Source organism: Ictalurus furcatus, chromosome 25, assembly GCF_023375685.1.
Source record: "Ictalurus furcatus strain D&B chromosome 25, Billie_1.0, whole genome shotgun sequence".
Classification (NCBI taxonomy): domain Eukaryota; kingdom Metazoa; phylum Chordata; class Actinopteri; order Siluriformes; family Ictaluridae; genus Ictalurus; species Ictalurus furcatus.
In genome coordinates, this window is record NC_071279.1 from 15,496,323 (window position 1) to 15,640,501 (window position 144,179).

General features: G+C 37.5%; 8 protein-coding genes across 18 annotated transcripts in view; 2 read left to right on the forward strand and 6 right to left on the reverse strand.

The window, feature by feature from the left end:
- Positions 1–8,569, forward strand: part of trdn (triadin) — a 60,555-nt gene extending 51,986 nt beyond the window's left edge. For 3 of the 4 annotated variants that reach the window (XM_053613978.1, XM_053613980.1, XM_053613981.1), the window contains 7 exons: positions 867–914; positions 1,425–1,472; positions 1,617–1,646; positions 2,762–2,887; positions 2,978–3,007; positions 5,743–5,787; positions 6,884–8,569. In XM_053613978.1, the coding sequence (XP_053469953.1) occupies positions 867–914; positions 1,425–1,472; positions 1,617–1,646; positions 2,762–2,887; positions 2,978–3,007; positions 5,743–5,787; positions 6,884–7,053 (497 nt within the window). In that variant the 3' untranslated portion in view covers positions 7,054–8,569. The remainder of the gene's footprint in view (positions 1–866; positions 915–1,424; positions 1,473–1,616; positions 1,647–2,761; positions 2,888–2,977; positions 3,008–5,742; positions 5,788–6,883) is intronic. The other variant, XM_053613979.1, reaches the window with a different exon arrangement.
- A 9,018-nt stretch (positions 8,570–17,587) lies between these two features.
- clvs2 (clavesin 2) lies at positions 17,588–45,460 on the reverse strand. Its single transcript, XM_053614449.1, has 5 exons — positions 44,231–45,460; positions 41,115–41,289; positions 26,527–26,637; positions 26,168–26,388; positions 17,588–20,090 (listed from the first exon to the last, which is right to left on the reverse strand). The coding sequence occupies exons 1-5, from the start codon at positions 44,617–44,619 to the stop codon at positions 19,997–19,999; spliced, it is 990 nt and encodes a 329-aa protein (XP_053470424.1). The 5' UTR covers positions 44,620–45,460; the 3' UTR covers positions 17,588–19,996.
- A 7,378-nt stretch (positions 45,461–52,838) lies between these two features.
- On the reverse strand, positions 52,839–66,625 carry smpdl3a (sphingomyelin phosphodiesterase acid like 3A). 2 transcript variants are annotated; one of them, XM_053614391.1, is made up of 11 exons: positions 66,364–66,625; positions 63,388–63,601; positions 61,826–61,970; positions 60,955–61,051; positions 59,077–59,240; positions 58,700–58,880; positions 57,274–57,398; positions 55,001–56,622; positions 54,777–54,869; positions 54,424–54,668; positions 52,839–53,400 (listed from the first exon to the last, which is right to left on the reverse strand). In XM_053614391.1, exons 1-8 carry the CDS (start codon positions 66,464–66,466, stop codon positions 56,308–56,310), a joined length of 1,344 nt encoding a protein of 447 aa, XP_053470366.1. In that variant the 5' UTR covers positions 66,467–66,625; the 3' UTR covers positions 52,839–53,400; positions 54,424–54,668; positions 54,777–54,869; positions 55,001–56,307. The 2 variants fall into 2 exon arrangements, with proteins under 2 accessions (XP_053470366.1, XP_053470365.1); XM_053614390.1 differs by having other exon boundaries at positions 52,839–54,668.
- Positions 66,626–68,953: 2,328 nt separating this feature from the next.
- fabp7b (fatty acid binding protein 7, brain, b) lies at positions 68,954–70,423 on the reverse strand. Its single transcript, XM_053614393.1, has 4 exons — positions 70,354–70,423; positions 70,080–70,252; positions 69,159–69,260; positions 68,954–69,055 (listed from the first exon to the last, which is right to left on the reverse strand). The coding sequence occupies exons 1-4, from the start codon at positions 70,421–70,423 to the stop codon at positions 69,005–69,007; spliced, it is 396 nt and encodes a 131-aa protein (XP_053470368.1). The 3' UTR covers positions 68,954–69,004.
- A 5,231-nt stretch (positions 70,424–75,654) lies between these two features.
- LOC128600962 (fatty acid-binding protein, brain-like) lies at positions 75,655–77,332 on the reverse strand. The gene is made up of 4 exons (XM_053613786.1): positions 77,096–77,332; positions 76,808–76,980; positions 75,841–75,942; positions 75,655–75,739 (listed from the first exon to the last, which is right to left on the reverse strand). Exons 1-4 carry the CDS (start codon positions 77,163–77,165, stop codon positions 75,689–75,691), a joined length of 396 nt encoding a protein of 131 aa, XP_053469761.1. The 5' UTR covers positions 77,166–77,332; the 3' UTR covers positions 75,655–75,688.
- Positions 77,333–77,409: 77 nt separating this feature from the next.
- pkib (protein kinase (cAMP-dependent, catalytic) inhibitor beta) lies at positions 77,410–113,297 on the reverse strand. Of its 5 annotated transcripts, XM_053613788.1 has the most exons (4): positions 106,633–108,804; positions 81,158–81,309; positions 80,739–80,910; positions 77,410–78,294 (listed from the first exon to the last, which is right to left on the reverse strand). In XM_053613788.1, the coding sequence occupies exons 3-4, from the start codon at positions 80,881–80,883 to the stop codon at positions 78,203–78,205; spliced, it is 237 nt and encodes a 78-aa protein (XP_053469763.1). In that variant the 5' UTR covers positions 80,884–80,910; positions 81,158–81,309; positions 106,633–108,804; the 3' UTR covers positions 77,410–78,202. The 5 variants fall into 5 exon arrangements, 2 of the variants coding, with proteins under 2 accessions (XP_053469763.1, XP_053469762.1); XM_053613787.1 differs by lacking the exon at positions 81,158–81,309; XR_008384636.1 differs by lacking the exons at positions 77,410–78,294; positions 80,739–80,910; positions 81,158–81,309; positions 106,633–108,804 and adding exons at positions 92,930–93,285; positions 93,731–93,821; positions 112,992–113,297.
- On the forward strand, positions 111,905–120,998 carry serinc1 (serine incorporator 1). Of its 2 annotated transcripts, XM_053613785.1 has the most exons (12): positions 111,905–112,142; positions 112,258–112,338; positions 112,446–113,079; positions 115,533–115,694; positions 115,952–116,145; positions 116,271–116,350; positions 116,477–116,614; positions 117,492–117,661; positions 118,745–118,835; positions 118,934–119,075; positions 119,188–119,412; positions 119,929–120,998. In XM_053613785.1, the coding sequence occupies exons 3-12, from the start codon at positions 113,077–113,079 to the stop codon at positions 120,065–120,067; spliced, it is 1,344 nt and encodes a 447-aa protein (XP_053469760.1). In that variant the 5' UTR covers positions 111,905–112,142; positions 112,258–112,338; positions 112,446–113,076; the 3' UTR covers positions 120,068–120,998. The 2 variants fall into 2 exon arrangements, with proteins under 2 accessions (XP_053469760.1, XP_053469759.1); XM_053613784.1 differs by lacking the exons at positions 111,905–112,142; positions 112,258–112,338; positions 112,446–113,079 and adding an exon at positions 113,432–113,853.
- Positions 120,999–122,097: 1,099 nt separating this feature from the next.
- On the reverse strand, positions 122,098–131,273 carry hsf2 (heat shock transcription factor 2). Of its 2 annotated transcripts, XM_053613781.1 has the most exons (12): positions 131,071–131,272; positions 129,225–129,333; positions 129,005–129,132; positions 128,405–128,529; positions 128,194–128,269; positions 128,050–128,111; positions 127,784–127,862; positions 126,996–127,111; positions 126,273–126,530; positions 124,920–125,022; positions 124,559–124,619; positions 122,098–123,324 (listed from the first exon to the last, which is right to left on the reverse strand). In XM_053613781.1, the coding sequence occupies exons 1-12, from the start codon at positions 131,161–131,163 to the stop codon at positions 123,026–123,028; spliced, it is 1,509 nt and encodes a 502-aa protein (XP_053469756.1). In that variant the 5' UTR covers positions 131,164–131,272; the 3' UTR covers positions 122,098–123,025. The 2 variants fall into 2 exon arrangements, with proteins under 2 accessions (XP_053469756.1, XP_053469757.1); XM_053613782.1 differs by lacking the exon at positions 124,920–125,022 and having other exon boundaries at positions 123,182–123,324; positions 131,071–131,273.
- Positions 131,274–144,179: the final 12,906 nt, after the last annotated feature.

The window sequence follows — 144,179 nt, forward strand, 5'->3', positions numbered from 1 at the left end:
TTCTCCTGGTTCTCTGGTTTCCTTGTACAATCCCAAGAACATGCTGGTACTCTAAATTGCCTCTTGGTGTGAATGAGTATGTAAATTTATTTACATAATATATTTACACACACACATAGGAAGCTAACAATGATAGACAACGCAGCACTGGAGCAGGAAGTGAGGAAAACGCAGGAAGCCGAAGGGAAGGGTTTGCTGCTCTTCTCTGACCGCATCGAGACAAAGTGCAACAACATGGTGGCAGAGTGTGTAGCAATTGATACGGAAGACATTGAAATGCTGAAAAAAAGGAAACAAACAAATAAGAATTAAATCTGCCTGATCCAAAGTTTAGGAAATGAATTAGGTTTTTGTCATGAACATTATTTTAAGCCAGACACTCACAATCCCTTTGAGATACAGGTCCTTATTGAACAAACACACATTTGTTTTTGGAAGCTTGTGTGTATGACAAAGAACAAAACTCTCCGTCATGATCATTCGACAAGTCACCTTGCGATGCGGTTTGGAGGCAGACAATTATATTTTAATGATAAAGTGGGAGTAAATCCAGCTGATGCCATTAGAGGTGATCGCATAAATGGTAAATGAATCACTTGAAGAATTGACAAATATATTTATTTATTTAAGCAGAATTGCTTAAATATAATTTGTACATTCCTCTTATTTCGATAAAAGCCTTGGCTGTAATGTGCAATCGTGGAATTAATCAAAAATAATTATAATACTCAAATTTTTTACAGTTTAATGACTCAAAGCCTTGAGTTTTGAACATGCATTAACTACATAATTCATTTCAGTTGCAGCGTAAGACGAATTCATTCATTAAACACACTAATGTTCTGTTCGTTTAATCATCTCAAAAGGAAAAGAAGAGAGGAAAGGAGTCAAGGATGTGAAGCCTACAGTTGACGGTAGATGAATAAGCTTCGTGCTTTTTCCCAAGATATTTTAGGACATATTTGCTCTTTGTTGTTTCTTTTCACTTGGCCATTTTGGGATGAACTGCTTCCAGCATCATCTTAAAGTAAACTAGGATTAAAAACCAGTGCTTTTTTTGTTCTGAATGATGAAATGAAGCCCAAAGAGAAGGGGAGATATATAACTCTAGCTAATTAATGACCTCAGGTTATCATTGGGCTTGAATTATTTTTAGTTCTCATTAAGCTTTTAGCTCATATTTTATTGAAATGCTGACAGCAGCCTCCATAATCTGATCAATCAGTCACGGAATCACATTTCTGTGTCTGAGAGAAAAATAAACACCCTGCTGTTTCCTGTCATGTCTTATAAAGATTGATAGAACAGATACAACATGATGGTTCTTGGGTGAAATGTAATTTACTAACATACCTAAATCCAAACTGCTCTTTGTTTTGGCATAGTAACCTTAAAATAATGTTCTCATTTGGATCTATTGATAGAAAAAACCAAAAGCAAGCCAACGAAAGCAAAACGAGCTGCACTTCCAGGTAATTATTCATTAATCTTTTATGTTATTTTATGTTACTTTAAATTAATGATTAAAATGAAATGCAGAAATGCTAGAACTGTTAAAGTATGAGACCAAATAACTAAGCTTGTGTGTTTTTTTTTGTTGTTGTTTGGTATTTTAGCAAAAGTGGCTAGAATCATGGCTGTAAAAGGTGAGCTGCAGATATGATAGAGGGTGTTAGCTGTATGAGATTATTATTGTTACATAGAGTACATATACTATGTAAGGAATAAAAAAATTGTTTTAGGAAAATAATCAATGGCAAGGTGATGTGATGTGGCCCAAAGCGAAGCAGGGTTACTGATACCACCATGAAACTAACTTCACATACTGAAGTGATTTATTCCGCTTATACCACAGAAGTTACTTACTAAACAACAATACAACATACTTTTTAACCATTTATAGTTACATTTAATGTTGTGGAACATAGTGCTTGTTATCACTTACATTACTGCAGCCATAACCTTCTGTATTTCCCTCACCAGTCTCTTCTTTTCTCTTTCTGGAAGTTAATAAGAGCAAAAAAAGAAACAAAACCCTGGACTTGTCATTTTAAAGAGCAGCCCATCTTGAAGACTTTCCTTTATTGGCAAACTTAAAGTTACAGCGTTACAAAGCACTGACACTGGAGACTCCTTCAAAAATGTTAAATAAATGTCTCTTTACCAAAAACTACCATATTACCAATTACACATTACACACAATTACACACGCTTTTTTTTTTAATTATCTCGAGCATGCACCATAAAAGTCCCTGTGAATGAGTTAGTATAGAAAAAATGAACGCATTAATATAGAACTGTGATTTTAACTATTGTCAGCGCTGCTGTTATAGAAAATTAATCAACAATTAATCAGATTCAAGCATTCAACCCTGCTGTGGTAGAAATTCTGTTTATATGAACGTTATTCATTAAACTCCAAAGCAGTGCCAACTAGTGTAGTCATACAAATCCCTATTAAACTCTTAACTGTAACTGGCACAAGAAAATTGGATCTGTTAAATAGCAAACTTACAAGACTAAAAGCCTGACAGACTTTCTGTACACTCGTGACAGCTGAGATTAAATGAGCGTTTGATTGCCTGTTACATCACTCTGTAATTGCAGAGTACTCTGAATTCCTGACAAGTCAGGCTTAGAAGAAACAAAAAACTGTAGAAATTGATTGATGAATTGACTGTGCATTAGATGTCAGAGACTATTAAAGTAATGTCACTGAATTGAAAAAGAGTCACGGCAGCATATTCACTACTGTTCACAGGTAAAAAAGACAGAAGAGCTGCCAAACCAGGTCACAAGGAGATAAAATCTACCATCAAATCAACTCCAGAAGAAACAGAAGTTACCAACAAACCTGCTCCAGAAGAGAAAGGAGCTGATTCAGAAGGTATGCTAAAAAAAAAAATCTGTTAATAAATTGCTAAAAAATGTCAAATTATTTCACTTAATCTTTCTAATTCCTTTAATATGTTGCTAGAAAAAACAGCTGGTCCACCCGCACCAACAAGTGAGTACAGTTTTGTCATTTTTAAGGCTTCCATTAGTTCTGTTCAAGTTTAATACACCACGCTGTGGTTTTACACCAAACTGCCAAAGACAGAGGTGTATTTATACGCAGATTAAACCATGCCTGCATATGTCAGCATTGATTTACTGCCCTAAGAATTAAATAGCATCTTACATACTTGCCATTTGTAGAACATGGGGAAACTACCAAACGCTACAAGGCATGACTACAAGGTACCACCATCCACTGCGTGACTCGATTAACATTGGGCGATTAACTTCTAAAAACAGGGCCTGACTAATTCACTGAAAATAAATGAACCAGATGGGTTTGTCGGTCACTGAGGAAAACATTACACAACAGATGTAAAATAATGTTTTGAAAGTTAGCAATAAGTGTGTACTACAAGCACAGCATGGTTAATATTATGGGATGCTCTACTCTGCTAGTCCAGTAATTACCCAGTCCTTAAATGTGTGGCAGCCTAGGAAAACATGTCGATTACTCTGTGGATGAATTCTGGGAAATGGACAAGAAAAAAAGGAATAAAAATCAGGTTTTGGTTAAAATTTGTTTGTTCTGAATATATCACACGATAGGTTTGTGGACACCTGGCCATCATAGCCATATGTGGTTCTTCTCCAAACTGTTGCCACAATGTTGGAAGCACACAATTGTATAGAATGTCTTTGTATGCTGTAGCTTTACAAATTCCCGTCACTGGAACTGACAGACCCCAAAATGTTCCAGCATGACAATGCCCCGTGCACAAAGCAAGCTCCATGAAGACATGGTTTGCCAAGGTTGGAGTGGAAGAACTCATGTGTCCTGCACAGAGCCCTGACCACAACCCCACTGAACACCTTTGGTGTGAAATAAAACACTGACTGCACTCCTGACCTCCTCACTCGACAACAGTGCCTGACCTCACTAATGCTCTTATGGCTGAATGAACACAAATCCCCACAGCCACGCTCCAAAATCTAGTGGAAAGCCTTCCCAGAAGAGTGGAGTGTATTATAACAACAAAGAGGGGCAAAATCTGGAATTGGATTTTTACAAGCACATATGAGTGTTTGTAGTGTCCATAGGTGTCCACAAACACTTACCCATATAGTGTACTTGACACTTCAACCTTAAAAAACCATAAATATATTAATCCAATGTGAGATGGAAATGATTTACTTACCATCTTGCCTAAGATCATGTTAGGTAAGGAGCCAATTTAACAAATACAGTGGTAAAAAAAAAAAAAAAAAAAAAAATCTGTCTGTTTAAACACATCTAAAACCTTGCTAGCTAAGAAAGATTTCTCACACAGTGAACATGCTTTGATCAAGTTGTTGGATAGCGGTGTGTCTTGGTGAAATTGATATACAGTAAGCCTAACCAATTCAGTTTGTAATCATATTTTCAGTTTGTAATTAATATCACTTTCTGGAAAATCCAAGCTTTTAAATGCTAGAACGCAGAATGTAGTTTACATACATACAAAATAGTTCAGGAAGTAACAAAACGCAAACAGAACAAATGTCAACCATCTGTTTTCCCAGGCCGTCACACAATTATCTTTCATGCTTATCTTCCAGGACTCTTTCACCTACCTCTTCAAACATTAACATTTCAGTCATCCTTCCCAAGCGTTGTCTTTCAAGCTCTTTGTCATAATCATGTTCAACATGGTCTCCAGGCCTCTTTTTTCATGTAATGAAATAAAAATCACAATTATAATTCAGCGTACTTTTCCATAGTGGATTTGTTCCTCAAGGCCAAATGGCTTGGGCAGTGGAGGCTTGACGGTTATGGCTCTGGGTTACTGATCGGAAGGTCAGGGGTTCAAGTCCCAGCACTGCCTGGCTCTGGGTTACTGATCAGAAGGTCGGGGTTCAAGCCCCAGCACTGCCAAGCTGCGACTGTTGGGCCCTTGAGCAAGGCCCTTAACACTCTCTGCTCCAGGGGTGCTATATCATGGCTGACCCTGTGCTCTGACCCCAACTTCCTGGCATGAGAAATTTCCTCAAATTTGAATGCATATTGGGGATGTGCTTTAGTTTTGTTGCATTTTCTTCAAATAAGGTCATAAGAGTGCTTACCCAGATAACCTTCGCATCTTTTCATACTACTGATGTTGTTCGAATTGTTATGAATTTACAAGTTGAAGACCATGTTGGGATCAATACACTACATGGCCAAATGTTTGTGGACACCTGACCATCACACCCATATGTGCATTTTGAGCATCCCATTCCAGATTTATCCCCCTTTGCTGTTATAATAACATCCATTCTTCTGGGAAAGCTTTGTACTTGATTTCTATTGGATTTGCCAACTCAGCCACAAGAGCATTAGTCAGATGAGGAACTGATGTCGGGTGAGGAGGTCTGGGGTGCAGTCGGTGTTCAAGTTCATCCTAACGGTGTTCAGTGGGGTTGAGCTGAAGGCCACTAGAGTTCTTCTACTCCAACCTTACCAAACCATGTCTTCATGGAGCTCACTTTGTGCACATGGGCATTGTGATGCTGGATCAAGCTTGTGTTTCATGAAGAACAACATATGGGATTATGTGATTATCCGGTGTCCACTAACTTTTGGCCATTTAGTGTATCAGATTCACATATAGCCTTAACTGAACCTGATTTGCCTACTGATCTGGCGTTGGTACCCACTCTTGATTGTGCATGTATTGGGTGTATAGTTCTAATGCGTTTTTATCATTCCCTGTATGTGTTAATTAGAAGAATCCAAAGTTGAAGAAAATATTACAGAAGGGAAGAAGCCAGGTAAGCAGAAAGTCCTATAGCAACCTATGTTACATTTCATTCTTTCTCTCTTTTTTTAAATTAAGTAATTTATTTATTTATTAGAAGGGGGGTTACAATTTGGTCATATGCCAATTCTCACCCAGTAGCTAGCTCTCTTAACAAAGATGGCACATGCTTCCTCCAAGTCACACGAAGCCAGACACTGCATTTTTTAACAGCTAATCATGCTACATCACAGGGCAGTGTAACACCCTCAGAGGAAAGCTTTATCTCCCCTCTGCTCTGTAAATGAGCTCACAGACACCAATGATTTCTTTGTGTCCCTCTCACTGACACGGGAGACCATTAAAAGTGCAATAAAATAACCTCCATCCCATGCACACGTTACAGTTTCATGACTTCATTTTGGTATTTTGTGAGCACATTAACTTGTGCGCATGAGTAACTGTCAGAGCATGATATAAAAACATATGCAAAATAATAGGATATGCTGGATTCATATCCATTTGTAACTCGCCGAATGATGAAGGTGGAATCCATTTCGTTAAACCAAATTTGCAGTGATTAATGTGAAAATTACAAATAAGTGCTATGCACGCAACAATATATTAATAATATACTCGACTCCTAGTAGGCGTTTATTCCTATCACATTTATATCATATTACATTTGACAGCAAAAACAACAACAACAAAAAAAATGCTATTTACGTCTTCAGTCTGAATTTTCTAGCCGACATTTTTGGGTTTAAAGGCAAGTGCTTGTGTCTAACAGCGATGAAAATGTTGAAAAGCCTCATCTGGCAGAAAAGAAAAAAAAAGTCTGGCAACCTCAGAATTCATTTGCATAATCTGAATGGAGAGCCTGAAAAGTGACTTAAGTACCTGTGTAACCAAACTCTGAATACAAATAACTTTCCCCATGTAAATGTTGACATACCTTTTAGACTTAATTCCCTGATTTCCGCATATGTCCTCGAGAGACTGCATTAAAGCACAAGAATGACCATGACCTATAACCAGAGAACATTAACTTGAAATAAATTATATGATGATAAACAAAAATCAATCAAACTATTTCTGCATCTCTTTCTTAATTTCTACCTTTTTAACAGGCAAGATCCCATACTTCCAGTGTGTGCTAGTGGGTGGAAAAGCCAGCCAATATCCATTACGTCCATTATCTCCTGCTACGACTCCTGCTATTAACCCGGCCATGATGAGAGCCATGATGGAGCAGAGAGCCAGCGTGCTAGAGCAGAAAGCCCGGCCAGCAGGGCAGTAACTCAGAAAAGCAGAATTTTGTGAAATTCTAAGTTGATGCTGATGCTCTCACACTGCTGCTAGTCTCTTTATCAAACTCTGATGTAAGACTAAACACCTGAGAGACTTTTTTTTTCTTCTTTTAATTCTTGTCTTATGGGTTTTAAAGCCAATAAACTATTCCTTTATAAATGGCCATAACAGTTAATCCATGGACATCGGTAAAGAAATGATTAATGACAAAGCCGGTGCAGTGTTTACATGACAGTATAGTACACGAAAACACTCATGCACTTAGAATTACACGACATGTCATATACATATTTCATATAATGTTTAACGGTAATATTTTTCAGTAACATTCAGGGCTGAGTTCCCAGAAAGCATCACAACTGAATGGTAGAGCGAGCATCACGACGAACTCTCGTTTAATCGACCAGTTAAAATGATCTTAAATTTACAATGCTTTTGGGAAACTGCCTCCAGATCTGTTTACATTTGAAGAAACCTCGTTTGAAGAGTCAACATCAGACTCTATTAGAGAGGATTACATTTAGACTTGAAAATGTACAACTCAACTATATGCTCTATGAATATTTATTTACTTATTTACCTAGGCATTTACAGTAATGCATTAGAGAGGCATAATAAATGTGTTATTGCTTTGCCTGATATCCCCATATCTGTATAAAGTGGAGATTTTATCTCTTGCCACAGGCCGTTTCCTTTATGTCACTGTAATATGATCAGGTAAAGAGTTCCTGTAACATTTATCACACTTCACAATATTACCGGAGATAATATTTATGAAAATAAATATAGGCCAGACGAAATCCTGAGTAAAATCAGTTGGGTTTTAGCCTGGTTAAAGGTCTTCAGTAGTTCTTCAGATATTCTTCAGTTATTCATCTTAATACATATTGCGCAATAACTACAGTAAATTAATCAGTAAAGTACTGTAAATTAAACTATGTTCAAAGTAATAGCAAAACTGCGTAGTAACAAGAGTGAAGATTATAAGTCCGATTGAGTCTAAAGAACATGTAGAGGATATACAGAATGTGCCTGTGTTAAACATATATTGTATTTTATTTGTTGATAATTTGGTAACGCTTCCTACGTGAAGCCATTTATGTGTTACATAGCATCCGTGACATTCGTTATGGATGTATACTTAGCAGATGATGCAGTCTGACTGCTCGTCTTCTCTGCAGTCACGTGGGATCGTCACGTGGTAACGCGGTGCAGTAATGTGAGCATTTTCAAAACGTGGAAAGTCTCTGTATTCGCAGTATCTTAAAGCATTTACAGTGTAATACTATCCGCATTTTGAAAATACCTGTGCTACTGTAGCATGTTAGCGTGCGACGTGACTCGGAAGCCCATTTTTGTTTGTGGACAAGAAAAGACGTTTCATGAGTCTAATCACATGTTGTTAAAAACACAAACCTTACGTATGAAGTGGTCAATATGTAAAGAAAAAGACACAAAATTATTTATTAAATATCAATCATATTCAAATAGCATATCGGTATAGGTTAGTTTGACTAAAATGTATATCATACAGAGCATTAATATGCATTTAATAATGGCTTCATATGAGCATTTATACCTGTGCCTGCCTGTGTTAGGAACTATAAAGTATTCCAGATGTCATATAACACATTATTAATGCATTGATAATCACTATGACTATACGATCAAAAAGGAACTATAACATATTTAATAATAAACTAGAATACATCATATAAAAGAAGATGTGTAGGAAGAAGTCGTCTTACAATATGCCTTCTATACAACATCACTTTAAATAAGAAAACATGTAGTAGAAGGTGTTTTGACTTATTATGACCAATAGATTATAGACAATTTAAATACAGTGGTATGATGTTAGCACATTGTTTCCATCAGCACTGTCACACCTGGAACATCATCCACCGTGTGTGAGATTTAAAATAAAATAAAAAAAGAAAGAAAGAAAAATCCAGGAGTGGCTTTAAACTTGATTATTCTTTTATTGTCTTATTTAAGAATTGACTTCCTGTCTATATAAAGAAGGGGTCAATGAACTCAAAATATCAGCTTGCATGTTGAAGGAATTTTCATTATCACGTGGATGGAACAAAATGCTGTAATCATGTGCACGTTGTATGACTTCATATGGATACAGCAGCACTAATATCGGACGTAAATGTAAACAAAGGTTTGGATAATAACTGAGCCAGTGTGCTGTAACAGCATGACTGAGAGGAGGAAAGTAGGCCACAGGAATAATCTCACTGCTGTGTGCTGTTTTCTCCTCCTGAGCTCTCAGGATGATGGCTGAGCTTTAGGAATTCCAGCCATGTTTCTCTGATTGAACGGAGATATCAGTGAAAAGCTTTGGTTTTTAGGCAAATGATTTAAGTTCTGAGGATATATAAATTTTTTTGTCCGAATGTACAATAATTGTAATTTTGTGTTTATGCTGTTATATAGTGAGCAGTGCTATCATTAATTGACTAGGGGATACTCAGGATTTCATTTAGCAGGGATAGCATTCAATATTTGCTGCTTTAGTATTTGTTTTCATTTTTTTTTCTTTGCTAGATAATTATTTTGCTGTAGATATATCTCGTCAAAGGCACATTATGGATTGATGCATCAAGACGATTTAACCTGAATAATTTTGTTGCCCTGATGCTTTTTCTTCTTGATGTAAACCATTAATATATTCAGGGGAACTCTGATTAGATTAAATTGTTTCAGAAATGGCCAGATTATCCAGTCAAGGTTGGTCTATTGTAATGTAATGTAATACAGAAAGAACGACTTAATAGGATTAAGGATTTCAAATGTGTCACTAATTTTGGTAAATCAGTGTAAAGAGAGATGTGAGGTGTGTTTCAATAAAATGTATAAAAATGGACAAATATTGTTGGTAAATTACTGATACTGTTTACATGACTTGGTTTTCAAGTTTCAGAACATACAATTTAATAATATAGTATTGTAATAAATATATAAATATATACACTACATATTCAGTATCAGCTTGCACAACAGTCTCTAGAGTTTACACAGAATGGTGCGAAAAACAAAAAAGAGTGAAACAGAAACAGAAGCACCTTATTGATTAGAGAGGCCAGACTGGTTTGAAAATGACCTGAATGTTTGATATGAACTTTACCTGAAGCTCTCGACCTGTATCTGTGTGATTTCATGTATTAGTCTGCTGCAATATGATTGGCTGATTATGTAACTGCATAAATGATCAGGTGTACAGGTATTCCTAATTAACTGTTGGGTGTGTATATTAAATATTAAGTATATATTATGTGTTTATTTCACTCTGGAGTTACTGAGGAAGTTTCATCACTTTATATGTGACTTATTTTAAATCCATCCATCCATCCATCCATCGTCCATACTGCTTATCCTACACAGGGCTGCGGGGAGCCTGGAGCCTATACCGGGGGGGGGGGGGGGGGGGGGGGTGTTGGTACAAGGCAGGGGACACCCTAGATGGGGTTCCAATTCATCACAGGGAACAATCGCACACACACTCACACACTATGGACAATTTAGAGATGAAAATCAGCCTATAGTGCATGTCTTTGGACTGGGGGAGGAAAGCGGAATACCCGGAGGAAACCCCCGAAGCACTGGGAGAACATGCAAACTCAGGGTGAAGCTGGGAATTGAGCCCCAAACCTGGAGGTGTGAAGAAAACCTGCTAACCACTAAGCCTCTGTGCCACCCCTCATTTTCCATTATATTGTCTAATCAGCACTGTGAAGTCAGCTTACATTCAACACTTCCTTCCACATTTTCTCTAGGGCATTTCTCAGCTGTTGTTTTGCCTCCTTTTTGGAGGCTATCATCTCATTTTAACTCAATTAAATACGCTCAATTACTCAGCAGAAAAGGAAGCAGATGATCCCATTTTGAGTAAGCTCAGCTCTAATTTCATCCAACTCTGCATGAACTTAGCCCATATCCATTAAAAAGTGGAATAAAAATAGTGAACTACATCCTTTTAAGGAAGAATTCTCTATGGTGTCTAGCTAAAATAAACATAATCTTAGCTGAGGTGTGTGACTTTGGTCCTCAGATTTGGTGAACAGCACAATCAGGACACATCAGCTGATGAACGTGGATATGTGGGTCAACACGAGGACTTAATTAGAATGATATTAGCAGTGTACGAATCAGAAGGTCAAGGTCCTAGGTCAGGTTTCTGATGCATAAATACATTTCAAATTGAATTAGTTGTTAATAAATAAGAAACTGTAATCCATACTTTCGATGTGTACAGTATGTTAATAACACAAATATGCAAAGTTTGTCTGTTTGTTTTTGTTTTGTTTTTTTTTTAAAAAAAAAAAAAAAAGATATAACTCTTAAATGGGACAAGTGCATGACTTGATTTTTTTTTAACTGAAAGAAATAATAATTAGCATGCAGGTGACTAATATGCATATTCCATGCTCGTAATACACACTCCATATGTTTGAATGTTATGAAAATACATGAGTCACTATTGCAGCGCTGCAGTGCTCCCAGCACTCTCTCTCCCAGCCGAGGAGTTTCCTTCAGGCCAGCCTCTCTGCTTCCTCACCACTTCAGACTGTCTGTTTTAGACAAGAGTCATTTATACAACATGGAAGCTGCTGGTCTGAGTAGACGGCGTGATTGTGACTACTGTATTAGCTTTGGCATCTCGTGCTCTCGAGTAGACCATAAAGGCCCCAGAGATAAATGTAGTAGGCTCTGTGTGTGAAGAAGCTTCACTGATCATAAGCTGAGAGAAAGAAAATTGTACAGCACAGTAGAATAAAAATACCACGGGCAATGTAATAACAAGATTTTTTTACTAAGTGTAAATCATCTTGTACAGTACTGGGTTGCTGGTAGAGAGCAGGAACCAGTTTGCATGCTTAAGGTCACATGACACACTGCAGAGGCTCCGTTACTAAATTATGTAGGAGGACAGAGATTTGATGCAGCATGTGGTCTGTTGTATGCCCCTGAGCATGAGTGGATGCTACAGAGGGTAACTGGGTAAGGAGGAAGGATTCTGCTATAGGAATGTCCCATATTAAAATTGCTGGTCGTCTACAGCCAAATATACAGATATCTGTAATGGGTCAGCTTCTTCTTCTTCTTCTTCTTCTTCTTCTTCTTCTTCTGTATTATATGTAGTTGTTAAAAATATGATGTTAATTGATGTTAAAAAAAAATTATATATAATAGAGTCCAGATATGACCGATTTCAAAAAATTTTCCCTGTGTGGTTATTTCTCAGCCATTAAAATCCACAGCGTAGATTTGTCTGTAGATTGGGGACAGTGGCAAGTATATTGTGGACCAAGTGCACAATTGGAAGTAGCCATATTTAATGATTTTAATGACAATTGGTCTCTGTCCCCAAGAATACCCCAAATGCAACCAGTGTGCATTTTAGGTGGAATTACGGCTGTACTCCGGTTGCCGTATGTGGGCCAAATGACAAAAGTTCTGAGAAACTCTACTTAAGTTAAAATATGGTTAGCGTCTAAATGTTAAATTAAAAGTAGAAGTATGGAGCCAAAAAGCTGCTTGTATGAAAGTCAGAAAGTTTTCCCCTTGTGGTTATTTCTCAGCCAGTAAAAGTCATGGAATAGATTTGTCTGTAATAAAAACAAAGGGGAAAAAAGCACTCTGATTTACTAGAACACATGATACAGAACAATTTATGATACAGCATGTTATAAACACTACTTTGAACACACTCTCTTAACAGTTTATGAATGCATTATTGGATAACATTGTTATTAAAGTCCCCGTGAAGTGCCTTGAAATGCGCAGCGTTATTCATCATGTTTATGTAATTTCCACTGAAACAGGAAGTCAGGGCGGGACATATCGAGTGGCTCCTCATACTTTTTAAATAGCAAATAGTGTTTAGCTTACCTCACAGCCCCTGCTAAACCGTACTTGACAGTTAGTACCATGGATTTTTATAATGTTGGGGCGGGGCACTTCAGATTCTAGAGAGCATTTAACTTTACAGAAAATCTGATGAGAAGCTGAAGTGCAGAATGATGTCATCAAAACTGTTGATCCGTATCGGTGGTGGAGAGAGACTGTACATTTTGAATGCACAGATCTTGTAAATGTGAATTGTCTTTGTTTTAGAGCGCACTGGCTTGTAGATCACCTTAAGGCTGACATATTCATACTGAAAGCCACAAAACTTCTATTTTGATTTCATGGGGATTTTAACTGCAGTGCCTTTAAAAAAAAAAAATAATAAAAAAAAAAAAAATAATAATAATAATAATAATAATAATAATAATATCAATGTGTATAATGCCTTTTTAATGCTTGTTATCAAAGTATTCACAGGTAAGTATAAAGAAAGTATAAAGTGATACCAAACACTGTAATATGGGAGCCCAATAATGTTATTTTAGGAAAAAAACATTTATTAAACTCGAACATTTTTCTTAAAATCCAGAAATCTTACATCTTAAAGTCCTGAAACCAAAAATCTCTCCTTTTTTTTTTTTTTTTTTTTTTTAAATTTCACAAATCTTAAGTGCTATTATGATTAATTATATACTGTAGTGCATCAGAAATAATGCAAATAATAAATATCTCCATTTCTCTCTTTGTACTCTGAAGTCATTTACACATTCATTCTTTGTCAATCACCTGTTAGACACCCCCTACCTAGCTAATTAGCACACTTTATTCTGGATCATAATAAATCATCGCCACACACTTTCAGATTTTGCTCATGAATCAGCCCCTACTTCTCAAATCTGGGATCTCATAGAACTTCTCACAGATACTTGTGACCTTCCAATAAATTAAACACGATGGATAACAGTTGTCGGTGCTAATGGTGCGTGCATTTTGCAACAACAAAAATAGCACATACACCAGCAAAAGCAGTCAATAAAGTCAGCGCCAAGAAGACAGAATGAACATTCATCTTGCAGCATAAGCTAAGGGTGAGTCGGAATTAAAACTAGAGGTCTGTCTGTACAAAAGACATGAGAGTTACATGCTAGCAGTCATGATCTTGACTCCAGTAAACACTGATATCTTCAGTTCAGCTTATTGTTTATTGGTATTTTACACCTGATGTAAAGATCGCAGTTCATAAGTGACAGTTGGACATTTGGCATCTCCACACTGTACAATATTTAATATTTACAAATCAGGGCAGCCATGACCGGACTGTGTACAGATCAGAGGGATGTTCTGGGGCCGATAGGTCAAAACCCACACCACTGACAAGATAAATGTTTAAGACCAGCCTAATTTCAGGACATATTTTGCAGTCAATTTTCTAATTATCATGCTGTGTGGGGAAGGCATTAGCTAGCTCAGATTGCAGATGATTAATCCTGGCTAAATATAATTGAGTTTAGGGTTTAGTTATGGCAATAGCAAGTGCATTGTGGAAGTAGCCATATTTATGAAAATTTTAATGGCAATTGGAATCTGGCCCAAACACTGGCCAAATGCAACCAATGTTTGTGTAAAGTTTCAATTTTAGGCCAAGTTTTAAGCATACAGTCTCATCAAGGTGGAGTTACGGCTGTGCTCTGGCTACCATAAGTGAGCCAGATGACATAGTAAGTGGGCCATTACCAGGGTGAAAAAAAGTACTGAGAAACTCTAATTAGGTTAAAATATGGTTAGTTTCTAAATGTTAATTCAAAATAGAAGTATGGAGCCAAAAAAAAAACTGCTTGTATGAAAGTCTGAGAGTATCAACATTTATTCGTACTCAGGTTTTGTTTATTATTACGCCTGGGATCCTTCAGCACAGAGTGTTCAATAATTAAGGACGCATTTTTTAAATTTAGTCTTGGCAGCGTTGACAAAGATGAGGTGAATGTTCTTTCCATTTGAAGTGATGCTGATAAAAATGCAGGTGATTTTGTGTTAAACAATCTGGTGTAAGGCTTTCCAGAAATCATTTTACCCTGCAACTATGTGCGCCCTTTTTTTCTTTTCTTTTTTTTTTGTTTGTTTGAAAGGGTACCATTAGCACAGTTGCACGCAGATTTATTTGACATTGGTGTACAGTAAATTCGATGTTTTGGGGGTTTGTATTCTGAAAAATAGTGTAAAACAACATGATTGGCATAGCAGCTGGGCAAGAGAAAATATATATATATATATATATATATATATATATATATATATATATATATATATATATATATCATGGCATTTGAGATATTTAAGGAGTACTTTTAAGGGCCAAAGAGTAACTTATTTCTTGTAAATTTACTTGAGCAAGAGTGCAAGTATTCAACTTCATAATACTCGAGTAAAGTATCAATATACCAAGATATTACCTAAGTACAATAATGAAGTACAGTTTCTGAAGTATTTTCCCCTCCTGGCCATTATTCATTATTCATCAGGGAAATTTCAAAAAGTGTTTCAAACAACACAACTCCCATCAAACATCCTGAAATACACACAAACGCACAAACAAGGAAACGCACAGAGATCTTTAAGAATCAAAAATGGGAGTTTAAATAACATGTGTCAATATTTATTGGTTGTTCTGTTTGTACTTCTGTTTCAGTTACATAACTTATTTCAGCATTTTGTTTATAACAACATATACACAACCTGTTTAACACATCCCTTTAAATCACAAGTGGTTTCCTTTCTAATATCATCAGCACACTATATGGGGTCTTTCATTATTGTAATCATCATCATTATATATACAATCAAGGTGATATGCAAGTTAAATTGGCAATTTGAAGAAAAAAAAAAAAAAGCTCTGCGTACACAAGAAATACAGAAATATTTCTACAGCAAGGTGTGTTTAGAAAAGCAGGGAACTATTCTTTGTTTCGGTGAGTGGCGTAGCTTTGGTTATAGTGGTAATACATTTTACTCACATGAGTGCTCATAGAAAACAAGGCTTGAAATGGAGACAATTTAAGAAACATTCCCAGTGCTTAAAAATATTTATATATATATATATAAAAAAAATAAAGCCTGACTAGCCTGGTGCATGAGTTAAAGTATAAATGCCAACTTAGCGATATCTTAAACCACTGGTTCTGACAGTGATACTAGTACTGAATGCTTTACTGAATACTTTACAGCACCATATGAGAATCCATATCCAAGAAAGTTTACTTTCTTGGTACAAATATTCCACATTTTAACAGGAAACAAGACAGGAGATAATACTACCTGGCTATAGATTAGAAAACAAAAGAGTAATATGACATTTATCAGAAAAAAATTCATACTTTTTTATGCCAAGCATTCACCAGAATATGACTGTAGGCTTATAATACTCTAATCAAAAGTCTTACATGCAAAAGTTAAAACCTACGTACATGGCTTGGCCTAAATTGAAGTCAAATTTGTCTATGCAAGTTTGCTGCATTTAACTTGCATCAAACATTCTTACCTGTGATCCCCAATTTATATCCAGAATTTATATCTTGATAGAGATTATCTCTGTTAAAATGCATATACAGCATGTAAAGACGTGTTCAAACCATTTCAAGTGGTCTAAGAAGCATTATAGTCATTTTTGATGCAAGTGTAAATGTAGCCATCTGTCCAAGTCACAGTTACCAATCAAACCCTATCCTAATACATTACACCATAATGCTCAAGGTCTATAACTGCCAAAGTCGGTGTCTTAATGAACATTTTGAAGGAACATTTATTATTTGTTTTTAATATAAAACAACTGAAAGCAAACAACACAACAAGCTGGTTGCAGAAGCTACCAGAAGCTGGTTTTACAAATTGATCAGATTTTGAAGATGCATGAAACGAGCAGGTAAAGCAAACAGTGTTTTATCATTCATCGTTTTTTTCTTATTGTATATGCAGTATTCAGTGATCCAGTTTCCATTTCTGAGTTTCAGCAACACATGAATCATCTAAGAACCAAAGGCTTATACCGCGGAACTCCAGGGCCAGGACTATCACAAAAAAAGATACAATCAAGCATACCAAAATTTTATTAACTTCAAATTAGCTTTACATTTTTAAGTGAAGAAACCAAATTAAAAACTTAAAAAATGTAATGCCAAAGAAGTTACACAATTAGGTGAGTCCTGCTTATTTTGAATCAATTAGAGAAAACCAACCAACAATCCCAGAAACTTCTGCAGAAGTGGGAACATATTTAGTATCCGTTTCATGGATAGTCCAAATCATTATGCTGAGACGCTCTATTATTTACTGTAGTTACCCAAAAGTGAACTGTAAAAATGAGCAAAATTTAATTCACATAAGATTTCCTCAATGGTTCTTTAAATGGGTAATGGCTATAGTGTTCTTAAAAAGTTCTACTTAGAACCTTTCCTTGAAAGGGAAACCCTTTATTATAGGGTTTTATGAAGAACATTTAAGAATTTCCCCAATGGGACAAAACCAAATAACCCTTTAATGCAGTTGTTCTCAAAGTATGGTCAATGAAGCATAGTCAGGGTCTGTGATTTTGTAATTTAGTTAATCACAGTCAACCACAATCAATGTTACCATATTTCTAATTGAGTTCTTCTAGATATTTGTCAGTTTGGCTGGTCATTTGAATTGGTGTGGTGTAATCCAAACATATAGCATATAAATAATGTGTTCTGTCAGTAGAAAGTTCAGGAATGCTTTATAGCGCAAATAAATAGACAAAATTACACTGTACATATTTAACGTTCATTAATCAAATCTGTACTGAGTGTCGGTGGAAGTTATTTTAGAGTTAAAGGGGTCCCTGACTATAAAAAAAAAAAAGTTGGAGAACTAAATTAATCTTAAAGTGTGCATTCTTAGAAACTAGGGTTCCTCACGGTATCTTTAGGCAGGGAAACCCTTTGATGTATGATTTTATATAGAACACTGAGGAGTTTCCCCAAAGAGACAAACCAAAGAACCCTTTAGTGCATTAAAATTATTTTTTTAAAAATTCAAAAGCCCTAATCGGATTGAATTAGTTTATCAGGGGCATGTCAGTAATAAATTTTTTGCATGTCTCCTCAGTGATAAAAAAAAAAAATCTCACATCCAGACAGCAATAAAATTACCACAGGAGGAGTGAGTCTCTAGTGGGTTGTATTTACTATGAACCCGGATGTTTGCATCACACGGCCATGTGATAATTCACTCCATTCACAACATGACCTCCAAGCAGTCGAAGAGGCACTGAAATAGAGAAGAGGTGCTGGCTCTTATTTCAGTTTGGGGCGAACCAAAGTTCCAGCAACAATTTGAAAATACAATAAAACAATAATCACAAAGTATTTGAGAAGCATCCATTCTTTTCGTGTCTCGAGACGTGTTTAATATCTTGGGGAGATTCACTAATATGTCCTCTACTAGACTGAATACAGCAAGTAGCAGCAGTCAAAAATCTTTTTTTTTCCAATGCGAGGCGACCTCTGCATATAAAATCACAGACATGTACATCTGGACAGGACTAAAATGATGAGACGACCTCTGATATTGGTAGAAAATAGTATTTGGTCATTTTCTCAGAGTAGGATGGAGAAAAACACAGACATGGCCAATCTGGATGGAAATAAAGTCACAGAATAGCAGGAAATTACCCCAGCATCCCATGTAAATGTAATCCTTCCCTGATTGGGCTTAAAGGTGTAGACTATAGGGTTCACAACAGGGTTCTTCAAGACGCCTTTAGATTGTTGTGTTTTGTATCTTTTTAAAGAAGATCTATTTTAAAAAAAACAAAAAAACAATCTAAATCCACTCAGCACTGGAAATTATAAAGGGAACCCCTTTGTTGTACGTTTTTACACATAAAACCTTCAACAGTACTAGATGGAACTTTTTTTTTGTCCAAAAATGTAGCTTGAATGCACTCCTCAGTCTAACTACGAATATAAACTTGCCAGAAAATGTAACAAATAAAATAATGCCATGAAAGAACCTTATTGCGCTGACCGCACTGAAAAGCCAATATCCACTGGTTAAGTGTTGTTCCTGTCATGTTACTTTCCTTGGTTTTAGAAATCGCTTCTTCAGTGTCACATTTCTTACCTAATGTTAAGAGATCTAATCAACAGAAACAACGATTCATCGCTGTCAGGTGAGCACAATACACTACATATATTAATGCTGGCCTATAACAACGAAGCCAATACTTATCTTTTTCTTTTTTTATATATATTTGATTAGAAGAAACATAAACCTATATGCCTATATACCTAGCTAAAAATGAAAGATTTGTAGGCATCATGAGTCTTTCATTAAGCATCTTGACAGGAATAAAGATGGGAAATGTCTTGAAAATTAAAGAAAAAAAAAATTAAATAAATCAACAAACCCTCTAAGCTATAAGCAGTCTTCTCCTACTCTAATGGCAAAGCTCAGACTGTGCCGAAATAATGTCTTCGAAAAAACTGTAATCCATTATGCCTTGCTGCAGCGTAAAGGGGTTTTTGCAAAGTCAATAGACTAAAACCTGAACACTGGATGTTCAATATTTACTCTAATGAAAGCATTATATATTTGTACGACGTGTTTAATAGCCATACGCCTCTCTATTTTACGTTCTAATCATGACCATAAATCCTGAGCTTTGCACTTGGTGATTTGGAAAACCGAAATATGAAAAGCCGTCAGTGCCCTACAACACCGCTCTTACTACATGAAGCACATACAGACTATTCACAGCAGTCTTTACATTTGTATTCATGTCACAATTAGTTCCCGAATCCTACGCTTACAGCTGAAGTGTATTTACAGGTTTAAATTGGCACTTAACAATTACATATGGATGTCTTCCATTAGCTGTTTGATTAAAAAATATCCCTTTTAACGCTGTCTCAGATGCTTTGCACATCTTACATATCTTTCATCACATTTTTGTACATTTTCTTTTTTTTACTCCAGTTGTGGGAACTGGGTGATCTTCTTCCCCAGTGTTCAGGCCTTAATGCTTGCTCATTGCTAGGAGAAACAAAAATGAAGCCTTTTTAGTCCAGCGAAAGCAGCGGCTGCATGTTCTCCTCCTCGCTTTTGATTTTTTCTGGCCGTTTAAGAACTCCAGGCTCCACCACAGACTGGGATCTGCACATATGAATAAAATATGATCAGCTTTAGAAAGAACAGTGTCAGCAAAAATCCATGGCGTACATATTTCTTGTTGGTTTTGGTTATTGCCTAGAGAAGCCCTGAACTTCAAGTTCTGTATGCCATTATTTTTGGATGTACCACAGCACTGTCGAACTCACAAATTCGAAGGTGTTAATTAATTTTCTATAACAGCACAGCTCTCACAGTAGTTTCGGCTGTAACATAAACGATAGTCTTATATTAATACACTTGTTCTAATCTAAGACTATTAATAAGTGTATTAAGAAAACATATCGTTATTTATCAACAAAGTAAGAATGTAATGGTCAGTAGGATTTCCTTAAAGTAAAGGGTTAAATAATGGCATACTATTTTGAAATGATAAGATATTACTAAATAATTACATAAAAACTTAAACCGAGATGATAAAATGAGATATTAAATTGAAATGACAAAATACCTATCTTGAAATAATGCGATACTAAGTATCTCATTGCAATTCAGGGCTTCTGAAATTGCCATAATTTAATAATAATAATAGATATAATATAGATTTTATGCTGCCTGAGTACTTTACAGCAGCAAGTCATTACAATGTGCACTCTCACAATGGAAGCACTTACTGCAGATTGAACCTGGAAAGGTCATTTTATATAATGTCACCACTGGCCACAAGTCTGCCCTACTTTGGATTTATTCATCTACAGTAGAGGCATAAGCAGCTTTTCAGAGAGAACACTTACATTCATCATGCACAAATCTGGGGCAGGTCACTGGGAAAGATGCATTTAAATGGGTGATTCCGGCGACTTGATAACGATGATAATCCAAGCAAAGTACAATGTTTAGGGATGCAGTTTCTAGTATGTTATTTGTTAAGTGCAATATAATTTCCTTTGGAAAATAGTGATACTGAAGAAGCATTATGTCTGTCTCTATTAATTACAGCTGTGTGTAGTTTTGGGCTTGATAAATTTATGAGGAATCAAATATTGGAAATGCAATGTTTAATAAAATATTTTGTTTAATATGACTCAGAAATATAACTTAAAATGATGAATAGGTTATAATATCATACATGTTATTTAATAAACCACACTCCTCAATTATGGTATAGACGTATATTAATTCTTAATGCTTGCAAAGTCATGCTTCAATTTAATACGTTGTTATAATAAGTTATTTCTCAGTTTTCTAGTAACTATAATTCATAAGTTAAATTCTCAATGGCTCTTATTCATCAAAGCATAGAAACTAGAGTAGACTACAATTGCGATGATAGCTTTAGGACTGCAGTTGCCACCAAAAAAAAGTTTTGTACTCAAGTCTCCATCAGTGAACAGTTGATAACTTATATATCAACCTACAATGAATTTCCTGGTCACACATTCACACTTTTTGACTATATAGCACACAGTTATCGAAGGGAATTATTTATAATCACACTATCCGGTGTCATCCAGATGAGGACGGGTTCCCTTTTGAGTCTGGTTCCTCGCACGGTTTCTTCCTCATATTGTCTCAGGGAGTTTTTTCTTACTGCTTGCACTTGATGGATAAATTTATTAATTTGAAATGTATATCGTGAATTTATATATTTTGTAAAGCTACTGTGGGGCAATGTCCACAATGTGTATTTCTGCTTGCCTATACTGTGTGTTCAGGAAATTTAAGCAATGTTTACTTTTCCTGCAATAAAAATTTGGTGTAATTAACAGTATAAAGTAGTTTGTCATTCTCTTTCTTGCTCGAGATACGTTTGGAGTTAAATACTGTAAATAACACATTTTAAAAAGTTACTGAATTGATTTGCCGAATCGAATCATTGTTAAGTGAATCGAATCGAATTGAATCGTTCTGAATTTTCCAAAAAATCTTTCTGAATTTTCCAAAAAACACTTCTGAATCTGATCAAAAACTAATGAATCATGAATCAAATAGAAGATTCACACCCCAATTAAAAGTGCTATACAAATAAAATTGAATTGAATTGAACTGAATCTTCCTGTAGAGATCAAGTTCTTTAACCAACACAGTGGTTAAAACCAGTCATTCTGCATAAAAATCTTGAAATCCTTGCTAGCTAAATGTGATTCTGTCACACAGTGACTGTCACAATTCGATGAAATTGCTGAATAGTTCTGAAGTCTACACTAACTCAAATAACCACTCAGTACAACCATGCTGAGCAGAATAGCATCTCAGAACATACAACACAACCAAACCTTGAAGTGGATGTGCTACAACAGCAGAAGATTGGGTTCCACATTGGGTTCACATTGTTCTCCCTTATGTTTATTTTATGACATTTTTTATCCACAACAGGTTCCACTCCTGTCAACCATGAACGGGACTCTGGAGCTACATTTCACTATAAAAAGTGTTTTCCCTTGGCCACCACACATATATCACAATAGTTTTATTTTTTTTTTTAAATAGCAAATTTCTGTAATGTGAGAGGTCAGTAGCTAGCAAGGCACATATGTCAACATCGAGGCATTCTGAGTGAGTGGCACAAACAAAAAAAATATGTAAACTTGTTGTGCTTCCAATGATAAGCTGTAATGGACACAAGCTGTTGGTTTTCTGAGACTAAAGGAGTCACTGAGCCTCAGGCTGTAGCCTTCTTTCAGACAGATTATGCTCACAGAGCAGCAGTGGAGACAGAAGTCAGATTGATGCTAAAGGGAAAGCATCATCGCATGTATTCATGCTCCAGAGAGCAGCTTGCAGCAGCATTGTATCACTCACTGAAGGAGGCACGTGACAGGATCTTTTTTGTCTAAAGCTGTTCGCATGGACCGGTAGCTCGAACAAGCCCTGAAGGCAATCGGTAAGACAATGAACTGGAACTTCTAGACTTGTAAATGTGATCTAATCTAGCAGGTAACTACAACACACTGAAAACAACAGACACATACAGTACTGTAAGAACATAGGACTACAGGGAACCAGAACAGAAACATAGCTCTAATAGCACGCAGGCCTTTTTGAACTGCTCCTCATTTGCAATTTTAGTAAGCGGCTCAGTGATGTGCCCTCAAGCAATCCTCTGGATGACTCACTAGAATGAACACTGAAGCACATAAATTGTGCGTTTCTCCACTTTGCTATCAAATGAGCCAAATTAATTTGCATTATTCCTTAATGTTGAACAAATACATTTCAGATTAAATTAATTTAAGGCGTTTTTAACACAAAATGCTGCTTCTGTCATTGCTCATATGCTTATGTGAGTAACCATTAGATCACACACACACACACACACACACACACACACACAGTGATCTCATGTTCATCTGACTCAGTGTAACTCAGTTGGAGCAACACTAAAGAAATAACTCCATAGCAACCTGCAGAATATAATAACGTTATATTAATATATTAAATAACGTTATATATAATAATCTGATTGCATCCTGGCTAGTGTTAGTAGCACTCATGTGAACCAACTCTCACTCCAACCCATGTGTTTAGCTGTAGTTCTTGGCATAGGCAGCCTGGACACCATCTAAAGGTGGGGTACTCCTGTACTTTATCAAGCCCTCTGTTGTATCTCTGAGTCCTCTGGTTAAATGTGTCTTTTCATTGCTTTAAGCTCCCACAATGCATCAATGATACTCTAATCCTGTGCCCATGTCAGCTGTGCATTGATTTGTCCTGTTAAATTCCTATTTACTTTGTACATTTAAAGAATATAGTACATTTAAAGAATATATAATAATTATAATTACACAATCAGATATTCATCAGATTATAAATACAACACACTTTAAATGACTGGGACAAAAATCGGACAATAACATTTCTAAAATAAAGCCTACACAGAATCTTTAGCACTTTCAATTCCAGGATCCACGTCATCCCAAAACCTGGTTGCCTCTGCCAGGAGGTTAAGACTTAGCCATATTGTAGATGGAGTGTTTAACAAAATAATAAACTAATAACCCAAAACATACACCAATCATTTAAGCATTCCAGAAATCTCTCAAAGGAACACAATCAGTAAATCCATCTCAGTCTCCAGACTTACACCTATGTCAGAGCTAAAAAGGAACACAACATGCACAAACTGAAGAATGTAAAGGAGTGTGTACAATGTTCTGTAAATAGATGTAGACCCAAGATCCCTCCACAAGTGTTTCCAACCATGCTAGGCATTACAGCTGTGACTTCACCAGAGAAGGGTTCTTCATATGTTAAATGTGAAGGTGCCAATAATTTTTGATTTTTGCAGATAAAACTGTACTACTTAAAACAAACATATTTTGTTCAAATAAAAGTGTACAGCATACGTTCAGTCCAAAAATCACTCATTTCATGCGTTATTTTATATATGCATGTATGCCCATTTGCATGAAGGATGCCAATAATTCTGGCGGTCACTTTAATTTAATTTAAAAAATCAGATTGCTGATAAAAGACCAAAAAAAAAAAAATCAAAATTATATTATTTTTTAAACTATTCATGATCATTGTACTGAGAAAATATTACATGTAAATGTATATTGAATCGCAAAAAGGAGATCGAAGCGCTTGCACTGAGCAGAAAAATATAACCAGAGGAATAAAAAGTATTGTGTGTTCTTTCTATAATTAATTAACTCCCACCTCTGCGCATAACTCAGTTTTATATCACTAAATCACTGTTAGCTCCTTTAACCTCTGTCTGCTTGGACTGGATTTTTGCTTTACTCGTAAGTCTCTTGTGATGTCTAATGAATAAATGCAGTGCTTATTAGTTAAACAATAAAATTGTACTTATAATATTTACTGAATTCATTAAAAAAAATAAACTTTTACAATTATTATACCATAAATAATGTTCAAGTATTAATTAAGGTTTAAATATTGCATTGTTCTATGTTATGGAAACCATAATAGAGATAAATGTCAGCTTTATTTGAGATAATTGTGTTGTGTGTAATGGCTACTGCTGTCTTAATTTAAGATTTCTGTAATTAACAAACCATGAGAAACTGTAGGTAATGTTAACTAAGTAATTAACATCTATAATTATTTGTTTATTGGAAAATAATCAACAACAGGGTGAGGGGTTACAACAGGGTGAAATCTGAAAACAGAAATCCTAACATCCTAAAAAGAGGAGTAGGCCATGTTTTCGTTTCATGGCAAGTTATGTACTGTATAGAAAAATCCTAAATCCTAAAGTTTTTTCTTTTTCTTTTTTCCACAGCCAACACCAAAACAATTCTCTCTATTTTTTTTTTATTAAAGAAAGACATCACATATTATACATATCAGTATAATTACATTTAATATTGTGGAACATCTGCAAAACAATTTATTTCCTGTCATTATTTGCGTTACAGCCGCTATGAACTGTTGTTCATTGTTCACCATCTTCTCTTTTTCTCTTGTTTCAAATTAATAAGACGAAAAAATGCAACTTGTCATGTGACAGAGAATCCACAACGCTCAATATTTGGAAGATCTACCGACATTATTAAACTTAAATTTATGTATTTATTTATTTATTTTAATTTGTATAGCACTATCAGTTCCGGATATACATTTACATTTCTACATTTATAAGGAACGGCTTTACCTCTGACTGTTACAAAGTGCTTACACTGGAGATTCCTTCCGAAAATGTTAAACGTCTCCTCCCAGAAAACTTCATTGTATAAACAATTACACACTTTTTTAAAACTGTTTATGTGAAGTATTTGCCATACAAGTCCCTGTGAATGATCTGTTACTATAGAAACGATAACGTATCTGAACAAGTGCATTAATATAAATATGATTTCTCTTGCAGCCAGCACTGCCGTCAGAGCCGCTGGTACAGAAAATGAATCGACACCTTCTGACCAATCAGAATTGAGAATCCAACAGTGGTGTGGTATAACTAATAATATTTACCCCCATAAACGTGTCAGGAACGACAGATGAGTACATTCTTCACTCTAATAATTACATTTCTTTCACTGTAGTTACTAAATATAATGCTTTAAGATGAATAATTGAATTAAAAATGTGTTTAGTTTAGTTTTAATTAGTGATTTCAATAAATACTGAATGTGAAATGAAAGGGTTAACACACTGACCGTTTCATGCTTTTCGGGGACAGGTCTTTTTCCAGGTCTTTGACAGAAAGGGTATAGGACTCGGGGCAGTAGTCAGTCTCCTCATCATAGGCGTGGTCAAGCAGAGTCCTGGCCCACGTGCCCATGTCATAGGGGGGCATCATACCACCCAACTCAGAGGGCAGAATCTCCGGCACGATCAGCTGGTGTAGACTATTCAGATTATTCCCATGCATAAAGATCTGCATAGGCAACACATCAGGAAAACAAACAGTTAAAACCTGTCAGTTTATCTAGCAAATTCTATCATTCTATCGATCTGGGTGCTAATCTGATTAGCCATTGCACCCTCTCCTCCTTTCACTCACCCTTTCACTCACCCTTTTTCTTGTTTTGTCCTTCAAGAAGGGTCGGATGACCGTATACAGAGCGTGGATGTACCACGGCTGGTTGACAAAATGGATGCCTCCAAACCTGGCTGGGAAGCTGTCCTGTATGGATCAGAATATAGAAATGATTAGTCCTTCAATCATGCTGTCCAAAGTAGAATTATACCCCACAATGAATACAACACTTGTATATTTTAAAGTGAGAAATCAGAAATGACGATTTGCCCATGTACTGTGAGCAAAACCATTGTTGTGTAAAGCACTAATTTATTATGCACTTGCCTGGTTCATCCCAGATTTTACAAGAATATTCCAACAGGGAGAAATAACGACATCAGGACAGTAATTCACATTAAAAAATCTCCACATTGTTCATCCAATCATCTTCACTGAACGGTTATCCACGTGTATATGACAGTGCTGTTGAATTCTCAAAGTTGATTGGTCTGAAAGTGCAGATTAATTTTCAGCAGCTCTGATAATAGTTCTGACAGCAAGGCAAATCACAGGTTTATATTAATCGCTCGTTATTGTTTTCATCCTAACAACTCATTCTTAGTGACCTGTACAGTGGATGCTCCACATCATCTAACTTAATAATACACGCATTACAAAAACATATATGTATTATTTACCAAAGAAATACATATAATCATTTATTTGGTGAAGCGGTCCAAAGTGTAATGAATACTTTAGTTAATATATAAGTTTAGAAAATAAGATAATATAATATATATTTATTATATAAAATAATATAATAAATAAGTTTTCCAACACAGGAAAGCTATCAGGACTGAAGTTTGCGCTTTATGATTTCTGGATAACAAGATAAGCTACATTTCTGCCTTATTAACTTCTAGAGAGAGAGACTAGTGACAGTACACTCTTGTTTCGTGCACATCCCACAACATTAAACATAACAAATTGCAACTCGTTAAGGTACAGTCCTCTCCAAAAGTATTGGAAAGGCAAGGCCAATTCTTATTTCTTGCTAAACACTGAAGACATTTGGGGTCGAGATGTAAAGATGAATATCATACGATAGATCAGAATTTCTGCTTTCATGTCCTAATATTTGTAAATGTATTATGTGTGTGTGTGTGTATATATATATATATATATATACATACATACATACATACATACATACATACTGGTTTGAGCCTTGGATTTCACCTTTTTGTTGTTAAAAAGGATAAACCAACATGAAGTCCAGAGAGCTGTCTATGGGAGAAAAGCAAACCATTTTGAAGCTGAGTAAAAAGGGAGTGTCCTGTTATGAGTAAATAACAGTAACGCTGATTCACATCGGGTCACATCACACCTCTTCATCATTGATTACTTTCCTATAATAGCAGGCACCTAAGTGTTTTACTCATTTCCTGGTATAAAATTGTTATTTGATTCATCAGTATAACAATACACAGTCTCAATATATGAACATAACACAGCAGTTAAAAAGCTGAATCTTTGACACAAGTTTATATTTTGCCATGGTTTAAAAAAAAAGAAGACATGCTTCTATTTGTAGAAAGAAAGCACTTGGGTGCCATGTGATTGTGTATTTATGAAGCTATGTATAGAATTTGAATGCTTATGCCCAAGGAACAGAGTATATAATATGAATTCTCTAATTAAAATATCCAATAGGAACAATAATAATTAAAAAATGAATGCAGTTACATGTTCCATCTAGGATCCTAAAGGTTTCCTTTGTTTGTCCCTTAAAGATTCCATGTAGTACCCTATAAGAATGGGTTTCTTTTCAACAAATGTTTTAAGTAGTACCCTTTTGGGACCTAGGAACCTTTTTAAAGACCCAATTCAGCATGAAATCAAAAATGACATGTATAAAACCTACAAAACATGACATACCACTTGATTTATACCTCTACACTTGATTTACAACCCACTGCAAAGCATGACGTGGCATAAAATTCACATTTCCTGCTGTTTTGTTGAACACAGCGTCTTTGTACCTTAAGATCATTATTTGGGTGTCGGTCTGTTGCCTTCTGGTGAGTGTAATGTTAAAATACTTCTCTGGGCTTCTTGCTTCCATAACAGCTGTTCTCTATTTAACTGTAAACATTCACTGAATAACCTTATTACCGGAACAAAAGCCAGATCTCTATCAGATTTCTTGAAATTTAATAACAGCTTTAATCCGATCTGAAATATCGAATGTATGACCACATGGATAATCTTGTAACTTATGATGCAGAGATCATATTATTACTGTGCGTGTAAAAGCACTAGTTATCACAGCAACTTGCATTTTTATTCCTGTTTTTATTTCACGTAAATTAAAATCAATCATATTTTAGTTTGACAGAATTAAAGAGACAAGCTGTTTGTTTTTGAGGTACTTGTGAGCATTGTGAGCATGGTGGTGGTGTTGGTGGAGAACAGATGTGCGGATTAGGATTTGATGCTAGAGACTCACTGAAAATCCCTTTGGCACCAACTTCCACATGAGAGAGAACAAAGTCTGGACAAAACTCCAGAGGAGAGCCACAAAGCATTAACCAATAGACTACACACACACACACACACACACACTTTTCCAACCCTGCAATTTCTCGTCTCAAACAAAGAAGTGAAAGTAGAGCTGAAGATAAATAATGCCGAAATACATCAAGGGTATCTGTTCCTCAGAGAAGGTAAGAATACTAAAGTGGAAAAAGAACAGACTGAAGTGCAGGACATGAGTTCATATCGATCTCTGGAGTTGTTAAATAATCCTGTTAGACATGCCATGTCTTATTGTCCAGAAAACAATCTTAGCTGGGTACCATGGTCTGAAATGATGCCCTTTTTCCATTTTGTTGTGGAGGAACGAAAACGTGGTGTTAGGACAATAATCAACACTGCTGTGGTGTGATGCAGCCTGATGCAAAGCACATCGAACCTGATCATTTTTTCAGCACCAGCATATCCTGAAGTGTTTTATTCCTCTTATGTTTCCACAGCAATTAGTAAATAATTATTTTGTTTATTTATCCATTACAGTTACATTTAATGTTATGGAACATCCAAGAGACAAGTCAGTCACCCCCCCTCCCCCCCGTCATTTAACCAGTTATCCCATGTTTTTAAGAATGCTAATAATTTTGCAGTTTGCCATATATTGAATGGATTTGAAAACATAATAATAATAATAATAATAATAATAATAATAATAATAATGCACACTGCATCCTAGCAAACCGGTATTTTTTTCATAACGTTTCAGAAAAAAAAAATTAATATTTATAGGAGGCGCACACGTTAATTAGAATTAGATTTTTACAACTACTAAATTCTACACCTACATCTACAAGTAGTGTTTTGAAGAAAAAATCAACAGATTTAAATGACAGATTTACTGAATCTACTTTCAGTGTGTTGATAATATATGTATTTATGCCACTTTAAGAAAAATTATAATGATTAATAATAGTAACACTTGTGATCTTGTGATTTTTAACACTCACTCCCATTGGACACACTGTTCCTAGTCAGAGTTATAGTGTGTTATGTCCCATGAGTAGAACTTCTAGCAGTGAAATGCCTCCTTTGTTGCCATATGGGATTTCTATGAGGCATAAGCAAATTTCTAGAGAACTGACCCTTTTTTTATTAATAGCAACAACCACATAGCGTATGGAGTATTAGACCAGAAGGCAAAATCCATAGACTTCAGAAAAGCTGAAATCGGCCAGATGGAACGATTATGGATATAAAGTGCTCTCACAAAAAGAAACTATCAAAGCCAAGAATGTATATATAGTATGTTCGAGAATGACCACATCTAAATGGAGATATAATCCATTCATTCATCTCCAGTAAGCACTTTATCCTGGTGGAATGGAGGTGGATCTGGAGCCTATCCCTGGAACACTGGGTGTGAGCCAGGAATATACCCTTGTAGATGTATTTCTAACACACACATATACACACACACATTTACACACTTATGGTGGTCTGCACTTAACCTTAGTGGTTCCAAAGCACTTTTTCTCATTCACCTATTCACATACACACTCACACAGCTCACTCGTAGCAGAGCGATCAGGAGCAACTTGGGGGTCAGTGTCTTGCCCAAGGACACTTCGGCATGTGGAGTCATGTGGGCCGGGAATCGACCCGCCAACCCTACGATTAGTGGACAACCTGCTCTACCACCTGAGCCACCGCCGCGCCAAACCTAGAAGCTTATCCATCCAATTTATAGATTAAAAGTCTTAAATTCTGAAGTGTTGCCAAGTCAGAAGAAACTCACATGGACCTGGGGAAACCATGCAAAACACCACACAGAAAGTTGGAAATTCTGAGGCGTCACCAAGTTGGAGGAAACACAAAAAAACGAACGCGGGGAGAACATGCAAAGCTTCACACAGAGAGTAACCCGAGCTGAGGATCAAACCCCTGGAGATATAATAAAGATATAGCGCCCTGGAGAAGTAATGTTTTACCCAAAGCAGACATGCTAACAGGAACATCAGCACACCAACACAAGAAGAAGGTCATCAAACTAACTGAAGCGCTGCAGGTGTTTTAGGTGCAGATTTGGCCCGTTAAGATAAACGGTTTGACTCTGCTGCACAGCAAAGCGAAAGACAAACATAACCTAAATTTATCAGCTCCATTTTCCAGCCAGCCAAATAATTACTTTACCTCCAGCCTCTTAGGCCCAGTTATGTCGTGTGCCATTTCTTCAGCTTTCTGCTGTTCTGGTAGCAGACTGAACATCCAGATGCGGCATGAACACTCTGTTAGCTTTGAGTCACGTAAACTGCTGCGTCTCGGAAAGGTTTTAATCCACTCTCTGGAATGTTCTCTGTTTTCTTCAATTTTGCTTCTGTGTGTTCTATGAGAAAATGACTGCTGGCCCAGTAAATATTGCACATACCCCATGCGCAAAGCTATGCAAGGAAATGCTGTGAAATTAACTGACTTGCTTGATACCAGTTGCTCTGTAAGACTACTAATTAGAAAATACCAAAATTATTAGAGATATCTGTAGATTTACACAAAAAAAAAAAAACCTTGGAAAATAAATACAAATGATTAATAGGACCACAATGTTTCTGGTTCATAGAGGCATAAAAGCCGTCCTTCATGTAATTTCATAAGCTATGTGAAAAAGGAATGTTGACTCGCTTTTCTAGACAGCATTTTCTACTAATAAAATTACATGTGAAGTTAAGGCCTCAAAGGATTCCATGGTTTGTTTGTTTTTTGCATCAACTTTTGCTGTGTCTAGACCTTTTCTCAGTTGTGTCTAGAACAACCCTTTGAAAACAATCATGTGCTGTCGAACCCAAAACAACCAGTGGAGAGAAAATGCAAACTAATAAAGCAGATCAGGTGAGAATGTAATATAGGCAAGAGATAGAGATACTTAAAATAAATCATTTAGATGAACTGAATTAAATACAAATGACAAGAGGACAAAGATTCAAATACACTTTTAGTAATAGTAGCATAATATATTAATAGTATAAGATATATATAGTATAGTCATAGCTGTGATCTTTGCAAATTTGTCTGAATTTAAACAATCAAAAAAAAAAATCTAGGTTTCACCCACATTAAATTTACATTTATGCATTTGTATGGCATTTGCCAGACGACCTTATCCATGGCGACTTACATTTATCTCATTTATACAACTGAGCAGGGCATTGTTCAGGGGCCCAGCAGTGGAAGCTTGGTAGTGCTGGGATTTTGAAGTCATGACCTTCCGAACAATGCCTTAACCACTGAGCTACCACTGCACATTAAGGCTCCCAGCTATTAAAATAGTGCAGTGACACCAGTAGTAGTAGTAGAAGTATTAGTAGTAGTAATAATAATAATAATAATAATAATAATAATTACAATAAAAACAGGTCAAAACTAGGAAAACTATGTTTTTTCCTCATTAATGAGGGGTCCACGAAGACACAATTTTCCTCCATTCACAGGTGTTACAGCAAAACTGAGGTCAAGTCATATGATTATTTATTTCATAATGTCATTTATATATTTAACTTTGCCTTCATAAGACATTTCATTGACTTTTGTATAGAGATCCATTTACAATTACACAAAATATGAATTTCAGGCTGAAATATAGTGGTTACACGTATTCTGTCAAATTGCTGTATACTGCCGGTGACAGTGGTAAGGTTAGATGACAGAGATAAAACTGTCACAGATAGACTGTATGAATCTACAGTTCAGAGAAATCAGCCCCATCGTCTATGTCATACGGTTCTATGTATACCGCTTACAACCATTGGTGGTGCTGTTACGCTTGGTTACACAAGCGTCTAAAATAATCCATTTTAAGACTCTTTTTTTTTTACAGCAAATAATCTGATGTGGATGACAAAAAGACTTCAATGTAAGATTGCATGTTTATCTTTTAAAGACAGATGGGATTAGCCTTGCTCACACATTTATACCAGCTGCCCTTGTAAGTAGATAAGTCAGTAAAAGTCAGTAGATAACTGAGATCTTAATACTCGCTCAATCACTTTCAGTAACCACTTTATCCTGATCAGGGTGAGATCTGAATATTGATGTGCATTAACGCTTCACTACTCGCTCTTAGTTAACTCTGAACAAAGCTCTTTGTTGCTCTCATCTCTTAATGGTGCACAGATTAGATAATGCAATCAACATAATGCAAGAGGGTGGATGAGTTATTTTTGGAATCACCATGAAAAGCCTGGTCCATCTGTCCATCTGAATCGATCTATAAGATCATACAGACTTTTGATGTATTCGAATAGTTGTAATCAAAGGTGAGACCCTGTTTGATGTTATTCATTCGTCATTTATTCTTTATGACACCCTTACTTCAAAACTACACTATTTGTAGCATTACTCCAGCCATTTTCTACACCTTTAGGGTCATATCTCAGATGCAGATCTCTTTAGCTCTCATTCCTTTAGAAGTCCTTTTAAATCAGTAATATTCAATGACGGACATTTTGATTGGGTCAACATTTTGCCAGTTGAATGTTGTATGTGAAAAATAAAAATCAATAATTTTTTCATCTGTGTACACATGTAGTAGATTCTAATATATTCCTGTCAGACCTACGTTATTCTCTAAACACACACACACACACACACACTGCAGACCTTATCAATCTGTTGTGGCTGAGTGACATGAATGCGTTTCTTTCTGTGAACGCAGCCCATCTGGAGGGTGCATAGCATGGCGGTTGGACAGGTTGCCAGGGAAACTCGGCATGGGGTGGGATAAGGAAGATCGGTCAGCTCTGATTGGCTGCCAAGCGTGGGTTATTTCTCAGGACTAAGACAGACAAAAGGCAAGTCCAAGACACTGAAGGAAACAACAGAGGCCTACAGGAACAAAAGAGGTGCTACTTGAGAGACAGCCTCATGCTCTCTTTCCTCCCTGTTCGTCTGAGGAGGATTCGACGGCTTATTGCTTTTGCAAAAAAACAGCCATTTTCTACGCCTGCATCATGTGTTCCTTTTAAGCCCCCATTTGGCGATGCAGTGTATACTTCAGCTGTTGTCTCACAGGGTCCTTTTGAAACGCCATCCTTGTTTGAATCGGTTCGTTTTGGCCAATTTAAACAATTTTCTATCCAAATTCAAATGTTTTCATCATCTGTGTAAATTCCCAAGTCGAAATCCTTAGAAAATTTCAGCATTCATGTCACTCATAATACACAAATGTAATTTCCTTACATATCCTACGTACTTCCTACAGCCCTGCTCTCTCTGAGGTAAATTTAGACTGGGAAAAAAAAGCACAGAAAGCCCTAGTGCAGAACAGAGCTGTGGTTGGTGGATGATAGATCATGCGTTAGATTCAGGCGTGGGCGTGCTGCTGGAAGAGCCCTGTGAGTGAAATCACATATGTGTTCCAGCTCCCAAAGAAGTCGTCGTAATCACAAAACAACTTTAAAAAAATCAAAATAAAACCATGACGCAAACACACATACTTCAACATGCCATGCTAAGCAGAGTCTCTCAATGCTATGCAGCTTTATCCTGAAATGCATTGCAAAGAGAAAGATTACACTCAGTCCATCTGCTTCTAGACAATAAGAAAGAAGCAGTGAGTGGGGGAAAAAATGGTGAAATATCATCGTGAACAAACACTTGTGCTAAACAGAGGAGGATGAATATAGACCAGAGCATGTATTACATGCAACAGCATGTATTTGAATTGTCATCACAATTTTTGGCAACATTAATTCATTATAATCAACCCGATTATTTGTGAGCGCAACTGAATCTAGACGGAGGTTTTTCTTTTATTGACATCATAAAATCATGGGATTATAAAGTTAAATGATTTAAAGATATTGAACCTCAGGTTTTGATCCTCAGTAAGGTCAAATCAGATGCAACTTTTGAACTTTATATTCTTTAAGCGGAATTTTGGTGTAAAGCTTCTAACATCTATTCAGTGTCGTGTGAATAGCTTATTCAATTCAATTCAATTCAGTTGAATTGAATTCACTTTGAGAATAAGAATCCTGCGATGAACACGGGATGGTTTTTATGATTACAGCAGCAGTCTTTAGGTAGAATTCGATAGTATCCAGGTGAGATTATCCACTGAAGCAAGGATGAGATTTGGGCATAAAGTGTTTTCTGGAAGGGCAATCAACATGATCTTATTTTGGCAAAATAAAAGTCAGACAGAACCTAAGTCTTGACTGGGGAATTAAATCATTAGTTACTCATTCCTCAGATAGGATTACAAAACATTATATTTATATTTATATACATATATCTGTAAAGAGTGTTTGTCTAAGTAGAAAAAAACAAACCCTTAAGGTTCTATACAGAACCATACACATACTCAAAAAAAGCAACATTTAATGCACATAAAGTTTGTTTAGGTTTGCCCCTTATTTTATCTCAAATCCATACACCATTCAGCCATAACATTAAAACCACTGACAGGTGAAGTGAATAACATTGATTATTTTGTTACAATGGTACCTGTCATGGAGTGGAATATATGAGGCAGAAAATAAACAGTCAGTTCTCGAAGTTGATGTGTTGGAATTAGGAAACAGGGCGTAGGAAAAGGGTGCCGTTTTATGCCCTTCTGATATTACACTAATTTACAAATAGGTATGTGAAGTAAATGTAAAATACATTTGAAACATAGGCAAAGTGTCTTTACAACAATCTACATGCAACGAAAACATTAATAAAGCACTCGTCTACAGCAGTCCACAGCATTAGTCCTGTCCTGTCCCAGTACTACACTTTACCTTGAAATATAATCATTAAAAGACGTCATAATATAAATCATAATATTTTTTGCATTAATGTGTGAATCCATTTAACATCTAATGCTTAAAACAACCTTTTCCACAAGATCTCCATTGTAGTTTATAAAAAAAATAAAATAAATAAATTTAGTTCACTCATTCAACCCTGTTACCTGAACCCATTCACCCTCATTAAATATCTGGAATATTCCAAAGCTCACATGGTCAAAAGGAAGTCAACAGAAATCCCAATTTCCTGATGATCATGTGAAAAAGAAAAGTGAGTTTTCCTCTTCTGTTTTCTTTATTTTCAATGATAGTGCGATAATGACTGATGAGGTCATTTAGAAAATGCAAGGCCGTCACCAAAATTATAGATTGAGAGTTAACTTTTAAATAAAAACAAATAAGTTTTAAGGAAATCATTCATTTGTCTATGCGCAATGTTCTCGTGCAATTAGTGTGGACACTTCTTTGCGCAACATATTGTATAGTTGCTTATCCCATGCTAAAAACACAACCTTGTTACTTATATATTGGCCAAATCCAGGCAAGTAAGTTTGTAAAAAATAAATATTGTTGCATGAGATAGGTGACCACATGTTTGGGATGGTTAAAAAATAATGCATGATTTCTTAGATTCAATGTTGAAAATTATAATTTAAAAAAAAATAATAATAAATTTTTTAGATTTACTCCAGTGTCACCCAAATCATGGAAGCATTCGTGTGCTAAACCTAACAGTATTTAGCACATATGTGTACATACGCCTTTCATCTCTTCCCTTCCCTTTCCATGTGTCAATCATACAAACATTTACGAACACACACATGCACGCTTTCGTTCACAGCAGGAACACCACATGACACATGGCAGAGATGACGTCGCTACTTAAGGCTGATCTGTGTAATGTGTATGTGCTTGTGAGGAAATACTCGCCTCGGTGTGCTGGAACAGTGTCACATGACCGTCCAACTTATTCCAAACTTACAAAATATGACAAATTTAATAACACATTGCGGATGCTGACACGTACAGGAGTACTTCTACATCATTTCTATGCATCGCCTTTGTTTTCCTTTCAAACGACTACAAAAGCACTGTCCCACGCAGTCGGTGAATGGTGTATTCTGGAGGCAAGATGCTAATGGCAACGATCAATTATTCACCAGCTAATCTGTCTGAAGAGGCGCTGGAATGTGGAATGGGCTCATCATGGGCCGGCATTAAAATTCAGTCAACAGGCTACACTTGAAGCTGTCTGCATGGCAAATCAGAGCTCAGACTCCCTAGTTGGGAGGGGGGGGTTATAGGGGGAGCAATACCCTTACGAAAATAATCACGTACATTTTGCATGTGATTATGCAAACAATGTGCGATCGTGTGAAAAAAGTATGAAATTGGATTTCAACATTATTGCTTGTGAAATCAAGAAAATTATGTCTGAGAAATAAAACCACATGTGCTACAAAAATTAATTGCATAAGAAATCACGTGCGACAATCAGAGGTGTAACGTTACACATATTGATATCAGGTCCAATACCACACTCATTTACTCATACCCATAAAGTTTGCTCGGATAATGACATCTCATAGCAGGTGATGCTACAGTTTGTGACGTAAACCTAGTGTACCTTGTCACGCCTATGAACAGCATGAAATGACAGCTACATTTACATTTACATTTATTCACTTAGCAGATGCTTTTATCCAAAGCGATTTACAAATGAGAAAAATACAAGCAAAGCGATATATCAAGCAGAGAACAATACAACTGGTGCTACCATACAAGATCCATTAATTAAATTCCAGAAGAAGCAAAGTGCACAGAGTAGAGGTGTAAGTGCAATTGTTTTTTTTGTTTGTTTGTTTGTTTGTTTTGTTTTGTTTTTATTATGAGTTGGTTAGGTGTTCATGGAAGAGGTGGGTCTTTAGCTGTTTTTTGAAGCTGTTTTTTTTTTTTTTGCTGTTATTTTCACAGCTCTGTGAAAATATCTGTGAAGAGTTCACTGCTACAAGCAAATGCTTGCTAGGTAAGTAGAAAATGTCTACGTACAACCCTAGGTCAAAACAAGGCTTTCCAATGCAATGAAAAAAACAAAGTAATTCACTTACCACTCTACACAAGCGGTTTTCCCAAGTGGAACAAAAACGCTTCTCCACTGCAACCTTATTCAATCCAAGGCAACTAATGTACTGTAGCTGGCTAATGCACTTCGTTTAAAATCAGCTAGCTAACAATATAAAGAAACAAAATTGACTAAATTAACAAAATTTCCCTTGTGATTACTTGTTATTATTAAGTCTTACGGTTTGAAAATATAAAAGATGCTGTAGCGTTACTACAAAATTAACTTGCGATGCAGCCTGAGCTCATGATAATTTTGTAGGAAATTCAATAAACAAGGGCAATGTCAATGGAACACAACACTTAAAATTATTATTTTTTTTTAACAAATATCCAATCCTCTATATCAACTCCATTGCACAACGGTGCCACCTCACAGTTTCACATCTTCTCTCCGTGTTCGTGTGGGTTTCCTCTGGGTTCTCTGGTTTCTTCCCACTCTCTCCCTGTATGTATATATGCATGGTGCCCTGTGATGGACTGGTGTCCCACCCAGGATGTTCTCCAACCTCACAACCTGTGTTCCCAGGATAGACTTTGGATATTCCATGACCCTGACTGGGATAAAGCACTTGCTGGAAAATGATAGCCTCGTGAAAACAATTGAATGTGAAATTACTTAGTGGTGAGTAATTCTTACTTCTAAATAACTGTACTTCCTTTAGGTGGGTTCTCAGTGATCACATATTCATGTTTAAACCGTGCAAAGCTGACATGATAAGAATGCACTTGATAAAATATAAAGCATCATTTTGGCTTATATTTCCTCTTACGATAAACATCCATCTCTCCATTTTCTATCACACGGACACACACTGTAGCCAATCAGCAATGATCAAGGTCAATGATGAAGGACCTACCCTTCATGTTTTGAGTTAATGCTTTGTTTATGTTGTTTGTTCATGTGTATTGAGCTTATGGGCCATACATTGATTTCACATTGGCTTCACTGTGTTAATCCTTTACTGTTTGCCATTTTCTTCAAAGCTGTGTGAAGATTCATTGCATCATTTGGCAGTAGGTTGAGCTCATTAAAATGTTCATTCGATATTATACAATATACACTATAACTGTCTGTGTGTCATTTACACTTAAGACCTTGCACCATTTATACCTGTTCATGAATTAACCACTCCAGTCTACTCCGACTCCGAAAAAGACCAAACACTAGTTGTTACAGTGTAACAACTAGTGTGTCCACTAATTAAGAACCTTTTGCTTTGTAGTAATAACAACTCTAACAGGTGTAAGATTCTGTCAGAAGCTAAAATGCTACCCAGCTATGATAAGTAATTACAGTGGCACAATAGACGTCCCTAATTGCTATGCAGACGATGTTCCCAAGCCTCAGAACATAAGGCCAACACTTGTTAGTGTACCTCACAGAGAGAATAGCTAATGCCCTTTACCAGACTGACTTCCTCAGACTCAAGCACCTGCTTGAGAAACAACATTACTATGCAATTCAAAGGCTGATGAGGATTATGCAATTCAAATGGTTCGTAGGTTGTTAAACAATCAGAGCAGCCAAGAAAAGACATACAGTTTAAAAATAATAATAATAACAATATAATAATACTGTGATCTCTTGTAACTGGTGGAACTATCCACCTGAGCAGAGAAGAAGAAGTTGCATGCAGTACAAAGCTCATGTGGTTTCATTTCATCGCATTATTGCAATCATTATCAATAAATTGAGATTAAAACCATTTAGAATGATTTACTTGTACATTGTATAATAATTAAATGTATCATAAATATTGTAAGTTCCCTTATAAATCAAATGTATTGTCCTTTATTGGATTCTCAACTGAGATCTCTTTATTAAGAATTTGATCAATCTGCCTATTAATAATTTATTTGTATTCTATACCGTTCATATTTGTAGAATAAATAAATGTAATTTATTTTTGTATTACAACGCAGCATTGGTGCATCATTGTGTACTTGTGCAATTTCATTCCCATGGTTTTTTCCCCCCTAACTATTTAACCCTTTATTGCATGGCATTGCCATATGGCAATTTTTTGATAGGCAATAATACAAAACTATTATGTTCCAATGTACCTGGAAAAGGGAGCTTTAACTTTGACATAAAAAAAAAATTGCCATGTCACATGACCAGTAAACGCTGTTTGGACTTCCTTTCAGGCAATCACATGGCATAATGAAGGTCATCATTGGAGGGCTCTCAAAATTTGACAAATTTTCTATATTTAGGCAAAACTACTTAAAGGGAAAAAAAATGAAATTCTATCTGAGCTGATATTTTTAAGTGGTAAAATGTCATTGTTGCTACATGGCAACAACATGCAATAATGGAACTGTGATATGTGCATTCATGAATTGAAACAGACCTACATAGCACAAAATACACTAGGCTACTCTAATAGTAAATTTCAATTTTTTCACATTCAAAGTAAAAAAAAAAAACAACATTTTTTAATTGCACATTATTTTCTAAATTTCATGTTTCAAGAGAAAGAATTAAGAATTCAAGAGCAAGAATTAAAAAGATACTTCACCCAAAACATCATATATTTTGTGTTATTTTTGACTATATGATACTTTCCACCATTGCACACTGTTGCCATACGGCAACAATTCACCAACCACCCCCCCCCCTTAAAAAAATTTAATTATTTTACTTTTTTTTATATATATATATAATTTTGTTTCTTGAACTATTTTTTGATGTAATTATTCATATAGTAGAGGGTTAAAGAGTCCACAGAGGCAGATGGGACAAATAATTCCTGAAGCTACAGTAACATATGAAAGTTGGTCACGTTCATGTACTTATTCATACAGATCCAGTATAACAGCTTTACAGTTTCCAAACTCAATAATCGTAATCCCAGGACAATGTTAGGAGTACTTCAACAGATAGTAAGTAAGGAACAAAATATTCGAGTACATGCTGTTATCGGTAAAAAATCACTACTGCATATTTACTCTTACTGCACCAAAGTTCATTATGTTTCAATAACAGCACATGCTGAACTGTTTTACAGCTAGTGTTATAGAAAATTAATCAACACCTTCTGACCAATCAGACTCGAGATTTCAACAGTCCTGTTTTATAAAAGGCAATAAAGCTTTTCAGGTCGCATTAAACTTCTGATTCTTAAAAAAAATCTGATTCTTATGTTCATGATGAACCCAAAAGAGCTTATTATGCAAATGAGATGTCTGTAAAGTTACCTGTAAGCCCTCGATGGCCAATCTCAGCATGCTTGGAGTGAGTTTAGAAGCTTGCTTAAATGTGAAATTACTCCAGTCGATGATCAACACAAATCCATTAACTTGAAGCTCTGGGTCTTCGATCATGGCCTCCAGTGACAACAAAATGGCTCTCAGTATATCCACAAAGGTGTACCTGGGAACATACATCAGGTTTTAGGTTGAAAAAGCTAACAACATTATCAGTGCAGGTGGAAAACAGTAAAAAGCACATATTTTTTCTTGATTTTTCCACCACCCTCTTTGATCACATTTTCCAGAACATACAGTCTTTGTCCAGCATCCTGAGGCACAGCAATACTTCAGTAAAATGTGACAGGCTTCAGCACAGTACTGTATTTCATCTGGCAAAGCAAATACAAAAGAATGAAAAGAGACTGACGTCATTTTTAGTGGCGCTCAAATCAATCAGGCTAATTGAGGAACCATCTTGACCCTCTTTGTTCTTGACTCTTGTTTTTGCACATGATGCGGACTTTACAACTCTCAGAGGCAATGTTGTGACTAGTCTGGATTCAAAGGCCCTTTAGACTCAAGTGAGGTGCCGTGTTCACTTCTAATGAGCCAGGATTCATTAGATTCCTCTCCATCCATTTGCTACAAATGTCCCCTTTTTTATTCAAGTCCACACAGAACGATGTGAATGTGGCCTACAAATATAAATGCTGATGAGGACTTATATGATTGTTCTTTTTTTTTTTTGCTACTTTTGGATAGAGCTTTCTGGTACACTGATATCATAAGATGACTTGCAGTATTTTGAAACCTGTGATGAGTCATGGCTAAAGACTGGCTTGCATTTCTTGGACTTTTTCATTTCTCAAATCAAGCCATGATTTATCAAAGAACAACAGAAAGCGTACTTGGAATCTCTGAATCTTGAAACTCTGAACCTCTTGCCAGGATGCTCATAGAACGCGATAAAACTGCGGTTTGCTAAAGTGCTTATTTACGCAGTATACTGCAGAGTTCTGTAATATCAGCATCGCCAAACACCAATAACTATGCTTACATCCACGTATTTCGATGCGAATTTTGATATTTCGCATAAAGAAAACGCTGGATGGAAAAATGCGTTCAACTGAGGCAGATCATTTATTATTTATCATAGTATAAACTATGATGGAAACATTCTCTTGAACACATGAGATGGAAACGGTGCTTTTTTTCCCCCCCCACAAACGTTTTAAGCGATATTCCGTTTTCCAATTTTGCACAAGTTAAATTCATAACTTATTGTTGCAATAATAATTAATGATATACAGTATTGTGCAATCTTACTGACCAACTCCAGTAAGTGAGACTTACTACCCTGTACAGTTTATAGGCTTCTTGCTCATAACACACCTGATCCAGATCATTAATGGCTTGATAATAAGCTGTTCAGTGAAATGAGATGTTTTACCGCAGAGGAAACTAGAAACTGTGTAGAATGGGATGGGATGTGAGAACCTCTCTGTTAAAGCAACGTTAAACATTTTTTTTATAGGATTATAAAAATGTCTTGCCGAAGGAAAACTGACAGGCACTCTCATTGCAACAAAAATGTTTTTTTTTTTGTTTTTTTTTTTATGCAACTGTCTCCACAACCTACATAGTAATCTTAAATACATTGATATATTATGTGTATGTCTTCTTGTATCATGTTTTAAAATAGATTTTTCCATAATGCCCAGTCCTATGTTGATATCATAATAATTACACATACATGTATGTTAAGTTAAAAAAAAAAAATTTTAGCCCTAAAGAACATTTTACTTCACTTACTATGAAAAAATCTTTATGTGCTGAAAAGCAGAGCAGTAGTGCTGAAGGACAGCTCAAATGCTTCAGGCCTTTCCACCCCATTAGTCCCATTATGGTTTCCAGATGAAAGTGACTGTTACAGTTAACACTGTGTCAAACTTGCAAACCGGTAGCCATTTACACGGCACAGTTTATATGAAAGGTTATCGAGGTTAAGGTTAGGGTCAGTGTTCATATTGTTTCTTGTGAGGTCTTTTGTATAAAAAATTGAGATTACAAGTTAGGTTTTTTTAAGCATTCCAAACATCATATTACTTAGAGAATATGTGCAAATGTGATACTCATTCTAGCGTGATGCAGTGCTATTTTGTAGAACCTTGGCTTGGTCAACACCGGTTCCTCACTATAAAAAAGCACTCTTAGAAAAAAACAAAAAAACAAAAGGGGTTCCTATGTGGAACACTGTAAGAAGGGTTTCCCCAGAGGCACACATCCAATCACCTTCATGGATTCCAGTTTTTTTCCTCCGTAAGATTATGTGACACGCTCAACAATCTCAAGTAGGGCAGACAAAGCCAATCTTACTAAGCAGTGATGATTGCCAGCTTGGCCCAACCAGCTACAAGCTGCCACAATACAAGCGGAGCTGGTCAAACTGGAAGACTATCTTTACCATCAAATTAAACAGATCAGTATTACTGTTTATTAGAACAATAAATGGATCAATAAATCAGTCCCTTCAGGATTTTGCGACTGCAGAAATGAACGCAAAATCAAGGAAATGCCGCAACATTCGGAGAAGCTTGCAATTTTTCAAAATTACCGCAGATTTTCTGCACATTTGGGGCAAGACGCGTCATGTCACGTCATCAGAACGCGCATTCAGCCAAAGCTTTCGTCGATTCACGTGCGTCGAACATGAGTACAGCTAAAAGGTCTCATTTACCAACAAACATCAGTGCGAAAGACAAATTCGTGCAATTGCGATTTCGCCAATTCAAGTAGTTTTCCGCAAAGGAAGATACGAAAATCTCTGCAAATTGCATCGCAAATTTTGAAAAAAGCCGCTGCAAAATCGAGAATTTTGAGCCGCAACAATGACAAAAACACTTTGCGAAATCCAGTACGGACTGGTATGTTGGAGATGTTCGTATCGACATACTGTTGGGTTATTTTTGTTAAAAAATATATCTATGACGTAAAAGTTACCAGCTGGTAAAGATGGTCTACCAGCTTGGCCAGCTCACAGTCTGTGCTTTGTTAGTCAGACCAGCTGGATTTTTCAGAAAATTGCAAATAATCTGGCAACCCATCCCAAAACCCAGCATCACCTGCTCTGGTCCCAGTTGGCAGCGAACAGGACCAGGATCTTCCTCCCGTGTCGGTCCAGGTTAGACAGCACCCCGGGGAAACCGTCCTTGAGGGCCTGTTTGATGCCAGGCTCTGTGGCCTTCAGGTTCTTGAACATGTCCAGGTTCTGTTGCCGGTACTCGAAGTACTGAGCGAGCAAACGGAACGCCTCGAAGTGGTTGAACTTCCGGGCGCGCAGGAAGCGCAGAATAAAGGCGTCGTCCGTGCGCAAGAAGCCGATGTCGGGCCGCGTAATGATCATGTCCCGCACCTCCTGGATGTCCTGGTGCAAGGTGTCAGGGTTCTCCTTCAGCTCCGCCTTGGCCTTCTCCAGCGTCTCGGCGGACAGACCCGCCTGTAAATGAGTCATCGCGCCGGCACACTTACCGACACCAAGCAAAATCACAAGTGATATCCTGGTATCTGTGGCTGCGTCCTAAATAAAATCACCACTTTAGATCCTGTCCTGAGAGACCACACACACACACACACACACACTCACACGCACACAAATTATTTCCCCCAAATTTGACCCTCACCGGTAAACAGGATGCCTTTTTTGGTGGTTAAAAAAAAAAAAAGAAAGAAAGAATAAATAAAGCACGAATTTGTTGTACATTCATCCGGTCATTTTAATCGATCGTGGTCCAAAACGCACATGTAGCCTAAAGGATCTGGATCTTGTATCCGACTTCAGACAAAAAGCCCTTCGTTCATCCACATCAACCCACATAAAAGACGTAAATAAATAAATAAATAAATAAAATCAGCGATCAGCATCAAAACCCCGCCGTTAATCTACACTACACTACACTATCATCACGCCAAGAAGCGGCCGGGCAATGCGGCACCCTGCAGCAGCAACTCCGCTCACAAGTCTCCGTCTGCTGCGCATCTCAAATGGAACATGTGAAGATGGAAGTCATCGGGAATCAGATCGCACTGAGCATCCCGGCGTTTTCCGCCTCCAGTCGCAGATTTCCATCATGTGTTTAGAGACAGGTTTGGATCAGTGCTGCACTGGCCGCTTTTGTTTCTGCTGCTGCTGCTGCTTCTGGTGGTGATGATGATGATGGCGGTGACGATGATGGTGATGTTGATGATGATGACTGTGAGTGTGTGACTGAAAAAGAAAAAAATATATTCCATACGGCTCTGGTCATACAGTCCATCCACATATTCAACCATCCAGTACATGGGGGCGGGGCGGGAGGTGTGAGAGGAGGAGGAGGAGGAGGAGAGGAAGAGTCCTCTTCTTATTCACAGCATCCCTTTAAAGCGCCTGCTCAGAGGCAGTGCTTTTACACTGTAGCATATCTTACCTTTGCCTCACCGTTACCGACATTTCATCACTTTTAACTGAAGCCTGTGTGTGTGTGTGTGTGTGTGTGTGTGTGTGTGTGTGTGTGTGCGCGTGTGCGTGTGTGAGAGAGAGAGAAAGAGAGAAAGAAAGATAGTGATAGAGATGCTCCTGCTTGCTTGACCATTTGCAGCTACAAAGATATAAGTGTTTTAATCACAGAAGAATGAACACAAATTAAGGTTGCCATATTTTATATTATATATATACAGTGGGGGGAAATAAGAATTGGACACGTCAACATTTTTTTCTGTCGGCTAAATATATTTCCAATGAGGTTATTCACATCAAATTTTCACCAGACATCAGTATTGACTCAAGAAATCCGCAAATATAAAGAATTCACAACATTAAAGTCCATAAATAAAGTTATGTGTAATAAAGTGGAATGACACGGGAAAAAAGTACTGAACACGTTAAGAAAAAGCCATTCTCCAAGGCTAGGTCAGACAAGGAACCAGCTGAAATCCGTAAGTAATTATACCTCCTATCTGTGCAAGTTAATATCAGCTGGGTTAGTAAATTGATGGTTTATATAAAGGCTTTTCATTACCAAGGTGTCACACAAGAAACATCTCATGATGGGTAAAAGCAAAGAGCTCTCCCAAGACCTTCACAATTTTATTGTTGCAAAACATATTGATGGACTTCTGAATCCTCCAGTAAGCACCATTGGGGCCATTATCTGCAAATGGAAGCAACATCACTCCGTCATCAACCAGCAACGCATAGGAGCTCCTCGCAAGATTTCTGACCAGGGAGTCAGAAGAATAGTCAGAAGAGTAGCCCAAGAGCCAAGGAGCATTCAGAAAGAGTTCCAGACTCCACACTTGGATGCAGTAGGTACCACTGTCACAGAGAAAACTATAAGCAATGCACTCCACTGCTCACGCTCACCTCGCAAGACTCCATTACTAAAGAAAAGGCATGTTGAAGCTTGTTTAATGTTTGCTACAACTCATTTGGACAAGCCTATGAAATACTGGGAGAGTGTAGTCTGGTCAGACGAGAGCAAAATTGAAGTTTTTGGCTGTCATACTACACACCATGTTTGCAGAAGATATAGCACTGCACATCATCCTAAAAACACTATACCAACAGTGAAGTCTGGAGGTGGAAGCATCATGGTGTGGGGCTGTTTTTCATCACATGGTACTGGCAGACTTCATATAATTGAAGAAATGATGAATGGAGCCCTTTACCGGGAGATTCTTGAGAAGAATCTGCTGCCATTAAATCTGAGCGTAACAGACATCATTACGTATTGCTATACTACTACTACTACTACTACTACTACTACTACTAATAATAATAATAATAATAATAATAATAATAATAATCATTTCATACAGGGTGGCAAAGTGGTTTAGTGGTTTAGCACATTTTCCTCGCATCTCTGGGGTTTGTGATTCGAACCCTACCTCCACCCTGTTTCATGATCTCCCCGCACTTCTAGGGTTTCCTCCAGGTACTCCGGTTTCCTCCTCCAGTCCAAAGACATGATCTGTAGGCTGATTGGCATTTCCCAATTATCCATAGTGTGTGAGTGTGTGTGTGATTGTGCCTTGTGATGGGTTGGCACCCCATCCTGGGTGTCCCCCACCACGTGCGCCGATTTCCCTGGGATAGGCTCCAGGCTCCCCCGCTACCCTGTGTAGGATAAGTGGTATGGAAAATGGATGGATGAATAATTCACACAGGTTCAGTTACCACTTTATCCTGGTCATTGTGCTGATGGATCTCGAGGCTATACTGTGGAACACTGAGAATGAACTGGGAATACACTCTGGATGGAAATGCCCGTCACCATGCACACACCTAGGGGCAACAACGCATATCCAGTCAACCTCCAAGCACTGTCCACTTGGACATGGTGAAAACATTTAAAACTCCACAACAACAATAACCCAAGCTCAGGATTGAACTGGAGACTATGCAGCTGCAAGGAAGAAACAAGGCCTATGGTGCGGTGCCACTCTCTAATAATAATAATAATAATAATAATAATAATAATAATAATAATAATAATAGAGACCTCTTCCATTATCCCCCAAGTAAAACATTACTTCAATACAATCAAAAATTAAAGGTACTCAGTTAAACTACCTGTCATTGTTAAGGTCTTATCATGTAGCTTACATTAATAAATACATGTCCCTTAGAGAAACACTATAGTTTTCAAATAAACTTACACCATTTGTAGCTTTAAGGGAAATACATGCATGCACTTATTTTCCCTAGAGGGTGCAAGCAATGTAACTTTATTAACTAGGCTACAACCTTTTGCTGCCCCCACCATGCAGGATATTGTGTATTCCTCCTTAACAGGATCAGGAGGATTGGAACTGGTCAGTATTCAATGCAATGCTGCTTTCTTCTGTAGGGGCCGCAAATGTGATTACTGTGAACTGTTCAACACAAGCTGGACAATGTGGAGCCTGAAAGAGGCAGATTTCTCTTTATTATTCTCTCTGTGTAAGGTTTGGGACAAACACACCAACACACACACACACACACACACACACACACATATACAGTACCTACAAGCCGGTGATTATGAACTACCATACATGAAACATACGGACACACACAAACACATACAACAGGCCCGGGAATACATACAGTAGCACTTGAAAAAATGCAATCATTGCTCTCAAGCACCATCTGTGATGAGGAAGCTGCCGTAAATGGAATGAGTGTTCAGTAGTCATGGTTTCATACTCATAATGAACCTGGTGGCATTGCATTCTGATGATGATTTCATGGAAAAGCCTGCAATGACCATTTGTTTCTCTCTCTCTCTTTCTCTCTCTCTCTCTCTCCCTCTCTCTCTAAATTCATTTTGATTTCCTATGAGTAGTATTATCTGGATTCATTCACCCATGCTCGGATATACAGTGTCATGGTCAGTAAAGACCTAAAATTTACATTAATCCTATGATTCTAGACTTATGGGACACCCTGTATATTCTTTCATTTAGTTCTTAATTCAAGACTTCCCATACAACAGAATTCATTTAGTTTGAATTTGCACTCTGTACTTGGAGAATTAATTCTGCTTTTTTTGGCATGCTTTCATGATTAAGTGAAAGAGTGAAGGCTGATGGTGCATCATAAGCCACACAGCTGGCTAGGCGTTAGGATGTGGGGGCTGATATGCAGGACTTAAAGGATAAGGCCACATGTAGATGGGGAGGTGCAGAGGGCACAGGGACACACAGCTGAGTCGTTTGAAAGAGGAGGGAGGGCTCCCTGGGGATGGCAGGATGGAGGAACGATAATTACATTCGGTAAGGCCACTCAGGGAGATGCAGAGGAAATCCAATGAGTGGTGCTTCTTGTATGCGAAATTGCCTTTGTTGCAGAAGAGCAGCTGTCACTTTAAAATGGGTCAGTCAACCATTTTGGCTTCTATTTTTACGGTTTAGGTCCTTGGGCCTTTAAGAAAAGATAAGGTTGATAACTTGGCAGGCAGTCACTTAGGAGTCTTAATTTCAGTACAATGATATGGCTGATAGAAATGTCAATAGATTATTGGCTGAATGAAAATGTCAATCATCAAATGCCAAATCAAGGATATTATGCACATGGTTTATTCTTGGGGGTTTTTTCTTTCATAATTGCATATTGACTCTGGACAGTGCAAGAAATAGATATCTTAGCATATCAGGATATCTTGAATAGAGGAAAAATTATCTAATATTTTCTCATTATGAGACTATTATATAAAAAAAAAGACCACCATTTACAAATTTCAAGCTTAAAATGGACTTCTTTCTATACATAAACAGTATTATCTGCCAATAGAATAAGACAATTTCCAGCTTGAAATGAGTAAAATATAATAAATAAAATAAAAATAGTTACATTTGCCTATATTCAAGATATACAGTTCACCCTGGGTGAATATGAGCAAAGAAGACTGTGAAAAATTGTCTTTGTGAAAAAAGAAAAAAGGCTCTATTCTCATCCAAAAACAAACTCAAGTGTCTTCAGTTTGCCAGACACTACTGGAACTTCAAATGGGATCGGTTTCTATGGTCAGATGAAACCAAAATAGAGTTTTTGGCAATAAACACCAGAGGTGCCCACAGTTAAATATGGTGGTGGCTCTTTAATGTTTTGGGGCTGTTTTTCTGCCAAACGTCCGGGCCAATTTGTTATGAAGCATGGCATCATGGACTTGAAACCCTTAGAAAATCTATGGGGTGAACTGAAGAGGACAATCCACCAGCGTGGACCTTGAAATGTGAAGGATCTGGAGAGATTCTGTATGGAGGAACAGTCTCAGATCCCTTACCATGTATTCTCCAACCTCATCAGGCATTATAGGAAAAGACTCAGAGCTGTTATCTTGCCAAATGGAGGTAGCACAAAGTATTGACTAAAAGGGTGCCAATAATTGCTGCACACCTATATTTAACAAATATATATATTTTAATAAATCTGTGTTTTGTTTGCAATTGTTTGATATCCACGAGTGCAGAGTATTTTTGTGAATTTTTTGAACAAAAGATCAAAAGGTTAAACAATAAAGACAATTTTCACAGCCTTCTTTGCTCATATTTACCAAGGGTGCCAATATTAGTGGAGGGCACTGTATTTGCAGTAGAATGAATTACGTCGTCTAAAATTATTTTCAGGACCTGAACACTGCATCCCTTTAACCAGCCTTAATGTGACTTGTTGGGTCAACTTTTTTTTTTTAATCTTTCAGTTCACTGTAACAAACATAGAAATATATTCATATATAGATACATATTTTAAAATCTATATTAAATATTCATTGACTATTCTATTTATGTATTTCAAATCTGACTTTGGACCACTAAGCAAGTTCATCACATACTGTATTGATCTGATGCATTACAACACCAACTTAATGAATTAACCAAACATCTCAAGGACCCAAATCTTCAAAAGTGAGCTGATTCTAATTCAGATGTGTAAAAACCACTGCTCTCCTGCCAGGAGCTACCTCCTTCCAATGAGCACAAAAACACTTTGCTGTTTTTCTCTCCACTCTGGTCATGGAGAATCCTGATAAGTAACATCCAGTTGTACATCATTCAATGGGTTTGCTTTATTGTCTTGTCGATCATGGTCACCTTATATTTACACGAGCAGTGAGTTAATCAATCTCATCCAGTCAATCACACTGGTACTATATTGCCTTTTTGTAACCACACGGTGTCACTCTGGTACTTGTTTGAGTTCCAGGGAGCTTTTTACAGTGCCATGATCCCAATATATGAACCTCTGAAACGATCTTCTCAAAGTTGACAGGGTCGTGAATATATTCTGGCATTTATTTTATGCTATTTATGGTTTGCATTCTTGTACGGTGTCATCCATATTGGAAGTGCCCAGACTTTGCTTCTTTAACTGAAGGGACAAATTTAGGATAAAAAAAAAAAATGAAAAATTATCACTGCAGCTGAAATGTTGTGCTGTTCTGAAATATGTTCATACCTGAGGATTTCTTTGTAAACACTAGTCATACCATTGTAAATAAATCAAATAGCTAAACTTAATTAATGGCGAGTATCACATTCACAATAGAGAAAATCGTGAAGGTTGTAATGGATGCAATAGTATAAAAATCATGTGGGTCAGTGACGAGTAGATTCTAACTTATAAAATCACCAATGAATATACCAATAAACCAATATATGACCAATAAAACTTATGCAGTTGTTACGTTATCAACAAACCCTGTGTAAAGAAATAAAGCTGTGCAGTTACTCCTTCATAAGTAAATACACCCTGAAGACATACATACGATATATATACAGTGGATATTAAAAAGTCTACACACACTTGTTCAACTTGCAGGTTTTTGTTAGATAAATACATTTTTAAAAAATAAATAAAACCAAGTTCAATAATATTAAGACTTTTCCACCAATAAATGAGCTGCAGGAAGTACTGGTTGCACTATATGTGATTGTATCCTGTATTCTACACATGTCTAGGTTATGGGGTAGAGTGGCTAGACAGAAGCCAAAACATACATACAATCACCCAAACCATATATTATGGTCTGATTATGGTTGAACTTCTAGGCCTTAATTCCAAACGGTATATCTGGCACCTCACCAAAAATACAGAGGTTTTAATCAAGACAGAGAGAATCATGAAAAGTTTGAAATTTCAATTGATTTTGGCACAAAACCTTCAGGCGTCTGCTAGAAAACTGAAGATGAAGAGTTTCACCTTCCAGCAAAACCACAACCCAAAGCATACATCCAAATCACCGTAGGAAGGACCTCAATAAGATCAATGTTGTGGAATGGCCCAGACAGACTCCAGACCTGAATCCAATTGAAAATCTGCAGGGTGACCTGAAGAGGACTGTGCACAGGAGCTGCCCTTGCAATTTGACATCTCTAGAACGTTTTTGCAAGGAAGAGTGGGAATATATTATTATGGGAATATATTAGTCAAGATATGCCAAGTTGATAGACTCTTAGCAAAAAGACTGAGTGGTGTAATAAAATCAGGTGCTTCAACAACGTATTAGTTTAGGGGTGTGCACACTTATGCAACTAGGTATTATAAGTTTATTTGACTATTTTGTTCCTTAAAATGTTGCTGATTGTTTCTCACGTTCTTTTAAGAGGTTGCAATTTCACATTAAAGGCGGAAAAAGTTCTGTTTGTTTGGGTTTTTTATTTTTATTTTTTTACATCTGCCATATTAACAAGGGTGTAACAAACAGTAACAAGGGCTTGAGAATTTGACTAGGAAGAAAATGTGACGTCTGTAATGATCTGAGTATAAATACAAGTGAATCCCAGAATCCCAGTAGGTTTTGGTATATTGTATTGCAAATCTCAGATGAGTTCAGATGTTCCGTACATGCTGTGACTGAGTTTGCGCAGTATGAGCAGTCAATATTCTAAAGCTAAAAAGTTACTAGGTTCTGGTAAACTCCAACTTAGCTTTTTTTTGGATATGTATAACATTGGTAAAATCACACAACAATGTAGAGGCCTCTGTAGTAATTAACACACTGGTTAAGTAGAGCTTTTAAACAGACTATATAATATATATATATATATATATATATATATATATATATATATATATATATATATATATATATATATATTACACTTTATCAGACTAAAAATAATCAGATGAGAGGTTATGCTCTCCACCTGCAGAAAGTTTGCGTTCCAAAGTTTTCCACTTTGTATTACATTCATCCCTAATTACAATGTGCATCATGTTTGAACATTTTGATTTAATATACAATGAAGCAAAGAATACATTTTAAGATTTAAAACAATTTAGAAAAAATATTCTTCCTAAAAGAAAAAGACAAAAACACGGTACACAATAACAGCAATAATAATACTAATAACAACATTGTTATTAAGTCTGAGATCTGGGGAGTTTGGAGGCCAAGTCAACACCTTGAACTCTTGAAGTCATGTTCCTCAAACATCAGTAATTTGTGTTAGTGTAGCTCTTCTGTGGGATCGGACCAGACAGGCTAGCCTTCCGTTCCCACGTGCATCACTGAGCGTCGGGCAACCATGACCATGTCGCCAGGTTCACCGGTTGTCCTTCAGTGGACCGTTGTTGGTAGGCATAGCGGGAACACCCCACACGACCCGTCGTTTTGGAGATGCTCTGACCTGGTTGTCTAGCAATCACAATTTTACCCTCGTTAAATTAACTCAGATCCTTATGCTTGCCCATTTTTCCTGCTTCCAACACATCAACTTCAAGAACTGACTGTTCACTTGCTGCCTAATATATCCCACCCCTTGACAGGTGCCACTGTAATGAGATAATCAATGTTATTCACTTCACCTGTCAATGGTTTTAATGTTATGGCTGATTGGTGTAAATATGGACTTGTATGGCAAAAATATACATCTTCTACAGATAATAATAAAGTTTTTTGTCTTTAAAGAAAAATGTTTAACAGTTTTTCAAACCAGCATATCACAAAATGCATTCTGGGACTACCAGGGGCGTAGGAGAATGGGGGTGGTGGGGGGTCTGGGATGGGGAGGGGGGCGTTAGTGCTTGCTACACTGAGATTTCACCATATCACTTAAATGTGTGACTGTGACTCTGTTTTTGTTGTCTAATTTATCATTTTTAAAAAAATGATTCATACAGCCAGTAGGTCAGCAGGCTGCAATATATATTTTGTTACTTGGAATGTCAAGTCCTTAAATCACCCTGTCAAACGTAGAAAAGTACTTTTCCATTTGAAACAACTTAAAGTGGGGATCATCTTCCAACATAAAACCCATTTCTGGAACAGCGAGTGGCTAGGTCAGTTATATCACTCTAATTTTAATTAGAAATCTAGGGCTATGGCAATTCTTACTGATAAAAATATCCCATTCAAGGCTTCAATGGTCGAGGCAGATCCCGGGGGTCAGTTTGTCATAGTAGTAGGTAAACTTTGTGATATATCAGTAGTCCTGACTAATGTGTATGCACCAAATTATGATAGCATGTCTTTTTTTGTTTGTTTTTTTTTTTTTACAAACGTTGTCTTTAGACTACCAAATCTTGACACACATTATTTGATATTAGGAGGAGATATGAACTGTGTAATGTCCTCCTCTTTAGACAGCAGTTCTGTCAAAACTACCATCTAAATCTAAATCAACACATACCATTAAATTATTTCTCGACACCAATGGGATATCTGTTTGGCGTTTTCGCAATCCTGGCGCTAGAAGCTATTCTTTCTTTTTATCTGTTCATCAAACACATTCATGTATAGACTATTTTTTGTTAGAAAAGGAAAAAGTGTGTATTTGGGGGAGGGACAAAACCTACATTTTGAAATGTGGGGGGCTCTTACACCTATGGGATCCACAGTTGTGAGTGAGTAGCCTTGTACACTTTTTGTGCTCATGAAAACACGATCCAGTAAGCATTTGTCCTCTGTTGGAAAACAGACATGAGTTCACTATTCGATCGACCAGGCGTCTGCTCCTTGGTGCCCCCCAGTAGTTTCTGAGGCTTCACGTTCCAGCTTACTGTCCCAGAAGCTCCAGCTTCCACTTCCACAGGCACTGCTCCTGTCCAGATGTGTAATGTAATATAGTGTTGATTATTTATTTTGCCAGTAGTTTGGTAAGCTATTTTTCTGATTACTATTACATCTAGAGATTATTTCCATCACTTACCCTGAGGGAGGTCGATAATTTGGTGGACCACATTGAGGATCTCCATAACGGCTTCAAGAACAACTTCTCCATCCACCTTCACCATGGGTCCCTCTTCATTGACATAAATAAATAAATAAATAAATAAATAAATAAATATTAACAGTCATCGAAATGTTTATAGTAATAGATATGGAAATATTAGCTGGTCTGTGGTGTTTCACTGTTCTCCAGTGTCCCGTTACCTTCTTCCTCTGTTTTAGATGACTTCTTTTTCTTCCACCAGCTCAATTTCTTCCCCTTCTTTTCCTCTTTGTTGGGGTTATTAATTTCATTTCCAGCTTTGGAGATGTTCTCCTTTATCCAAGGGAGATCATCATCACCTGCTTCCTCTGTTTTAGATGACTTCTTTTTCTTCCACCAGCTGACTTTCTTCCCCTTCTTTTCCTCTTTGTTGAGGTTATTAATTTCATTTCCAACTCTGGAGATGTTCTCCTTTATCCAAGGGAGATCATCATTACCTTCTTCCTCTGTTTTAGATGACTTCTTTTTCTTCCACCAGCTGAATTTCTTCCCCTTCTTTTTCTCTTTGTTGGGGTTATTAATTTCATTTCCATCGCTATCATCACTATCCACAGAACTGAAAAAGCAAAACCTCATTTTCGCTCCCTTGTGTGTCTTGTCTCAGCACAGAATAAATGAAGCGTTGGTGTGTAAGGATTTAACTTCACCTTTACCAAAGTGACATCATATTCCGGAAACTATGGTGACGAGACGATTCTATAATTCCGTATTCTACTTGGAATTCTATTGTGGGTACTGCTTCCACAAAAACAACAAACCAACACTTCACATATATACAGTCCCATACACAAAAATATTTATGACACAGTTCAGTAGTGCATTTAATCATTTTACAGTTTTTCTGTATTCTTCACCCTGGCATCTTTATTTGCACTTACAGTAGATCTTACAAATAGAAGTACATTCACTACATATATATATATATTCACAATTATTCCCTCCATGCTCATCTTGGACAGAAATTTGAACACTTTAAAGAAAACATCTTTTCAAATGTGTTGATTTTGCCTTGTGCTTTAGATTGCTGTTGCATTATAGAACACAACTTCATTTCAATATAAACTTTATGGAGCTTACAATTCAGTGGCACAGTGAAGGTGCAGTAGAATTGGCAAAGCAGAACAAACACAGTATTGCTGCTTTTAACAGTCATTTCTTTACTGTACAGTGAGGACCCTATTGTACAATAAATCAATTTTTTTTTATTATTAAATTAATCAGTTGTATCAATAATGTCCATAAAATGAACAATTTGGCAACTTTGATAGACAAAATTTGATTAAACGCAAAGAACATACCCAGTCTGTCATATGTCATATGATATATAAGTCTTTAGCTGCCAGTAATAGTTGTATAGAACAGAATACCTGTAAACTAAAAGATTCACTCCCTTTACCAGCAGAATGGCTCAGATTTATTCCCTTTATTGCAAGTTAATAAAAAAAAAAAATCCAAAAAGGCTTCTCCATTAAAAGTCACCACCTGTGACCTTTTGTAGACACTCTGAATAGGACTCGTGGTCCAGAAAGTGCACAGAACAGACCTGAATGGTTTTACACTCCTCTGTACAGGTTACAGTGTCATTGTAACTGACCATGAAGTAAGTGAAGTACTTCTGGAATTCTTTGCTTTCTGGTGCCTCGAACTTTAGTGCGAGTTCATGCAGGCTTTCTGGCTGAATGTCTGTGATACCAAAAGCTTTGGTCATGATGTATTCAAGTCTCCAATTGGGCTTTTCTTCCTGATTTGCTTCAGTGAGGTTCAAGTAGAACTGCCAAAGATCCTTTAGACAAAAGATGAGAATGTGTTTACCAAAAGGACAAAAAGTAGGGCAAAACCCACCTCTATTTAAGCACGTAAGCGTGTGTTTGATGAAAATGACGACAGAGTGCATAACCCTACAGTACATTCACACCAGCACTCATGCTGCTTGTAGGTTGTTTCTTGTGGGCATGTATTGACCACTGTTTCTGTCACTGATGCACTGTCCAGCTTTTTGAGGGGCTTTTTTGTTTGTTTGTTTTGATTTCGATGAGAAATGGAGACAAAATGTTAATAATGTAAAAAAGAAAAAAAAAAGAATCATAAGAATTGCATTTTTTTATATATATATATAGTTCTGCCCTGAATAAGCTTTTTCACATAACAGATGTTTACATATAGTCCACAAGACACAATAATAACTGAATTTACACAAATCAACCAGTTCAAAAGTTTACATACTCTTTTTATATGTTAAATATATAGGTGTTCATGAGTCCCTTGTTTGTCCTGAGCAGTGAAACTACCCACTACACTAAGAGTCAGGGGGGTGTAAACGTTTGAACATGATATTCGGTGTAAATTGTTATTATTTTGTCTGGACTATTTATCATAACATACTGGAGATACAATGTCAAACATGGCAGCATCGTGTTCATTAGGTTTTCCATACCTGTAAGCCATAGTCTTGGGAATTGTAGAGGTACATGCGGACACCAGGGTTATTCGAATATTGCTCTAGGAAACTTCTGTATGGGGTCACAGCCGGCGTCACAAAGATGGAGTTAACAGGCTTCCCTGTAAATGATTGCAGATTTACAACTTGGTATCCAAAGAAATTACAACTTAGCAAAGAAGAATGTGAGAAACTGCCCAAAAATAGGTGTGCCAAGCTTGTAGCATCATACTCAAAAAACTTGAGGCTGTAATTGGTGCCAAAGGTGCTTCAACAAAGTATTGAGCAAAGGCTGTGAATACTTATGTACATGTGCTTTTTTTTGTTTTTTATTTTTAATAAATTTGCAAAGATTTCAAACAAACTTCTTTCATGGTGTCATTATGGGGAATTTTGAGGAAAATAATGAATTTAATCCATTTTGGAATAAGGCTGTAACATAATAAAATGTGGAAAAAGTGAAGTGCTGTGAATACTTTCTGGATGCACTGTGTGTGTGTGTGTGTATATATATATATATATATATATATATATATCTTTTGTAGTTATATATATATAACTACAAAAGACCACAACAGGTTCCACTTCTGTCAGGCAAGAACAAGAATCTGAGGCTATAGTGGGCACAGGCTCACTGAAACTGGATAGTAGAAGACTGGACAAAACATCACCTGGTCCAGTTTTGGTGAGCCCGTGCCCACTGTAGCCTCAAATACCTTACTTCTAATTCCTGCATGAAATTAAAATCTTACTGGACTCTTAATTTCGCACTCCATACATAACATGATTTTATATTAATTTATCATTCTGTGTTTTTTTTTTTAAGCAGTTTTCTGATCGCTTGGTTCCAATCATTACAAATCCAAGTCCCTCTGGTGATACATTTTTGTACTTGTCCTTTTGTAATCCCATTCTTTAGTGTAGATGATGATGGGTTCCCTTTATTTGACTTTTAGTTCGACATCATGACTTCCTTGTTGAGGTATATAATTTAACTGAAGCCCCAGTAGTAGGGAAGTCAACTCATAATCCTAAAAAGACACTCCAATTGTGTCTTTTTCAAGTCAATATTTCATTTTAATTTTGTTATAACTGTCAAGTACAATAGACATAGTCACGAAACAGCTTTACGGAAATGTATATTTAGACCCATATCGAGCAACTCCCTTAGACGACATGAGGAAGCAACCTTGAGAGGAACCAGACTTTAAAGGGAACTCATGATCTTCCGAGTGAAAACATTCCAGCTGATAGCAATGTAGAGAAAAGGCAAACTGCTCTAACTTTGATGAGCTTGCACTGTGAGCATATATATTTTATCTCCTCCAACAGTCATGGGTAGTTTAGTTGTTCCCGATAGGGTGATTATGGAATTATCTGTTTAATATATTGAATAGTCTTCTTTTTAGGGGAAATATGTTACCTTTACGATCCAGAAGAACCATCATGCTATCTCGATGAGTGTGACCATAAAACTGTCCCTGAATAATGTCACTGTAGTTGCGGAATATATTCACAAGTCTTTCGTTATCACCCTCCCTCATGGCTGTGGTGTTTTTAGCATATGGCAGGTAACCAACTGGGACATGAGCGATCACATAGACCTGTGAACACAAAGGAGATCAACATTTTAAAAGCATGCATGTTCGTATTATCACAAAAAAAATATTTACATAAAATTCTATGAATATCAAGTACACATGTAGTAGCTAAATAATTATCTGGAACTAAAATGAGTCCTGAAAGTGCAAAGTTCATCTTAATGAATGCAGTATTTAAAATATACTGAATTGTCTGTACCTTCTCCATGTTCTGTTTGGAAAGCTCCAGTGTGTCTTGCAGCCACTCATACTGACCAGCTGGGTCAGACATGTTCACCGTTACTTTGTTGGGACTGTAGTAAAGGTTTGTGTTCAGGCTCACCAGCCGGAGTCCAGGCTTAATCAGCTGAGAGTAAAAGCCCCCTTCAGAAAATAATTATCAGTGTGAGAAAGCTATATAATGTATACAAATATATATATGGTATCATCTTAGTAATTAAAATTAGACTGAGCCTTATTTCTTCTCCTAATGCTTATATCTCAAGTAATCATGTTTCTGTCTACGGACTTATACTGCATTATATACACTATGCACAATACAGCACTATAGAAACCATCCAACCAGGGCAAGTCAATAGTGCTAAAATACTAAAAACAGGTAAAACTGCATTGTACAGTGCTGTGAAAAAGTCTTTTTGTTTGTTTTTGTGTATATCTCATACTAAATAGTTTTAGATCTTCAAAAAGTTATCCAACACCTATTACCAATGTGGAAAAACTAATTGCCCCTGACACTTAAAATCTGGTTGTGCCAACTTTAGCAGCAATAACTGCAACCAAACGCTTCTGATAACTGGAGATCAGTCTTTCACTTACTTACTAGGACTAGGATTTACTCCTGTGCTTTGGATCGTTGTCTTGCTGCATAATCCAGTTGTGCTTGAGTTTCAATTCAGGGACTGAAGACCGGACATTCTCCTTTAGGATTTTCTGGTAGAGAGTAGAATTCATGTTTTCCTCAATTATTGCAAGTTATCCAGGCACTGAAGCAGCAAAACTTCCCCACACTATCACACTACCTCCACCATGCTTGACCGTAGGTATGATGTTCTTTTTGTGGAATTCTGTGTTTGGTTTATGGCAGATGTAACGGCACCCCTGTCTTCCAAATAGTTCCACTTTTAACTCATCAAGCCACAGAAAATTCTCCTAAAAGGTTTGAGCATCATCAAGGTGTGTTTTGGCAAAATTCAGATGAGCCTTAATGTTCTTCTGGGTTAGAAGTGGTTTTCACCTCACCACTGTTCCATGGATGCCATTATTGACCGGTGTCTTTCTGATAGTGGAGTCATGAACAGTGATTTTTATTGATGCAAGAGAGGCCTGTAGGTCCTTTGATGTTGTCCTTGGCTATTTTGCTGGATGAGTAGTTGCTGTGCTCTTGGAGGAATTTTGCTGACTTTTTCCATTTGGAGATATTGGCTCTCACTGTGGTCCTTTGGAAGGATCAGCAATCCAGAGCCTTTGAAATAGCTTTGTCATCAAGCTTCAATCATTTAAAAGCTGTATTTCGTGTTTACTCAGGTTGACTTTGTTTTAATTTTTTAAACAATTTAGTATGAGATATACACAAAAACAGAAGAAATCAGGATAATTTTTCACAGCATTGTATATGCATGGTGATCTGAGAAAACATATTGGATGTCGCTGAATTCTGGCAAATAGTCAACAATGGCCAAAAAAAGCAGAAAAAAAACAACCGTCAGTCAGCATAAAGAAGTCTTTGCTAACTAAGTGTTATTTTCTCCCAGTGAATGTGATGCTTTGATCATGTTGTTGGAAAGCTACATGCCTAAGCAAAATGGACATAATATCCATCTGCGCCTCAGTCAGAATGAAATCTTTAAATGTAATTTTATACTTTTCCAGTTTTCAAAGTAGCCAGATGTTAAAATGCCGGAACATTTTTTGTGGTTAAGATGCATGCAAACAAGAAACACATTTCAATTCGGGAATACTTAAGAAAACATAGGAAGACCTAACAGAAAAACCAAGGAAGAATCTGAGAGCATGAGCTGGAATAACTTAATACTGATAAGGTGTTCATAAGAAATGGCGAATATCATTCAGAATGTACCTTTACGTAGAGTAATGAGGGCTTCTGGTTGTAGCCATGGAGACCAAATTCTGGCTACAGCCTGGTAAATGTCATTTTCATTCACTGGAAGTTGATCCTGATACAGAAAATTTATTTTACAGTTTGAATAATAAGCTGACACACCATGATTTATCTGATTTTTGTAAATATACAAAAAGTCTTGAAATATTGAAGGATTGAGTGTAAGCAACAACCCAGCCTCTAACTGGAAAGGTAGACCATTTAAATAGTTTTTTATTTAAACCATTTAAATAGTCACCTACACTCTCCCCAAGTCTGATTTTTGGGGGAGCAGTGGTGGCTTGGTGGTTAAGGCTCTGGGTTACTGATCGGAAGGTCGGGGGTTCGAGCCAAGCTGCCACTGTTGGGCCCTTGAGCAAGGCCCTTAACCCTCTGTGCTCTAGGGTATCATGGCTGACCCTGCACTCTGACCCCAGTTTCCTGACAGGCTGGGGTATGCGAAGAAAACAATTTCACTGTGCTCTACTGTATATGTGACCCATAAAGACTCATTATTATTTTAAAGTGGAAAATGGAGACAAATCTTGGATGAGTCTCCAACTTTGTTACAGCCAGTTCATTTAAGATTGCAACATAAAAAAAGATAGTTGAGTTAAAACTGAAAACAATAGCTTGAAATTTCTTGCAATTCAGCAGCCATAACCTACTATGGAGGATGTCTAGCGTTAAAAAACACCAGGACCACACAAGAGCATAGGAGATCACAACACCACAAAAGGAAATAAAACGTTACAGTCATAGCCCTTAACTTGACCTTTCTTTACGCCACAGTAAGAATAACTCTGCTTCAATAAGGTCTGGCCTGACACAGAGGAAAGAGGTGTAATACCTGTGGCCAGTAGTCGTGGTTGCCCAGGGCAGGGTACACTGGCAGCTGAGGGAAGAACTGCCGTATGGTGAGAGTCATATTGCTGATCATATTTATCACAGTGTCTGTGGACAGCTTCTCTGCTGGCACATGTGGAGGACTGTCTCTACAGAAAAGAGCCTACATTTAACACAAGTTCTGCTGTGGATTCAGGTGAGTAAATATGCTAATGCAGCATTAAGTGCATCATTGTAATTTATTAACCAGAGCATAAAGAGAAACTCCAACTTCAAACATACTGAATATATTTATTAGAGGCACCGATATCAGTTATTGGCAAAAGATCCACACAGATAGTTGTTCTCGGTTGCGTCCGTTGTGTGAGCGGCTGAGAAAGGTTCTCTGTCATTATACAGTATGAGAGTGGTCTCTAGATGCGAAATAAAAACTAATCACTGACTAATTTTGTTGTGTTATTTGAAGTGTTCTTTGATTCGTTTTGGATGTCTCTATTTTTACTTGTTATTTGAAGTGTTACTTTTTCATTCAGTTTGGATATACATCTTTTATTTATTTTAATATTTTTTTTAAAAAGTTAATATATTAACTATTAATTTATTTCATGGCAGTGGTGCAGTGGGCAGTGGTGGCTTAATGGTTAAGGCTCTGGGTTACTGATCGGAAGGTCAGGGGTTCAAGCCCCAACACTACCAAGCTGCCACTGCTGGGCCCTTGAGCAAGGCCCTTAACCCTCTCTGCTCCAGGGGCGCCGTATCATGGCTGACCCTGCACTCTGACCCCAACTTCTTGACAGGCTGGGGTATGCGAAGAAAACAATTTCACTGTGCTCTACTGTATATGTGACCAATAAAGACTCATTATTTAATTTTTATTTTAAAAAGTACGGTACATTTAGCTATACGAACGAGACTCGGTTCGGTGAGTGAGCGATCTATGAGATGACGATGGTATTCACGATAAAAGTTGATCTGTTTAAGCAGAGTGTACAGTCGAGGAGTTGACAGAGTTAGACAGGCTAAAGGTAGGCAGTTGGGCTGGGACCAGTGTATCAGGTAAAGCGGCATTGTTAGGAATTTTAAACACCTCAATTTTACTGCTGGCTTCAAAAATCTGTTGTGGTCCAAAACTGGTGAAGGGCAGAGTGTGACTAACAAACACTGCGGATGGAATCATTTACCTGTGGTCTCTAAGAGAATACCTGCAAGTTGTGTGACTAATAATGAAGGCTCTATATATCCCAGAAATGCCTCTGCACCTGATATATACTCATACCGGGAATTCACACTGTTATAGCTGTGCTAAGAAAGATCCACCACCCAAATAATATCTGTGGTCTTTTTGTAGCCCCTTTCCATTGATGGATGGAGTAGAGGAGGGCAGACAAATTGATAACAATAATGGACGACATACAAATTAATTTTAAGTGCCATACAGGCTGGAAAAGAAATTAAATTACAAATGGAATGAAACTCCAGACGAAACGTCCTCATATGTATTATATTAGACCTTTTGTTTGCTATTTGGCAACAGGAAAGAAAATTTAGTAAATTGAAATCTCCTACCCAGTCCAGATAATAAATTCAGGCTCGAGGTCCACACTTTTCATATAACTGAAGGCAGACAGAATTAGCTCGTAAGGAGAGTCACACATGAAATCTCCAAAGATTCCTGGGTCGGATGCAGGGAAGCCCTTCGAGGAGTAGCACACTTTGGTGTGATCTTCCGTGATATGGTAGGTAGGATCGATGTGCAGGTCTGAGATATGCCAGAATTTACCTGTAAACAGAAACAATGTTCTATAACGAATAATGCCAGTTTTATTTCTTCACTGTTAAACCATCGGCATTGGTAGCGCAGCAGATTACAGCTCCAGTGTTTCTGATTCGATTCTCAGCTCAGGTTACTGTCTATGTAGAGTTTCGCATGTTCTCCCTGCTTCTATATGGGTTTCTGATTTCCTCCCACTTCCAAAAAAAACCATGCAGGTACGTGAACTGGCTATGCTAAACTGCCCCTAGGTGTGAAGGAGTGTCTGAATACATTGATTTAATTGACAGGTATAAGAATGGAATTAAACCAGGCTTAAGTCAGGTTAAAATCTGGAGACGGAGAAAAACAAAGAAACAGCCAATAATAAAACTTATAATAAATAAAAAATAATAAATAAATATATAACTGATCCAATTTAAATGCAAAAGAACTGCCTTTTACAACAGTGAAGACAGAAAAAAACCCCAGTTTTTTATGATATCCAATAGTAGAAAAAAAACATTACTTTAAAAAATAAAATAAAATCTTTAATTTATTACGTATCCTTTATGGAATAAAATCTATTAATAAACAAAATCATGCTATAGGCAGAAAAAAAATGTGTCTAGGCGATGGATGTATTATTCTCACCCACCTCAACCCCCCCCCCCCCCCCCGCAAAAAAAAAACCCCACCACCGTGCTGTTGAATTCTCAAATCTGATTGGTCAGAAACTCTTGATAAATTTTCTATGTTTATATTAATATTTTAATGTGCTTGTTCTACTTCGTTTCTATAGTAACATTTTATTTACAGGGACTTGTGTGAAGAACAACGTACATAATCTAAGCCTAATAAACAGATTAGCTGCTACAACCTAAGTGATAACAGGAACTAACTTTGTGCTGTGTTCCTTTCCACACTGTATACGTATCTATACACAGCCAAAACGTACTACGTCGTTGTTTAAATAAAAAATGTTAGCCGTGGCAAACTGTTGTGGTATAAAAGGAATGAAACACTTCAAGATGTGCTATTCTTGGAAAATATGCAACTTCAGGATGACATTGCATCAGCCCAGATCACACCAACCCATTGTGTTGTAGTCCTAACTTAAACTGAACTGCTCCAGAGTCAGATATTGCTCAGTGTCTTCTACCATTCTGTATAAAAGTACATTCATTGAGTAATGGATATTAATTCATTTCATCCCGACTGCTTATGAAGCTCTTTACATTGTTATGAGACTAAACAACTTTCACTTCTGCTGCATGTTCCTTGTGGCTTCACGAGCTCAAACCTACAGAACAATCCTTTCTCTCTTGGTCATGTGACCATGTGCTATAAAATCGAATCCCAAACATCAATTTATACCCCTTTTTTGTTGTTGTTGTTTGTTTTTAACTTTTCAGTAAGGACAAGCACAAGTACTTCAGCTTGTACAGAAAGCAGGAAAATATAACTCTGCATTTTGTGTATTCATTACTGATTTCATTTATTTAATTTCATACCAATGTGATGAACTTTTTCAGCAGCTACTTTAGGATGCACTGAGGTCATTGTTAGTTAGGTTTATTAAATGTAAACTTTGTGTGTGTGGGGGGGGGGGGGGGGAGGGTCACTGACATTTCAGGAATCTGGGAAAAAAAAATTTTTTAATAAAATATTTTACATAAACACAATAGATATATTTGACAGTTTCGTTTCAATTCTACTAATTCGGTAACAAGTCAATCCAGAGACTTAGTGGACACGGCACAGTTAGTCTAAGCTTAATAATAAATGGATAAAAAATATAACAGATATGTATATAATCAATGATATTATACACATATCTCTTATAAATGATATGAAGGAGTCTCCAGTGCAAGTGCTTTTAAAAGGCAGTTTTATATCCATCCATTTTCTGTAGCGTTTATCCTACACAGGGTTGCGGGGGAGCCTGGAGACTATCCCAAGGGATTCTGGGAATGAGGCACCATGGATGGGGTGCCAAGCAATTGCAGGGTACAATTGAACACTTGAACACCCTTTCACACACTACAGGGCAATTTAAGAATCCTGATCAGCCTATAACGTGTGTTTGGACTCGGGGAGGAAACCGGAGTACCCGGAGGAAGCACAGGGGGAACATGCAAGCTCTGTGCACACAGGGCAGAGGCGGGAATCGAACCCCCGACCTTGGAAGTGCGGGGCAAACGTGCTAAAGCCTGAAGACAGTTTTTCAGCTGCATTGATGTGTTTTATTAACTTGAAGAGAGAGAGAGAGAGAGAGAGAAGAGGCTGGTGAACTATTGACTATTACACCTACTACAACATGATAACAAGAACTATCTTGTTTTACAACATTAAATGTAACTAAGTTGATTTAGAATATAATTTTTTTTTTCAATTAACATTGAAATGTGCTGTTATTAAAAAATTAAACTTTTTTTTTTGCAGTTGCTGTAGTGTGGGTGATAACAGTAACTCCACATCACACCACCCAGTTGTTGATTAATTTTCTATAACAGCACATCAAGCTGTAAGGGGGAGAAACTCATTACAAATGTGAAAGTCCAAAGGTTCTAGTTTGTTTGTTTGTTTGTTTCCCACCCCTTAGAAATGCTATTTCTAGCATGATAAAATATTTGACTGCAAATTTAATAACATGACAGTTGATCTTATTGAGGGTTCTTAAGGTATAAAAACTACACAGAGGTACATGGCATTCTGGGGATTTGTATTGTATCTGAACTATAAAGCAGCACTCTGATCTGCAGGAGGTGAAGCAGAAACATTATACTTACTTATTTCCAGTAGGGGTCTCTCTCTAAAAACATGATCTCTTGGTGCAGCACAAATCTGCTGATACAAAAGCGAAGCAATCCAGCAAAAAAGAATCAGTCCCATGACTTCACTTAACACCGCTCAGGTCTGATCCCGCTGCTTCTTAGGGCAAGGTCGGAAAAACCAAACCGGAAGTAAACAGAGATCACGTGCTTTCATTGTTTAACCCGCAGTTCTGGGAACAGGCTGGCTGTTTATTTCGCTGGAACGACTAAATTGCTTGGTTTCATTCAGCCGCTAGAGGGCAGTGTATTCATTTCTGTCGTTTCTCACGTAGAAAATCATGTCGAAATAAGATTGGTGTTTATGTACGAAACACTGTGTCAACATCTATACAAGGTTTATGACTGATCAGCTCCGCTATACTGTCTTTATGTTTTAAAATCTATAATAAGATAAGACTTTATTCTTATAAAAGTATAAATCTTAATTCTTGGGAAATTTCTTGTCAACAGAAAATTACTACAAACAGAAACAAAAGAAAAGAAAAGAAAGAAAAGAAAATGGGGGGGGGGGGGGAGTATAGAAAGAGCAATAATAAACATATGAATAATAACAAAAATAGCGTTCTTATACTAGTTCCAAAGTTATACAGTTATTAGTGACCAGAGTAAAGTGCACATTATGGATGGGCGATATGGACTTAAAAATATATCACGATATTTTCTGGTATTTATTGCGATAACGATATCAGTGACGATATAAATATAGTACCGTGCTCCACTGTTTTTGGCTACAAGTGATAGCTGTGATCTTGAGAGCCTCAGAAACACAAACATTGATCTAAAAATAAAACTTCCGTATTTCCGATTTCCGTAACCAAACCAGTTTCAGACTGTAGACGTAGCTCCTCGTTTAGCGATAAACTCCTCCTCAGCTTCACGTCCGCCTTCCGCCGTACTCGTTTTCGCTCTGCACGTGAGCTGCGAACGGGTCGCGTCAGAAACTCGTCATCAGCTAGGCTTTATTGTTATTATCGTGGGAAGACTAATTCTTATTGTGGGCAGAATTTCTACCGGTATATTGCAAACGATAAGATATCGCCCCGTCCCTAGTGCACATTGTACATTTTAGTGTTTTCCCTGCTTCCAACACATCTGATTCAACTAATCAGCTAATTAACAGCCCTCCCTGAGTTCAAGTGGGTGTGGTAGAGTAGGGAAAATGCTCAAATGTTCAGGAAGAGAGGGTAGCTACTCTAAGACCAGGGTTAGTCAAGTTGTAAGTTGTGTGATAGCCACTGGACTTTTTGTGTGTCCATGAAGTTTTGATTGAAAATGTCGACAATATGATCTCTAGTAATAACCGAAGTTGAAGGTTTGTTTTCTAATAATGGTTTTTCTAATAGTCTTGGTTTCTCAGAGTTCCGAAATTTCCCAAACTGCTGTGGATCAGAACCACAGAGTCTAAACTGCTTTTTCAAGTAAGTAGCTTTAGATTGATGCATTTCCTGGGTTTTACACCAAGCTAATTCTTTATGCCTTCACTGATTTGTTGTAAGTCTGAAGCCAAGTCATGAGAGAACTCTTAATTAGTGCATGCTTATTAATAACATATCTAAAAGGCTCTCTATACAAGTTTCAAGCATCATTCACATTAGGGACCGATGTGACTGTCATTTGACTTCAGCCAGGTAAAAAAGGGTTTTTTTTCAATACTTTTTGATTGATTGATTATACCATATAGTTTCATAAAATGGCTTTTGCAACTACAGGCTACAAAACAATGGAAAGGTCATTACAAAATACACTCGAGTAATATATATGGCGCGTTTGTAAACACCATATCAATCAGAGTAGCCTCTGGGGCATCGGGATCACAACTGGTGGTATGAGAATTTGTTGAAGGTCCAAAGTGTCAAAGTGTTTAGTTATTTTCTCAGACGGTTTAAACACATCACAATTAAGGTTAACTAATAAAACGAGCTGATAGAAGGTGATAGTACCCAGCCACTGACAGGGAAAAGCTAATAAAATGCTATTAAGAAGTATTAACTTAAAGTGTTTGGGAGTGAATTTGGCTCGAACAACTGATCACTGAATGTTCTTTAATAAAACAGACACTTCTCCACCCTTAGGCAAATTATCTCCCTTAAACAGCATTATATATTTGAGATTAATCAACAGACTTCTGCACCCTTTGATCTTTCATTGACCAGAAAGACTTCTGGTTTAGAACTTTCAACCCATATTTTGCATTCATCCATTTTAAGTACTAAGCCTTTTGTTTGCACTGATACATAAAAACCCCAGTATTTAGGGACACCACCGTCAGTGAAAAGGCCAGGATGGACAAACAATATCAGAGCATACGCAATAAAGCATAAGAACAGATGAAACACTAGATTGTGGTTTAATAATGATTTCAGAAAAGATCAGTGAACTGTAGAGAGTGAACTGTAGTCATGTGTCATTACATAGACGCAACCACACATTGTAACGATCTGATTTGGTATTTATTTTATGCTTGTCTTCTGATGGAATGAAATTAGTTAGAACTGTACTAATAATACCTCTCATCTCTATATTTGGACACCATCTTTTTAGGACATGTGGATATTCGCATTAAAACATGCTTCTAGGCTGATAAGTGGTCCATCATTTATACCGCCTGATAGGTGAGGGTGGCTACAGTGTCCTCAAAGGTCAGTGTCTGCAAAGTGCAAAGAGCAAAGAACAATATATTACCACATGCTATTCAACAGCCTACTGCACTCTCAGCCAACTTCACAAATGGGAATTCAAGACATTCTTACCATGACCATGTTTTTACCACTGATCTCACGAACAAACGTGGTTTCTTTATCATCCCACGTCTGCACCTGTACAAGTTTGCTTCCTTCCAGGGTTACAACATTCTAGAAAATAGTTAGGCTTGTGTTTATCTTATGGGGAGATTTAAAGCACTGATTATTTTACTATACGGTGCCTTGAATAAGTATTAATCCCCTTGAACATTTCCACATTTTATAGTGTTACAACCTGGAACTGAAATGGACTTAATTGAGATTATGTCATTAATCTACAACCCCTTCTCTGATTAATGCCATCCTTACTTAGTCACTGACTTTTGCTGAACAATCACCTCTAGTCAGTTTTCTTTCTTTCTTTCTTACTTTCTTTTTAAAGAAACAACCCATAATTGATACCCAGACTTGCTTTGATAACTCCTCAGTATTCATGATGCTGTGGACTTCGTTCAAGTGACTTGTGATGTGGTGACTTCAACTGGCTGCACCAGAACTGATCTACAGTTATATTTGACCACATTCAGCTGATCCTTTTATCCAAAGCAACTTGCAAATAGGACAGGATACAACTGAGCAATTGAGATGCAACTCACAACCTTTTGATCAGTAGCCCAATGGCTTAACCACTGAGCTTTCACTGCCCCAGTGAAGGGAAATACGCAGTCACAACTATTATTAACATTTAGCTAACAATATTTAGTTTCCCTCAACTTCAGTATTATAGGCTATTTTGTGATGATTCATGACATAATCCCAATTAAGTCCATTTCAATATCAGGTTGTAACACTAGAAAATGTGGAAAGGAATACTTATGCAAGGCAATTATTTGTGGAAGTATAATGAGTTAACGTTCCTAGTCTTACTATGACAAAGACATAAAATGTCCCAGATATTTATGTACTGACTAGCGAATTTGAGATTTTTACCTTGCATTGTCTGCCATCCTTGGTTTTCTCATAGTACTCTTCACCCAGCCTGAACCAGATTTCTCCAGTATGAATGCTGGTCACTGTTTTAACAACTATATAGTCCCAATCTTTGTAAAAAGTTATAGTTGGTTTAATTATTTGGGCAACACGGATCTGTTCCTCTCGAACACCTGTGAATGCAAGAAGTCATTTTATATAAAAGTAATTTTGGATAAAATTGTTGGAGTAAAAACACACAATAGGTGTAAGAATCCAATTTAAAAACCCTTACCAAGTGCTGTCAAGTATTTGGTGAAATTTTCAGATTTGACAAGTTTCCAACTTCCAATGAATGCATCCATTTTGGTAATATATTGTTTTATTTAATTTTTTAATCGAAGGGGCACAGAACGTATGTAACTATCCTCTGAATTTTTCTTTTTTTTCCTTTTTTTTTTCTTTTTCCAGTTGTGCCTGATTCTTTATACAGTGTGCAGTGGGAGGAGACTGTACCTTTCATGCTTGTTAGTTCATTCCCAGACACCTTATTTCTTTATTAAATTGTGTTAATTATTTGGGTCATTACAGTCAAATAATCTCAATGGGTGTGAACACATACCTCTGGAAAAAAAAAAAAGGGAGTAAAAAAAATTACCACAAAATTACATAATGATGGAAAATGATCATGACTATGTGGTCACGTTGGCATACAGTACACCTGTCTATTACATAGTTTGTATTACACATGGATCTAATATGACATAAATGCAATCCATTAGATAGAAAAGGCACAGATCAAGCAAATATATTGAAATAACGCAGTGCCATCTCCTCTCTCTGCTTGTTGACCCTTTTCTGTCTCGGCCTCTCCTTCTGCAAGACCCTTTAAGATAATAATTAAGCCTTAATAAAACCTGAAGCCTTCTTTTGTCTTGTTAAGCTGCCTAGTTAGTGGATTTCTGTACTAAAAAGGTGCAGATGTTTGATATGTGAACCACTAAACCTAAAATACCATAAAATTATTCTATTTATGTCCAGATTTAGTAATAGTAATCATATTCACGATTCATTTTGATTGAAAGCTTCTACTCACTTTCCTGTTGACCTCTATCATAGGAGTTCTCAACTTATTTACAGACAAAGACCTGTTTAACAGTAAATAAATAAATAAATAAATAAATAAATAAATAAATGCCCCTCCCCCTGCCAGTACAAATTTATTTTACAAACTATACAAGTAGAGGTAAACAGCGTGATGCATGCAATATGATATAGTAGATAGTGGATTAGAGTAAATGCAGATGTGCAAATAGAAATAATGTGCAAATAACAGTCTGATATAAATGATTGTAGTAATGACAGATAATTGCAGTAAAGTGCAAGTACTTGCATAACTGCAGATAATAGCAGTGATGTACAATACAGTATAGTATGGTGTCTACTGCTAATGTTTAGTTATTAGGTGGAGGCTCACAGTTAGTTCAGCATTAGTACAGCAAGAACAAGCTGTTCATGAGTCTTTTTGTGCGACAGTGTAGACTTCTGTAGTGGTTTCCTGATGTGGGACATACAAACAGTCCATGGTGGGGATGGGAGGTGTCCTTGAGGATACCTCTCACTCTCTACAAGCAATGCTTTTGATAAATGTCTGTAATGTTGGGAAACTGTGTTCCGGTGATTTGTTGGGCAGATTTCACTACCCGTTCTAGTGCCTTCTGGTCACTCACTGTGCAGTTGTTGTATCACACCGTGATGCAGTTTCTAAGATGTCATTGTGTTTATTTTTACTGCGTTACTGCGTCTATGACTTATGAGTCTCCCTGCTTTAAATTGTTGAAGTCACCCATTTCTCTTGTGCTCTTGCTCTTGCTAATTTTGAGGGCCAGTGCCCCTTAAAATGTCTGTGCACGTTCCTTTTACCGCTCAGCACTTTCCATGTAACCATCAAATGGCACTAAGTGATAATGAAAAGTAAAGTCATGGCATGGTGATACAGGAACAAGTCATGAGTTGAGTTTGAGTAGTTACTGAGTTAATAATGATGTGGGCTGGCTGAACAGACAGTTATCAGGGTGGGTGGAGTCTCTGATGATTTTACCAGCTCTTACGCTCCAACGCCTGGTGTAGATGTTGTGCAGAGAGAGGACAGCAGACCCAGAGGTGCACTCAGCTAAGCGCACCACTCTCTGCAGGGCTTTGATGACTGAAATGAAACAATGACTTATTCAGAATATCCAAAGACACTCACTGGCGCCACCTACTAGTGTAATGATTTAACTTTTGGAAAGGGTGACTGAACATGTCAGAGAATCTGAAATCATCTTTTTGGTGAACGAAATCAAAAGATTCGAGTCATTTGGATGAATCGAAATTAGCACTGCAAATAAGTGGCCAAATAAAACAAAGTCCCTTTAAGGCAAGTCAGTATACTCGGCAGACATTAACTCAGAGACGTATTTGGTAGGCCAACCTGGAATTTACCCTCAGTTATTGCAGAAAATAAGCTCTGTGCATGACCAACAAAAGCTTATGATTCTTACACGTTTTGTTCATCAAGATAATCTTCACAAATGAACACAACTTTTATGAGTTTTGAAGCCTAAATACAATCGGCAGATATAAAAAGCTAAAGTTAGGCTATAAACGAACTACACCAGTGGTTTTCAAAGTGGAGGCCGCCAGGGGGCGCCCAGGGGGCCTCGAAAATTTGGTGTGAAAATAAATTCTCACTTTCAGACAACCACACACACACACACACACAATCAATTCCTAATGTAATATAATGTAAAGATGTAAGATGTAATTATTAATAAAATAAAAAAAGGGGGGATATATTCAGAAGTCTGTATTGTTAATGTGTTTTAAAGACATCTTGCAAAAGGGGGGCCTCGGTCAAATGTTAATGCCATTTGGGGGGCCTTGCCCTGGAAAAGTTTGGGAACCCCTGAACTACACCATGGTCACATGACTTCAACATCACCACCACTACACTTTATAGCACTACAATTAAAAATAAAACACTACAATTGGAGAATTCTATAAATTGATCAATCTACAGGTTGGAATGTTTGAGGTGGAATAGTTTGCAAGAGCGTGAGTATAAACACAACGAGGCTGTAGTAGATGAGTTTCCCTGTTCGGCGTGATGACGTTTATTGTCCCCGACAACCTCTGTAGCCCCATTTAGCCACTTGTTAGCAGCCGCCTTATTCAAAACAAAATCACGAGTGGGGTATTACTGATGTATTTTATGTCGTAGAATAAAACGTGAAAGTATCTTGAGCTTGTGTTAACCACAGACCTTATTTCAGGCATTTCACCAAAAACCCATTGACTTCGGGATGATGGAACCGGAAGTGCAACTCATTTCGGGTGTTAGGACTCATTTTTACAGCACTCTATTGCAAAGAGTCTATGGCTACTGACTGTTTTGAAATACTGACGAGATATACAGTATGAAAGTGTGGCAGGTGGTGGCATGGTTTAGCATGGGTATGCACTGGGGAGGAGGTGTTTGATACACTTGGAGGAGGGGAGTCTGCCTTATGCCCATATTATGTTGTTCCCCAAGCAGCTCCTGGATTTTGACGCCACACAGCAGACTCTAGGAAGTGAGGTATTTATTTATTTATTTATTTGTGCTTGTGGCCTTGGCACGTTAGTCAGACAGTAATGTAAAATGTTTTGCAAAACAAATAACCATGGTGCTTTCCAGCTCACTTGCCACTTATTCTGTTTTGCCTCGGGTTTGCTCTGCTTACAACCTCATACAAACATAAATATCCATGAGACAACAGCTCAGATGTGCCATTTTTTACTCCTTACACCTCTAGGTTATCACCAGTGCAGACCCAAAAGTGTTACCCCATGCTTCTCCAAGAAACACCTGTCAGTTCCAATATTTTTGATCATTTAAAAATGGGGTGGGCTCACACAAAAGGTACCCTGCTCTAAGCTGTTAACACATCTAGATGTAAATATCAGGAAGCGAAAGCTGAAATTCTCATATTCTATCGTCTCATATTCATCTTTTGATCTCAAACGCAAAAGTGTTCAGTGTATAGGGAAAACAAAAGAATCGGCTTTGCCGTTCCAATACTTTTGGAGGAGACTGTATTTTGTATCATATTGTATATCATTGTGTATATTGAATATTTTGTTGTACATTGTGTGCAAAAACTTTTGCAAACACTTTATGTATTGTATTATGCTATAATGTATAATCATGTATATTGGAAACTTTGTTGCTTGTGCTGTATATTGTCAAAGTTTTTATTGTTCTCTATTGTCCACTTTTTTGCCTTTTTGCGTTAAAATACTGGGAGTCTGTAAGTAAGTAACCATTTACTACTTGTACTCACACTGGCTACATATACTGACAATATACTAATAATTACTTACTAAAGCCACATAGTAAAAAGCAAATGACAGCTTATTTGGATTTTTGCTAAAAGGCAAATAAAGGACCATCTGATTTAACCCAGTTGTGATATTAAGGAATATGATCTTCAGAAATGTCTGTTATCCTGTTTAACATTTTATTGTATAAAAATGTTTCAAATTTGTTTAAAAAAAAAATGCACCCATTGGATACAATTTATGCAAATCCAGTTATTCACTATACAACCTTGACTCACAGAAAGCACTCAGAAAAAGTGTGCAGTGCACTTTCAAAGAAAATGAATGGGGAAATAGATGCTAAAATCACAATTTTAAGCTTTAAATTGTATTTATATTGCCAATTGGAAGGCTGTTATTTTTATTGGGCAAACAAATATACATTCTGGCAACTGCTTTTTTTTCACCTTCAGTTCACTTACGTATTATATACTGTATGAAGATGGATGTTGGAACATTCAATTCTAGGAAAAAGATTTCAGCGTTTAATATAGTAATTCCTGTGTGGTTACTACTACTATGCATGGTTTATAAACACTGTATATATTGTATGTGCAAAAACCCATCAAACGTCCCAAAGCTGCAGTGGTACGGACCTCGGTGTCTTCATATACAGTTACAACCGTATACTTGGACTTTGTATCTTTGTATTGTATTTCCTCTTAACTCTACATTCTTATTTATCTGACTGATTTGTTGTTGGGGCTCTGTAACATAATAATTTCATCCACCTTTTATACTTTTTATCCTGTATAAACTGTGAAGTTATATGTAATAAATCTAAATCTAATATCATCTTAATGTGATGCTGATCTGATGACAGCAAATAAGTTTGTGTCAGCTACATGTTGCACTATTTATACTCCTCCACATCTGTAGACATCTTTAGAGTTTCAGTAACGGTGAATGAACCTAACTCCACCACAGTCTACTAGTGTGTATTTGTGTTAATAGCCTTTGTTAATTCTTTAATTTATGCAAACGAATCTGAAGACATTGTTTATTAATGAATGGAATGAGAACATATTGTACACAATTCTTTATTGAGTATGGTTTCAAAGGGTTTATAATGCACATTTGGACACATGACGTGCAAGATACTGGAGGCATTTCCTTTTTAGAAATGTTTCCAGTCTGCAGGGTATTTTTTTTGGGGGGGGGGGGGGGTGAGTGGAGGAGGAGGGGGTGGGGGTGGGTACTAGCAGAATAGACGGGAGGTCGTCCAACTTTTAGACCTTCGTAAAGGTTTGCACTGCTGTGACGTCCTTAAATTTTACTGACTGTAAGATTGAATGCAAATATATCCATTAGTTTTTTATTATTATATTTCAAATAGCTGATCACATACGACTTAAAAAGCGTGAATTTAGTCTGGTCTCACCTTGATCAGTTTCCCATCCTTGACCTCGGCGATAGATGTAGCTTCATTACCGTCCCACTTCTCCACCTGTATAAGTTGGTTTTCTTCCAGATCTATAACAACCTAGCAAAGCAGCTTGTGGTTATCTCATACCAATCTTCAAAAATGACCCAAGTTCCATATTTACAGAATTGGCTAAATGGGATAAGTAAGGAATAAAACATTTGGCGGTGCGGTGTTATGGAAAATAAATCAATGATGAATTGGTGTGATGCGTTACGACACGAGTTCTTGTTACCACCTTGAAGTTGGTTATATTCATATAAACAGCACATCTTCAAGTGTTTCATTTGGCTTATATTACAAATATTACAATTTGCAGATTTCAATTTGTATCCGGGGAAATTCAATGCAGATTGCAATTTTTCATTTATCAATGAACGAAACATCATTCTATCCATTTATCGTTACGTTTAAATGCTGTGAAACGTCCATGAATTAAGATAGTTCCTGTTATCACTTGCATTATAGCAGCTGTAAAGAGCGGGTCCCCTTACCAGTCTCTCTTTTTTTTTTTTCTGACAGCCTACCAGCAGAAAACTAAAGGTTTAAAGGTTTAAAGTAAACTCTGTCAGTTACAAAGTGCTTACACTGGAGACTCCTTCCAAAAATGTTATATAAACATCTCCACAAAAAAAAACCTTCACCATATCAATGATTATAGTTAAAAAAAAAAAAAAATGTATTTGATTATGTCGAGCATCTGCCATACAAATTCCTGTGTTACTACAGAAATGTTAACTTATTAGACCAAGCGTGATTATTGCCTAGAAGTTTCTAAACCCACTCCACGTCCCACTGTGCCGGATGCAGCATCATAACAATACAAAACGCACAAACTGTCCTATGATTCATTTATTAATCTATATGAACTGCTTTATGCTGGTCAGGGTCGTGATAGAATCTAGGTATGCTAAAATATTCTTACATTGCAGTATCTGCCATCCCTTTTCTGGTGGTAGAACTGTTTACCCAATCTGAATGAGAACTCTTCAGTACCAATGGCACTTTGTAGTTTAACGACCACAACGTCGTCATCTCTGGAAATTGTGACAACTGGCCTAAGTACATTTGAAATAGAAATCACTTCTTCATCAGCACCTGTGGCAATACACAATCAATGGATGAAATTTTATTTGTAAAAATATAGCTTCGAAATGACATGAATAGGTTTCAACAGAGTAAAGAAAACTGTTTTAAAAAAACCACAACTTACCGGTTGCTCTCAGGAACTTATCGTAGTCCTCATTTTGGATAAGTTTCCAACTGCCGAAGAAAGCCTCCATTTTGATATTATTAAGCTATTTAATTTTGAAGGGAACAGAAATGGTGAAGTAGAACTTTACCTGTTTAATCTGTGCAGCTGTACACCGTTATTTATATGTTATCTTAGGGGAGGAGATTTTTACAGCCTGTTCTGAGATATCTGATTTGTTTGTATGATTGTGTTGTCACAATGAGGGTACGCCTATACCGACTGATTCTCTTGGATGAATGAAGCAATAGCTTTTATAGACACAACCACAAAAAAACTAAGTGCAGAGTTTATTTCACATCGGCGCAACAGACAACAATGTGGTTGAAACAACGCATTTGATTTTTGCAAAGCATAACCAGAGTGAAAAATGTATTCGAACGCACCATCTTCATGTATGTATTTTCTTTAGGTTTTGCTTTTGAGAGCACAGAGGGGGGAAAAAAAGGAAAGAAAAATCATGACACCACCAAATCAGTGAAAACTGACGCCTACAGTACTTTCAATACAATGACATGAAGTGTAACTTTCAACATTGACAGTTCCATATTTACTCATTTTGACAAAAAGCACTCAGAAAAAAGTGTACAATATGTTCATAGAAAATAAAAATCACAAAATAGATGATCAACAACATTCATAAGGTTTAAATTGTACTTACATAACCAAATGGAATGCTATTTTTTCTCTCTTTTTTTGTATAGAAACTAGACATTCATTTAGTTTAGTGACAATTTAAAAAAATAAATCAAGTGGTCCCTTTTAAAACTAGGAAAATAATGTCATATGGTTCTCTAAGACATACAGACACCATGATTCTTTGTGCCACATGAACATCACTCAGGTGGGGAATTTATTGATTCTGTCAAAACAGAAGGATTTCCAAGAGAAGATGGGTGTGCTCCTCCATCAGCCTTAATCAGAATAATATCCTCCAGTGAAGACGCTGCATAGCACAGACTGCGACCAGAACAGTAGTTTGGTCATGGAGGCTAAAGGAGAGATTGTTTGTGGTGCTGTCTCTCTTGTCTTTGCTGTTCAGTTTGGTTCATGCTGTAATGGGTTAAGTTATGTTCCCTCTGCCTGGTCCTTTCCCTCTGCAGGGTCCTTGGCTGCGTCACTTGATGAGGATGAACCTTCTCCTCCATGCTCAGCGTCATCTGTGAAATGATATCATGGACAGATATGGAACAGTGTAACAAAACTGTGACTGGTGGTGAAACCTTTAGCAGAGTTGCAAACACCTCTTGAGCTTCATCTCACCACACTGGTGTTGATTATTTTTGCAAAAACAGTAGGCCCTGGTATGTTTTACCATGTCTCCAGTATCTGCTTTTATTATTATTATTATTATTATTATTATTATTTTTAAGAACAGTATGTTTTCCTCCATAGGAAAGTAGTTCAGGACAGAGGACACTTTCCCAAAATGTTTTATTCCTCTTAAACCAGCAATTTGCCAATGATTATATTGTTTTAAATTATTTAATAATGAACAACACTTTTATCCAATTATAGTTTCTGTCATGTCAAGGCCGTAATCAGCGACAAACTCCATTTCCCAGAGTACACAGCGCCATATAAACATGGCCGCCCAGAACTACCATTCCCAACAGGCAGCTTCACTTCCACCTTCAAGATCGCCCAAAGTCTGATTACCTATACCTGGACACGATGGCTGCATTCAAAATCATGTACTGTGACAGTACCTACTGCATCCGATTCAGTACGTACTGATCAGTATATGTGTGTAGCATGAATACAATCCGGAAATACTACATCCGCCATGTTGGAACTGTCATTTGACCTTCAACTTTAAAATAGCCGACACACTGCCTTCCTCTATTCTTGATTCTGACAGCGCTTCCACGTCAGTCCTGTTGCATTATGGGATAGCGCAGTGTCCATTGCTTCCATACTGCACAATCTCAGCAGAAGGTCATCAATGTATTTCTCACCTACTGTTTTATGAATACTGAGAATTCGGACATACTACTCCTTTGGCGTACTGCTTTTCACCCACACCCTATACAATCAGACTCCAACCCTTCACACAACATGAAGTATCGCTCAGTGCTCATTACCTGATGTACCAAGTCTTTGTTTACTGAACTTGCTTTTCTGGTTTGATATTTGTTTCTGGTTTCACAGTTCTGTTTAGTCTGTTTGTTAATCGTCAGACCATGTACTTGTGTTGTTGTTGAGGTTTTTTTTTAACCACGTTTTTGCCTCATGATTTGCATTTGTTTGCATATCATACCCTCACCAGCTTTATTTTGTCTGCCTTGAAGTTAATAAGACAGACAAATAAGAAATAATAGGTCAAAAAATGAAAACATGAACTCCTCAGTTCCAAAGCCTTTCCCATGGTAGAACTTACTGACCGTTACTAACTGCTGACGCTCCCTTGCATAGTGGAGTCTCCTTCCATAAACGTTATATCAATGTCTCCTAACAGAAACCTTCACCATGTACACTTTTCTTTCTAAATAACATGTTTATTAATCTTTTTATCATTAGCCCTAGATTATCATTGAGTGTCTGGTGTATTAAAGATTACTATAGAAACAATACAGTATTAGACTGATCACATTCATATAAACCTGTGAGTTGTAGCTGCACTACTGTCAGAGCTGCCGTTACAGACCCGTGGTATAATTAATATTAAGCAACTCGTCCTTTTTTTTTTTTTTTTTTTTTTTTTAGAGCAAAGAGATTGAATTTGTTCTAACCTTCTTGATTTCTATTGGATCACAAGATGGAAGCTTGTGAATTCACAGGTCAAAGTTCACCTAGATAAAGTTGGCGTGAAAGGAACCGCTACCAGAAAATTCTTTTTATTCTACACGGTTAAAGAAAGGTCATCCTGATGTTTTTGGTTATAGAGTTTCTATAGGAAGGAAGGAAGGAAGGAAGGAAGGAAGCTTGCAAAATTGAAAATGAAGGCTTCAAACTCAGATGGAGCTGATTGAGAAATCCTAGGCACTGCACTGTGTTTATTTCTACACTTACTACACTGTGTTCACGCCATGTCGTGATTACGAGATTCCGACTTGTAAAAAGCATTCATGTCCTCGTAGAACATGTAATTACAGCTTGTAAACCAGGAAATTTCTGAGAGCTCCGACTTGTACCACCTAACCGCAGCAATGTCATGCGGAAACACTCAAAGGCCATAACACTTACTTACACTACCTGATACGCTTTCTGTTGTCTTCAATATTTAGCAATAGCATCAAAATGTGATATAATATCGTGTCTATGTGTTTTGTATTTTGCAGTTGTCAACAGCATCGTCTCAAGGATTCATTTTGCCGTATAGAAACGCATAATTCCAAGTGCAAGGACGTGAACATCTCCAAGTAGAACATCCGGATTGTCATCTAGTAACTACGGTAAATCCAACATGGCGTGAACGCAGCTTATAATTTCAGCATTTACATATTGAATGTATGGTCTGGAAGCCTACATTGCAGACAGCCCCTTAATACGAGATAATAGAAAACTACACTGAAAAACAAAACCACATGGTGCAAATTGTATCTCTAATATCTTTATCTCTCTTACTTTCAGAAACAACAGTGAGACAACAGTGGTACAGTACCTCCAACAGCAAGATCAGCTAGTTTGTTTGGAAGGTCTGCTGCTTCGGGTCCTGTGTTGGAACCTAAAATATCTGGCACGGCGTTTCGTCGGCCAGTCCTTCCTGTGGCGGCGAAGTCAGTGACAACAGTTTCCACATCAGTCATCTCTGCTCTTGCTTTTCACATTATCATCTGCAAGATATAAGGCAGTTTTTTATTCATTCTTTAACTGAATACTTTCCTATATATAGGACAATTAATCCTATATAGTACATAGGCAGTAATACACAGTACATAGAAAGACATTTCCTACTGTAAATAGTCAGAGGTGCCAACATCTATGGTTTATCTGTATTTATTTTTTTACTCTTTGCTATGATAGCGATGTGGTAGACACCTAAAACAGGAATAAGCGGAATAAAAGCGGAATAAAATTCACCTGGCAGAAAAGCCAATTCACTAATTCAGTCTTGCGAGCCAATTGAAAACAAGTGGGTGTGGTCTCTTTGGTGGGTAAAAATGGAGGTAAAAAAAGTAGCAGTCACACTGGACTTTTGCCTCACTGTTTTCTTAATGCTGCTTGGTGCACATCTGGGGGAAAAAAATTGCATTTCCATCCGTTATGATAGGGAAAAAACAAAGAACCTTTACACAAAAGACACCTTCACAAGTCAGGTAATGAATGTAAAAATATATAAGCAGCTAGAAATACAATCTTTAACACAATTAGGGCCACAACAAAAACTTCTAAATGTCTGAAAGAGTTGGAAATTTGTGAGGGATTGGGCTCATAAGCACACTCTTACCCCATACAGTGAGGAAGATAATGAAAGAAGGTTAAAATAATAATAATAATAATAATAATAATAATTATTATTATTATTATTATTATTATTATTATTATCCCAGGGATCAGTTTTATAATTGCACAATTTAGTTCATTCTTATCATGGTACAGATTTTAAATCAACTGTCAAAGACCACTTTCATAATAACAAGCTGTTTGGAAGTGTTGCAAGAAAGAAGTAATTCCTGAGAGAATCTCACGAAACAAGGACATTAGCACTGCCATTAGTTTAATTAGCATCATAGTGTGGTCAGATGGGAACAAAAACTGTTCGGTCATGCGTTATCGGCATGGTGATCATCGACACAAATCTAAAAGAAATTTAAAAAATAAATAAATAAAGAGTTTAAAATGTTCTTCATAGATGAGTGGACCAGAATCTAAAGCCTTGTTAGACATTACAGGAAGAGACTCAGTGCTGTTTTTCATTCCAGGTCAGGAATCGCAAAATATTAAGTGTAAACCTGCAAATAATTAAGAAACCAGTGTTTAATGCATGTACTGTATGAAAAATAAAGCATTTCACAATCCATGTTTACTTTGCATACCGCTTTTAACAGTAGATGTTGTCACAAAACAGATGTAGATTTAGATCCCTATTGAGCAAGCCAGAAGTGACAGTGGTGAGGAAAAAAAAAAAGCCCTGAGATGACATAAAGAAACCTTAAAGGGATAGTTCACCCAAAAATGAAAATTCTGTGATCAATTACTCCCCCTCATGTCATTCGAAACCCATAAGACTTTCTTTCATCTTCGGAACACAAATGAAGACATTTTAATGAAACCTGGGAGATTTCTGTCCCTGCATTTACAGTCCAGTAACCAAAACTTTCAAGCTCCAAAAAGTTCCTAAAGGCATCGTAAAAGTAATCCATGTGACTCCAGTGGTTTAATCCCAATTTTGTGACGTATTACGAATGCTTTGTGTGCGCAAAAAAACTAAAATGAAGTCTTTATTCACTAAATGTCTTCACTTCCGCATAGATCTCTGAGAGAACCACGACGCATGCGTGTTGTGTTGACGCGAGAGCGGACAAAAAAAATTAAAGTCCCCCTATGTCGAAATCTGCAGATCTTTGTTACAAAGACTAGTTTGTGTACAGCGTCCCTCTTCCTCTGCTGTAAACAGTGCAGCGCTTCCGGGTCCCGTTGCATCGTGAGAACGTCCACGTACTTCGATTACGTTTACGATGCCTTTATGAATTTTTTGGAGCTTGGAAGTTACTGGACTGTAAATGAAGGGACACAAATCTCCTGGGTTTCATTAAAATGTCTTCATTTGTGTTCTGAAGATGAATGAAACGAGGGTGAGTAATGACCGAATTTTCATTTTTGGGTGAACTATCCCTTTAAGAGGAACCAGACTCAAAATGGAACCCATCCTCTTCTAGCTGACACCGGATACTAAATCAATAGAAATAATTATCCAAGTGATATTTTCCAGAGAATATTTTTTGTGGACTGGGGTCTAAAGACAATTCATTCTTCCATCTTCACTAACCGCTTTATCCTAGTCACAGTCACTCCTGGGAACCCCTGACTTAAGGAGTAAATACCTCCTGGATGGGGCAGAAGTCTGTTACAGAGCACCACAAACATGTATAATAACACATTGCATATTTTAGCGAACATGTGAAACAGCACAGCCGATAACCTGAGCTCAGGATCAAACCAAGGACCTTGAATCTCTGAGGCAGCAACACTACCCACTGTGCCACCATGCTGAAGACCAGACTTTCCTTTTTTAACTGGACAGCCAATTACAAGTGCAGGATAGATGATGACTGTGAACTGTGTTCCCTACAAAGAGCTAGTGTCAGACGAAGGGTGAAGGGTGAATTTTGCGTGAAGATGATTTTGCTAGATACACAGACAGATAGACAGACTCATAGATACATTTTCACTTTGCTGGATATATCGTAGTGTTTTAGTGTGGGAAACCTGATGTGGCAAAAGTTCCACAGTCTTCCAAATTTCCCACAGGCATTTTTCTAACCAAATCAGTGTAGATTGACATTCATTTGCTTGGCAGACAGTTTATTCAAAGTGAGGCAGGATTCACTCCCACTGGCTAGCTGTTAAACATAGTTAAGCATTCTGCTCTGTTTCCTCATCAAGCCTGCTCAAGTCACAATTCGGGCCAAGAAGTCTAATTATATTGCTAAGTGCACACCTGTTTCCCTCCATCCATCCATTTCTTCTCATCTGGATACAAGACAAGTGATCTACAGAACCCAGTGCCAGTCACTAGGGCACTATTATATAAAATATTAGGGAAACTGTTCTCAGTGTCCTGCTAGCTGTCTTTAGTACTGCGAATCATCGCATACTTCATTCTGACACTGAAAGCTAAGCACTCATCTGTTTTCACCATGTCAGTATGATTATTCAATTCAATGAAATTTCTTTGTATAGTATTTTTAACAAAAGACATCGTCACAAAGTAGCTTTACAGAAATCTGGATGATGTAGACTTGGATCCTCAATAAACAAGCCAGAGGCAACTGTATCAAGGGTAAACTCCAGGAACCAGAACCAAAAGGGAACCCATCTTCACTCTGGATGACATCAGATAGTAGGAGTAGAAACACTTACTCTTCCACAAAGGTATATCTGTATTTCTGTATCATTTAACCTAGGGAGGTTCAGTTTCATCACACTGCATTACTCACTACCTGAATTTCCCAGGAGTCAGTTACTGGTCCACTCTTGTTCACTGTTCAAGAAATGACTGAGTGATCAACCACAATTCTTTCTTACAATACGCTGATGTCACACAAACAAAAGTGCACCCCCCCCACCACTTGGCCTCCCACTTTACACTTAAATACAGTGAAATTTAATATAGCTCTAAATACCATAGATTTCCATGAACTTATAGCTAAAGTACAGGCTCACTACACATACTACAGAAAAATGTAAGACCCAATCGAAAAACCTGACACCATAGATAAGACCTGGGCCTACAAATGAGATTCTAGCCTATACTCTAACATATACCCAATCACAATTCTTTAACTGCATATACTTTTATATTTTCTCTCTCTCTCAATTTCTGTTCTCAATTTCACATTCATTACTATACACCTATATAAGCCTCATTATGTCATTGCTATTGCTACTGTTTTTTTGGTTTTTGTTTTTTTTTACTTTGTTTGTTCCCTGGTTTTTGTATTTTGGTTTCTCTATGATATCTTGTTCGCTGATCGCCTGACTCTTTTGCCTGCCTTGACTCTGAACTTGCCTTACGTATTGGAATTGTTTGCTGGACTTTATATATTAAAACTCATTAAACTGCATTTGCATCTGTCTCCGCCTCTCCGTAGTGACAGATCGTGACAAAACAAAACACACAATTTTTTTTGTTAGATATAGGTGTGCAACAATTATTGGCACCCCTATGAATTCATATGAGAAAAATTCTGTCACATTCTGTGGATATAAACAGGCGTATGCACGGTTTATGCACAAAACTATGCATACGCCGGTTCATAACTGAGACCCCAGGTAAGGAAAGTTTATTCAGTCAGTTTCAGATTGGATAACTGATTTGGCCAGTCAGGAATATTCCACTCTCTGTCCATGAAAACTGTGTTGCAGTTTTGAGTTCTGCAGCAACATGTATCATCATGTAGTGAGTATTAAGATGTGGTTTGATCTAAGAAATTGAAATACTTCTGGACCCTTCAGAATCCATTTGTACTTACTTATGGGTCAAACATTAGTATGGTATTATGTTCTCTGCCGAGGTATTGCTAAGCTCACCTAATGTTTTGCCGCCTGCATTGGCTGTCTCTCTGACAGGTTTGGTTACTTCATTTATGTTTAAACTGATCATGCAGCAAACAAACACAGTACGTTAGAAACGATCATTTTAGAATTACATTCGTTTCTCTAAAATGTTCCATCAAGGTTAACCCAAACTTGACATATTACTTTAATCACAATCATACTGTAGTTTGGTTTTAAATTTAGCGTGCTAAATTTAATACAGAGCCAATACGATAAAACAGCTTGAGGCACGGCAGTGTAATCAGGAAATTCACCACAGTCTCAACATGAAGTTTATTCCACTGAAGTCATGAACTGTCCACCAATGGAGATACATAAAAAAAAGTACAATATGTACAAAATATATTTATTATAAAGGGGCCATGCACCAAAGGTACATACATGATGAGTAGAAACTACAAATAACTCTTGAATCCCTTTGCCTAAAGTTGTGGTTCTGCTTCCCTGAGATTGCTTAGGCAACAATTGTAGTGCGTCTTTGATTGTGTGGCTTGGCCCTGAAAAAGCTGCTTGTAGCTTTAATAATAATAACAATAATAATAATAATAATAATAATTATTATTATTATTATTATTATTATTATTATTATTATTATTATTACTCATTAGTATTATAGGCTGTACCAGACTGTATCTCAGGGACAGGTGCTGTATTAAAAAAACTATATTATAATAATAGTAGTAGTAGTAGTAGCAGTAGCGGTGGCAGTAGTAGTAGTAGTTGTAGTAGTAGCAGTAGTAGTAGTAGTGGTAAGAGTAATAACAATAGTGGTGGTAGTAGTAGTAGTAGTAGTAAAACTAGTAGCAGTAGTTGTAATAATAATAATAGTAGTCGTATTAGTAGTGGCAGTACTAATAGTGGTAGTAGTTAGTAGCAGTAAGAAATAGTAGTAGTAGTTGTAATAGTAGTTGTGGCAGCTGTAGTAGTAGTAATAGTAGTCGTAAGAATAATAACAATAGTGGTGGTAGTAGTAGTAGTAGTATTAATACTAGTAGCAGTAGTCATAATAATGATAATACTAGTCATATTAGTAGTGGTAGTAGCAGCAGTACTAATAGTTGTACTAGTTAGTAACAGTAAGAAACAGTAGCAGTAGTAGTAGTAGTAGTAGTAGTTTTTGTTGTTGTTGTTGTGGCAGAAGTAGTACCAGTAGACATAGTAGTAGTTGTTGTGTCAGTAGTAGTAGCAATAGAAATGGTAGTAGTAGTAGTAGTAGAAATAAGAGTAGTAGTATTAGTAGCATCATCAGCAGTAGTAATAGTAGTAATAGTAGTAATAGTTGTAATGATTATAAGGGGGAATAAGATGCCTGGATACTGAGCTCATGTGTGTTATTATTCTTAACTTTAGAGAACGTGGAACTGAAACTGGTCTTCCATACTGTCATGAAAGCCCTGGGGTATCTGAACAGTTTAGCCACCAATCTGAGATGGGTACGTCCAAGGCAACAGCGGGAAACAAAAAATATTCCCATGTAACCGTTTTTCTGCTGTAATACAGTAATCTCCATTAAAAGGCCAAAGGACCATAATAAATATACTACATACACACACAGTATCTCTCTGCCTCCGGCAGTTCTGGTGTGTGCGTGGCATTAGTATTAAAATCTGTATTAGCTTTTGTGGGAGTGAAACCTTGTTAATCATTCAACAGATGGTTCTTCATCCCAAGCATATAATCACCTCCTGGAAGGAGAAAAATCTGGAATTTAATCAAGGCCCATCAGTTAAGCAGAGCTATACTGGGAGAGCCAGAGCTATTTTGGGAAGATCTCCGCTAAATGCATGAGTTGATGGTACGAGCATTATAGCACTCAGGTTTATCAAAGTCTATTGGTATGTCACTAAGCTCTGAAACACGATCATGTAACAAAGCTCCAGAACCTAATCAATCCTGACATATCTCAACTGATGCTAGCGGCTTGTGCTCCTCTGCAGTAAAGAAGAGGTTGTTAAAGGCTTAGCATAGGCTTTACTGGGAGCTATGCACTCTTTATTGCTTTTCAGGGACACTCATCTTGCCTGCCTCATCCTCATTCATTACCTGCAGGTCCAGCAACTTCTCTCTCTCTCTCTCTCTCTCTCTCTCTCTCTCTCTCTCTCTCTCTCTCTCTGTGTAACCAGAGGACAAAAAAACAGCACTGAACTCATGTTTTGTCAGGCATTTAATACATTTACTAACCACAGTAAAACCCCAGACACCTGAATGTTGAAAAAGCTGATTTTGGTATATAAACTGAATTTATCCCACAGTACTGTTGAAGAACCTGCAAACCTTTACGCAGGACCGTAGGAGCTCTGCATAAGTAGACAAAATGTGGATAGATTATTGATAAAATGTGACTTGAATATCTATCATTATTATTTAGACTGACAGATCAAAAGAGTCACTGCACTTAACACTGATTTAGAAAACAATATGTATGCTAATGTTCCTAGTGAAGCACCACTTTAAGACCACGAGTGCGCACTGAATGTCTATTAAAAGGACGTTCTGCTGCCGTTATTTTAATATTATCTTGGTTGGGGGGGGGGGGGGGGGGGCGTGATAAATATGGATGGATGATGCCTTATGGAAACAAAGCAGCAAAAAGGAACATTCTGTCATCATTAAGATGAAAATTAGGCCCTTGTGCTTTTTGAGCCTTTGTGTAGATTGGGAAGGATAAAAGAAGGAGTGCTCAGTGAATCATCTCTACTCTGAGGACCAAGTACAAGAAACTTGATCATCTCTTTCAGCCAATAGATAGCAAAAAAAAAAAAAAAAATTATTAAATGAAAGGGTGGGGGCTCATCCCTTCATTTCAAATCTAATCTTTGCATTACTGCTTTGCTGCTCTTAAAATCCTTAATGCTTTGCTGCCCTTTAAAATTACAGAGGTCTTTAATAGCTCTCACAATGACATGAAAAAGCTGCTTATGAAAAAGTAGCCATCAAAATAGTACCTCTACTGGTGTCTATTTTTTCTTTTCTTTTCATTTCATTTTGTTTATAACCAAGTTCAAAAGGACGGGTTAAGCCATGATGCTGTGTAAATGTCAGCCTAACACTGAGAACAGAGCAGTTCAAATCACTGGTCCCATGTGTGCAGACCGTCAGGCACATAGATCAATGGAGAGAGCTTACATATATTGCAGACATTGCTTCTTGTCTGTTTGTAACAGGTTTTTGGTGTGATTAATGTTGCTGAAAGTCATTAATAAAAGCAGTCTTTTGAAAGGTCTAGCAAGGTCTAGGTAATCTACAAAGATAATCTGCAAAGTATATCTGATCTATCCATATCTGATATTTATAAAGCTCATCCAGTCCCTAATTCCTGAAGCAAAATCAGTCAAGAATGGCAAGAGATTTGCATTATTTTTTAATAATATATATATATGTGTGTATGTATTTACATGGATTTTTTTTTGTTTTTTTAAAACCAAATCCTCCACTAGCACACAACAGCTACCATTCAGTGATGGAAAAGACTAATACAAGCTTCCTCTGACACAGAATATTTTTTCCCCAAACTGCTGATCATGCAAGTCACAGGCCAATTAAACACATCTGAGGAACCACAATTGATCATCTACTGTAAAGAACTTCTGTGCTCTGACCCCAATTTCCTAACAAGCTGAGATATGCAAAGAAAAGAATTTCACTGTATATGTTCTTCTTCTAGATCTTAAAACAAAACCTATAAACAAATTTTTTTTTCCAAATTTCTAATTATGCCACATTACCATATGGGTTGTAATTAAAGATTGCAGCTCAGATTCACTGGAACAGAAGTGAGCCTGGCTATTGGTAATAAGCAGTTGGTTTAGAGGATGAGGATGAAGAGGAAGATAATCGTAGCTCTTGCCATATTTCCGAGTACTATAACTTCAGTGTCCAGAGTTAATCCATCAGCAGTGCAATGCAAATCTGTGTCTATGTGTCTTCTATGCTGTAATTAACAGACAGAAATAGAAATAAGTGGTGCATTTACTGTATGCATCTGCCTGATGGGATGAGACAAATCTGTGAACCATGGGGTGTATTCAGGGATCTTAAGGCTATCTCCTAACTGCCCATTCAGAAGAAACTCTTAATTACAATATTAAGACTTCTAATTTTTTCTGTATTTCACAAAACATATTATCACCAAAACCATATACCTAGCGGTACTCCATAAGTGGTCCATACCTAGGGATAGTCCATAGAAGAAGAAGAAGATGAAGAAGAAGAAATCCTTTATTTGTCACATATACATTATAGTACAGTGAGATTTAAAGTTAAAGCATTCAAAAGTTTGTTTGCCCATTGGGACCTGGTGCACCATTTGCACATAAATATAAGTGCTGATAGCCAATCATAGTGCAATCTTGTGAGCAGAATACATATAGACACTCTTTGAACTGTAGGTGGGGCGTTTAATGCTGAGACTAAGAGGTCCATCCATCCATTTTCTGTACCACTTATCCTCAGGGAGCCTGGAGCCTATCCCAGGAGACTCAGGGCACCATTGACGGCGTGCCAACCTATCGCAGGGCATAATCACTTTTTTTTAGAAGCTGTCACCCCAGGACAGATTTGTGGAGAACTTATAAATGTTGTTATGTATGCATCCTTGCCTTTGACAAGTCTTTGAGAAGCCATTTAAACTACTGCTTCTTTAAAGTTGCCATCAGCCTTTTGTCAATCGTTCTGATCAGATTACTTCTTGCTTGGTTTTTAGGGATGGCCTAATCTAGACCATGGATGGCTGATATAGCAAATTTCCAAAATTTGAACGATAATGCTGTTTATATTTTATGGTATATACATTTATAGGTATATGCAGAACAAAAAGTAGGGTTTCTGAGTGATGTGGCGTTTTTCGTATTTGCCATTAATTCATGTATAACCTCAGTTTCCTCTTCGTCAAACAACACCCTCCATTGATGACTGAAGGTGGACAGTTGGGAACAGGGAATCCACCAGTAAATCAATATAAGCATAGCTAACACCCACTTTTTTCAAAGATTCAACACTTTTGGCTGTGATGCATCCCTAGACCATAATCCCACCCCCATCATGACTCATAGTGGCCTGAGTGCATAAGCTCTTCTCCGAGTATCCTCCTCATATAGGCTCGACCATGAATTCTATGGAGAAGAAAGCTGGATTCATCACTAATCCAGGCAAAAGGGTTTTCTGTCAAAATATTGTCTAGCCTCTTTGTTTGCTGCTTAAGCTTTGGTTTCCCTCTTGATTTGCGATCATCCTGTCTTCTCTCAATTTTCTGACCATAACACTGTTCTGTGTTGAAGTGGTCTTTCTTTTCAACCCTGGGAATCTTTTTCTTCTTAACTGACTCACTCTCTGTTTGTTTCCTCACACACGCCACTCACACGCCTCTGACTGGAAGCTGAATCTTCTGCAAGCAATTTCTCATTGTGAATATCCTTCCTGTGCCTACTCAACAATTTACAAAACAATTTTCTCAAGACTTTCTAGACTTATTCTTGGCTTTCAACCCATTTTGTCACTTCTGCTCAGCACCAAATCAAAGTTATCGCTGTTTGTTTATTAACAGCTGTACTTTCAGACCGCATTTTGTACTCTATAATGAGCACACCTTCACTCAATGATCATGACATCATCACAGACAAATCATTTTATGGCGATTTTAAGCATAGAGTGTATCCTTCCAATGTAACCTATAAAAAGGCCCTGGCAACCCCAATAATAATTACCTGACAACCAAACAGCACTCTTCAAACAAACATAAAGTGGTCTCAATTATTGTGTTTTTTCTCCTTTAAGGCTCGACTCATATTCCCAGATGACACAGATCCATTTTTTCTGCCTGACTGTGACACAGATCTGAATTTTTCAGGACTGTGTGGACACAAAAATCTGATCTGTACAAATTAAACCTGAACCACTTTCATATGTGGTCCTAAATCAGATACATATTTGATATGTGGGACATGCGACAGGAATAAAAACCGCCAGATCGGAATTCATATGGCTTTTTCTAACTCTCATGGACATACCGATGTGGCCGTCAGCATCCGGCGTCAGAAGTGTGACAAAACAGCAACGGAATAACGACAGTGGTGATTTCAGTGGAGATTTACTTGATATTTGAGGAATTGATACAAGCAAAACTGGAAAACTGGAACCTTTTGAAACCGAGTAAAATTCAGAACAATTGCATAAGAAATCAGTAAGTACAGTATATAGAAGGTGTTTCAAGGGACCCGTGCATTCAAATTAAAAACAGTTAAGGGTCACTTACAGTTATGAATGTGAACGGTCACGATACAGATCAGATCTGGCAAATAATCATAATTATGCATAGAAGCTTGTACGTCTGTGGGCCATAGCAGTGAACAATCTGTCTCCCACAGCTCTCAGGCTGGGTCTCGGACCACCAGTACACCCATACTGGAGAACTTTAATGTGCAGGCTGGGGTGTAAGTGTTCAAAAGTACAGGGACATAAAAGAATACAGATTATGTAGTGATATAACTTTATGCATGAATTGTGTATCTGATAGAGAATTATGTAATGTAAGCCAAGAACTTTGTGTAACTGAGAGCCCAACATTTGAAACTCCAGGGTGAAGTAACAATAACGCATTCCCCATATAATCAGGATCTCGAGTTCAAATACCAACAGTGCCATAGACAACTTTATCTCTGTATTGGTCACTGTTGTGGTGGTACAATGGTTCTTATTCAAGAGATGAAAATTCATGAAACTTGCCAAGCAGCGGTTGAGTGGATTGGACTATTCGTGTCTCAAGAGGTACAAAGTCATAGGGAAAGTGCTAGAGTGAGTATAGGAAGACTACATAACAAAGAGATTTAAGAGATTAGTGATACCAGTAAAAGAGAAGGCAGCAGTGCTAGCCAGGAGGTGAAAGGGTCGATGGATTAAGTGTTTTAATAAAAGATGAGTGTTTTCTTGCAAGGTGAGGACGGAGGGAAGCTGAGATTAAGCTCAACGTGGCGATTGGTAATACTAGCATGAGATCCAAAAATAGAAAACCCTGCCTTGACATGCTCTACAAATGTTCAGTGTGTGTGTCTATGTGTACAACTGAAGTGTTCAAATACAAAACTGAATTCACTGCCAAGCAGATATTCAGGTTAAGGGTCATTCCACCGAATACCATTTGCTTGTTGTAACTCTTCCAAATGAAACTTCACTTTTTTAAATCTTTTTTTCAACACCGAATCTAATAACACACGTATTTAACTATTCAAAATGTATATTGGTCAATCTCAGGTAACTTTATTTATTTATTTATTTATTTATTTATTTATTTTTCATCTAAGCAGAAGATGGTTGCATTTTTCTCAGTCCTGTTACCGAAACTCATGTGCCATTTAAAAAGCATGTTTAAAAGCTTCTCAACGAATCCCTTTGTTTTCCGCTTAAGGGAGTGTTTACTTTAAAGAAATGTTTGGTTACACGTTCAAATAATTGATATTTGTGACTAAAAAAATCACTATATATGCACTCAAGTTGTATTTTTTCTAAAAAAAAAAAATGCACAGCCATTTTCTTCCATTTAAAGGAGACCCAAAACCCAAAAGGTTTATATTTCTTTTTTAATCATGTAATATATTAAACAGTTGGATAGATGATGGACCACAAAAAAGTGGTTTAACTTAATTTTTTTTTTTAAAAAAACCCAAAACATTTTAGTAACAGGAATGAACATTGGGTAATGGGAATGTGTGTCCATATGTGCATGCGCATACATGTGAGCGTGCATTTGTGTGTGTGCATGCGTGTGTGTTTTTGTGTGTTATTGTGTGTGGTAGAGAGAGAGGGAGAGAGAGAGAGAGGGAGGGAGAAAGAGTAGTGATGGAGAGGGTGGTGGTCGTGTCTTGCTCCTTCCCCTGCAGAATGCCATGGGTGGGTGTTTCTGGCTCCTCCATAGCATGGGTTCTCTCCATCTTCTTCTACAAAAGGTAAGAAAGACAAAGACAAAAAGTTGAACATATTATGCACGTCCATGTCTACAAAACACTAAATGGTTAAGCTGGAAAACCTAAATCCAATAATGTTTTAGCTAGAATTGCATTAAATTCATGAAGAAAAAACAAACGTGCCTGACCTTTTTTTTTTTTTAAGAAGCCTTCTCTTTATATAAAAGGATTGAAAGTAACAGGACTGAGTTTTTAGCACAGAAGTAGCAAATACATGAAATATAGTCATATGGCATACATGAAAATAGCACGAGGTCACTGAGCACGTTCTCGTGATTTACCAAAAATGTGTATTTTTAAAATAAACAAATAACATCGTAGAAATAATTTAGGTCAGAGGACTGTACGCTGAGATTAGCCTTCTCAGTCAAAGTCACAATATCACCAAATATACAGAGAAGAAAATGAGAGAACTTACTTTTGGTCTTCCCATGGCCTTCAGATCCAGATGATACAACTTCCTGGTGAACATGTGACTTGTGAAATGTATAACAGGACTGAGTGAAAACCTGGAGACACAACTAACGAATATATTATGGATTTCTTATGAAAACAAATCTATTTAAAACAAAGATGAGATGTGGAATCACAACAACGCAAAAAAAAAAAAAAAGATTTGTGAAGGATTTTAATCATTATATTTAAAAACGTGTAGTGTTAGTGTGTGGAGACATGTAAAGTGGTAAAGTGTAGTGATAAAGAGTGAAGACAAATAGTAACAAATGCTATTTTTTCAGAGTTCTAAGTACATTATGGACACAGCGAATAGAAACCTTTATGTTACACATTCCTGCCTTGTGCCCAGTGGGTCCAGGATGGGCTCAGGATCTACTGCAACCCTGACCAGGATAAATGGCATTCATTAGTGAATGAATGAATGGAACCAAAAATGTGTAATATTTTCTTTCAGTTTATTTTGCTGGCATTAAAACAGTTTCTGTACAGTGAATAATCTCACCTCAATACTGTACATTTGTCCTGAGAATTGTTGCTGTAATCATAAAGACTGACCTGTGCTCATACTGAAACGCATACTGAAATCTACATCAATATTTCCGTAAAGTTGCTTTGTGATAATGTCTATTGTTTAAAACGCTGTACAAATAAAATGTAAATAAAATATTATGATCATTTCCTTTAATCAAGCTCTATACCCTGGCTACACACAGGACAGATCACATAAACTCTGTATACCTTGAGGCTAGGCATAGTGAAAATAACACCAACTAATGAAGTGCTTCAAAACTGAGCGAAATTTGGTGTCTGTTGTGGCAAATACTTGTAGGTACATTGCCATCTTAAAAGAACTGACTAAAATAATCTGATAAGCAGCACCACAACTGCTGTCGAATCCCCACATTCACACAATACAGATGATTTAGAGATGCCAATCAGCCTACAACGCATGTCTTTGGACTGGGTGAGGAGACCAGAGAACCCAGAGGAAACCTCTGTGCACACAGGGTGGAGGAAGGATTCGAACCCCCAACCCCAGAGGTGCGAGGCAGACATGCCCCCCTGTTGAAAGAACTCGATGTTTTTGTCTATATGGTTTATGTATGTGATCAGAAAATTCACTGCATTGTTTAATTAAAATATTGGATTGAAATTTTTCACTCATTCATGCTTCAGTAATCGTCAGTAACTGCTTTATCCTGGTCAGGTTCATGGTAGATCTGGAGCCTATCCTGGGAACACTGGGGTCAAACTGGGAATACACTTTGCATGGGGCTGCCAGTCTATTACCAGTCTCTTCACACACTTAGTCACACCTAGAGGCAATTAACTAATTAATGTTTTTGTGAGGAGGGATGAAATCAGAGAACCACAAGGAGGAAAGCCATCAAGACACTCGGAGATAGAAAGAGATATTTTGTAATCCAATCATATTTATTTGGTTTTACACAAGAGGAACGTATGGGGCTGAAAATATATGTCCATCCATCCATCCATCCATCTATTTTGTATACCACTTATCCTACACAGAGTTGCAGGGGAGCCTGGAGCCTATCCCAGGGAACTCGGGGCACAAGGCAGGGGGACATCCTGGACAGGGTGCCAACCCATCGGAGAGCACAATCACACACACACGTTATGGGCAATTTGGAAATGCCAATCAGCATACAACACATGTCTTTGGACTATGGGAGGAAACTGGAGTACCTGGAGGAAACCACCATGCCCCCTGAAAACATACTTGTAAATCTTTTCCAGTCATTCCAGTCATCAGAAATGTAGAAAAGAAAGACATTAACCAAATCTTCACCAAGTATGTACAGAGATCACAAAAAAATATCACCTGAGCACTGAAAATATCGAGCTGGCAACCCGATTACTAGATGGTAAATGGTCTGCAATTATATAGCGCTTTTATTCAAAGCGCTTTACACTGTGTCTCATTCACCCATTCACTCACGCACCAATAGTAGCAGAGCTGCCATGCAAGGTGCTAACATGCCATCGGGAGCAACTCGGGGTTCAGTGTCTTGCCCAAGGACACGTCGAAATGTGGAGTCACGTGGGCTGGGAATCGAACCGCCAACCCGCTCTACCAACATGAGACACAGCCGCCCACATATAATGACATAAATAGCTAGTTTAAAACAATTTCTGTATCACATCCAGCATTTATTTTCTCTTTTTGTCTGTCAGTCCAAATGCCCAGAACACAGCTCTGTCCTTTGACTCATGCGACCCACAATCCAAAATACACAAATACACAATTCTGAATTCAATCGCTCTCACGCTGTGATGGGACGTCACTAGAGTTTGACTGGAAACTTACTAGACCATCTGAGTGGTCTGGTTCAAATTGTTTTGGTCTACACCTGACTGTGATTGCTTTGTTCTCACCTACGGGTTAAATTCAAACAGGCTACGCATCTTTACTGTTCCTGCACTGTTGAACCTCAAAATTACCTCCAGCATGTCATGATAGCCACCAAGATGAATGAAGTATAATGCCTAGATTGTAAACATCACTAGAGGCTCAAAGCACCAGCTACTGACCACCAAAAGCGATCCACCACGACTGCAAGACCAGACCAGACAAACTACATGAAATCATCCGACTCAAGATGCTAACATCGTTCATCAAGATCAACACTAGCTTTCAAGGACAAGGGCCTAGGCAACCACTGCATTGATTTTTCATATATTCATTAATTCCCTCAGCCAGATCATAAAAGTGGTTATAGGTTGAAGATCAGAGCTACCATTATCCTCATTTACGTGGATATATCAAATTATATGCCAGCCAATGATTTTGTGATGTGCCTGATCAGTATCTACAGCAACGGCATTGAGAAGTCATTTGGACAGAAGAATCAGAATTGAAAAGCGATAATGACTGAGAAAAGGGCATTACCGCATATTGGCATGCAACATAAAAGTAGAGGCTAAAAGGGCACTGAACAAGATTGTTCTTGAAGAGCCAGGTGAATAGGAAGAACAAGTGCAACAAGTATGTTTGGCCCGAAACCAAGTTCAAGGGACAAGACACCAAGTTGTCCAAGAGAGGAACTTGAAGCTTTTCAGATGAACCCACAGCTGATAGCATTTCATTTTATAACCTACTGGAAAAAAGCCCCTGAGAGATTCTCAGTGGACTGGTAATTAAATGCACATCTTCTAGATGAAATCGTGCATTAATCTGAACGTGAGAAGCATGTTAATGAAGGTGAGGATGAGAAAGATCAGACAATTCTGAGGAAAAAAAGTGGAAGAAGTAACAAAAGAAGTAACCTAATGGATTGTGTCTGTGAATTCAATATACGTATCTCAGGATGTTCTTCAAATCTACACAAATGTACTAGCATTTCTGCTTTTTGCAGTTCTTCTTATTACCATGATCCACTATCCTGGTTTAACCATGATTTAACATGGCTCTGCCTCTGATGATGCATCATCAGCATGATAATGCAAACTCGTTCTGAGAAAACTATTAGGCAGAGGACATGAAGTACTGTCCTCTGGACTCACTGAAGCAGTGAGTCGACACTTGGTTGTATTTGTTATGCTCAAGCACAAAAAAGTCTCATCTACAATCTGTGGCCATGTAAATGGCATGTTAGCTGTACAAAATCTTCGCACAATCCCCACCTTAAGAAAAACTGCACCCCGAAACACATTAAATGTGATATGCTTTAGTAATTCTTGTGCCAGTTGGTTGTTTTTTTCACTATTCCCATGAGAAATTAGCAGCTATTATGGTATATTTTAAAATAAATGGTATATATTAAAGAAATCAGTATGTTAAGTTTAAGCAATCAATAGCCCAATCAAGTACAGATGAAGCGAGGGTTAATGCTGCGTTCGGCTTTGAAATTCCCTGCCTACAACTGTGAAAACGCCACCTTCAACTTAAAATATCACCTCGTCAACTTGGGGTAAACTTCTCAGCTAGATCCTTCCCCGTTTACAGAGTGACGTGAAAACAACAAAGCTGCGCACACTGTGAACAGTGTAAATTAGCCCTTCTCTACATTTAGATCGGTTTATAGCAGTATTGGCTTTAGATCAGTTAATATACAGACACAGAACTTGGTTAAATCTATAACACAGACTATACTAATCACAGTTTTAAAAAGGTAATCATCAACACTAGTTAGCACCAACGTTACTAGCATTGCTAATGCTATTCCCTATTGTCTGCTGGCTAGCTTGTTGCTAAACTATTCACAATTGCCAGCTGTTGTTGCTGTATTACAATTTCAGTCCAAAATGCAGGAATGTTTAAAGTTCATTATATAGTAGAGCAGAACCAGTAGCCAATCAGGCCTGTAACTGTAAAAGTGCGGGTAAAGAAGCTTTTCATGAGCCTTATGTGCTCTGATGGAGCAAACAAATGACACGCTTTTGTGGAGGCGTCCATGGTTTGTTTTTTTGGGTTGTTCTCTACTTTGCATGCCAAACGTGCCCAGGTGGGAAATGACATTATTAAAACTTGCAAATTACCACTTACAACGTGTCAAAAACACAGCATAAATCCCACTGGATAAATATCAGCAGGCAGGCATTGTGGTTAATGTAGGAAACCCAAAAAAAAAAACTTGATCCAGTGAAAACAGACTAACATAAATACATGAAAATACATGTAGTTTAACTAAAAAGTCAACTCTGGATTTCCTTACAAAAAATAGCTGAAGATCATGTTAATTATAAAGGTTACCACGCAAGTGATTGTCCTTGAAGTCAGCATTATGCTGTTTAGTGTCCACTGACCCTGTTTTTTAAAACCCCAAATACTGACATAACTGTATTTCCTTGCATATTCACACCTCTACAACATGTACAGTAAATATAACACCTATAATGTCCAATATATAATGTTGAAAAGGTCAAAAGTATCTAAAATAGCAACATCGTACCATACTTTCCACATAAGCATACTAAATCTCAAAATTCCTTTGACTAGTATTAGATGAGACTAGGATCCACGTCTCATCATTACTACAACACCATCGGAGAATACAGTCTAGGTGATTTATACCTCCTCCCTCAATTTTCCCAAAAAGCCTTAATAAATTATTCATCCCTATAGCTAGAGAGAGCTCCAGGATCAGATCGATTCTGAGCTTTTTGTGAGCGCTGCACCTTCCCATTTATTGCTCCGTCCATCCTGTCCAAGACAGTTATCAATGTAAACAGAGGCATTATTGGACAAAAACTGAGTGTTGTAAAACATCATTGTTACCTCTGTTTACTCGACGTCTGTGGATGTGAACATAGACAATAAATGATGGCACTCTATGCCATGGGTCAATCCTTGAACAAAATGTATTATTGATAGAGTCGGATTTATTTTTAGCTTCAATGAGGGCTCGCCCTGATCCGGAGATTTATGACGGCACAGCAGGTTGCTTGGTGCTGTCATTTCTGAGATTTAAACATGCCTCGATGTGGTAGCATATGATCTGTCTTTATCCTTCTTGCACTGTGTGCTTTTTAACACATCCACACACTCTGAAAGAAATCAGAACAATGCCCATGCCAAACAGTGAGAACTATAAAAAGCAATTCATATTTATCAGCATGTACTTCTGCAAAAAAAAAAAACAGCCGCCAGCTGGTAGGTCCAGGTGGTGTAAACAATAAAATGATACACAACATGCCCTTATAGACAGATAAGGCTAAGCTTAGACACCTATAAGGCTAGGTTTAGACACAAATACAGTACAGATTACAGTAGATATCCATGATATCCTTGTTGGGGTTTCATTTGTGATCTTTTGCCTCTGTGAGGGTCAGTATGAGTATGTACTGTAGTATGAGCCGTGTGTGCCACAATGGTATGAAAGAACCATTCAGTTAAAATCTGAATGGGAGAGATGAGAAGCACTTCTGGAACGCCGCCAGCAAACTACAACACAGAACTTGTGAAACATTCATTAGCAAGTCATCAAGTTTTCAGTATCAGACTGAACCTCAGTTTACCAAGGTCATATTTTCATTTTTAAATTGTTCGATTCGCTCGCATCATTTAATTACATTTTTTTTTTTGCTAATTAGTTATGATGTGGGAAAGTAACTAATCCAAACTACTGGGCCTCAGATTAACCCTCCAGCAAAAGGTATTCAAAGTAGAAGAAAAAAAAACACCATGGTCTCATATTTCCCTAGATTTAAATATAAAATACTAAACTATAATAAAACACCTGGGAACATGTTGTTATTATAAAATAATCAACAACAGGGTGGTGTGATGCGGCCCAATGCGAAGTAAAGTTTCTTTTCCACCGTGAAGTTGATTTTTTTTTTTTTAAAACAAAACAGTCTAAAGTGTTTTGTTCCTCTTACACCACAGCCATTTGCCGACGACTACTATTATTTTTTACATTCTCCATACTTCTTATCCATTTATAGTTACATTTAATGTTGTGGAACGTCCATGAAACTTTAGTCCTGAAGACATTTGTGTGGCAGAAAGAGTACCGACTGTTAAAAAGCGGACTGTACATATTTCACTGCAGCTGGATGTTTTTAATCCATTTATTATTATCAGACTTATATTATGCTGAGTGTCCACCATTCAAGTCCCTGTGAGTGAGCTGTCACTACAGAAATTGTATTAGAATAAGCATATTAAAACAAGCCCTGTAATTAATATACACCTGTAATTTGTCTTGTAGTCAGAACCACTGTCAGAGATGCTTAATCAACACCTTCAACCATCAGATTCAAGAAGTTAACTGTGCAGTGGTATAACGTTAAAAAAAAAAGAAAAAAAGCTGGACATAATTTGATATAAAGGACCAATTGTAGGTGCAGATTTGTACGTATCCACACAAATAATAGCTGGTTGTTCCTCTGTGGAGAAACAGTCCTCCAGATCAAAATATCCAACCAACGTTGTCCATGTGGTCAGTAATGAAGGTTAAAGGAAGATATTCCTACAGATTACTCCGACAAGGTGGACTAACAAGGTGTCTAATAAAGTGCAGTAAGTGTACACCACTGATGTGATAGAGGAGCACTGACACACATGTCGTGCATAGCAACAGATGGACTATGGTCAGGAATTTTGGACCTACAAAAAGTGACCTATATGGCAGGTTTGCCTCATTAACCATCCACTGAGTGGAAAATAATACTGTGTAAAGATCACAACTGAAGTAGCTGCAGCGAACTTTGCACTTCTGCTTGTTAAATCCTTTTCACCCGAACTATAAATGAAACATCATGAAACATCAGGTACGTGTTAATGTGTTATGCAAAGGAGATTTTGGAATATAATGAGCTAGGACGCTAACCGTGCATAGAGAAATAATGCAAGCACTAATGAGTACGTGGAGTATGTGTGAATGTCGGAAAAATAAATTGGCCCTTTGGCTACAGTTTAGTCCCTTGGGTATAATTACACTTTCTAGCAGGTGCAAACAGTTTCTGTGATAATCAACAAGGCCAATTAAAAGCTGACTTCCACTGGAAGTTGCAGAAATGGCACGGCCTATACAGTACAAAGCCTTATTAATCTGAGACTGATGTGGTTAGCGTTTCTGAAGGTATCGGCTTTATGAAAAGGGCGGGGCAATACAACAATATAATATCAATATCATTATAAATTATGTGACACTGTGCTTTTCTGAGATATCATGGGTATCATAATATATGTTTTTTTTTTTTAAATTTAATTACAAACTGACTGGAAGCAACTGATTTGATGTTAAAATGTTGTACTTAATTGAAAAAAAATATGTTTTTAATATTACGGGGATTTTTTTTTCTCCCTTTCTGTTTTTTTTTTTGTTGTTGTTGTTGTCTTTTTTATTTTTATTAAGAATAATTATTCATGTAAACCACTGAACAGGTTTTTTTTTTTTTTTTTTTTTGGAAAATTTTTATATGTAACACCAGGCAAAAATAGTGCTCTTATGGGAAAATAATCAACAATGGAGTGGTGCGATGCAAAGCAGAGTGAACCACTTTACACAGTGTTGAAAAACTTTACAAAAAAAAAAGTTACAGTGCTGAGACTAGAGGCTCCTTCCATAAATAAAATGTCTCCTCGTAGAAAACTTCACCATATCAACAATTAATATTTTCTTTGTTAAATACCAGCGCATTTCCTAATCCTTCTGCAGAATCAGAATTTAAGAATGAAACATGCTGCCATATAAAACACGGCATAATATTCACAGAAATCTACACCATGCTAGTACAAAAACTATGATATTGGGTGTATGGTTATTATACAATACAGTGATCATACTATTCATGGCCTTAGTACTTAAATCAAATAATTTAACAATAGTTACATAGTATTATCAATTCTATGTCACTACGGTTCATCCAGTTAAATATCAAGAAATGCAAAAAAAAAAAAATCTCATATAAAAAATAAAAATATATTTCTTTCTGTCATGGAAATCCCCCAAAATATATCAGAACTCATTAAGAAACCTTATGAAAAGAAAGTCTAGTTTTACAAGATGCAAAAAGCCAATATTCTTCAGCGTGGGTCGATACATATTTCAATATAACTGCAACAAGATATGCTTTTCTGTGGTGATTGTTCTGCCTGTTATGCATGAGAATAAAGGCTAATTTCATGCCTCATTCAACCTTTTTCTGGACCATCCATTATTGCAGTAAAATTAAAGGACATTTTTAAAATGTCTCTTCACTGACATTAAAAAAAATCCTCCCAAATTCTCCCTGGAGTATTCTAATGTTGTTGACAAATCATGAATAATGGGAAGAATTAAATGCTGGCTCTATAATGCAATGCATTTTATTTACCCCCCCAAAAAAAACAACATTTTCCTGCGGGGCTACAGGAGAAAGGCAAGGACAACGAGTGTATTTGTGTAAAAGCCGCCCAGAGAATACGTCGCGAGCTGCTATAACACCCTCAACAACTTGCTCTGTCATTTTCCATTTATGTTACTCATCTCATTTGCTTTTTCCTGATGTGGTAACAGTCTGCACAGACATTTCTGCAGAGCTCACGGTTCTGATTAGTTAAGAAGTACAATGTTTAACACACTGTATAAGAGGAAGGTTCAGGAAAATTTGTCCATAAGTAACATAAAAAACAGGTTCATTCCTTTTCTCTGCACGATAGTAAGACTTGATAGTGATACAGCTCTCATGACCTGTTATTCATAGCAGAACTTAATGAAGTCATACGACTGGGGGGAAAAAACAAACATATAAAATTCCTGATCTCCTTTTGTTTCCTTTAGTTTCCTTTGACCAATGAGCATATACTTTATACCACGTGACCTGCCACATGCCCTTGAAGTGTGGCAAGTCTACAGAAGCAAAGCAACATGGGAAAGCTGAGAGAGAATTTCTAAAATGCCCCCAAATGCCTGACTGTAGTGAGAAAGAATAACTTTGTCCTAAACATCTTTCATATTATGTACTGAATGTTAAATTCACAGTTACTACACAAACGATGACTAAACATATGAAATGAATGAATGCGGCGAGGTTGTCTTGGCTGCACACACATCTCACTCAACGTTGTCCAGCGACACATTACACATCGAGGAATTAAGTTATGTTATGCACATTAGGAGTCAAGTTACGTGCATGCTTAAATCGATTTTCTAGGTGTGCCATTCAGACTATGGAAATTACCTGCATTTTTCTTGAGTAGAAGCTTTCGAGACAGTGGTTTTTCTTTTCAACTGCATCTAAATCACTTCCTTTAAATACAAGCATTTGCCTTTTAATCCCTGAAAAAAATCAAGGATAAAAATGTGGACTGAAGAAGAAGGCTTTTTCTTTTGTCAGTACTCACTCGAGCCAATATCACACAAGAACAAAAGGTCAGAATCACACGGAACTGAGACACACCATTGTTGAGACACACCATTGTTCCCTGTGCATAACTCTCGCATACTGCTTAAGTCTGTACTTACACACTTTATGGCCAAAGGTTTGTGGACACCTGACCATCACACCCATATGTACTCGTTGAACATCTCATTCTAGATTGATTCCCCTTTTGCTATTATGGATAAACTCTACTCACTCTGGGAAGGCTGTCCTCTAGATTTTTGGAGCGTGGCTGTGGGGATTTGTGTTCATTCAGCCACAAGAGCATTAATTAAAGTTGGGCGCTGATGTCTGGCGTTCCAGTTTATCCCAAAGGTGTTCAGTGGGGTTGAGGTCAGGGCTCTATGCAGGCCATTCGAGTTCTTCCACTCCAGCCTTAGCACAGCTTGTCTTTATGGAGCCCACAAGGGCATCTTCATGCTGGAACAGGTTTGGGCCTCTTGGTTCCCCTGAAGGGAACTTGTAATGCTATAGCATACAATTCTTGAAAATTTCATGGGTGTGATGGTCAGGTGTCCACATACACCCACAAGCCCATCCATATGTGATAGTCAGATGTCCACAAACTTTTGGCCATATAGTTACTAGGCCACATAGTGCGTAGAGTAGGTGAGAATTGTGATCTCAGGTATAAGCTATCATATTTAATCAAGAATCATGTAGCTCTATAATACAGACAAAATGTCATATTGCACTTATATTCAGTACATATTAATTTTTTCCTTACATTAATTTTCTAGGCACTCAAAGAGCTTTACATAGTATGGGAAGGGGGATCTCTCCTCAACCACCACCAGTTAAGGGCCAATGGGAAAATTTCACCAGGACACCCAGGTTATACCCCTACTCTTTTACAAGAAATGTCCTGAGATTCTTAACAACCACTGAGATTCAGGACCTCAGTTTGAGGTCTCATCTGAAAGACAGTGCTGTATTTACAATATAGAGTCCCCAGCATGGTACTGGGACATTAGGACCATTCAGACCACAGGGTGAGCACCCCCTACTGGCCTCACTCATACCACTTCCAGCAGCAACCTTAGTCTTCCTCAAGAGGTCTCCCATCCAGGTACTATCCAGGCTCAACACTGCTTAGCTTCAATGGGAAACCAAACAAGAACTGCAGGGAGATATTGCTCTGGCAAAGGTTATAGTCCTGCAATATGAGTAGTACAGGACTTGTTTTTTTTTTTTTTTTTTTGAGTTGTTATCTTGTCATTTTGACTTTTCGAAATATTTTCGAATATGCAACACCCCATAAATTATCAGTAGCTATGTTTCCATCCAAGTTATGCATTTAACTTATGCGCAAAATTTGAACATCGCATAAAACATTTGCGAATAAAGCACCGTTTTCATCCCATGTGTTCCAGAGATCAAACTCGTCACTTCCAGGGAAACTAGTGCATCTCACTCTCCGCCATTTTTACTTTTCTGAGCCAATTATCCAATCACATGATTTGTTGAGTCAACGCCACATGACGTTTTTGAGGAATTTATTCGGTAAATGAGTTTCCATTGCAGTTTATGCGCATGTATTCTTATTAAATAATAATAATAATAAAAAATCCACCAATATCAATTGAGCTCTTAGGTTTTTTTATGCACATTTTGGAGATTTTATTCACATCTGGTGTTTCCATCCAGCATTTTTTATACAATATCCCCAAACTCGCATAGAAATATATACGTGGATGCTAATAAGACTAATTTATTAAATATAAGCATGACTACGAAGTATTATTCTGTAGAACTCTTAAGTAAGCCATACATTGCGTTCGTGGAATTTACCTGACCTATTTACATCTAACGATTGGAAATCGACTTAAATGCGTTCGGGGTTGGACAATCTTTTGACTCCTAACTCTTATGGTGACAGAATTTCCATAAAAAAATCATAGTGCTCATTTTGCATTTGATGTGCAATGATGAAAAACACCCATGACTCCATGATAAAACTGTGTGGACCCTTCTCAGATCAGCAGAGTATTCTTATTATACATGCCTACGTACCTCTGTCCAATTTGCACTAGGGGAGCTGAGAAACTGTGCATAGCAACAGATAACTGTTTTGTAGGTATGTAACTGCATACCTACAAAATGCACCTGTAGAAAACAGTAATGCACATTAGGTGTACATGAATCCTTGCTATAACACAGTTCGGTGTTCTTTTCTTTTCCTATGGACTGATTTGAAATGCAAACACAGATTAATCTGGACTAATCAGACTTACGTACTGATTTGTTACACAGCCCATTCACAATATTGAGGATAGTGCTCTGATGCATTATTAAGTAGATATACAGTATAACTCTTCAATAAACATAAATAGACCTGAAACCATATGTTTACAATGCACAACAGCCCAAGGTCAATAGGATGTATATGGGTTTTTTTTTTTTCTTCTTCTTCTTCTCCCTGATACAAATAGAATCTAGGTTACATCCATCAAGCACATTATGTCTATTTATAGCTGAGGTCAAGCTTGGATTTCTGTACTGACAAAATAAAGCTGGATTTATTCTAGTATCAAACGTACACCTTGTTGTTGTTGTTGTTATTGTTATTATTATTATTATTATTATTATTATTATTATTATTATTGTTATTATTATGTCCTCATTATATTCTGCGAATTTTTTTTTGTCCAGAAAAGAAAAAAAAAAATCAGCTGTGTCAAATAACCTTTACAATGTAAATGGTGTGAAATGTTAATTATTATAACAATGCTCTTCTTGCCTGTCTGTATAACACACGTCACGTGCTGTCGGTTTGCAACCGAAATGAACGGGCAAGGCGCGCGCGCAACGAAAAGGAACAATGCCACTAATATTGCTTGGGAAATCTGGGACACTGGTAAACTTATGAGGCGTGTCTAGTGTATTTTTCCGTTATTGTATTGTCTCGTTGTGCTTTTTTTCCCCCCCGTATTATTTTGTCTATATTCTATTGTGTTTACGACGACAATACCCGCCGCTGAACGAAGGAACTTTAAACACAAAGCCGCAGCTGAGAGAAATGTCTGAACTTACCGAGCAGGTTATACGAAACGTTTTTCCATCGCCTTAGGGGGGAAAGTCCGTGTATTCAGAGCATTCTTCCTGCCCGGGATTGTCTCTCGGTCTCTCGCGCGCTCGGACAGTTAACGTTAATTCCAGTCCGCGTGCATCTGCCGCGCTGCTGCGACGTCACGCACTCGCGCTTCATTGGAAACGGTTACCAGGAAACACTGGATTATTTTCAATCCGATACCCAGCGATACCAGGTCTAGCATTCTGATACCGATACCGATAAAGCAGACTGGGATGAGTTGTAGATACAGTGACACTCACTGCGTACATGATTAGTAGTATTAATGATGACAGGAATCTAATTATTGACTTCGATTATGAATTTAGCCGGATCAAGGTAATCAGAAATCACTGTTTACATGGTAGTTTCTTAATCAGAGTATCGTCTTCATCGGGTTAATATCGGAATATTATTGTCCATGTAAATGTACTGATTGTCGCCACGTGCTCCTGAAGGTGTGCCGTGGTATCTGGCACCAACACATTAGCAGCAGATCCTTTAAGTCTTGTAAGTTGTGAGGTGGGGCCTCTATGGATCGGACTTGTTTGTCCAGCACATCCCACAGATGCTCAATTGGATTGATATCTGGGGAATTTGGAGGCCGAGTCAATACCTTAAACTCTTTGTCATGTTCCTCAAACCATTCCTGAACAATTTTTGCAGTGTGGCAGGGCGCATTATCTTGCTGAAAGGGGCCACTGCGGTTAGGGAATACTGTTGCTATGAAGAGGTATACATGTTCGTCAACAATGTTTAGGTAAGTGGTACGTGTCAAAGGAACATCCACATGAATGCCAGGACCCAAGGTTTCCCAGCAGGACATTGCCCAGAGCATCACACTGCCTCCGCCGGTTTGCCTTCTTTCTATAGTGCATCCTGGTGCCATCTCTTCCCCAGTTTAGCAATGCACACACACCCGGCCGTCCACATGATGTAAAAGAAAATGTAATTCATCAGACCAGGTAACCTTCTTCCATTGCTCCAAGGTCCAGTTCAAATGCTCATGTGCCCATTGTAGGTGCTTTCAGCGGTGGACTGGTCTGTAGCTACGCAGCAAGCTGCGATGCACTGTGTATCCTGACACCTTTCTATCATAGCCAGCATGAACTTATTCAGCAATTTGTGCTACAGTAGATCTTCTATGGGATCGGACCAGACGGGCTAGCCTTCACTCCCCTCTCACATCAATGTGCCTTGGGTGCACATGACCATGTCGCCGGTTCACCCGTTGTTCTACTTTGGACCACTTTTGGTAGGTACTAACCACTGCATACCGGGATCACCCAACAAGACCTGCTGTTTCAGAGACGTTCTGACCTAGTCATCTCTCCATCACAATTTGGACCTTGTCAAAGTCGTCCAGATCCTTACGTTTGGCCATGTTTCCTGCTTCCAACACATCAACATCAAGAACTGACTATTCACTTGCTGCCTAATATATCCTACCGCATGAGAGGTGCCACTGTCACGAGATAATCGATCTTATTCACTTTACCTGTCAGTGATTTTAATCTTATGGCTGATCTGTGTATATCTCTCTGTGCCTGTCCTGTTTTACCTGTTGGTCTGGCCTCTTGTTTAATTCTCCGTCTCTCTTCATAAGTAAGAGCATCAAAAGACTGATCCACCTGATCCAAAATCAGGTGATGTCTGCCATTTCGTACAAAAAAAGCAGCTAAGCTGTTAACTAGCTAAATTTATCTGATGATGCTAGTGGCAGTTACCTAGACCTATAAACAAAACATTTCCAAAAAAACAACAACAACAAAAAAAAAAACCCAAAAACAAATATGAAGCAAGAAAGATAACTTCATGTGAGGTTTGAACACACACAAAGACCATAAGGAGCTCAAAAGTTGGCTAGAGAAACCAGAGAAATGACAAAGATGTAACAAAGAAGATTACACATAAAATAAACACTTGCACACCCAGCAAAACAAAGCAAGACTGTCCCAAGACTGAGCTCTCCTTAAATAGACTGAACACCTCTCCTTAAATAGACCCAGGCACAGGTACGGCTGATTGCCCTGATTATAATTAAGACCGTGCTGTCTGGCTCCCTCTGGTAGCAGGAGATGCTCTGGCAGTGTTTCTGTCTGCTGTCTGCTACCTCTAATGATGGAACAAAAAAGAATTTTAATCTTATCATTCATTTACAATATGAATAATGATAAATCAATGTCTTTAAGCCAAATACACTTAAATATAACAAGTTTGAGTTAAATTTTTGTTATATTTAAGTGTATTTGGCTTAAAGACATTGATTTATCAACTTAAACATTTTGAGGTAATTAGTTTCCTCAAATTTTTTGAGTTAAATGAACTATGTAATTAGCATGCAATAAATGACAGAATATATTCACGACCCTGTCAACTTTGAGAAGATCGTTTCAGAGGTTTATATATTGGGATCATGGCACTGTAAAAAGCTCCCTGGAACTCAAACAAGTACCAGAGTGACACCTTGTGGTTACAAAAAGGCAATATAGTATCAATGTGATTGACTGGATGAGATTGATTAAATCACTGCTCGTGTAAATATAAGGTGACCATGATCGACAAGACAATAAAGCAAACCCATTGAATGATGTACAACTGGATGTTACTTATCAGGATTCTCCATGACCAGAGTGGAGAGAAAAACAGCAAAGTGTTTTGGTGCTCATTGGAAGGAGGTAGCTCTCAAGTTCTTCATCTGGTGAAACGCTTAAGGATGAGAGCAGTGGTTTTTTATACAGAGACTGAACCGCAAGCTTTGCTGGCTTTGTTATCATTCAATATAACATCTGAATTAGAATCAGCTCAGTTTTGAAGATTTGGGTCCTTGAGATGTTTGATTAATTCATTAAGTTGGTGTTGGTGTCAAGCATCAGTTCCCACAGATCAACACAGTATGTGTTGAACTTGATTAGTGGTCCAAAGTCAGCTTTGAAATACTTGAATAGAATAGTCAATGAATATTTAATCTAGATTTTAAAATATGTATCTATGTATGAATATATTTCTATGTTTGTTACAATGAACTGAAAGAAAGAAGATTTTAAAAAAAGTAAAAAAAAAAAAATTAAAAAAAAAAAGTTGACCCAAGAAGTCACACTAAGGCTGGTTAAATTTTCACACTGATCTGTACAGTATTCAATATGTCTATAACTAGTTAGATTTAGAAGCTACAGTCGAGGTCATACGTTTACATACGCCTTGTAGAATCTGCAATATGTTACTAATTAAACAAAAAAAAGAGGGATCATAAAAATTGCATATGCTATTTCACTTAAGCCCACTGTTCTTCAGAAAATCCTCCAGGTCCTCAGATTATTTGCTTTTCTAGCAACTTTTGCATATTTGACCCCTTTCCAGTAGCGGCTATATGATGTTGAGATCCATCTTTTCACACTGAGGACGACTGAGGGACTCGTACACGACTATTACAACAGGTGCAAACATTCACTGATGCTCAAGAAGTCAACACGATACATTAAGAGCCAGGGGGGTGTAAACTTTTGAACAGGATGATCAGTGTAAATTGTTATTTTGTTATTAAGATCTTTTTGTCATTTAGTACTGCCTTTCAGAAGCTACATAAGATATTTACATGTTTCCCAGAAGACAAAATAATAACAATTTACAAAGATCATCCTGTTCAAAAGTTTACACCCCCCCTGACTCTTAGGGTAGTGGGCAGTTTCACTGCTCAGGACAAACAAGGGACTCATGAACAACTATCACAACATATAAAAAGAGTGTGTAAACTTTTGAACTGGTTGATTTGTGTAAATTCAGTTATTATTGTGTCTTGTGGACTATATGTAAACATCTGTTAGGTGAAAAAGCTTATTCAGGGCAGAACTATATAAAAAATGCAATTTTTATGATTATTTTATTTATTTTTTTTCATTATTAACATTTTGTCTCCATTTCTCATTGAAATCAAAACAAACAAACAAAAAACCCCTCAAAAAGCTGGACAGTGCATCAGTGACAGAAATAGTGGTCACTACATGCCCACAAGAAACAACCTACAAGCAGCATGAGTGCTGGTGTGAATGTACTGTAGGGTTATGCACTCTGTCGTCATTTTCATCAAACACACGCTTACGTGCTTAAATAGAGGTGGGTTTTGCCCTACTTTTTGTCCTTTTGGTAAACACATTCTCATATTTTGTCTAAAGGATCTTTGGCAGTTCTACTTGAACCTCACTGAAGCAAATCAGGAAGAAAAGCCCAATTGGAGACTTGAATACATCATGACCAAAGCTTTTGGTATCACAGACATTCAGCCAGAAAGCCTGCATGAACTCGCACTAAAGTTCGAGGCACCAGAAAGCAAAGAATTCCAGAAGTACTTCACTTACTTCATGGTCAGTTACAATGACACTGTAACCTGTACAGAGGAGTGTAAAACCATTCAGGTCTGTTCTGTGCACTTTTTGGACCACGAGTCCTATTCAGAGTGTCTACAAAAGGTCACAGGTGGTGACTTTTAATTGAGAAGCCTTTTTGGATTTTTTTTTTTTATTAACTTGCAATAAAGGGAATAAATCTGAGCCATTCTGCTGGTAAAGGGAGTGAATCTTTTAGTTTACAGGTATTCTGTTCTATACAACTATTACTGGCAGCTAAAGACTTATATATCATATGACATATGACAGACTGGGTATTTTCTTTGCGTTTAATCAAATTTCATCTATCCAAGTTGCCAAATTGTTCATTTTATGGACATTATTGATACAACTGATTAATTTAATAATAATAATAAAAAAAGATTTATTGTACAATAGGGTCCTCACTGTACAGTAATGACTGTTAAAAGCAGCAATACTGTGTTTGTTCTGCTTTGCCAATTCTACTGCACCTTCACTGTGCCACTGAATTGTAAGCTCCATAAAGTTTATATTGAAATGAAGTTGTGTTCTATAACGCAACAGGAAATCTAGTTTGAAAAGATGTTTTCTTTAAAGTGTTCAAAATTCTGTCCAAGATGAGCATGGGGGGAATAATTGTGAATATACTTCTATTTGTAAGATCTACTGTAAGTGCAAATAAAGATGCCAGGGCGAAGAATACAGAAAAACTGTAAAATGATTAAATGCACTACTGAACTGTGTCATAAATATTTTTGTGTATGGGACTGTATATATGTGAAGTGTTGGTTTGTTGTTTTTGTGGAAGCAGTACCCACAATAGAATTCCAAGTAGAATACGGAATTATAGAATCGTCTCGTCACCATAGTTTCCGGAATATGATGTCACTTTGGTAAAGGTGAAGTTAAATCCTTACACACCAACGCTTCATTTATTCTGTGTTGAGACAAGACACACAAGGGAGCGAAAATGAGTGTTTACTTTTGCAAATCTGTGGATAGTGATGATAGCGATGGAAATGAAATTAATAACCCCAACAAAGAGGAAAACAAGGGGAAGAAATTGAGCTGGTGGAAGAAAAAGAAGTCATCTAAAACAGAGGAAGAAGGTAACGGGACACTGGAGAACAGTGAAACACCACAGACCAGCTAATATTTCCATATCTATTACTATAAACATTTCGATGACTGTTAATATTTATTTATTTATTTATGCCACTGAAGAGGGACGCACGGTGAAGGATGGAAAAGGTGTTCGTGAAGCTGTTCAGGAGATGCTCAATATGCTCCACCCACTCCCTCTGGGTAAGTGATGGAAATAATCTCTAGATGTAATAGTAATCAGAAAATAGCTTACCAAACTACTGGCAAAATAAATAATCAATACTATATTACATTACACATCTGGACAGGAGCAGTGCCTGTGGAAGTGGAAGCTGGAGCTTCTGGGAGAGTAAGCTGGAACGTGAAGCCTCAGAAACTACTGGGGCACCAAGGAGCAGACGCCTGGTCGATCGGATAGTGAACTCATGTCTGTTTTCCAACTGAGGAAAACAGTTTTTGTTTTTCAACGTGCTAACCACTAAGCCACCATGCGCCCAAAAGTAAAAATATAAACTGTAAATAAAAAGTAAATACAAATAGTGCACTATGCCGTATTTAGATAGTATTGTGAATACTGTATTAGTATTTGATACCTTTTTTAAAGTGTAACTTGGTTAACATGTATATCTGTACAGTGTTCAATAAAATGGCAGGACATTTATAACAGTAATTAAACATATACTAAGACTCCCAGCTCTTTAAATGGTTTAGATGCAGCTGGGCTTAACTCTGCTAAACCTGCTATTTTCCAGGCTAGGTTTAGAGCATGCGTTGCCATGGTAACTGCAAACTGAATCGTGTAATCGCTCTCTCTGGAATGTAAAAAAAATAAATAAAATTCTCTTTGACTCTACCCTGTCGCTTGGTCTTGGTCTCCTGCATTCCTCAAGCATCTTACTTCTGGTGAATCTGCAGCATTTTGATCATCCAGAAAAGATAATGGTAATGTTAATGCTTTTAAAAGGTTAGCTAATGACTTGTAATAGTATTCGTAGTGGAAACCATTAGAATTTCTGAGAAGGTTTCTATTGGGTTTCTTTTTTTTTCAGCATGGAGGTATTAGATTTTGGAAATAACCCAAATAGTGACAAGGTCACAGCAAGGTCAAATTGAAATTGGCTTTCTTCAATAGCTTCCTTCCTGTTGAAGTATATTTTAAGAGTAATTCAGGCATACAAATCAATAACTAGTAGGACTGGACTTGTAGGCGATGGAGGCCTCAGTGTCGACGCTGTTGGCGTCAAGTTAAGTGCATTGGCGGTGCTGTTGCACTTATGGTTGGTTTCAGAAAAGTCCAAAATAATCCACTTCAAGACATTTGTTAGCAGCAGTTAAGCTGGTGTGGATGCCAAAAACTATATTATATTTAGGGTTTTTTTTATTTTTATTTTTTTTTATTTTTGAGAGACTGAAGGGCTAGCCTTGTTAGCCCAACTCCCCCTGTCTAGCACCAATGAAAGAAGTAGGGATTTTATTTATTGATTGATTTATTTTTGCCTTGGCCGAACCAAAAGTAAATTTTTTTAAAGTCCCCCTTGTTGTACCCCATTAAAATACACATAGCATACGTCAACCCTTCGACTTTTACACTGAAATGCTGATATTGCACCGTTTCATTTTCTGTAAACACACCGCAGCCATTTTCAGTATTTTGCCGTCAGACTCTGCAGTGAAAAGATGGGCTCTGTTCTTGGGCTTTGTTCTATGGCGAGTTGGGTATGTTTTCACATTTTAATCGGGATTAATAACATCCAGAAAATAGAGACGTACAACATTAACTCATTCTTATCACTGGAAAATTTGCCATTATATGAAATAAAATAATAATAATAATAATAATAATAATAATAACAATGATAGCAGCAGTATGAAATGGTGACTCGTTTCATCGTGACTTGCATTTAAACGACCTGTTTACACCTTTAAATTATTACGAGTTGTAAAATGATGTTTAAATACTTGTGTTCTTTTCATTTTTGTACATCTGTTCAGTACATCTGACAGTCGGCTGTCAAGCTCGTTTTCTGTCTGCTTTACATGTTTACTGGGTGGTTCCTCTGGCCTGGAGACATTCTCAGCGCTGTGCTCTAGCTAGTTAATGTTATTAACCTTTTAACTGTCACTGTTTAACTCAGATGGCAAGATAATATTTGAACTGTATCGGATATTATCTTCATATTCATATTTACTCATGTGATTAGGCATGGGAAGCACGGCAAACCCGAGCTAACCTGTATTGTTATTGTGATTACGCCATTCTTAGCATAGCATAGCATAGCATAGCATAGCCTAGCTTAGCGTGTTTTTTCTTTTTTTTTTTTGTGCTTGTGTTGCGCCACAGCAATCAAAACAAATATCATGTGTCAGGTGTTAACAAGACAGAAATAGCCACAAACACGTGTGCACTCGTTGACAAGTAAAGAAAACAAGATTAACTTGTTTTTAGTCTGACTTTAGCAAATATTTGTGTCGATTTAATTTTAGGCGACATTTCCGGTATTTGTGGCATGACGTCATGTCGTTAGCTGGACACGTAATACGCTTTTTTTTAAAAAAAAAAAAAATGAATATTATTACAACAGTTTGGTTGTTTTAGTATGGATTAAATGTTAATCTAGATTAGTCACCAGACTGAGGGAAACGCTTGCTTGTTTATGTAATGGTTGTTTATGGTTGGACAAAGTGATATGATCTCAGTATCACGATAAATTTATTAATTTTTTTTTAATAATTTTTTTTTCCACCTTGTTAAAGAATGCATTTTTGCATACATCACGGAAACCACGGTTTTATTTACAGACTACGTTCTTAGACGACACGATACTCACCATGTGTCATGAACAGTGATGCGTTAATCCGAGGAGTACTAGTAGTATACCAGGTTTAAAGCTCTGGATCGATATCAGATTTGATTTGGCATGTGTAAGGAATAATCCACAGCCAGGTTTATGTTACACGATTTTAATGCACGACATAGAGGCAAAGAACCACCTGACATGAAGCGGAGTGCATTAAAATGGTGTAACGCACACCTAGCTGTGGATTATCCCGCTTATACCATGGTCGCTTTCCATCACTGAGAAGTTAAATCTGTCGTTTATGTTTTTCAGTGCAAAATTTGACTGAAATTATAAAATATAACTGTTAATTTTTGTTAGTTATTTTATATACAGATCTTTAGGATGCTCGCGCTGATTAAACTGGTGTTAATTCCTTGTGATGTTTTTTTTTCTTACATTTCTCAATATTTAACGTCATCATCTCCTTTTTGTCAAATTCATCTTGTGCTTCAGCCCATTTATCAAAACTGACATGCAAAAAAATAAAACAATCCATTTAGCAAAGTAAGGCAATTAGACTAAACTCTGAATTACAACCCTTTTCTTTCTTTTTAGATCCCCTGCCTTTGTGGCAGCGCTCCTTGCCTTCTGTGCAGATGTTGCCCCAGTGGAAACAACTCCACAGTCACGCGGCTCATCTACTCCTTCTTCCTGCTTCTGGGAGTTGGCATCGCCTGCATCTTGCTGATGCCTGGCATGGAGGGACAGCTCAAGAAGGTAATTTTTATATATATATATATATATATATATATATATATATATATATATATATATATATATATGTGTGTGTCTATATATATATATATGTCTATATATATATATATATATATATATATATATATATATATATATATATATATATGTCTATAAAGTTTTTAAAAATCATTTTCATCTTATCCAACTGTATTGTCCGCTGAGAACAAGAACTCATTAGTAAGTGTTCGATATTGCGAATGTGTTGCGTTGGACTGCAGATTCCAGGCTTTTGTGAAGGTGGAATGGGAACCTCGATCCCAGGCGTTAAGGGTCACGTGAACTGCGACGTGCTGGTGGGCTACAAGGCAGTGTACCGTGTGTGCTTTGGCATGGCCATGTTCTTCCTCCTGTTCTCGCTCCTTATGATCAAGGTTAAGAGCAGCCAAGATCCACGAGCTTCTCTGCATAACGGGTACGTGAACTACTTAGCAAATAATAACCAAATATTTATGGAGCTGATTGGAGATTAGACTGGATATATATATATCATTTGTAAGTCAAAGCCTATCTGATCATTTTCTTTCCAATTCCTTGCAGGTTTTGGTTCTTCAAGTTTGCTGCTGCCACTGCTATTAGTGTTGGAGCATTCTTCATTCCCGAGGGTCCTTTTACAACCGGTAATGAGGATTTCAGTCATGATGCTCATAATTACATAACCATTGCACTGACTGCATGAAGAGCCAAAGCTCCATTTTCTCCAGCGTACCAGGAAACTAACATGGTTTCTCGTGCTCGTCTTTTAGTGTGGTTCTACGTTGGCATGGCTGGCGCTTTCTGTTTCATTCTGATTCAGCTGGTGCTTCTGATCGACTTTGCTCACTCCTGGAACGAGTCCTGGGTGGAGAAGATGGAGGAGGGAAACTCTCGCTGCTGGTATGCAGGTAAGCACGAGAAACAAGCCGTGTACACACGTACGCTACCGGTCAAAAGTTTGTGGACAGTTGACGAAATGTTTCTCATGATGTTAAAAACCTTTTGATCTGAAGGTGTGTGATTAAACGTGTGAAATCGGTGTCCTAGACAAAAATATAATCGTGCCGACATATTCATTTTCTTTCATTAGAAAACTAACATTTTATTTACAAAATAAATCTGTTTTGAAACGGACGACTCAGAGGGAAATATTCCGAAAAGCAGGAGATAAGAGTCCAGCGTCGGTGTGAACTCCTTTAATACTGTTTAAAAAGCATCTCAGGGAAATTCCTCAAGAAATCGTTCGGGAAAACGCCAAGAATACATTTCTGTTAATTCTAGGTGAAAAGGGTGTCGACTTTGAAGATGATAAAATATTAAATTATTTAGATTTACTTAATTTTTTTATCACAAAATAATTCCCATAGCTCCATTTGTGTTACTCCAGAGTTTTGATGATTTTATTATTATTCTAAAATGTTGAGGAAATAATAATAATAATAATAATAATAATAATAATAAAAATAATAAAGAATAATTGTGTCTAAACTTCTGACTGGTAGTGTAGCTGTATTAAGGTTTTTATTTTTATTTTAAATAATATAATTATTGGGTGTTCTTTTTGACTCGTGGACCTCTGTCCTGGGAATTCAGTACGTTTGGACAAGTACGAAAAGCAGTCCAGGAAAATAATATCCGTCTCATTTGAAAACAGCGAGAGTTTTTATGTACAAAGAAATGTATTGTGTTTTGTACAACATTAAAGGTATTGCAGAGAGTTGTGGTAACTAATAGTAGTTAATGTGCTCATAATATTTTTCCGTTTCTGTTACCTGTGCTCTGCAGCTCTTCTTACTGCCACAGCCGTGAACTACGCCCTGTCCTTCGTGTCTCTGGTGATGTTCTATGTGTACTACACCCACACTGACGGCTGCACCGAGAACAAGGCCTTCATCAGCGTCAACATGCTGCTGTGTGTGGGAGCCTCCGTCATGTCCATCTTGCCCAAAATTCAGGTAACGGACTCTCGATTAAACAAGCGTATGAAGTCATTGCTTTGTATTTAATTGGTGCAGTAGTTTCATTGGCTGCCTGTTTGCAAGGTGTGAGCGCAACACTGTTAATCGCGAATGGTTTATTATTAGTTTAGTGGTGCTATTTACATTTGGGAAAACAAGCCTTTATAATATGTTTATAATATCTGTTCATAGTTGATGAGCCCTACCACTTTCCCTTAAAATACATGTCATGTCTTTAATCGTGTGTCCTTGTTTCACTTCCTTGCCGTGTAGCTCCTCCCTCTGAGGATGCGAAACTAGAGGCGAAAACAATCGAGGACCAGTGCCGAATACCTTCATTTTTAGTTTGGCTTTTAATTGAGTGTTTAGTCTTTTTCGAGTCTCTTTATTTATAACCTTTTTATTTATAGTATTGTTGAATGCTTTGTGTGTTGATGGTGGGGTGGCGTATTGGTATTTTAACATGTAAAACAGTTTGTGTTACATTCTGTTCGTATGAAAAGTGCTATATAAATCAAGGCTGGTTGATAAATGAGATGTCCTCAGTCAGCGAAGAGTCGCCCTAAAGAGACTTCACAGGGCGAACGCTTTACAGACAGGACGAAGCGAGCGTACGTATACATATACGACATGCCGTGATTATAAACATCAATGAAAACATGACTGCACATATTCGACATGCATGTATTATTGCATCTAAATGCATTATTTATTGGAATGGACATTTTCAGGAGAGGTTTACATTACAAAACTGTAAAAAAAATATATATATATATAGGAAGCATTTAGGTGATCTCGAAGCTGTCTTATCTGCTCCTCGATCTCCTTTAGTGCAATCGGTACGTCTTCAAAGATGTCGGGTTTGATTATTGATTTCCGGGTCACAGGCTGAAGGACATTAGGAGGAGGCATTAATTAGAGTTCTGGGATGCACCCTTAGTTTCAGTAGATAGCGTGGGGTCAGTTGTGAGGATGAGGAAGGAGGATTGTTAATCTTTTCGTTGCATTTGAATTGAATTGGGGGAGAAAAAAAACCCCACAAAAAAAAATCTATTTCTGTCTTTTTCTTTTTTCATTTAGGAGTCCCAGCCCAGATCTGGTCTCCTGCAGTCCTCTGTCGTCACCCTGTACACTATGTATCTGACCTGGTCTGCAATGACCAATGAGCCTGGTAATGTTCCTGAGTTAGTTTAATACAAAGCCATTTACTGCTTGTTTTAGTTTTTTTTTAAATACGTACTGAATAAATATGGCTTCTTGTTTTTTTAGATCGCAAATGCAACCCGAGTCTTCTGGGCATTATTGGCCTGAACAGCACCACCCCAGCTGGAGAAGGTCACGTGGTTCAGTGGTGGGATGCCCAGGGCATTGTGGGATTGATCCTGTTCCTGATGTGTGTTTTGTATTCCAGGTAAGTCCCCGTTTGTTTCTAGCATCAAACACCACAGTCACTTTTGAAAAAAACGCGCACGACCGTTTTGTTTATCAGTGCTTATGATGTTTTTTTTTTCTTTTCTTTTCAGCATCCGCAATTCCAGCAACACTCAGGTCAACAAGTTGACGCTGACTAGCGACGAGTCCGCTCTGATCGAGGACGGTCCAGCGCCGGAGAATTTTGATGAGGGAGACGATTCAAACCGGGCTATCGACAACGAGAAGGATGGCGTCACGTACAGCTACTCTTTCTTCCACTTCATGCTCTTCCTGGCCTCTCTTTACATCATGATGACTTTGACCAACTGGTACAGGTATGCCAGTGCCAGAACCTAAACATTTATAAACAAGTCCTGCAATCCAGATTTTCACAATCCTTTCCTGTTTAATATCTTAAGCATTATGCTTTATTCTGGATTATATAACCAAGGCATTGAGAATACGTTTGATTGATGTAAAAAGTGTAATTCTTAATATGGTGAATTTTCTATGAGGAGACGTTTAACATATTCCTATGGAAGGCGTCACGGGTGTAAAGCCCTAACTTTAGGTTTTCCACCATGGGAAAGTCTTCAGGACCAGGAATTATGCAGTTCCTCTCTAACTTGACATTTAAAAAATGTTATGAATTATATAGTATTATATCCTGGAAATCTGAAACAGGGTTTAAAGCGTGGTGGAAATAGATGAATAAATAACCTTTTGAAAGATCTGTAATGTGACCCCGTTTTCACCGGCTCTGTTTGTGTATTTCCGTTCGACATCGGCAACAAAATAACTCCTAAACGTCCCGGGTTCAAATTCCATCTGCATTCTGTCAATCTTTCCAGCCCCGACGCCAACTACGAGGCAATGACTAGCAAGTGGCCGTCGGTGTGGGTGAAGATCTCATCCACTTGGATCTGTATCTCGCTGTACGTGTGGACCCTGGTGGCTCCGCTCGTCCTCACCAACCGCGACTTCGACTGACGAGGCAGAAGAAAACAAGCTTTACGCAAACTTTAACCCTTCATCATTGTGAATATCCTCCTGTAAACGAAGGGCAAGTTGGTTCATAATTGTAAATAGCTGAAGCTGGTGCATTCCTGTGTGGTTAATCCTCAGTTTTTGGTTTAACTGTTGCATGTAAAGTAGTGATATTTATTTGTGCTGTACGTCGTTATAAGCGGTCAAAACAATTAGCCAGAAATGAGTTTTTAAGTATGGGATTATTTATGTATGCATCCTGAAAGAAAGATCAGGAGAGATTCTTGGAAAACATTATGATTTAAGTAGCTTGGGCTTTGACAGGACTGTTGAAACGTTTGCTTTAAGTTTATTCCTGGATCTATAGGAATGTCACACGTCGTTTTATTAATATTTCTTGTAGAATGGGCGTAAGAGTGCAGTATTGCAGATTTAGCAAGTATCGTTGCTAAGTAGAAGTTTAGATTTGCTGTGTTTTTTTTTGTTTTTTTTCATTCCTGAAAACACGACATTTAGGACATGATTTCCGTCGCCCGTGTGAATACTGTTTTATTAACATCAGTGTTAGCAGTTTGGTGCATGTTAATGAATTTCCAGGCTTTTAGTTAGTTAGGACTGTAAAATGCCACAGTGCTAATCCTTTTTGCAACTTGCACAGGTTAGTTGAGTTTTGAAGTTTTATCGTAGTGGAAATGTTCTTGCACTGATTCATTGCTTTACAAACTCATTTTAAGATGTATGTTATAATTTCATACGTATAGTTTGCTTCTATACCATGTAGATGTGTGTTACCAGCCTGCTGGAGGTAATAGTCTAGTAGCTGCTGTTAAGTAACATTATTGGTGTTGATGCCTAAGTGTATTTTTTTTTTTTTGTCCTTTTGACATGTGCGTTGTAATCTATCTTGTCTTAATCATTAAAGGTTTAAAACCCCCATCACTGCCCTGTGATTATTGTAGCCTTTTTGGGTTTTTTTTTGTAACTGTTTCGATGACATTTTCACTTGGACACGGAAGCAGAAAAATGTGCGATGAAGGCCCTACCCCGTGTCTTTTACTTCCGCTTTCAGTTAATAATAATAGCTCAGCTCAGAGAAGACACAGGGACACTGTCCAAAGATTGACTACGTTTACATGGACAGCAGTAATCTAATTATTAACCTTACTCTGAGTAAGACAATAATGTGATTAAGGTGTTTACATGAGTCGCTTTTAGAATACTCCAGTCATGTTCCCGTTTTACATGTTATAGAACATAATTAGATTAACAGCCCGCGTCATTACGTCACCGCGCCACGCCGTCCCTCCAGAATTTCACGTAACAACATACAGTTGGTCTTCGTTATGGGACCGTATACAGTTTTGGGTGTTTTTATTTATTATTTTTACGAAGGCTTTAAGTGCGGTTAATTATTTGTCGTGCTGTACGTGCTAATAGACAACTGCTTGAAGCGGTGGGTGTGTCCCAAATCGCGTAGTTACCGTCTATATAGTAGCCGAGATACATGTATTTTCCCCCACTACAGGCCTATAGTAGGAAAGTATGCGATTTGGGACACAGCCGAACTCTCTTGTTCGCCGTAAAACGTAAAACTGCCGTGTGTGATCGTGTCCTGTCGCAAAATGCGGTGAAAACTCTCACACGACGTTCATAATGTGATTAAGGTGTTTACATGTCACTACTACACGTGCATAATGCGACTAAAACAGGAGTACTCCACCTGTCTTAATTAGATTATTGCTTACTTAGATTATGACCTTAATTAGATTAAGGTAAGTAAAAATTGCTGTTTACGTGGTAGTTTCTTAATTAGAGTATGGTCTTAATCGGATTAAGAGTGGATTATTGTCGTCCATGTAAACGCAGCTATTGTTGACCAACAGAATGAGTATCAGTGAGTGCTGTATTTATCACCATTTTACACACACTGAATAGTGTGTACAGGAGGTGTGCATTGGTACTGGGATCCAAGGACATAAAAAGGACTGTTTTTACTCACAAGCACATGGGACTGGGTGGTGAGATAATGAAAGGAAAAATAAAAGCCATGTTTATTGAGATGAATGAGTGTAGTCTACCTTCACGGTTATTACTGCATTGATTCATCTTCAGTATCTGCTTTAGTCTTTGTAGGGTTACAGTCGTTACCAATTTGTTTATATTTTGGTAAACAAAATAATGTTAAGTTTGTCTGAACATATTGCGAGTAGGTGTAAACGATAACCAGGGGACGGGGTGAGATTGCTCTAATTTTCTGCAGGAGCAGGCACGATGATCAAGAGTGTCTGCAGGAAAGGACAAGATTGGTCAAGAGCATCTGTTGGAGCAGACAGGATATTTAAGAGTGTCCGCGGAAGAGGGCAGAGTGATGATTGCTACAATCAGGTAGCTTTCGAATAATACAGCCACCAAATCATACAGACTGACACTAATGAAAGTCATTTTAAGCTTTCAGGTTTTCAGATTTTGGGTTTCGCACATCAAAACAGCAATGAGGACAGGCTTGAATTCCTTGCAACTTCTTTAATACCATGATAAAGCTTGGGATATTGACAAAGCATGAACAGAAAGGCAAATCACTGTACTTTCAGAACATTATTGAACTAATAAGAGTACTGTTATGTACAGAGATCTGAGCGCAGGCACTTCTATACCATGTCACATGACTGTAACCCAAACCAATCTCACGGTCACAGGATTCAATATAAAAAAAGGAAACACAAAATTAAAAAAAAAATCTACAAGCTCATCTAACAAACTTGATGTGATGTAACCCTCGTTTATCCAGGACAACAGTGAACAAGATCAAAAAGCAGATGTGACATAATGGAATGTCAATGCAAGAAGAAATGTACCAAAAATTGCTTCAAATAAATAGATCATTTTGATGAATATGTACAAGAAAAACAAACAAACAAACAAACAAACCCCCAGTCTGGTCCATTTTGCTTTTTTCCATCATTAGATATCGAGTTGTGGTGGGTCAGCAGGAGGCACGTCCGAGTCCAGTTCACACAGATAGAAGAGTGTGGCTTCACTGGCTTCTGCTTCAGTCAGGGGCTCGAGACGGATCATTGAGCTGCGTGGAGCCTCTACATTCTGCAGGGATGACTGCAGAAAGTCCATTGGGTCTTCTGTGTTCTCTTTCCCTGAAGCCTGGTTTAGATCTTCAGGCTGTGGTTCTGAAACTGACGGGAGAGGACTGCAACCATCCAGGAAGGCCAGCAGGGGACAGCTGGTGTACTGAATCAACTGTTTATCTGAAACAGGAACAATTATGTTGAAAGGCTCTGTGCTGATCATCAGAAGGTTGAGTTAAAATTCCAGGATTGCCTAAAGAACACTTTGGTCAAAATTAAAATGTACATACTTTCTTTAAAATATAATCAGTTAGCCAGGATGTGTTTCGTGTCTGACGTTTGCATCTTTAGTTTAGCCTTGGACCTATTAGGCTTGGAGCAACCAGTAAAACATTCAAACTAAATCCTCACGCTCTCGCCTCAAACGGCGTCGTTTACGACAGTGGGCCTCATTTATCAGGAGTTTATTAAAAGTGTATAAATGCTTGCTCAAGCCAAAGCAAATGAAATGTTTCTGCAGGAATTTGGCTGGCGTTTCAGAAAATTAGCAGCTGATTGGTTCTTATTTGCCTAACTATGGTAGAAAGCTGGCTCTACCTTCTAATTAACAAAACAATGTTACATCAGACTAGAGAGCTAAATGAAGTAAAATCATCCAAATAACTACTCGAGTACAAGTAGGAGGTGGTTTTAGTAGAGGTTTTAAAAGAATAATATTGTAGGTCCAATGCACAAATAAAAAAACTAACTTCAGACACTCAACACAGGGTGTCAGGGTGTGTAAATGTAATTTTGGCTTAATGATCACATTCATCCCAGACTGTTTAACCCTCCTATTATGTTATGGGTCAAATTTGACTTTTTCCTCATTTAGGCTAATGAAATTTTGTGCAAATATCTCTTCAGATGGTAATATGAGGTTTCTTCCTCATATCATCTTATGGAGTTTTTTACTCGCCACCGTCTTGCTCAATTGGGGTTAATCCACACATTTAAAATCTGTATCCTGTGTTTATATGTTTCTGTAAAGCTGCTTTGAGACAATGTCCGTTGTAAAAAGCGCTATACAAATAAAGTGGAATTGAATTTAAACTGCGGAAGTCATTTTGACCCATAACATAATGGATGTAACTTCCACCCCCCCGACATAACAGGAGGGTTAACTCTACACTTGCACTGTATTATGTCTCATGTGTATGTCGCTTACAAGAAAAAGTGTCGAATGAATATATGTAAATACAAATGCAGGTCCTGAAAGGCTATGGCCACTGAACTGACCTTTCCAGTTTAAATTCATGACGCGGTTCTTAACTCACGAGCTGATTTGAGAAATAACATGAAAGACAACAGCCTTTAGCCTTTCACAGCTTAGAGAACCCAACAGGCACCTGATGAAGAATATCTTAACAATTACCTCCATTGTCTCTCTCAGTCTTAGCAGAAACGTCTCCACCTTTTGAGTTTGAGCCGGTTTCCTGTGGCGAAGATAACAAGGATGAATCGGGTAAATCATAACATCAGAAGCAGACAGTGCCTTGCCATTCATCACTTAAATTAAAGTTTTCTTTTCCATGCTGGACTTCGGTTATATGAAAAGCCTAACGGACAGGACTCGCTGTATCAGTGCAGGCGACGCGATCATGAGATCTGTATCACAATATGAAACTGTGACGCTAAGGAAAATGAAAATGAACAGAGAGGTGCTTCTAACGGAAGCGAAACATAAGAGATGGCTGGGCAGATATCAGCTCATGTTCACCATCACACGCACAAACCTCTAGAACGCTGGAGTCGGTGGAGAACTGTTTTCCATACAGCATGGCCTGAAAGTCTTCCAAGCTGCAGTCAATACTGTCCAAGTAGTCCATCAGCTCAACTCTGTTCAAGAGATCATACTGGTTGATAAACAATGCCACACCTAGGGCAACTTACAGTAGCATTTGGATTCACACCTTCACTCTTTTCTGTTTGAAGTGGCAGAGAAAAGAACCTAATAAGTCAGGTGTTTTCCGCTAACGTTTTTACCAGCAAGTCGACTGGCTCTTTTTCTACTGAAGGACTGACCTTATGTTATATAGGCATCAAGTGAGTGCCTCGTTTCATATCTGACACAGTGGCCTGTCTCTACTCATTTTCAGCTTCATGTATCAATCTTTTAGTAAAGTTGCGTGTAAATGTTTGCGTAAGCCAAGCCGAACTAAAATTTTCGGGAATGCTGATGTCCTTCGTATTCCCACGTGTATATTGATCACCTGTGAAGTGCGAAGTGTGTTCCAGACACAGATTATTTGCATGTAGTGATGCCCACAAAACTCCATAAACGTGCCCAGACAGCTGACAGCACAAAACAATCAATCATGGTAAAGGCAGAAGTGGAAGATATTTTGACTCACTTCTATGCCAAAATTTTTTTTCAGTAATATAGAATATTTATTATAATAAGCGAGCGCCAAATCTTCCATCAGCTTATGGCTACGCACGGACAGACCGGCCTGTCCTCCGTTTATCCGGCTGTATTTCTTTTGTTAGAATTGAATGGTTTGTTTAATTTGTTTTGAATTTCCGAGTCTGCATTGGCTTGCTTTCTTTATTTCTTTCATTTTCCTTAATTAATGCCAAGAATATAAAATGACTGCTTTTTTACAACATTAGCTATATAATAATACAATAAATATTTACTTCAGACACTCAACAGGGGGTGCACATTTAATTTTAGCTTAATGATCACGTTAATCCCAGACTGTTTAACCCTCCTATTCTGTTAAGGGTCAATTTGACCCATTTCCACATTTGAGATGTCTGAAATACTGGTTAATCTCTCTTTTTCTCTTTCTGAGCTGTTCTTTGCTGTTGTTGTGTGTATTTAAACTGTCATTTTGACCCATAACATAATGGATACAACCCCCCCCCCCCCGCCAACATAACAGGAGGGTTAATGGTATTCCTAGTCGCTGACCTAATGAGCTAGCATGAGGATGTGTTTTTGATTGCGAGTCCAATCCTACTACTACAGGGTTGAGAACTATACCATTAAACAGGTTTACTAGTTTTCTGAACAAGCCCTGGCTCCGGCATCGGAGGTGGTCTATAAAGCTCCAGCAAATGGATGCAGTCCGTTTCTGACTTACTTGCCCAAAAGGTTAATGTTCTGAGAAATGGTGCCGCTCTCATTGAGGATGGAGTCCATCATCTTCACAGGGTCCTCCTGACTCAGAACTGAACATTGGTTTAATTGCAAGGTGCTGCTGGTTGGTTGGTTGTTGTCGCAGCTTCTGGATGTTTCGCCTTCAGCTTGAAAAGTAGTGTCTGTTGGTATCTGTCCATTTGTGCTCTCCTTTTCTGTGGTCTCGCTGTTGTCACAGTCTACCTCAATTATTTCAACATCCCTACAGAAAAATATATATAAACACTTTTTTTCTTTTTGTAAAAATGCAACACAGAGTTCCAAGTCAAACAACTGAAATTGTTATTGAATTTTTTTAAATATTTTATTTGGGTATGACAGTGAGCAGTAGCTTTATTTCTACCCTCCCAATTTTAAACGAAGCAACACATCTATGACATCACCTAGAGCGAAATCCACAGCACGTAGCTTGCTAATGTAAATGAAGGGTAGAGACGCGTTTATTTACTTGAGATATAAAAAAGCTCGACTTATGCTGTCCATATTGTACTAAGTACTCTCTAACAGGGATTTAGCTAGACCCTGAGGATATGTTTTTGAAAGGAGACGACTTCTGTAATCTAGACGTCTCTGTCTAGATAAAAGTGTCTGCCAAATGCAGTAAGTGTAATAAGATAAAGAGCTCCCCTTTGATTAGGAAAAAAAACTCAAAACACACAGAGCTTACCCCTCATCTACCACTCTCGTTGTGTCCACTGTGACTTCTGCGTCTTCGTTCGTGATATCACAGATGATGACATCATCGGCAACATCAGTGTTGTTCTTCAGACCACTGACTGCAGACTGATAGAGAGAGATAGAGAGAGGCAGAGAGATTAACAGGATGATTCCACAACCAGCATTTCAAATTTAGCTATATGATGTAGCTAAATTAATATACAAGGACATCTAAAAAAATTTGAATATCATGGAAAAGTTCATTTTTCCCCCCGTAATTTAATTTAAAAAAAGTATAACTTTCATAAATTCGACATTTCTGTATTATAAATTCTTTATTCGAATATTTTGAGATACTGGATTTTTGATTTCCGTGAGCTGTAAGCAGTAATCATCGAGATTAAAACAAAAAAAAGGCTTGAAATATTTCACTTTGTGTAATGAATCTAAAATATATGGAAGTTCCACTTTTTGAATTAAATTACGAGAAAATTAAAAAAAAAATTTTTTTAAAAATGCACCCGTGTACATGAATCAGTTTCCAATCAATGTGAAAATAACGATGATTCTCGTGACCTAACCCATATCCAGATACAAGTCTGAAATCTGCACGCGTACAATAGAGTTCTATTTAGAGCCTTATATTAAGGTTAATTGTTATTTTGCATTTGCAGAGACAATTCTTTCCTGGAAGAGTCTCAAGTTCTCATGACCCAGCATTTTACACAGTTAAAATCATTATCAAGGCTTGTGCCACTTCAACCGCATAATGTGAATACAGCATGGACAAATACATACGTTGCTGTGGTCCACTGGTTCCTCGTAGATCTGGGAAATGAATTTTGACTTCTTTCCATTGCTGCTCAATAGCAGAGGTCTGGTTGTGACATTGAGGGGGGAAAAAAAAAAAGAAGAGAAATAACCCAGGAGTCTAGACACAGTAAACTAAAATAAATAAACAGAAATCATGTGAAAGGTAGATCTTTCTTGATAACAGGCAGAATTCAGCTATTAAAAGGACCTAAAGCATATAAAATATAAAAAGATATAAAAACGAAAGCTACCTCTTGCGTTTTAAGTTCAGCACACGGTTATTCTGGACCAGGGTGATGATGAACTGCACAAGCTAACATGAAAGAAAAGAAAGAAGAACAGAAACATCATGCATTTGTACCAATTCCCAATGATTTTGATTGGATTTGACGTACCTCTTTTATAGCGTGTTGCTGTTGCGCATGCTTCTGCCTGAGATCGGACATCTCTCTCCACAGAGCCTCGTTCTCGCTGAATGAAAACGACGACGGAAAACCGAACGAGAGAGACACTCGTTATTATTAGTATTACCGCATCGTGGTACGCATGCGCAATAATACTTGGAAAAGCACGTAGAGATTCAATATTACAACAACCTTCATTTACCGTTTTAAAGTGGCGAGCCTGGCGTCCATGTTTTCCTGTTTGTCGTGCACGGTTTGAACACTAGACAGAATCTTGGACAGATCCTCTTGCCTCAGTTTGCTGTCTTCTGGTCTGGCACTGGAGACCTAAGACACGGATGGAACGTTTGGACATAGATTTCGTGCGCAGTCTGTAAAACCTACGTAATATGCAGTTTGCTCAGTCTTCACCTTAAAACTCAGGAGAAAAAGAATGAACCACTCTCTGAGGTGCATTCAACTGAGTCTTGAGTACATAAATTCATTCTTTGCATCAATGAAACAGGACAAGGACATTCATATTTCCTAACATTTTAAAACATCAATAAGACTACACAGGGGGGAATGAGAGGCTATGGCAGTGACTAATATTTAGGTCATTTATGGGAGGAGTCTCCAGTGTCAGTGCATGTAAGTCAACTATAACTAAACTGGTTAATAATGAAGAACCTAATATAATCCATTTTCATACATTAGATTTGCTGAATCGATATCGACTGTCCTCGGACACAGTCCGTAAATTAATATCAACACTCTTAGAACCTCCATGAATTCCAGCTCAGCTCGAACATCCCGGACCAACCTTTCTTTTTATATTCTCCAGTAAATCGTCTCGGCCGTTCCGAAAGTAAGGATGCTGGAATTCAACCGGTCCGTCCCGCTCTTGCTTCACTATGCCGGTGTCGATGTGCATCACCTTGCGAAAGCCATCTGTGAAAAGAAATCAAACTCGATTTGTTTTATTTAGCCTGAATTACAGACAACACAAATGGATCACGTAATTACAATGAGAATTCCCTTACACATGTTCAGCTGTCGGACAAAACTGGCCATGTTGTTGTGCTTAAAAAACTTTGGCAGGATTTCTTTGGCGAACCGTTGCTCATCTAGCACAAGGAAACTGTTACCCTCCTGTAAGAAAGGAAGATGGTGTCTGTTAGTAGCGATTCGAATCTACACAGCCCGGTCCACACTCGTGTTATACAATTCCTACAAATTTCATCAGTAACGTAAATACATCCCGATGCAGGCTTTTCCTCATTCTTAGTAAAATAAAGAATGATGCCACCACTACGCTCTGAGATTCGATCTTTAAGCCTGTTTAACACTATGCGATTGCAGTGACTTGATGATACTATTCTGTCTGTTAACATGTTTGTTTGTTTCATCATTGCCACTATAGTATTTGTAGTTGTCCAGTGAGTTTTTGTGTCATCCTACTGGTGGATTTTTGGTGGACTCGAGTGTTGCAGCAGAGTTCACACACTCAGTACGTTTACATGGACAACAACATTCCGATATTAACCCGATTAAGACGATACTCTGATTAAGAAACTACCATGTAAACCTTAATCCTGCTAAAGTCATACTTGAAGTAAACACAAATTGAGTTAAGGGTCCGCTGTCATTATACAGTACGACAGTGGCATCTAGAGGCAGTTTTAAATAAAGTGGCCTCTAGAGAGAAAACTATCACTGACAAATTTTGTTGTGTTATTTGAAGTGTTGTTTTTTTTTTATTATTGACTTTGGATGCCTTTATTTTTATTTGTTATTTGGCGTGTTACTTTTTGCTTCAGTTTGTATGTATATCATTTATTTACTTTAATACCTATTCATAGTTAATATTTATTTAATTTAAAAAGGCACAGGACATTTGCACGCTACAGTCAGTGCTGTTCGTTTTTGTAATAAAGTTCAGCAATATTTTTCTTTCGGTGTCATGTTTTCATTCTCTAAGCGGTTATCGGCAGAATCCACGATCGCTCGACCTCTAATCAGAATTGGCCTCCGTGCAAAAGACGAAGAACAACGATCTTAATGTTTCATGACAGTTAAATAAATAAATAAATAAATAAACAAACCACTACACAGGGTACAAAGTCAACAAAGTGAACAAGCAGTAACGAGTAAATAAGGTCATGTTAATCATTTATAAATGATAAGAATGAGCAGAACGTTGTTACCGAGTTACATATGACAGAAATGTAGAAATCCCAGTATTAAATATCACATTGCTCTTGGGTGTTATAGTAGGATAATGATAACTATCCATGAGTAAGCCATTATTAATATTTAGGATCGATTTTACTTCCAGGTGCGTTCAAATATGCAGCATTTAACCGTCTGAGCGAGCCTGTCTCAATCCCAAACTTTCCTATTTATAATATTTTCTATTTTATTCAATTCTAAGTATCTTCATGTAACACGCCCTGATATGCAAATTACACAATGAATATGCAAATTATAGTTATTTCACAACTAGTTTCTTAGCTAGGTAATTAATTTTTCTTGCAATGCAAAAAGTATGACTTGGTTAGCCACAAGACAGCAAAATAAATTCAATAATAATAATAATAATAATAATAATAATAATAATAATAATAATAATAATAATAATGGGACACTTTACTGTGCGCGTGTACCGTTAGCTAGCTGGCCTGTGTTAGCAACCGCAATACAAACAAACATGACATGCTTAAATACCCGTTACTAGCTAAACGAGCTAACAGAAACATATCTACGTAGCATCTAATGGATTAAATAACTGATGTTAGTAGATAAAAATGTCGTATTGCTTAGCTAGTAGCTAACAATGCTACAGCTAACGGTTAAGTTGCTCTCCTCAAAGCACTTTTTTGATCTAACCTGACTCCAGCAAATGAATTCATTAGTGTCAGAATCTTCGACCAGAGTCCACAGCTTGGTGAGAAACGCAGGAACATTAGAGTTGTGTTTCATTTTGTTAACTGAAGAGGGGAAAAATCCCGTGTTTTGTTAACAGGTTAGCTCTGTTTTTTTTTAAGGACAAAAACACTTGCAGCAGGGAAAATAACGACGCACACGTTGACACCACTTCCGGTTCACGTTTGTAGGCGATGTGATTGGTTGTCTGCGGAGTGACGTCAGCGATGCGTGTAGTCTGCACGTGCAGCAGGGAAAATAACGACGCACACGTTGACAGCACTTCTGGTCTTGACTGATACCTGTACCTTCTCTAACGGTGAGAGTGGGAACCCGAGTCATTTGTTCTTTTCGTGGAGTGTCTTCATTTGTGATGCAGGGTGGCTTAGTGGTTAGCACGTGCGCCTCACACCTCCAGGGTTGGGGGTTTGATTCCCACCGTCCCCCTGTGTGTGTGGAGTTTGTATGTTCTCCTCGTGCTGTGGGGGTTTCCTCCGGGTACTCTGGGTTTTCTCCCCCAGTCCAAAGACATGCACGGTAGGCTGATTGGCATGTCCAAAGTGTCCATAGTGTATGAGTGTGTATGTGAGTGTGCCCTGTGATGGATTGGCACCCTGCCCAGGGTGTACCCCACCTTGTGCCCCATGCTCCCTGGGATAGGCTCCAGGTTTCCCTGTGACCCTGAAAAGGATAAAGCAGTATAAAAGATGGATGGTGTCTTCATTTGTTTTTTTTTTGTTGTTGTTTGTTTTTTTTTTTGGAGAGAATTGAGTAATTACTGTTTCTCTAAAGTTAATTTAAGTTGTGATTTGAGCATCAAGGAGGTTATTTGCTATTTTGAACATAAAATCAAGGCACTAGAAGCTACGATGAAGTTCTTTATTCTTTATTCTATGTGTGTGTAAAATTTGATCTTCACAAGCAAAGGTTTCTTCACAAATCACCTAGGTTTGTGGAAGTTTTACATGAAATGGAGTATTACATTAAATCCTTGAGGTTACTCGATAACAAAAAAAAATTTCTTTTCTACTATGCTATACTATGTGCCGTGAGTAATAAATGTTATATTTTTATTTATTTATTTAGCTTTTTTTTCAATACAATATATTGAAATGGATGTATACGTATGTATGTATGTATATATGTATGTGTGTGTGTTTGTGTGTGTGTGTGTATATATATATATATATATATATATATATATACAATTGCTTGGGATTATATGTATTGCATGTGTGTGATTGAAAGCTGTATCTACACACTGCACTGTTGTTATTTCTTTGCATTAAAACTTCAATTCAGTTTTTATTAAATCAGTTCTCCTCTGTGATTCTGTCTTGTACATTTTACAATATTTCAGCCATACAGTTTGGGAAAATCCAACTGGAAACGTAATACTTTGCTGTAATACCTTTTTCTTTTGCGTATATCCCAATCAAATGGAAGGTTCTAGTATTTTAGTGAAAATAGAGAAAACCATGTTCAAGGTATGTTCATACATGCACCGGTTTTATCGCTGCAAGTCACCAGTCGCTGTACTATGAAGTCACCAGTAGGCGTTCCTACTACTGGTTGCCATAGTGACATTTATCAGTGGTTGGAGCAACAGTGGGTAGCATTCTACGTTTGACAACAAACCCGTTTTCTGGCTAAAATGAAACATCCTGGAGGGAAAACGTTTTTAAATAAAATTCGCCAGTGTAACATTGCGGCCATCTATAGCTGTCATTGAAAATGAATTTTCTCCGGTCGCATTACCGCTGTCAGTCGCTGTAGGTGTGAATGTACCTTTAAAGATTTCATTTACATTCCACTGTATGAAGAAACAAATTTTAAGCAGTTTGCAAAAGGAAATGAGTCCTCACTTTGATAATCAGCATCCGCATCAGTCTCACATCAGCCAAATAATCATCTCCTTAGTGGACAGATCTCTGTTCATGCTAACATTGGTGGGGAAACAATCATTGACTCATTCACTCACTTGTGATGGCTGTGTTGTCTTATTATTAATCTCTTTTTATTTGATCACGTAATCATTTTAAACTTTGTCCAGCTCTGGTCTACTACGCCGCCATGTCATAAGACCCTGGTGTGATCCTGAGAGCAGGCCCCTGACCAGGTTAAAGTGATTAGTGAAGAGGAATGTATGAATGGATTTATGCCACAAGCTGTGTCACATGTTATGAACAAATGCTTAGACCTGTTGATATATTTTACTAATAAATAGCTTTTTTATTGTGTGATTGTTTTTTTTTATTATTATTATTGCAGAGCATGGTCATTGTACATGACACAACAGAACTATGTACAAACCAGGGTTTGCATAATTACAAAAAAGAGGAGAAAACAAACAAATAAATAAAGGGTAGGGGTGGGAGGAGGGGGTCACAAGCTATTAGCACACACCTAAGATGCCAACTACTGCCTCTTTAGGGTGACCTTAAATATTCTCAGCTGCCCTATTGAGTGATTATATTTGAAAGCAATAAAATGTCACCATGCCTTAATTTTTCTTGGTTTAGCTTTGTTAATTCTTGCTGTTGAGCATTCTAGCAGTGCAATGGTTTCGAGTTCTAAGAGCCACAATTTATCTGCCGGAAATGTAGGTTCATGCCAAATTTTAAATATTACCTTCTTGGCAGCGGTTAGTGCAGTTTGAAAGATCATACGTTGATTAGAATTCAAATTAAGGTCAGCATCATCATTTAACAAACAAAGACTGGGATGTCTAACAAGAACTCGGTGACGTGACTCTGACAGAATTAAGAAAACCTCATCCCAAAATTTGCTAATGAGTCGGCGGTCATAGAACATGTGCATATACGTCCCCACAATATTCCCATTCCAAAGTGAACAAAAAAAAAGTAGGCAAATGTTTCATTCTGCGCAACACATAAAGAGTAGCGTAGGCCTTATGAATAAGTTTGTAGTGTATGACTTAGAGGGCAGGGTTTTTAGACATCATAGGAATACTTTCCCATATCCAGTCCCAGTTTGGTTTATAAGGAGACAATTTCTTTTCCCATATCGTGGTAATGAGGAGTGTGCCAGAGTCATGATCGAGGAGTGTGTTGTAGATGAAGGACACCGTTCCTCGTGTCTGTGAGAACTTGACACAGTCCATCAAAGGATGAGAGTCCAAGTTACACCATATGCACGCATTGCACTTCTCAGCCTTAAATAGAAGTATAGGAATAGAACGACAGAAAGCAGGAATATCCTGGAAGACTATAACACTCTTTCAGATCCTGACAGAACTTAGGCCCTGATTGTTAAATATATCATCCAGGACAAATACTCCTTGATCAGACCATGGCTTAAAGACAAATGGTTTTCCCCTGGATTGTATGTTATGATTATTCCAAATCCGAGATTGGGTTGTAAATTTACCAGAACTTCCTATAAATTTGCAGACATCCTGCCAGGTTTTTAAAGAATTACCTACAATTTTATTATCATCAAACTTTTGGGCTTTATTTGACAGACCTGTGAATAATATGTCCTGTAATCGATGTGGAAGCACAGCTGATAAATAGCTTTTGGTGAACAGCTATGTTTATGGGTCTGCACCTTACACCCCTAGTTTGGAAGGGCAGAAATATAGCAGTCAGATTCCTAAAACAGCTCCACCTAGCACAGTGAAAGCATCATTACATAAAATAAACACTAGAGCGCAGCATCGGATAATAAACATTCTCAATAAGCAACCGTCTTCAACCGTATAGCAGTTTATGAAGTTGAGGTATTTGCCAATTCTAGAGCGTGTTGACTTCTAACTAGTTCTTATCTGCTACTTCTCTACCATTAAATTAGAGTACATTTACCAAAATTGTTACTTTGATAATACTGCAATCATTTACTTTTACTTTAGATGCATAAGCACATAAACTGTAAGTTTTCTAGAACCATGCAAATTTCTATGGGCAACTCTGGGGCATCTGCATAAACACCCTGGATGGGACACCAGTCCTTTTCACCATATGCACATTCACAGGTACAGGGCAGGGGGGCAGAGTGACTTATTGGTTAGCATGTTTGCCTCACACATCTGAAGTTGGGGGTTCGGATCCTGCCTCCACCCATGCTCCAGGGGTTTCCTTCAAGTACTCTGGTTTTCTCCCCAAGTCCAAAGACACTGGCATTTCCAAATTGTCCGAAGTATGTGCATGGGTGTGTGATTGAGCCCTGTGATGGGTGGGCTTCCCATCCAGGATGTCCCCCACCTTGTGCCCCGAGTTCCCTGGGATAGGCTCCAGGCTGCCCTGTGAGAATAAACAGAATGGAAAAACGGACAGAGGTACAGAACGGGTAACATTTAATCACCTACTGATATGTTTTTTGGGAGGTGGAAGGAAACTGGAGAACATAGGGATCAAACCATGGACCCTGGAGCTTTGAAGCAACAATGCTACCTGCTGTGCCATGGCACTGCCCATTTTACTTTGAACAGCCACTGAATCTTTTGCATGTAATCCTATAGGAAGTGGCTGCAGTATAAAATTGCTCTGCTTCCTGAGTTTTGCTTCCGTCCAATCAGGTTGCAAGTTGGGGGCCAAGCAAGAAAAATAAACATGGAGGACAATGTGCCAGAGAAAAGTTAGTCTTGTTTGCGGAGCAAATATGAGGAGATTTATGACAAAAATATTTTATTACCGATCTTACAATGTTGGAAAATAAGTAAAAATGACTTTTTAAATTTTTTTTTTTAAATAATGTGATGCCCCATTTTGTGCCATAGAAAAGTAAAGGTAAACAACCTCCTTATCCCCAGAGATTTGAAAAAAAAAAAAAAAAAACTCTATTACTATAATATTACATCTAATCTAGATAGCTAAGTTAATTAGTTAGCTGATATTAGCTAGGATTGGTTGTTTGAGTGCGTCTCAATCAACTTCCTAGTTCAGTAGTCAGGATATTGATCATGGAGTCTCAATCACAAAATCCTTCCAGTGCACTGCATCGTTCCCTCCCTAAAAAATCCCACAATGCACCACAAAAACCAGGGAGCATCAGTGCTCACTATGTGAAAGTGATATCATATTTTCTAAAGCCTCTCATCTCGAAAAAAAATAAAAGGCAGACGAACTCTCAGCCAACTTTGTCTACAAATGTAAGCAGCTTGTTATCGTTGTTGTAACTCTCAAATGATTACTAACGTTGGCATGAATATTTGACGTTCTATGTACGGTTTATTTGAGTCTGTTGACCTTTAAGTGTTTAATGATTAAAAATATCCATCCACTAGCTAGTCTACGATCCTGCTTGAAGTACCATGACATAAATTTGTTAGCTTAATCACATGCATTTCTATGACATACAACGTCAGAAAGATATCGACCCTGCCTGTTGTTGGTAAATGCCAGTGGTGACGTTTTACAGTGCGAGTACGTAGTCATGTCACCGGAAATTGAGTCATCAGTGTCCCAGTGTGTGTTTGGCCAGGGTCCTTACTTGTGCCCCAATTCATGTACAACATTTACTGATTCACCAGCTAGGGAGCTGATTGAGACGCACCCTATGTGTTGCATGAGCCACTTTTTTTCATATGAGCACAAAAGCACTCTGAACAACACTTTTGTCTGAGCAAAAAAAAAAAAGGCAAGTGTGAAAGCTACCTAAATCATCAAGGCCTTCATGAAATGCCTTTGCTGTGTGAAAAGAAAGAAACACACAAATCTCTGTAGGCTCTCTTAGGAGTTTGACACCCAAGTCCTAAAAGAGCCCTCTCTTTAAAAAAAAAGAAAAAGAAAAGAAAAGAAGATGTTTTGTTCTGACTAACCCCTTCCCAGAAAGTGATGTCCACATGTCCACAGAGAACTCACTATTTACCTAATTTAATAAAGCTTAACTTAATTTAACAAAGCTTAAAGAAGAGAACTGCGAGACCATTAGCGCTATGCACGTCTGTGCAGTTGAAATGCGTGTGAGGACAACGAGGTTGACAAGTGCACAGCTAATCAGGACAGACGGTAATATTACATCAAAAGATGTCACTGAGTCCTTTTTAAATGGCTGTAATTAGGACGTTCTTAGATTCTCCGGCAGAGAGATTATGGACATGAGGATTGGAGTGAATTAGGATGGGAGAGGGGATTTTCCAGGTAAAAAGAAAGGTATTATTCTTCAGTTGACTTTTTTTTTCTTCAAATATTCTTTAAGACAGTGGATGAGAAAAATATTTGGTTTCTAACAATTAACTGAAATGCCCCTTGTTGCTGAAAAGTGCAAGAATTACTGCAACGCACATATAGATGTGAATCACCACATGGTGTGTATGCACATGCACATACACATATGTGTATCTGACTAAATGACTCCCTCTCTTAATGATTCACTGACTTTTGCTTCACTCCTCACTCATCCACTTACTCATTCACTCTCATTTAGTCACTGACTCACTCACTGAATCAGTGACTTGTTCACTCACTCACTCACCCATTTACTTTCATTTACTCAATGAGTCACTCTCTCACCCACTTACTCTCATTTACTCAATGAGTCACTCACTCACCCATTTACTCTCATTTACTTAATGAGTCACTCACTCACTCACCCATTTACTCTCATTTACTCAATGACTCACTCACTCACCCATTTACTCTCATTTACTCAATGAGTCACTCACTCACTCACCCATTTACTCTCATTTACTCAATGACTCACTCACTCACTCACTCAACCATTTACTCTCATTTACTCAATGACTCACTCACTCACCCATTTACTCTCATTTACTCAATGACTCACTCACTCACTCACCCATTTACTCTCATTTACTCAATGAGTCACTCACTCTCCCATTTACTCTCATTTACTCAATGACTCACTCACTCACTCACCCATTTACTCTCATTTACTCAATGACTCACTCACTCACTCACTCACCCATTTACTCTCATTTACTCAATGACTCACTCACTCACCCATTTACTCTCATTTACTCAATGAGTCACTCACTCACTCACCCATTTACTCTCATTTACTCAATGAGTCACTCACTCACTCAACCATTTACTCTCATTTACTCAATGAGTCACTCACTCACTCACTCACTCACCCATTTACTCACTGAGTCACTCACTCACTCACCTCACACACTGCTTGCTTCAGGTCCTTCCACAATATTTCTAGGTTAGACTTGGCCATTCCAAAACATTCACTTTGTTCTTCTTTAACCGTTCTTGGTAGAACAGCTTGTGTGCTTAGGGTCGTTGTCTTACTGCATGACCCACTTTCTCTTGAGATTCAGTTCATGGAAACATGTCATGACAACGTTCTTTTTGGTGAGCAGTTTTCTCCTTGCAACCCTGCCATGCACACCAATGTTGTTCAGTGTTCTCCTGATGGTGGACTCATGAACATTAACATTAGCCAATCTGAGAGGGGCCTTTAGTTGCTTAGAAATTACCCTGGGTTCCTCTGTGACCTCATGGACTATTAAACGTCCATCTGAGGTAACATTTAGTGGTTTTAAAGCAGGGGTCATCAGGTTCAAGTCTGGATGGCTGGAGTCCAGCACAGTTCACTAATATTATTATACACATTATAAATCAAGCCTGGTCATTTACTAGTTAGCTGAATCGGGTGTCTCTTAGAGGGAAACTCACTAATCTATGCTGAACATCTGGCACCGGAAATGCTGACTCCTGCTCTAAACACTTCAAACCCCAGATTCCTCTCACTGCTGCTGTGAACGATTCTTGCTTACTTTTTCTAGAATGCTGCCATTTCTATTTAAAAAAATGCTTATCAGTTAATGAACCGCAGAAATGAACCAACAATGTGATTCCTCTTTAGATTTCTTTTAGAAGTGTACTAGACTCACGACTCACATCTCAGTACGGTTCAGTAATCAGAAAAATGTTTCCATACATGCAAACAGAACGTGGACTAGTCACTAATATGTGTGAAATAAGTTGCATTGTAGACTGATATTTGTATCTTTGCAGCCATAAAGCTTTTATTGAAACATTCTTTAATAATGTCCACTTCTTGGACAAGCCACAATGTGTTTAGGTATTGGTTTCAGAGCTGCATACTCACTTTCTGACTCACGAGCAAAGCGAAGAAAAAAAAGGGCTGGAATGAATCGATATTTTCCGTTGGATGCAAAACTTGGACACTCGTTTTATTGTTGTTGTTCTCTCTCATTATTTGATTAATCTTGAAGTCTAAAACCAAGACCAAAACACACACACACACACACACATAAGTATATATATATATATATATATATATATATATATATATATATATACACACACACTACCAGTCAGAAGTTTAGACTCACTCATTCTTTATTATTGTTATTTTTTTTCCCATGCTTTTTAAACAGTATTAAAGGACTTCCCACTTCCATTTAAAAAAATATTTTTTGCAAATAAAATGTTAGTTTTCTAATAAAAGAAATGAATATGCTGGCACAATTATATATTTTTTAATCTACAACACTGATTTCAAACATGTATTATATTGCTTGTATTAAATTACTAAAAATATATTACTGCAGAGCTCAACAGAATTATTATTATTATTAGTAGTATTGTTATTATTTATTTGTAATATATATATATATAATATTATTATTATTATTATGTAATAATTTATTTCTTTTTAAACTTAATGATCAGACACATTTCGATAAAGAATGCTGGTGTAGAAGGCATGTATTTGGCCAAGGACAGAGTTTTTACTACTGCTTCAAACATCTCAGATTAAGTAAAACTGAAGAAACTGAATGGGCCTGTATTAAGACTAAGATTAGCATTTCTATATTACTAATAAGAACTTGTCTAACCAAAGAAGAAACTGCAGTCACATTTGGATGTCAAATGCATTTGTTTCCTCATAGTTTGAGGAAGTTCTTCTTCTTCTTCTTCTTCTTTTTTTTTTTTTAAAAGAGAGCATTAAATCCACTTCTTCTCCTTCAGCTTGGTGAGACTTGGAAACAACTAGAGACAACACACAAGCCAAAATCCATAAAAGATGTGTGTGCACATTAACGCTCACGTTAAAGAGCCTAGAGCCTGAGAAAACGGAGTTGCCTTGTGAACAAGCACCCAAGATCAAATTCTGAGGATGTTTGATGGATTGTCAGGGCAATGGGGTCATTCTTTCCTTCATGATAATGAGTACATGAGAGAGAGAAATCCCATAGGGGTCTGATTATTAGCATTGGTATGAGGCTCATTTTTGCTTGAGGATTGAAGTTTTTTGTTTTTAATTTTTATTTTTAATACCACAGTGTTGCTGGATTCTCAGTTCTGATTGGTCAGGAGCTTCTGGTTTTTATCTACATAACAAACCGTATTTGTTTGTCTTATTGACTTGACCAGGAGAAAGCTGGTGAAGGAACGACTATTTATAGCTCTTAAAACATTAGTGATAACAGGAACTGACTTGTCGCACAGGTGTTCCACAATAAATAGTCAACAGTATGGCATATTGTTTAATAATAAATGAACAGTTGGTGAATTGCTGTGGTATAAGAGGACTAAAACTCTTTGGAACATGTTGTTATAAGAAATAATCAACTTCAGGGTGCTAGCAATAACTCTGCTTAGTAGCATCACACCACCCCATCCTTGATTACTTTCCTATAACTGCAAGTGTTTTATTCTTTACTCATGGAATACCTACTGACAACAGCAGTTCAGTGTTATGTCAGCGACAGTGTTGATTGTGCTTAACCCTTTCTCACAGTACACTGGCGTTCCGTTATGCTGATAGAATGGAATTTGACTTATCTGGTATAATATTAGTCAGGACACTGTTGGGTTTCTGTGTGTAGAGTATCGTGACTCTGTGTTTAGCTGCTGGTGAGCAGGGCGATGGGGAGTGGATGGGGTGTGCAAACAATTCACAATAACATTGGTACAGAGATGAAACAGACAGCACAACTAAATCTTTTTTTGATAGTAAAACACTGTATACAGCTACCACAATAAAATGATAACATTTAAACCTACTAGGCTAGGTAGAGCAAAGAAATACTTATGAAAAACAAACGCAAATGCAAATTCTTAAAGCCCTGAGTGTCTAATTTCATAGAAGACTTTAACCACTACTGTGGAATATGATATCACAAATAAATTCAATGCTGAACACGGGCACCTCCAAAACAGGCGCCATTCCATTTTTTGGCCTCTGGTAAACTTTATTGTTCAGAGACAATTTCTTTGATATCTTACAAGATGTAACGGAATGGTTTGGCTAGAAATGTAAAGGTTTGCCTACCCCCAAAGTCAGTCAAATCTATTTCAAACTTTAGACAGTTTGCACCCAAGTCTCTCCATTGCTTCTAAGTTTATTCTCACCTGGATACTGTAGATTTGTAGATTTTATCCCAGTACTGATATTCACAGTATTCTCATACTGAACATCTTTTCAACACTTAGTACTGTTTGTCCGTATTCTACACCAAACGATTTATAATCACACTATCCAGAAGACGATGGGTTCTCTTTTGAGTCTGGTTTCTCTCACTGGAGTTGAGGGTGAAGAGTACAGCCAAACTGTTCATGCCATGGCTCTGCTCATTCATCCATCCATTTCTGTACCGCTTATCTTACACAGGGTCACGGGGAGCATGGAGACTATCTCTGGGAACTCAGGGCACAAGGCAGGGGACACCCTGGACGGGGTGCCAACCCATCGCAGGGCATAATCACACACCTATTCACACATTCTGGACAATCTGGAAATGCCAATCTGCCTACAATGTATGTCTTCGGACTTGGGGAGGAAACTGGAGTGGGAAACCCGCCAGAAGCATGGGGAGGCGGGATTTGAAGCACCAAGCCTGAGATGCGAGACAAACATGCCAAGCACTAAGGGCTCAGATCATCTACGTGGCAAAATGTTGATTCTGGAAATTACTGAATCAACACTGGGGCTCATTAAAATGTTTAAAATGTTTTCATTTTATATCGCAGCCAAAGAGCTATATATCAAATTATAATCTGTAAATCTGTAAACATGCAAAGAATAATGGTATAATAATATAAACACGACTCCCAAATTGCTTTCAGGTGCTAGGTGCTTGCACATGACTTGGCTTGCTAGTTTAAGCATTGGTAGTTAATGCAGTTTGCTAATGAGCATAGAGTATTCTTCTTTAATAGGAGCTATCCTATTAAGGGTTTACAGTTTCTATAAAAATGCCATTTGTTAGCAGAACTGAGACAGACACTGATACAGGTGAACATCTGGTTTGTATTTATGTTTTAGCAAGTCAGTTCAGGGGGGTATCTGCATGCTCTCCCACTGTGTGAAGCCAAAACAGTGTTTTGTTCTTGATGACACCAGGCTTGGAAAACTGATATCATTTGCGAGATACTGTATCTTGTAACACCTGCTCTGGCTGGCGCCTCGTTAAAGCATAACCCAGGATCGCAGTGCGATATTCACATGTAACTGTTTCAGTTTCACATGGCTGAATTACTGCCTATAGCACATGCACAGTTTTTTATGATCTATATGTCTGAAAATTCCCCTCTGCAGCTTGTTTCAAGTTTCTCACAAATGTCTTCCCTTCAGCAACTAAGCAGAGGCAAATCAGCCTGCTTGTACTTTGCTTCAGTCCATAGTAAGGCCTGCATCCCAGCATGCCAAGTATAATAAAAGTAAATAAAGAAATAATGCAGGCTTTCATCACCACCTGGAATATATGTTAATGTGCTCTTGGATCCGTTTTTTTTTCCCTTGTGTTTTATGGCTTAGAAAACACTTAGCGATGTCACTAGGCCATAGGGACATGCTACTTAACCCTGTTACGTGACTCCAGTGTAATAGAAACGAGGGGGAAAAGAAGAAGAAAAAGAAGGGTTTTTTTTGCCACATGCCTTTCTGCCGATAAAAATTCCATGAAAAAAAAAGAAGAGTTTTTGGAAGGATGAAGAGCAGCCCAATGCACACACTCACACAAGAAGAAGAAGTGGAGAACAGAGTTACAAGACTTTACCTTTGCCAGGTGGTTCTCATTGTGGTTATAGGGAAGTAATATGCATCTCCGCTCCATTCAAAGATGCAGTACAAAGAGTAGATTCAGAAGCAGGCATTTGGTGATGCCAGGTTTAAGACTCCTGTTGTGTCTTGATGCAAATTCAGCACTTAGCCACAAATACAGGGGTTGTAAATACACAGGACTGGCCAACCGAGTACAGGCTGTAACCACGAAAACATCTCTGGAAGACCGCAAACTGAGAGCCGTGTGTGCTGAGCATTGCATTTAGTATTTGCGCAGGTAGCTGTGATGAAGCTCTCATACTTCTTATTAAACTTAGTAAAGTGTAGACAGTTCTGCATGAAACTCTTAATCCCTTAGAGGTTGATGCCTTTTTTTTTTTTTTGCATAGTTTGCATCGTTTGATATCTACGTAGGGTTACATGATTTTTTTCAAGTGTGTCAGCAGATCGTATAATAAGCTAAATTATTATTTTTTTAAATTATGGATGAAATTTTTACTTATGCGTCGTCCATGGTAATTGGACAAAACCTCAGTAGAGTGTTTTATACTCTACCCCCCCCATAAAGCCAGTCATGGGTCTCTGCAACAAGACACAAGTTAAAGTAAAGTTTCTTGCCAAATAATAACAGCAGATCTGACACTAGTTTTGGCTGTTAGTGTAAAGCACAGGTTTATATTAATGCACTCGTTCTGACATGTTATCATTGATAATTCACAGGGACTTGTATGGCAGACATGTTACATAATTTGAGCATAAAAATTGTGAAAAATAGAAGAAAAAAAAATAACATCATGGACATGGCGAAGTTTTCTATGAGATGTTTATTTAGCATTTATGGAAGGAGTCTCAGCACTAATGCAGCACTTTGTAAAGCTATAACTTTAGGTTTTCCACAACAGGAAAGTCGTTATACTGAGGGCTTTGCACAGCTTCTAAGTCACATGACATGCTGTGTCTTGTTTAAAAAAAAGAGAAGCTGGTTAGGGAACAACTGTTTATACAGTAGCTGCAATCAAAATGATTCAACCCCTATTGCAAATCAGATTTATTCTCAAAATGTACAGACTTTCAGCTGTTTGCGATGAACAAATCAAACAAAAGCA

Excerpts from the sequence above, each read along its gene's own strand:
- serinc1 (XM_053613784.1), top strand. The coding sequence starts at position 113,815 with ATGGGCTCTGTTCTTGGGCTTTGTTCTATGGCGAGTTGG. Across the intron at positions 116,351-116,476 it reads CGAGGGTCCTTTTACAACCG|TGTGGTTCTACGTTGGCATG; the intron begins GTAATGAGGATT and ends CTCGTCTTTTAG. Across the intron at positions 118,836-118,933 it reads TGCAATGACCAATGAGCCTG|ATCGCAAATGCAACCCGAGT; the intron begins GTAATGTTCCTG and ends TTGTTTTTTTAG.
- pkib (XM_053613787.1), bottom strand. The coding sequence starts at position 80,883 with ATGACTGATGTGGAAACTGTTGTCACTGACTTCGCCGCCACAGGAAGG. Across the intron at positions 78,295-80,738 it reads AGCTGATCTTGCTGTTGGAG|ATGACGCTGAGCATGGAGGA; the intron begins GTACTGTACCAC and ends ATCATTTCACAG.
- smpdl3a (XM_053614391.1), bottom strand. The coding sequence starts at position 66,466 with ATGGGACTGATTCTTTTTTGCTGGATTGCTTCGCTTTTGTATCAGCAG. Across the intron at positions 57,399-58,699 it reads GGTTCTTCTGGATCGTAAAG|GGAAGCCTGTTAACTCCATC; the intron begins GTAACATATTTC and ends AATCATTTACAG. Across the intron at positions 56,623-57,273 it reads CCCAAGACTATGGCTTACAG|GATCTTTGGCAGTTCTACTT; the intron begins GTATGGAAAACC and ends TTTTGTCTAAAG.
- fabp7b (XM_053614393.1), bottom strand. The coding sequence starts at position 70,423 with ATGGATGCATTCATTGGAAGTTGGAAACTTGTCAAATCTGAAAATTTC. Across the intron at positions 70,253-70,353 it reads CAAATACTTGACAGCACTTG|GTGTTCGAGAGGAACAGATC; the intron begins GTAAGGGTTTTT and ends TTGCATTCACAG. Across the intron at positions 69,056-69,158 it reads GTGGTAAAAACATGGTCATG|ACACTGACCTTTGAGGACAC; the intron begins GTAAGAATGTCT and ends TGCACTTTGCAG.
- LOC128600962 (XM_053613786.1), bottom strand. The coding sequence starts at position 77,165 with ATGGAGGCTTTCTTCGGCAGTTGGAAACTTATCCAAAATGAGGACTAC. Across the intron at positions 75,943-76,807 it reads GGGATGGCAGATACTGCAAT|GTTGTTATAGATCTGGAAGA; the intron begins GTAAGAATATTT and ends CTGCTTTGCTAG. Across the intron at positions 75,740-75,840 it reads AGGATGGGAAACTGATCAAG|TCAGTAAAATTTAAGGACGT; the intron begins GTGAGACCAGAC and ends TCAATCTTACAG.
- hsf2 (XM_053613781.1), bottom strand. The coding sequence starts at position 131,163 with ATGAAACACAACTCTAATGTTCCTGCGTTTCTCACCAAGCTGTGGACT. Across the intron at positions 126,531-126,995 it reads ACGAGAGTGGTAGATGAGGG|GGATGTTGAAATAATTGAGG; the intron begins GTAAGCTCTGTG and ends ATTTTTCTGTAG. Across the intron at positions 124,620-124,919 it reads CCGACTCCAGCGTTCTAGAG|GAAACCGGCTCAAACTCAAA; the intron begins GTTTGTGCGTGT and ends TCTTCGCCACAG.
- clvs2 (XM_053614449.1), bottom strand. The coding sequence starts at position 44,619 with ATGACTCATTTACAGGCGGGTCTGTCCGCCGAGACGCTGGAGAAGGCC. Across the intron at positions 41,290-44,230 it reads GCCAACTGGGACCAGAGCAG|GTACACCTTTGTGGATATAC; the intron begins GTGATGCTGGGT and ends GTATGTTCCCAG. Across the intron at positions 26,638-41,114 it reads TGGCCATCGAGGGCTTACAG|GACAGCTTCCCAGCCAGGTT; the intron begins GTAACTTTACAG and ends TGATCCATACAG.